The sequence below is a fragment of the Podarcis gaigeae genome, assembly GCF_964106915.1.
Source record: "Podarcis gaigeae genome assembly, chromosome: 8".
NCBI classification, from domain to species: domain Eukaryota; kingdom Metazoa; phylum Chordata; class Lepidosauria; order Squamata; family Lacertidae; genus Podarcis; species Podarcis gaigeae.
In genome coordinates, this window is record NC_139684.1 from 64,899,499 (window position 1) to 65,008,234 (window position 108,736).

Genomic DNA, 108,736 nt, shown 5'->3' on the forward strand with positions numbered 1-108,736 from the left:
TAAAGTAGTTATGAAGAATGTGTTTTATTCTATACAGCTTCCCTGCCACACAAAGTTCATTATTTATTTGTGTCCTGGCTTTGTACGAGCCAGCAGAATGCCCAATTCAGTGAACAATAAGGCTCAGTGTAGCAATTTATCCCTGAGAACAGAGTCCTAGGTAGATGCCCATAACTAGATAGCAGCCAAGATGATAATCCAGGTTGCTAAGTGGCCAGAAAAGCAACACCGCCAGGCCAGCTCCTCTTTCTTTCACAGAGGCTTGTACTGCAGGAATCAGCAGGTAAAGTAACATCAGAAAAGCCTGTTGGATCAGGCCAATGCCCCATCTAGTCCAGCATCCTGTTCTCACAGTGGCCAACAAGAGGTCTCAAAGGGAAGTGTCACAGTTCGGTTCACAGGCAATCGAAGTCCTAGCAGGGGACGTCAGGACTGGGGGCAAGATGGCAGGGTGGGAGCAGGAACGGGGGTCCAGAAGCCAAGAGTCAAGAAGCCAAGGGTCCGAGGGTCAGGAAGAAAGGAGGCACGAAGTCAGGAGTCCGAGGATCAAGAAGCAGGGAGTCAAGAAGCCGAGGTTCAAGGATCAGGAAGCAAGAAGCCAAACACAGCAAGGCAGGAAGCGTGTTGCTGTGGCAAAGAGCCAAAGGGAAAATGCTGACCTTATATCCCTTCCCAGCTCTTGCCACCAGGTGCTGTGAGTTACCAATCGGCCTCACCTGTGAGGCCGTGCCTTGCCTCTTCAGAACAATCTTAGGAAGGCCCCAGTCCTACAAAGTCCTATTGGTCACAGGGCCTGGCTGCTGCACGCACACCTGACAGGAAGTCTGCAAGCAGGACCCAAGCACAGCGGCTCTCTCCCCTCTTGTGATGCCCAACAACTGGCATTTGGAGGCATATCACCTCCAGAAGTGGAGGTAGAAGTCGTTGGGCCTCTCCTCAGGTCATACCCCTCCTTGGGTGATTTCACTGGTTGTAATACATTCTTGAACAGTAATAATGCATGTTGCTTGCCTGGTTGAAAGATGGAGTGTGTGTGTGTGTGTGTGTGTGTGTGTGTGTGTGTGTATACACCTCTGACTTTTGCATTAGTGACTTCTATCACATATGTTACCCTGCCCACTTCATCCTCTGGCCATACCCACCTTTTGTATCTCATCTCATCCACCAGTGGTATGTGGCCCTCAAATGTTTGGCCAGGAGAGAATGTGGCCCTTGAAGAAAGCTCCCCAATACTTAGCTATGCTGTTCTGTTCTGAGTGAAGCCCCATCATACAACTTTAAATAGTCATTGCTTCCCCCAAGGAATCCTGGGAATTGTCACTTATCCAGGGTGCTGAGCATTGTTAGGGGACCTCTGTTCCCTTTACAGAGCTACAGTTCCCAGGGTTCCCTGAAAAGAGGGATAAGATCACTTTGAGAACTGTAACTCTGTGGGGAATAGGGGACCTCCTAACAACACTCAGTACCCTTAACAAACTACAATTCCCAGGATTCTTTGGGGGAAGCCATGACTGCTTAATGTGGTAGACAACACTGAGCTAGACAGGCCAATGGGTCAGACAGTATAAGGCAGCCTGTTGGCAGTGGGTTCAGAACAAAAATATCACACACACACACACACACACACACACACACACACACACACATTCACTGATGTGTAGATTTCATCATTTAAATGGCTTTTAAGAGTCTGTCAATAGTCATTAGTAATGAGAGGTAATGCAAAATAAATAAATAAATGTTGCAGTGTGGAGCTTTCCTGCTCCTGGTCTCAGGCAGGCAGCCGGCCATAACCTCTTCCAGGAAACTCCATTCCCTTGCCTATCCCACCTGGTTTTCTGTTCCACTCCTCCAAAGTCAGCACACTCATTCCTTAGTATACTATTCCCAATGTCTTTTCCCCCTAAAGTTTTTTTTTTTTTGTTCTTAGTTCTGCAAAGCTTGGGATTCCCCTCCACCCCCACAGGCTTCTGGTATCTCCCTCTTGCATGTGGAACTGGATGGTGCCATTTTGGCTATATAAGGACAGGCAGTCGGACAACTGAGGTTGCTATTAGTATAGACATCAGAGGCATCCATTATTTTAGCCCCCCCCCCCTTTAACAGTTTTCTTTTAAATTTGCAATTGCTTTTTTTTAAAAAAAATATTACCTCCAAATACTCTTTAGCACTTTCTCTGATGACTTCCAGCATTTTTCCTTGACACAGACAAGGACAGAAGGTCGGGAATGCATCCCCGACATGGAATGAAAGCGGAGGCTGGAATTCTTGGAATAGCAACGTACTGAGTTAATGGTTCTAACTTTCTTCATAGAAACAAAGTCCAGACGTTGGTTGCCTGTTCCAAGTCCCAGCTGGCAGCCTGTCTGGGGGCCAGAGGTAGGGGAGGACGCTGGCATGATCAGAGAAGGTAGTGAAGATTTCCTTCTGAAAAAATCGTATTAGGACAAAACCACCCTCCTAAATTCCACCACCATGAGAATTCTGGAAACAATTAACCCATTTGTCCCTGGACCACCAAAAGCGCAGAGTGGAAGGAGGGCTCTTGCCTGCTATGTTGTGCTAAAAGGGAGAATTGTATATGTCTATATTGTTTTTGATGGGATTGGTTTATTGTGTGTTTTAACGATGTGTTCTTTCAGTGCACTGTGTGCTCTTGCTGATTCAGGGACCCTACTTCATGGGCGACGGTCCTCCAAGTCTGCTAAGGGATCGTAAGATGGGGGAGCAGCAGGGGCCTTGAGGTTTCCCCATCAACAGAGAGCATCTGGATAATGGACTGAGCTCACCTGGTCACAAACCTCTCTGCTATGGTGAGATGGATTTGATTTCCATTTAATCATATTCATTATTTCTACATGTAAATTAGCATATGCCAATTGAATGCAAACCTGTGTCCTCTTTCATCCTTTGTGTGTGTATGTAATACATTTGCTTTTCTTTGGTGATCCATAAAAGGTCACCCTACTATCTATCTATAAAACTCTTACAAATGGAACTGAAGTATCTAAATTCAGCAGAAAGGTGGGTCCACAAAATGAAATATCTTAACTACAGAGTTCCGTCCATCTAGCCAGAGTTGCTTACTCTAATCAGCACCAGATCTCCAAGGCCAGCTTTTTCCAAGTCCTGCTCCTGAGATCTTTTTCAGCTGGAGAACGAACCACATTCTCCGCAACTGGGCTGTGTCATGGAGATAAGAGCCGCTCAATTCCTCACCTGCTAACTTCCTGTGTGCTGGGCTGCTGCTCCAAGCACAGGAGCAGTGTTCATTTAAAAGACAGAAACACTAACTCCCGGTTAGGGATGGGTGAATCTGTCAATTTCTGTTTCTCTCCATTTCACATTTTCCCAATCTTAAATTCAGTTCTGCACATTTCCATATCGGCTTGTGATTTGTTTTTAAAAAGTCATCATGAAAATTCATTCGTTTTTGGTGAAAAGTTCTCCTAATATACACTTTTTTTTGGCAAAGCAATTTCCCCTAATATACTGAGTTTTTGCATGTTATATGCGTTTTAATGCACTCTTTGCCTGAATATATGCATTTTTGTACACATTACTTGGTCAGAGAACTGCATTGCAAAATTCAGAGAAGTGCAGAATGTGAAACATGACTGGTTTCAAAAAATGCAAATCAGATAGACTTGCTTTCAGTTGTGAATTGAACCGAATTTCTCCCCATTCCTAACCCAAGTAGACCAGTCCTTGGTTAAATTCCACCGCTTGCAGCATCCATATCCCTTCCCACACTCTTTTCTATGTATTATCTTGCCAATTTGACTGGCAAATGCACTATTGGCTTCCTTTTGTGAATTACAGAGTGTAGCTGCTGTTTTTGTAATAACACTGAATGCATGCAACTCATTTGCCTGAGTGGGAATGCTCCAAACATTTAAACAATGCTAACACAGCGTCCTTGGGGCAAGCTAGAATCACCAACAGGATCTGGAGAGGGGATAGAGAAACTCTTTGCCTGGGCTCCAGCCAGTTGAGTTTCCTATGCAAAATATGTCTGGTGGTGCCTAACAGTATTAGGATAAAAATAAATGCCTTCGTCAGATCCGCAGTCCCTCTAGCTCACTGCTATTTGAGCTAACTGAGAGCGACTCTCCAAAATGTATCAGGCAGAGTTTCTTTCCTAGGCCTACAACTTCAGATCTTTAAACTGGAGATTCAATTGACTGAATAAGGGAGGTGACCATAACTGGATACACACCATACTTGTAAAGCACATTAAAAGCAGATTATTTCCCCCCCCACCCAAGAATCCTGGGAACTTGTTAAGGACGCTGGGATTTGTAGCACTGTGGTGGGTAAACTACAGTTCCCAGATTTCTTTGGGGGATAATAATTTACTTTTGATGCACTTTAAATGTATGGTGTATATGCAGCCCAAATGCAAAGGTGGATCAGCTTCCTGTACTTTTAATAACTCTAGGCAAACGAGGGAGGATTTTGTTTTTCTCACCTCTGGCAGGAGGGGGGTGGTACTTTGCCATGACACAGTGCTGCAGCCATTTGAAAAGTCCCATCATTTGAAATCTCTCCCCCTCCCTGCCATTAGAATGATGATTAGGGTAAGACCATTAGACTGGGTGCTTTGCACGACGTTGTTGTACAAATTGGCGGGGGGGTTGTGGCAGTGGCTCTGGGGTAGCATCAGACAGCGTAATGGAAAGGTTGGTCAACAAAGGGAAATGGACATGGCTTGCACAATTGGAATTCAACACAGAACTAAATGGGGAGGGGGGAATAAGGCCTATCTACTCATGCTACAAGACTTCCCTCCTCTTCTCCTCCTGTGCACCTCCTAAACCCATTTTGTGAGTTCCTCAACCCTCCAGAGCAAATTTAGGGGGTGCAAGGGTAGAAAGGGCGGGGGAGTCTCTACTGCATATGCAACAACTTAGTTGAATCCTCTCTATACAAATTGCCATTTTATTTCCTTACACATGTATATCCCACCTTACACGGGCTCCAAGGTGGCATCCAAGTGACTCTCAGGTGGTTGCCCATCCAGGTATGAACCAGGCCCAGACCTGCTTAGCTTCAGCACAGTGGTAGCCACATGTGCCTTCAGGCCATACTGAAACTGAAGTTCTTCTGGTGGACTTTCCAGAGGCATCTGAGAACAGGATGCCAGAGTGGATGAGCCTTTGGACATATTCAGTGGGGCTTTTTGTATCTTCTTGTATGAGGGCACATGTCCTCACAGTAGGCCTTCTTTTCTTTCTTTCTTTTTTGGAACTGCTGGTTCTTTCTCTCAGTGGCCACTGCAAGGCTGTAGGGTATGTTGACCTCGTAGGAAGCCAGCTGCCGGATCTTTATATAACAACCCTGCACTTTTACTCTCATTCTCCCACCATCTGGATTTGGCCTTTATCTCTTGATAAGAAAAACAAATGGAAATTCTCCCAAGCGATCTGTTGTCCCTCTTGATACTGGCACAGTGAGTTCTTTGGTACCAAATGGAAAAAAAACACCCCACAAGTGGCCAGCCAGAGCAAGGAAATCTGACCAATCCGGCCTATTAATATCCGGGATGGAAGTTCCTTCCCACTTTGCTGATAAACTCAGGTGTGCAGTTGTGTTAAACAAGAGCTCTCACCTTGCTGCTTTTCCAGGTCTGGGCCAAGATATTTTGCTGCCTGAGGTAAAAGATAAGATGCCTTCTCCCACCACCATTCCACATACAGAAGATGCCTGGTGTGGCTACTGAATCTTACTTAAGCACTAGTGATGGGGTAGTGCCATACTTCAGTGGTCGGGCATCTGGTTTGCATGGAGGCGTCAGGTTCAGTTCTACAGTAAATATCTTGTGTAGAAGCACCCTAAGTTCCTCTCTCCTCTGCTACTTCTCGGCTACAAAGAACTTCCCTCCTGCACCACACTAAGCAAAGAAAAAGGGCAGCTGGGGTATTATTATGACTGTTGCCATTTTTGTTTATGGATCCCCCACTTCATCTGATGATTGCAAGGATTGTTAAATCCTACATAAGAAAAGAAATACCATGGGCTTCCCACAGGCATCTGGTTGGCCACTCTGAGAAAGAGGATGCTGGGCTTGATAGGCCATTGGCCTGATCCAGCAAGGCTGTTCTTATGCTCTTGTGATAAATGGCTACTAGTCAATGAGTCAATTTGTGACTAAAAAGCTACATTACACTTGACTCCAGTCCAACGTGCAGCTTGACCCAGGAGGAGCCGACATTGTATTTAGCATTATCTCTGAAGGGTGCAGGGCAAGCTCTGATACCTCCTTCAATAACATATCTTCCCAAGCACTCTGTGTGGTCACTTGTGGCTGAGAGTGAGCGGCATGGATCAAAGTCTGCTTGGTCAGCTTCGCGTCTGAGCGGAGGGCCCAAACAAATGGAGATTTAGGCTGGATGTGATTTCCCCTCCTCTCCCACCCCAACCTTAAAGCACATGCCATGGAAGTGGGTCAGGGGGAGCTTTTGTTCCCAGCAGGAGGGGCTCTTCTTACTTCCCACCCACCCAGCAAGCAAAAAATAAAAAAGCAGCAACAAAAACTGATTCTTCCACATTGTGACAGGTAAGTACAATGGATCATGCACAGACCAGAGCCAGAGGGGAGAAATCAGGCAGAGGAGCATGGCAGGATTTAGCAGAATGTCTTCAGATGATGTCCAGAAAAACAAATAATACCACACACACAAACATGGAATGTTACAAAGTACCCCATAAAAATCCACACTTTCTGAGACTGTTTCCCCTTCTTTGAGGGAGGCTTGAAGGAGGGTGACAAGGAAGAAGGCATTTTTTGTCTCTCCGTTTGTGGAATGCCCTCCCTGGTGAGATCTGCCTGGCACTTTCTCAGCATCAGGTAAAAACATTTCCCCTCCTGACACTGCCCCAATACATTTGATGGGCTATGGTGTCCTTGTCTGCTGTTAGGGTACCATCATAGCTTCCTGCTGATGCCGGCGGTGGGTGAGGTTAATTTGGGTATTTTTTTAATGACTTGCCTGTCTTTTTGTGTGAACATGCTTATATTGTAATGTATTCCCCCCAACGTTTTTGTTTTAAATATGTTGTAAGTGGCATGGATACCCTTTTGTGCAACAAGTGACTAGCAAGTTTAAGAAATAATAATAATAAATAATTCTCCCAGCACTGCTTCCCTGATAAAAAAAAAAAAACTACTTCCCAAAGCTGCTGTTGCTTGCTTATTTATTATTAAAATAGTTTACCCTTCCTTCCTTTCCACCCTTCAAATGAGACTGTCTGTGTTAAGAGCTCCAAATTATTTCACAATTTAAAATCTTAGCAACAATAAATGTCAGAAAAATATTCTCAGGTCAGCCTCAGGAGCTGATAGCACGAGGTCCCTGGCCGGCTCTCCCTTTCTTGCACATGCCTGGTGCTATGGCATTTGCACCAACATTCCGATAGACTTTGCTGTTAAGGAAGGTCATGTACCTATTTTGCTTGTTTTTTAGTTACATTATATTCCAGGAGGATATGACCTTAAGGTTGTAACGGATAGCTCAGTGAAGATGTTGCCCCAGGGCCAGGCAGCTGTGAAAAAGGGCACATTCAATGCTAGGGGTCATTAGGAAAGAAACTGAAAACAAACGTGCTGATGTCACAATGCTATTATCCAAATTTATGGCACAAGCACCTTGGGAATGTGCTGTACAGTTCTGGTCGCCTCACAAAGGATATTGTAGAGTTGGAAAAGAGCCACCAAAATGATCAAGGGGATGGAGTTGACTTCCCTTTGAGGAAAGGTTGCAGCATATGGGGCTCTTCAGTTTACAGAAAAGGCGAGTAAGAGTTTGTAAAATGATACATGGCATGGAGAAAGTGGATAGAGAAAAGTCCCCCCCCAACACTTGACCTCATGGACATCAGCTGATGCTGAATGTTTGGAGATTCAGTGCAGATTTTTAAAAAAGAACCTCTTCACACAGCACACAGGAACTCGCTCCCGCAAATGGCAGTGATGGCCACCAACTTAGATGGCTTTAAAAGCACTGGACAAGTTCAGGAAAGACCAGGCTATTATTGATGGCTACTACCTAGGATGGCTATGTTCTGCCTTCACTGTCAGAGGCAATATGCCCCTGAACACCAGCTGCTGGGAGTCACAGGTGCAGAGAGGACTATTGTGCTCAGGTGCTGCTTGCGGGCTTACCAAGAGCATCTGCTTGGCCACTGTGAGAACAGGATGCTGACCAGATGGGCCACTGGCTTGAGCAAGCAAACTCTTCTTTTGTTCTTGGGATAAATGACTACTAGTCATTATGACAGGGCCAGCTAGTATAGCCAATGTTCAGGGATGATGGGAGTCGTAGTCCAACAACACCTGGAGCGCCACAGGTTCTCATCCCTACAGTGTGTTTATATGCTGCCACTAGGATCAGAGGCCACATCCCTCTGGATGCCAGTTCCTGGGGAAGAACTGCAAGAGAGGGCTATTCCAGCTCATATCCTGCTTGCAAACTGTCCAGAGTTTGGTCTGGCTCCCTACCATTGGAAACACAATATTGGACTCGGTAGACCTTTGATCTGATCCAGTGGGACTCTTCTTATGCCCAGTTCATCTGGATTTCATGTTGTCCAATCCTATGCTTGCCCAATTGTGTTCAGTGCCATTTATTCCTTAAAAAGCATGCTTAGATTGCAACCTAAAATTCCATGCCAAGAAGCAAAAAAGCCAAAAAAAAAATCATGTTGATTTAATGATATTCACATTGCCTTATATAACTGACAACACTGTCTACCTGGACAAAGGTTTTAATTCTCCCCTCCCCCCTGCAATGTTTGGAATAAGTTTGCAACCTAATCTGACGGCATTCCGCACACTCATAAGTATGTATAGCAATGCATTAACCTATAACTTCGCACACCAGTGTGCTAGGGAGCAAACATTTCCCTTAAGTGTGCACAGCCTTGAGAAAATAATAGCACAAACTCCAAAATGTCAATATTTAACAGGTCTTTATTGGAACAATCCTTTTGGTTTATAGGGAGAAAACAGAAATGGAAGGAAAATATTTATTTCCTTTTCGTTAAACAGACAGGTTATTCATTTAGGGGGACAGTTCCTTTCAAAATGATGTGCAGAGAGAAATAAAACAACAGAAACTCAGCTAGCGTGATCATAGATAAATTGACACATGAGAGATACTGAACTGGATCACCAGCATTTTCTTTAGGAAATGCAATAGTAAAAATATAAGGCCTTAAGGCCTCCTTGAATGCTAGAATGGAAGGGGGCAAATGAAGGCTAACAACTGGAGCACAAAGTACCTTAAAGACCACCTGATTCTTTATGTTCCACCTTGATCACTGAGATCTTCTCATGCAGCACTTTTTGTGGTTCCCCCCCACACACCTCCTTTCTAACTACCAGACAGTTGAGAAAGGAGCTCACACCCATTTGCCCCATGGTGCAGAGCCACTTCCTTAACAACCCATAGTTAGGGGGCCATGACCATGAAGCTGGCCTAGCTGCTTCAACTATTGAATCCCCCATTAGATTTTAGCTCTTGCTGGATCCAGGAATTAGAAGGGACTCAGGCACACAGCCTAATCCTGCCCCCAAACTCACAACAATACATTCAGTATTCCATCTTGTTTGACCCTAAGAAGGATGCTCGGAGACTTTGGACCTGATTGTTTAAGAACTTCAGAGCCCTGTTGAATCAGACCACTGGTGCCAACAGGCTGTGCTGCCAATTGGCCATGACCATTGACTATGGTGCTGGGGCTGATGAGAGTTGTGGTTCACAATATCTGGAGGGCAGCATGCTGGTTACTCCTGCCCTAGATGTTTGAGTGGAGGAGGTGGCAGGAAGACACTTGACGCTGGTTCCTCTAGCTAAGCATTGGCTCCATATCAGGGTTGGGAAACCCGCAGTCCCAAGGGCTGCCTGTGGCCCTCGGCCTCATTTCATGCAGCCCTTGGCCTAGTTTCAAAAGTCTGAACACTTTAGAAACTCCACCCATCTTGGAGCTGGCTCTCCCCATTTTGTCCCCAGTTCCACCCACATTTGGGCCCAGCTCCACCTATTCTTGTGTCTGGTTCTGTCCCCTGTGGCGATGCAGGCCCTGAAAGGTCCCCCCCACCCCTGATCTACATACACTGACCTGCAGCTGCTTGCCAGCATTTCAGCCAGGAGTTTTCCTCAGCCCTACCTGGAGACAGAACTTGGGACCTTCTACAGGCAAAGAAACTGCTCTAACTCTAAGGTCCAGCAGCCTACTCCCTCTGCACATGGAAATTCCATTATTCATTATAGCTAGTCACTGTTGAAAGACCTCTACGCTGCAAGAAATCATTATATATCTAGCTCTTAATTACAACAAGACGCAAGAGCATTTATCTTCGGTAACTACTCGTTGCAACACAGAGCTGGAAGCTATGTGATCAAGAGACAGAATGGATCAACAATTACTTAATTACTATGGGATCCTTAAAAAAAAATGGTTCAACATTTATGACCCCAACGTTGATTTCATTGCTGAAGACATCTGTGTCTCTTCAGTAGGAAATCCAACTGTTTATTTTTGTTTATTAATTAAATTTCTGTACCACCCTTCATCCATGTCGGTTTACAAACATGCAGAAATCGAAGACCCTAGACCAGGGAAACAAAACCAAACAAAGCTCACTCAGAAGGGGGAAAGATGCCTCCCTTCTCCCCAGCCAATCAAAAGCCAGGAATCGCAGGGCCATTTGGTTGCGATAACCACTGATTTGCCATTTATACCAAGTTGTTTGCTCTGGTTGAGGCTTTGGAATGGGACCGGTTGTTTGCACACCTGACAACTTTGGGCTGTCGGGCCCATTCATCTGGTGCCATAATTGCCCTGAATCAACTCAGGGCTTTTAAAATGGCTATCACCTGATGCTGATAACCTTCCCAGCTATGTACATAAACGAAGCCTACACACAGCCCTTTCTCAAGCCTATGCATGGAGCTTGCACAAAGGAGGACCACAATCTTGAAATACGGGAAGAACAGGGTTCTTCCACGGTGGCTCTGAGTGATGCTAAAGAAGGCATTGGAGCAGCACGTGGACCTCAGAGTCACAAAGTGTGTTAAATAGCTTAATAGTAGAGTAATTAAAAAAAAATGTTTATAAAATCCAACTGCCATATGCTTGCATTCTGATGACTGCTGAAATAGATAGATAGCTATTCCATTGAGATATTCAGAACATTCAGAGATATTTTAGGGACTAAGAGTATTTCATCTCTTGAGGACATATGGGCATCTTTGGGGTAAATGTTTAGTGCTTGTTGGAGAGCATATTGAGCCCCTTTTGCTACACAGATTGGAGAACTGCTGCACAGACCTTCTTTCTATCATCTCTGAAAAGGGCTGCCTCGCCATTAACAGGACTCTGCCACTGATCTATTCCATGTTATGGGAGACTTAAACACTGCTCAGGAAGTAAGGCTGGAATGTTATTGGGCTGGTTCACAGATAACGTGGCTTAGCTTTATGTGTGAACCCAACCTAGCAGCTTAACTATGGTTTATTACCGTGGTTAAAAGTTGCCTGTTAAATGAGCTGTGAGTAAAGAGCGGCAAAAAATTCAAACTGCTCTCAAGACTGCTCTCGGTGGTGCTTGTGAATATTCTGTGACACCATAAACCAGGGTTTAAGCGATCACCTGCTAGATGCCTCATCTTTAGCTATGGTTTATTGACTATGGTCAGCTTCAATTATAGTTAATGGTATTCATGAATTAGTGTCATTTACAAACCACTGCTCTCTTAAACAAGGGCACCACAGACACAGTAAATGCCTCACCTTGACCCCAGTCCCAGTTCAATTCAGTCTTTGCATGTTCACTGGAATTTGTATTGGGCCATGAGTAGTTTTAACAATGTGCTTGAGCAAGAACAGAGAGAAGGGGCAGCATCTGAATGCAGCTAAGGTATTTCAGAGAACTTGAAAGCTTGCCCAGTATTTGGTGACATTTTGGTGGTCTAATATTGTTCTAAATGTGGATTTTGGAACTATCCACGAAGTTGCTGAAGAGGGCTTTTCATCATGGGCTCCATGGTTTTGCTTCTACAGTGGTAGGTAAAAGTAAAGGTTAAGGGACCTCTGACCATTAGGTCCAGTTGTGGCCGACTCTGGGGTTGCGGCACTCATCTTGCTTTATTGGCCAAGGGATCCAGCGTACAGCTTCTGGGTCATGTGGCCAGTATGACTAAGCCGCTTCTGGTGAACCAGAGCAGCGCACGGAAATGCCATTTACCTTCCTGCCAGAGCGGTACCTATTTATCTACTTGCACTTTGACGTGCTTTCAAACTGTTAGGTGGGCAGGAGCAGGGACCAAACAATAGGATCTCACCCTGTCACGGGGATTCGAACTGTGACCTTCTGATCGGCAAATCCTAGGCTCTGTGGTTTAACCCACAGCGCCACAGTGGTACCTCGGGTTAACTACTTAATTCCTTCCGAAGGTCTGTACTTAACCTGAAACTGTTCCTAACCTGAAGCACCACTTTAGCTAATGGGGCCTCCTGCTGCTGCTGAGCACAATTTCTGTACTAATCCTGAAGCAAAGTTCTTAACCTGAAGCACTATTTCTGGGTTAGTGGAGTCTGTAACCTGAAGCGTATGTAACCTGAAGCGTATGTAACCCGAGGTACCACTGTATTTCATCTTGCTAGACCTGCAGGAAATTGAGGTCACTCACACATCCCTGCTTCCATCTAATGCTGCTCCTCCTCAGGAAGGCAATTGCCTGGCTCCTCCCCAGCGAAGTTCCTGCTAAGGTTGCCTTGGGAGAAAATTCTTTCCCAGCGCATTCCATTCCTTGATTGATCCAGCCCAAGACATATGAGCAATAGGAGAAATACTTTGGGTTTGCACTTTACATGCCTTTGCCTTTGGCTGGTATGAAGCAATTGGGCTCCACCATTGGGGTCAAATGGACAGCAAAGGGGCATTGCCAATCAGCTGGCGGGGGCATGCTCTTCCGTTGTATTTCACATAGAACAGGAGTGGGGAGACTGTGGCCCTCCAGGTGTCGTTAAACTCCAATTCCCATCAGCCCCAGCCAGCATGGGCCAGTTGTCAGGGACCATGGGAATTTGTTTATTTTTAATTCATAAAATTTATATACCACTTGATTGTGTGTGGGGAGGGGGGGGCAACTAAAAGTGGTTTACAAAAAGGTAAAACAATAAGCTCACTAAATATTTACAACCACAATTTAAAACATATGGAGAATCAAAAACATAATACAGTAGACTAAGACTGCCATATTTTCAGAGGTAAAAATACAGACAAAAAAAACTGATCTTAAAATTTGCATTAAAAATCCCTCTGGATGGGCATGTAGCCCCGCCCCTCAAGAGGACATGTCCAGGGTTCCTGGATGTATGTATGGCAACACTGGCTAAAAGAAAATAAAACTCATATAAACTTTCCAAACATCTGGGTAGGTTTGTCTAAATAATAATGTCCGCAGCAGGGACAGAAAAAATGCAGTGGAGGTACCTGCCTGCCTGATATAAATAGGCAGGGAGTTCCAAAGTGTCTGTGCCACCACACCAAATGATTGGGTTCTTACAGACATGGTGTGGGCATCATGACCATAGCTGTCAACGTTTCCCTTTTTTTAAGGGAAATTCCCTTATTCCGAATAGGATTCCTCGCAAGAAAAGGGAAAAGTTGACAGCTATACAGTACATGGAGCACCTGGAAAAGTGGTAGTTCAAAGCTGTTTGGAGGGTCACAAGTTTTCCCACCCCTGATATGGATGGAAAATTTCAACTGAACACCATTGAACTTCCAAGCAGTATGAAAAGAGCTATGTCACTGGGTTTAAATGGTTTCTTAAAGGTTCAATCCCTCTCCACCCTGTTATCCTGGCAAATATAGTTCTGCAAGGAGGTGAGCAGGCTAGGGACCTCTAATACAGAATTCTTACGCCCCCCCCCCAAAGCAAGTGTGTGGTTGACTGCCATTAATCGTTGAATAAAACAGAGATGTGGACCCCAGTTGCCATCAACCAACAGCACTTGGAGGGTCATAGTTTAGCCCCAAATAAAGTGTTGCACTTGATGACTTGCAGCTGACCAAACTATGCTGCCAGCAACCCCACAGGGCCTGCAAGAGAAGTCTCTTGGTAGAGGAAGAAGACACCCACGTGTACACAAATCTCCGTTTGCTTGTTGCCTGCACTGGAATGTCACTCTGAGGATTCCCTCTTAGGTTATTGCTGTTATTATCGTTTGTGCAGACGCGACACACACCCTTTGGACAATTACACACTCTCTGACTTCACCAGCGTACCTACCTGTGCACTGTCTCATCACAAAAGGAATGTTGTAGCACCAAGGTAGGTGAAGCACCCAGGCCCAGAAGCAGGAATGAGAAACTGCATTGGAATCTCAGAAAACCCCAGGCTCCAAATTTAGAACCCTGGGGCTGATGCCTTCCCCCAGGTTTCCATATCTTCCAACATTTCTCTGATGAAAATAGGGACATTAATAATAATAATAATAATACCCTGCCCATCTGACTGGGTTGCCCCAGCCACACTGGGCAGCTTCCAACAAGTATAACAACATTATGAAACATTAAACATTAAAAAAAACTGACTTCAGATGGCTCAGAGGGTATCAGATAACTCCATACCCTCTAACATTTCTCTGATGAAAACAGGGGCATCCTAAGAAAAAACGGGATATGGGCTCAAATCAAAAACTGGGACGGCTTGTGTAAATCCAGGACCGTCCCTAGAAAACACCTGGAGAGTGTGGGCTTTGCAGGCCCCATTGATCACTTCTTCATTTAATGTTCATTCAGATGGTGGCATCTTGAGCCCGTTCCTTGAGAGATGTGCTGGGGCCCGAGGAAGATGGGAGTGATCAGCCCTCAGCATATTTCTCTGTGTCGGAGCATGGGTGTTTATGAGTCAACACTTGCAAAGCCAAATGCAATTAACTCTAAACGAAGATCTCAATTAAATGGTGATCATCTGCTGAAGCATCCCATTGCCTTGGATGTCTGTTTTAGGTCTTCCATTGTGAGCAGCACGAGCAGAATTACTAAAGGTCTGTGACGCATTTCCCAGCTAGGAGTCTCTGCTACATTTGGGCATGTTTTATGCAAAGAGTGGTGATCACGGGAGACTGTGGAAACGACAAGCGGCTCGTAAGACGGGTTGCTTTGCTTCCCTGTGGCCCTTGGGTCTGAACAAATTACCCAATTATGACACATTTCAAACCAGCCTGGATGAATATAGCGGGGCAACCCCCCCCCCCAACAACACCTATGATGAAAATACCAGAGCTCTTCTTCCCACCTTCTGGAAACGCTTCCTGTCACACGTTTGCTTGTTTTCCACCCCAAACATCTGCACCGGCCATGTAAAGCCTCAGCTGAGAAGAATAAGTAAAAGAGATCCAGTCACCCAAAGCCCTCTTCCTTACTCTGCCCCTTTCTCCCTTGTTGCCCCCTATGACTGGAGCTGGATCCCAGAATGCCTCTGTGCCACTGCCACCACCTCCTCCTTTCTTTCCTTCAATACCCTCTTCTAAATCCACCCTTTCTTGTAAGGCTTCAGGACACCCCCTAACTCCAGATAGCCATATTGTAACCAAATTAATCATTGCGTGGCTATTCCCTCCCCCCCACAGGTGGAATAAATGAAGACAGCCGACACAGCAGAGTTTTGGTTAATGGGCGAATATGGCCACAACTTTATTGATTACAGGAAAGAAAGGTATTGGCTTTAGGCATTGGCCCCTAACCGACTATCCGGTCTAACCGGGAAGGGTTAAACACCAACAGGGGGAGCCACCCGAGATGCGTATCCCTAGGCGCTCCCCGAGGGGTTACCGCTCGGGGGCGCGCTTTAGGCCCTAGCCTCCGTAGGTTTCGGACGAGGCGTCGCCCCTCGGAGTCCTTTAACGAACTACCCTTCAAGCATTGGGGGAGGTGATGGCGTTCCTCCCCCCCAACCTCTTCTGCATGACAATACCCCCGGCCAATGCCTACCGCCAAAAACCGAATGAGTTGTGACGATTTGCTATGAGGTAGGCGAAAAAACCAAGTGGCTCCCTAAACCAACCAATTAGCCAAATGGAAAAACTCCTACCAGGCCCCTTGCGGCGACCAGCCGAAGCCCGTAGCAAGGTCAGGGGCAAACCTAAAGGGCGGGTGGGTGGGAACTGCGTCGTCTCCGAAGGGAAAAGGGGCGAGCCAAGGGCTGCCCCGACCTTAAGTGGCCTTACCAAGGTCCGCCCCTGCCGCCAGCCGATTGGCTGGCGCCACAGGGGATGCTAATTGAGGGGAATCCTTGCCTCCCACGAGGCTGACGCCAGCCTCGCGGGAGCGGGTGTGGGCGGGGTCGTGATCCCGCAACCCCCCCTCCTCCTGACGATCGGAAGGGGCATTGTAATTCAACTCCCCACATTATCTACCCCTTCTCTATTTCCTTTTCCTTTGTCATTTTCACGTGTCAAATTTTAGGTTGTACGCCTGTGAAGGATATTTATTATTTGCAGAGCGTCATATACATCTGGGGTGTGGAGTTTCCCCCAAATCACACCCACCAGCCCCACACCTGAAGTGGGCCGGGTCTTCCTTGGGACTTCCTGTGTGGCTAGTTCCTACACAGATGGAACATGCCACCCCGACTCTCCTGTGAAATTGTAGGCAGAGAAACTGTTGATTGTTCTTCATTCATGGAAGTAGCCGGCCATACCGACAGCAGCATGAAGGATTAGATTTTGATGCTGCTTATGACAAAGTGTGTACCCCAGTTTTATGTTTTGCTGCTCTAGACAGAGGCCTTACACCATCTGTGTATGATTGGGCCAGCTTTACCTGGACAACCACAGCCCCAAAGAGATGGCCTAAGGAACATACTTTTCATTCTTCACCAAATATTTATACATTCATCCATCCTTTTTTTCAAATAGTGTATAGAAGGGTGAGTGTGTGTGTGTGTTTTCACACATATATAAATTTGCATATACAATCATCAATGGCAAAATGTCTGAATCATATATATCCATTTACAACCCTTGCTTTAAATTAACTACAATTATCTTGTCTTCTAACAATGAAATAATTTAGGCTGCAATCCTAAAAGCAGGGTGTGGAGGAAGAACTAATGGTGAGTGAACTACCACAGTGAGCAGGCTCTTTTGCACAGATGTCTTCACTGATCCGCCTCCTTTGCTGTCTGTCAGTGTTGAAGCTCAGACATTGGTGAGGCCAAGGCTGCAGAGATTTCTGCAGTGGCAATGCAGGGGCCTATGGCAAGGTCAGGTCTCTCTTTCCCTTCCTTCAAATAAGAAGATTCACTTGATCAGGGCTTTCCCCCCCAGCTGGAACACACCGGAACTCAGTTCCGGCACCTCTCAGGTGGGCACCATTGCCATTCTAAGAGAACTAGGGAGGTGTTCCTGGTGAGTTCCAGCACTTCTTTTTCTAGAAAAATAGCCCTGTGCTTGATCCTATGGCTTTGGGGGAGCCCTTCTAGGGGCCAAAGGATGGTGGGATCCTATAATTAAAAAATGAAAGTTTATAAAGAAAGGATGATCAAAGAAAGAAGAATATCTTCTAATTTGGAACCTGGGATAGTGTGGTCTATTGTTTTTAAGCTGGTGGGTCAAGACCCACTCCTGGGTTGCGTCTTGATCCAAGGTGAGTCGCTGCCACCAGTCATGTGCCCCAAAGAGCCATTGCGGAGATCTTGTCATCATGGTTGACCCAGTGAGTGTATACATTTTTGAATGCATTACTTGATGGGAGAACTGCACTGTGAAATCCACAGATTTTGAAGGCTGGCTGCATCTTGGTCCACAAAGTCTGAATTAGATAGGTTCGCCTTTAAATGTGAACCTGAATCAAATTTATCCCCCATCCCTAACTAGGGACAAGGAGATCTTCCTTCAAGCCCTAGGAATTTATCATATGAGGGAAGAGTAGCTGGCTGGTTAATGACAGCTTCAATAGTCAAACATTAAACCTGACAAGTTGGCACTTCTCTCCAAAAGTAAACAAGGGGATCACACAGCCGAGAGCAGCTGCCTAGTGCCATGTTATCCCCTGCTCCCTTTGCCTACTGTGGATGACCCCAGATGCTCTCCCCCAAGGTCTGCAGCGACCAGCGCCCCAGTGTTCCTGTCAAAAGAAGAACAAGGAGAAATTACCAGGTCACCTCTTCTGGTTTGTGTTCGCCGAGTCAAACCAAACCGTGATTGTTTTGGTCTCTGCATTCAGAACTTCCTGAGATTCACTAGAAGTCCTGGGTTAAGGCAGGAAGTTATAGGAGGTGCACAGATCAGAGATGAAACAGGGTGTCTGGCCTGAAATTTTCACAGGGGCAAACAGCATTGAAAGCAAGAGCCTGTTGGATCAGGCCAATGGCCCACGTAGAGCCCAGCTTCCTGTTCTCACAGTGGCCAACCAGATGCCCGTGGGAAGCCCATAAGCAGGAGCCAAGCATCAGAGCCCTTTTCCCCTCCTGTGCTTTCCATCAACTGGTATTTAGCAACCTTACTGCCTCCATCTGTGGAGGCAGAGCATAGCCATCATGACTAGTAGCCAACGAGAGCCAAACAGGATATGTAACTGCCCAGATAACATCATGAGCATAAATAATATTGAATGCACAGTAATAAAGGCTGTCCAGCCCTAAGTTCTACTCAGACCCACTGAAATGAATGAACCCAAGGGAGTCATTCATTTCAGAGGGTTGTCTCCAAAGTAAGTCCTATTTAGAGTTTATCCACTGAAATAATGGGCACGACTAACTTAGGTCCATGGATTTCAATGGATCTACTCTGAGTGGGGCTATCATTGGCTGATCATACAGGGAGAGTGCAGGGCTCCTTGCCCAGTCAAAATGTGGCACCTTTTGGGAGTGTGTCTGTCGCAGATATTTAGATTTTTGAATCTTGGGATCAGCATGGCTTGGGATTCAGTTGTTCATCTCAATTATTAAAAGTATTTAAAACTATTTTCTTTATATTAATACTTCTAGACCAGGCATATCCAACTCCCAAGAGACTGATCTACTCCCAGTATAAAAAAAACTGGCAGTGGGGAGGATTGCACAGAGTTTTTTTAGCTTTCCCCCCATAACTTTTTGTAAACAGTAAGGATCCCATGATCTACCAGGATCAGCTGGGGATCTACCGGTAGATTACAAATCTACTGGTTGCACATCCCAGTTCTAGACCCCTTCTCTACCCATGGACCCCCCCCCAAGTTTGCAAAGTTTGACCAAAGTTTAAAAGAAAGTAAAAAGCTTAAAATTACACAACCTAACAACAGAGCCATGTACTCATGGGTGGGGAACATAAGGCCCAGGGGCCAATGCAGCTCTCCAACCATCTCACATTGGCCCTTGAAATTCTCCCAAGGCCATTCCCCTCCCCAGGCTGCACCCCTCACTGGCCCTGCCGCATACTCTCCTCCAGAACTTTTGCCTGGCTGGAAGGTTTCCTAAACTCCTGTAATGACTTGCTTACTCGGATGGAGAATAGAGAGGGGTGTGAAAATCTAGCCTACCGTACAAAGAGATATTCTCTCGCTCCACTCAGCATTGGCATGTGGCCCCCAGAAGGGAATGTACCCCCCTGCAAGGACTAATATGATAATCAATCCATTGTGGAAGGAAGCAAAGAGGGAGGAGGAAACAGTGGGGCTTTTTAATAGAGTCCTCTGCTTCATCCCAGTTAATTGTGGCCTGCCTCTTGTTTTATCTAATTGTGTGCATAGGAGTGGGATTAATTTGATGGAGGTGGTGAAGAAACCCACACCAAAAGATTATGAAATGCCCCTTTACTTTCTAATTCTGCAAATGAGGGTGCTGGAACTGTCACCTGATGGCCTCTGCTTTTGTCTCATTCTTGGCCGTGCAAACCTGAGAGTTGGCCTCTCTCCATTTCTCATTACCGGCAATACATGAGGAAGGAGCTGCCCAGGGGAGTCATAGGAGGCGGTAGTCCTAGGCAAAACCAGCAGCGCCTGCAAACACAGCTCCTGCTTTCTTTGCTGACCCTTCATGGCTCGTTCCGGTGCAGCCGCTATGCTGGCTGCTGGCGATGGGCAGAACCCCAGCTCCAAATCCCAGCTGTGTGGGACGATGACGTCTCTTGTCATGGATCATTTGTCAAAGGGCTTAGCAGCACTTTGTAGGGCTGGAGGGATCCAGCTTCCTGCTGCTGGGGCTTCAGGCCCTGCTGAGAATGGTTAACTGAGCATAGGGATGGAAGGATCTCTCCAGTCCAGCCTTAAATTCAGTTCCCCACATTTCTTCAGCAATTTGTGACTATTTTTTTTTTTTTAATCTTCATGGGAATTCATCAGCAGTTTAGTGCAAATTTCCCCTAATAGAACACATTTTTTCAGGCACTTTTGATTAATGTACACATTTTTTGCAAGCAATTTCTCCTAACACGATGCATTTTTGTATGTTAATTTCACTGATATATTGATTTTTATGCACGCTTTCCCCCAATATATGCATTTTTGTAAACATTGGTTGGAGAACGGCATCGCAAAATTAGGATAAGTGTGAATTTCAAAGGATAGCTGAGTTTTGGTTTGCATATTGTTTCAGAAAGTGTGGATTGGATCAATTTGCCTTTAAATGAGAACTGGATCCAATTTCCCCCTCATCTGTAGCTGGGCATCTGCTCACAGCAGTCACAGAAAGGCTGAAAGGCTGTATAGATGACAGGAGGGTTTGTCAGACAGCTGGCTTAAAGGTCATGGTGGACACTAAGCTTGAATGAATGGTGGGGAATCTTTTTTGACCTGGACTCAACCGAGGAGAGAAGCAGTCGCAGAGCATTTCCTAGTTTTGAAAAAAGAAACCATCATGTGCAAGACAGTATGATAAGGAATGAATGATTTACTTCTATGGGAGCCAGGCATTTGTGATGGGAATAATCATTCTAACCAATGTAGGTTTTTATGTCCTTTTACTAACCTTTAAAAAAACCAAAACCTTCTCTTTTAAATGTACTCTACTACACCATCTATTATAGCACCTTGAAAGCAGGCACACCTTTAAAAGCTGGGTGATTTTGGCAACACAAATCTGAACATAGGCAAACAGAAGATCAGCTGGAGCAGATCAGTGGCTCATCAGTGGTCCAGCATCCTTTTCCCTAGAGTATTCTACCAGATGCCTTTAGGAAGGCCACAGGCAGGGCACAAAGGCAACAGCCCTCTCCTATTGTTGCTTCCAGGAGTTTATATTTAGCTATCATGGGTGTTAATGCCTGTTGATGGACATGTCCTCCATACTTTTGTCTAATTCAGTGGTGTCCAAACTTTTTTCAAAGAGGGCCAGATTTGATGCTTGAGGGCCGGCCAAAGTTGTTGAGCTTTTATTAGGATTGAAGTTGTTGAGCTTCTTTTAGGATTAAAGGCAGATGGCCAGGAGAGCGAGACAAATGAGAGAGTGAGCTGCACACCGAGCACACAATGGTCAAGATAGGGTGCATGTGCGAGCTGGCAGGTGGACGGTTCCAAGGGTCAATGCTGGAGAGCTGCAGCTCTCTGTCGATGCGTTGGCTTCTGGGCAGAACAAGCTGAGCAGCAGACACTCGGGGGCTGCAACAGATTAATTTCTCAGAATTGCTGGGGGGGGGCGGATTAAATCAACCAGGGAGCCGGATTTGGCCCCCCGGGCCAGACTTTGGACACGCCTGGTCTAATCCTTATCTAACAGGACTGTGATGGCCAGAAATGATGGGAGTTGTAGTCCAAAAACATTTGTAGAGAACCACATTGCCTACCTCTGGCCTAAGCCCATTTTAGCCAACTATGCCGGTGGCCATCATTTCAGATTGTGTAGCAATGAACCCAACAAATTATGTGTTTTAAACTGAGGTTTAAATTGCCTTTGAGCCTCTCTTGTACTGTTTATATTAACTTCTGGTTTTGTTTGTGCAGAAGCGAAGCATTTGTAATGTGAGTGAGCACTATTTACTGTAGGGACAGGGAACATTTTTTGCCTGGCAGGCCAGAACCATATTTTCCTCATACCAGCAGACCAACCTTGATGTCACAATGGTGTCATGTGATTGATGGGTGGGTGGATTGTCTCACCCACCTACCAAACCCAGCCATTGTGAGTAGGGAGATACTGCTCAAGCAGAATTGAACTCTCCACACACTAGCCGATCTATGTGTGCGTGTTTCAGTCTTGTTTTCTGAGCATGCCAGTCAGCTCCCAACAAGAACACTCTGACGTGTCTTGTGAATTATTAGCAGATCTGCAGGGAGCTCAGTCCTGCATTTGGTAGCTGCAGCTCTACTTTGACCAACACCTGACATCACATACTACATAATGGGTGGGACATGTAGATGTAGCTTTGGGAAATGGCTTTACAGGCCAAATGGGGAGGTCTGGCCGGCCACGTTTACTCTGTAAGTTTAAGTTTTACTAGGTAAGTTTTCTGATCACATTAAAAACCCCACTGAAGCAAGAATGCCTAAGCCACATGTATGAAAACGTTCTAAGTGTATGAGCTGGATTCTCTTAGGTAAGGCACTATTTTCTCAGCCCTGGTTCTGCAAAATGGGATTACTTACTCTGACCTAATTGATAGGATTGTTGCACAAACTGCTGAAATGACGTATGAAATGTTCTTCCAAAGATCTGCAATGCTGTATAAATGCTAATTACTATTGTTACCTGTGACTGTCAAGGCCCCAAGCCTTTGGGGATGGAGTAGATTTCGGGAGGCAGGGGGGAGGCGGCAAGCTTTCATTTTCTTCCTTTAATATATTCAAATTTAATTGTAGCTTTATGTGCATATTAGTTCACTGAGAAGACACTTGAACTTTTCTTATTTTTTCATCATCCTGCAAACAAAAAGCACCTACATGTTTCACTAATAAACAAATTTATTAGTGAAAACCTGGACATTTTTAATTGCTTGGCAACCCTAGTTAAAAGTCTAAGCCAGTCTTTGGGGATGAACTCTCCCTTAGAGGATCCTGTTGCACATGAGTAACAACAATGGAACCCCAGGTTTTGAGTTATTTTTATTTACTATATTATTATCCTGGCTTCTTCCACATAGACCTCAAGGTGACATACATGGTGTTTTCAGGTGGGTTCCTATCCAGGCTCTGACCAGACCAAGACCTGCTTAGCTTCAGCAAGGTGGTGACTTCGTGTGTCCTGAGACCATGTTCTGGGATTTTCAGGGAGACTGGGGCCCCCATCTACACTAGACAGTTAAAGCCATATTATTCCCCTATAGAATCCAGGGAACTGTAGTTTGTTAAGGGTACCCACGCAGTGTGTGAGATCTGTAAGTGAAACTCCCTTCCCTAGGTGAGGTTCCTTCTACAGGTGGTTGGAAACTAGTTGGAACCTTTGTCTTGCCTGTGTAGCAAGTCTTAGCTGCTATGCCCAGTTGTTGACCTGTTGTTCATTAATAAATACAACAATTAAAGCTACTCTGCTTCCTGGTATTATGAAAGATTTCCTCACATAGTAAGTACTCTTCCCAAATCCATAGGATACTACAGCTGAGAGTTGTTAGGGAGCCCCTATCCCCCTCACAGAACTGCAATTCCCAGAGTTCCCTGGGAAAGATTGATTGTTAAACCATTCCAGTGAGGACTGTAGCTCTGTGAGGGGAATAGGTGTCTCCTAAGGACTCTCAACACCCCAAACAAATTACACTTCCCAGGATTCCTTGGGGGAAGCCATGACTGTTTCAGGTGGCCTAGAAGAACAGTCATGGAGCCATTTCCACAGGTGCCAGCAAAAAACTAATGCAGGCAGAAATGGCTAACATACAACTATAGAGCCTAGAAGGTCAATCTGTCCACACTTCTGTCTCAAAACACTAACAAGTTTGGGGCTTACCTTCTACTACCACTCTAGGCCCATATAGTCAGGGTGAACAAAAAAGTTACTCATTGCCTTAGGTATGGATGAGTAAAGATACCTTCACTGTGGCAATGGAAGCACATTTCTCATCTGGAGACTGAACTCTTCTGAGAAGAGTAATCAAATGCCTTGTGTCTTTAGCAGCAATACTAAAGCTGAAAGCCTGTGCAGAAGCAAACAACTCCCAGTTCTCACAGAAATATTGATACTGGAGGGCCAAAGATGGCAGGTTCAAGTGTTGAAGACACATACATAACTGGAATAGGCAACTCTGTCCATTTCAGTTCCTCACTTTCCCACTCTTAAGTTCAGTTCTCCACAATTTTACATCAGTCTGCAATATATTTTTCAAGTTCTTGTGAAAATTCAGCAGCATTGTAGCACAAATTTCTCCTAAAATGCCAAATAAACACATTTTTGCAAAGTAATTTCCCCATATTTAATGCATTCGGGGCTGTTATCTCTACTAATGTGCATGTTTTAATGCACACTTTCTCCAGATGTTCATTTTTGAACATGCTAGTTTGAGAGAAGACACCCATGCAAAATTTAAAGAAGCGCAAATTTCGTAGGATGGGTGTGTTTTGGTTCATAGATTTATATTTTTTTTGAAAGTGTGAATTATGTTGGTTCGCCATTAGATGTGAACTGCACCTTCAAATTTCTCCCTCTTCTCTGGGAAGAGGGATTAATTATTTAAACACTCGGAATTGTAGCTCTGGGAGGGGAATAGGGGTTTCCTACAACTCCCAGCACTCTTAACAAACAACAGCTCCCATGATTTTCTGGGGGAACCCATGATTATTTAAACTAGTACCATAGTGCTTTAAATGTATGGTGTGAATGGAGCCTATAATGTGCACAGGTAGTAGATGCCAGCTTTCCTCAGTACAGAATGTTATTGACATTCTGGTATAGAATTTTGGGTTGATTCTTGTAGTACATGGTGCCCTTCATTTGCTTTCCTTGAAAAACTGTTCATTATTCTGTTCTACATTTCCTTTTTGTGATAATCTATAGTGACATGTACTACACCATAGTTGGCTTTTAAGAAAGAAAGAAAGAAAGAAAGAAAGAAAGAAAGAAAGAAGTCTAATTGCTGCTCTTTTGTCCAGGACACACAAATTTATAGATCTGGGATCTATAAATGTCTCAGTGTGTGACAAACTGCTATGACATTATCATGAGACTGAGAAGGAGTGTACACGCAGGAGCAGGTGTCATGAATACTGGGTTGTTGACCCATTGAAACAAATGAACTTGCTAACCAGGCCCATTGATTTTAAGAGGTTTGACTTAGTTGGATACAACACTCAGAACTGATTTATTCACTGCCTTTGTTTTCTTTTACTTTTCTTCCTAGGAATTCAAGAAGGCAAACATTTTTATTATTGATTGGTTGATTACAGTGATTTGCATGCTGCATTTCGGGATATGAATCCTTACAAAGCTTACAAGTACATAACAGTAAATTACATGGTTTTCTTCCCCCCCCCCGCCCTTGCATTTTGTGCTTACAACATCTCTGTGAGGTAGGCCTAGCTAACGGGTCCATTACTAGTCACCCAGTGAACATCATGGCTGACTGGGGAATGTCTTGTTTTTCTTGGTCTTTTGCAAGTCACGCTGGAAGCCTTTTGGGCTAAAGAGTGGCATAAAAATACTTCCAACCAATACTACTAGTATTAATAACCATGATAAACACATGGCATTGTAGGAACCTCAGGGAAATCTCTGCTTCAGCTTTGCTGCAGGATGAACAAGACACTTGGCACTTGGTAAGGAGGAAACTCCTTTGCTGAGTCTTAATTATACCCTTTGCGACGCAGTTTACGATTTCTGGGTTAGTAGTATATGGGAATTTTTGCTATATGAACCATCGATTGCTGTTGATATGGAAAAACTGGCTCAGCTTGTACTCTAGAGATCTGAAGAAGAGGATGGGAGAGTGGAGAGCTGAATGCATGTTAACATTCTGTCCAGCTGCTAATGAATTTAGTTCACATTCATTAGCAGAGCAGGAGTTACATGAATCACCCTATAGCCTTGCAGAGTGAGCACCTAGTTCAAACAACCTCTAATTGCGTACTGAGCAGGGAGAGATGCTTTAAAGTAATCAGATGTTCCATACTTCCACCGCCTTATTTGTGTGTAAAGGAAGGAGAGATGGGTGTGTCCTTACGGCGGCTGACTCCTCCTTGCATTTGGGAGCCAAATGTAGGACAAGCTATAAACATCCCTCGGAACGAACTGAAGTTGCTTGCCTTTGCTTTGAAGGCATGGTGACACTGTTCTCACTGAAACTGCCTTTTGATAGTGGGCAGAGATAAGGAGGGTAAATATGCAATGGTGGCAGCATGGAAGCAAGGATCAATGTCTGATTTGGGGTCAGAGGGACCCTGCCAGGAACATCACAGAGGTCAATTCCCTATCAGTGGCTTGAAAAGGGATTGATTAAACAGCTGTCGTTTGAGTTAGAAGGAAAGGCTGGACTGGACACAACATACTCTTTTGTAAAGAATCCAGGACTTTGGTCACAACACGCCCCCTCCACCGCATACTTTTAAGTCACACGGATTCCCCAAAAGAATCGTGGGAACTGTAGTTTATCCCTCACAAAGCTTCAGTTCCCAGTACCCTCATCAAGCTACAGTTCCCAGGACTCTTTGGTGGAAGCCACACATTTTAAATGGGCTTTAAACATTGTGGTCTGGATATAGCCGTAATTTCATGTTCCATAAGCGGAATGTCTAGGAACAAAACGTTATGCAATCCTCTGACATGCAGGTGCTGTGCAGGTAGAAGAAGACATTCCCTTTCTCCCCAGAAAACACACCACCACCACTTTCACCTGCCACATCTCTCGCCTCACCTCTGCACAGAAAGCCTCCACCAGTTTGGTAGGTCAAAGCCGAGCCATCAATCTCTGTGGCACGTCAGAAAAGTCCTGTTGTTTCATTACGACTGTGGCTCTTTTTGGGGACGCCAGAGAGATGGAAGAAAGGGAGATCCCGGTTGTTTCCAGGGCGTCAATATTTTGTGGTAGGTCTTCCACTGCACACTGGCAAATGCAGGAAGGATAGTAACAGGGAAAACCACTAGGAAGTGTGGGGTCCATTCAAAGGAAGTTGCCCAACCTCTGCTCAAACCAGTAGGATAGATGCTCAATAAACAGGTGAGCTCTGTGAAAGAGAGGAATCTAGGGCTTTGGATAGGGTCTGCCCCAGTGTAGAGACAAAGGGATGTGGAGGTAATGTCCTTGGGAGTGAGGTGAGGGGACGAGCCATGATAGCCAGTGTGGTGTGGAGTGTTGGACTAGGACCTAGGAGACCCAAGTTCAAATCCATACCCATCTTTAAGCTTACTGGGTGACTTTGGTACAATCACCACCTCTCAGCCTACCTACCTCGCAGGGTTGTTGTGAGGATAAAACGGAGAGGAAGAGAACTATGTGTAGCTCCTTGCAGGAAGGTGGGATAAAAATGCAGTAAATAGAACAGAACCAACAGAACAGATAGCTACGGTCTACTTCCACTGCTGGAGTCAGCATGCCTTTTCTGGGAATTGCAAGTGGCGAGACTGCTTGCTGGCTTCCCATGGGTATCTGATTGAGAACAGAGTGCTAGACTAGATGGGCCTTTGACCTGGCCCGGCAGAGCTCTTCTTCTGTTATAATAACTGGAAGGGAAGATTAATCTTGGGTAGTTTCTACAGGGTTTTTTTTTGGGGGGGGAGGTCTTATTATTTTGCACTTTGTGAAACTGTGAAGTATGGTAGATGCTTCATGTCAGCAGGATGGAAGGGGGAGAACTGCTGTCAAAGTGTAAACTGTCCTCAGCCTTTGGAACAGGGTGGAACTTCTTTTTTAAAAAATAAATAAAATAAAAATCTAAGTAGAATATTATAGCAGAGGAGAGCCTCAAGCACCCTCATTACGGACAGGAGTTCACTAACCCACATCAGAACCTCAAAGATAAGGAAAAAGCTTCCAGGGTTCATAGCAAGCTCTCTTCACACCTCCTCACATGCCCCTCTGATTTTTTTTTTTTTTATGCACAGACTTTAAAGGCCCAACCTTAGTTTGGGGGATGGGGGTCTGTCCCAAATGGTTCTCTCATTCCAGGGATGATCTCTGCATCTAGAAACCATATTTTTTTTTTAAAAAATCAGCCCCCATAAAAGGGCACCCACTGAACATCCCCGGCAAATTGAAGTGAAATTCTCCTAACATAGGATATAGCTGGCAAATAACAGTGTAACTGTCTGGGTATGTGTTTGCAGCACAAAGAGAGTTTGGGGATATTGGCTTTCAGCCCTTCAGTGCAGTGCTGGATTTAGGTTTGATGAGGCCCTAAGCTACTGAAGGTAATAGGGCCCGTTATATGTCCAGCTGTCCTTTGTCAACAACAAATTGTCACTTTTTTGTGTTGAATATAAGCTATATGATAATTTATAGACCTAATAGGTATCTAAAGCCATAATGGGATTAAAATAAATAAATTATGTATTACATGAAATCAGTCAGTAGGTATAAGACTCTTCCCCTTAGTCTATGCTGCCTGATCAGTCTACAAGCACTCTTTAGTATTAGATAACAGGTACAACAGCTTGACCTACATTCAACTGTGCTGCACTGCAGTCTGCAGCTGCATTCTCCATGTTGCCATGCAACCAGTCCATGCAGAATATAGGCACCCTATATATAGAAATGAGCAAACCAGTGATATTTTAGGGAGCAGGCTAGCAGGCGGGGCCCATTACTTACATCATAGGAGCCTACACAACACAAAACACTGTTGCTGTATGTAGGTTTTATTTTGTTTTTTATCTTATATTCTGGAAATATACATCCAGTTTTTTCCTTTAATTTTTTTTGGGGGGCCACAAGAGAGTGGGGCCCTAAACTTGTTTAGCTTATACGTAAATCTGGCACTGCTCCAGAGATCTGCATAGCCTGAGATGGCTGTATATCCTACTAAAAAGAGGGCAGTCCTTTATTTGAAGGGTTGTCAAAGGACAGTTCTCTGTTTCAAGGGTAGGGAACCTCTGGGCCCCAGGCAAAATTTGGCCTGTGAGGCCTCCTCATTTGGCTCGCTATGCCATTTCCTCCAAACCACACCCACCTGTTCCATACCGTACATCATATGTGATGTCAGGTATGGGGCAGGTAGAGAAGCAGTTGGATTGTCTGCTGGGGAGTCCCCATCAGCTGTTGGGTGGGGAGTCATTATCCTCACCCTCACTGGCCAGCTGCAACAAGTGGGCAGTACCATCGACCTGCCAATCACTTAAACTCCCTATGATACCAGATGGTTGATAGGTGGGTTGTCCCACTCACCCATCTAAGTTGAACCAAAGGGATGGGTAAAGATCTGGCCTGCTAGGCCAAAAAGCTTTCCCACTCATGCTCTGTTTGAAGGAGTTCACTATTTGAAAGACTGTCTGGTCCAAGTCTGACTTGAAGGCAAAGCGTATTAACAAGGAGGAGAGCGGGAGGGATCTTAAAATTGCCAATCAACAGTTAACAGCACCTGGGCAGCAGACAGAGCAGGCACATGCAGCTCACCTGGGGACAATCTTCCTTGCTATTGTGACATGGACTGTATCTCAATTTAAATTATAAAAATTATTTCCCAAATTTGTACCTGTCTGTATAAATTTGCACATGCATTCTTAATGCAAATCTGTAACTTTGTCCTTTTTGGGGTGATGTTTAAACAGCCACCCTAGTGTCCCTTGCCAAGCACTGGATTTTCCCAAAATTGTGGGTGGATGGAGGTAATTTCCCATCTGTAGGGAAATAATTAGGGTTTTTTTTTTTAATTAAAAAATGGATCTCCCCTCCCCACGGGTTTGCGTGCTTTTGTCATTGCAGTATTAAAATATTGGTTCAATATCCACCCTACCCCACCCCCCACCCCCACAAAAACGTATTTTAGATGGGATTGTTTTGCCCTCAGAAGTTCCAGACTCTGCAAAGGAAGCAGAGAAATGATGAGCGTTAATAAGATAACAAAGACATTTCAGCAAAGCAGGAAAACACATAATGAGATTTTATCTAACTGCTGACTGGAGCTATTTGGCTGGGACAAGCCTATCTATTTAACAAGGAAAGTGCATCTCTCAGGTTTCACTGGTGCCCTGACATTTGAAAATCACCTTGTGAATGTTTTAAGAGCAAGTCCTTTTAAAGCATTGCAGCTGGATGACACACCAGGCAAGCACAATGGGGCTGTTGCTCACTGGGTGTGGGTCCACGAGGCAGTGACTTGTCTCATCGCCATTTGTTGCGTCCCACCCTCTCCACTCCTGTCTGCATAACAGACTGGCATGATGGCAGCAGTGGTGGGGTTGCATTGTTCAAAGGAACGGCGTCAGCACCTGCTCTACCTACACTGCACCGGTCTCGGCTTGAGGTGCTGCAATCTGTCTCGCAGCCGTTCCACCCACATGGGACCCATCGGAATTGATAGTGGAAACCTGGCCCAAGCTACGACTTTCGAGTGAGCATCACATGTGACTTGTCTGATCACCCGTGTGCCCTGCCCTCTCCGCCTGTCATGACAGCAACAGCCGTGATTGCATTGTGAGAAGGAACGGTGTCAACAGAGGCCTTTCCCTCCGGGTAGCATTGAACTACAGCCCCCACATTATCCCTGGCCATTGGCTGTGCTAACTGGGGTGGATGGGAGTTGGGAGTCCAGCATCAACAGGAGAGCCACAAGCTGGCCAGCCCTGGCACAGAACTGTGGGGTCCCTATTGGAACTGAGAGTGCAAAGCTGGCAATGCAATGAGCACAGAATGGCCTGCTATATTTGCTGCAGCTTTGTGGGTTATATTCCTTGGCAATGTTGTTGTTTAAATTGCTATAGCACAAGCTGTCTTGACATGTATTGATTAAACATGGATAAAGGTAAAGGTAAAGGTACCCCTGCCCGTACGGGCCAGTCTTGCCAGACTCTAGGGTTGTGCACTCATCTCACTCTATAGGCGAGGAGCCAGCGCTGTCCGCTGACACTTCCGGGTCACGTGGCCAGCGTGACAAGCTGCATGTGGCGAGCCAGCGCAGCACACGGAATGCCGTTTACCTTTCCGCTGGTAAGCGGTCCCTATTTATCTACTTGCACCCAGGGGTGCTTTCGAACTGCTAGGTTGGCAGGCGCTGGGACCGAACGACGGGAGCGCACCCCACCGTGGGGATTCGAACCGCCGACCATGTGATTGGCAAGTCCTAGGCGCTGAGGTTTTACCCACAGCCCCACCCGCGTCCCTTAAATGGATAAACATGGATAGCTGTTTTTAAATGGATGAGTAAAATAAAACTGAAAATGTGTCACCTGTGGGCTGACATATTTTGAAGAGCAAAAAAAGAGGATGCATTTGCCAACTTCTGCTTTTAACTTTGGATCGCTAGGACGCATGAAAAAGAGAACGTGTCCCAGAAAAGGAGGACATATGGCAACCCTAATTATTTGACTATGATCCTCAGGGTCCCTTCCAACTCAAAAATTCTATGATTCTATGCCGAGCACGAGGATTTATTTTTCTTCTGTGGACACTAGGTCCGTACAAAACTGTGTTGTTAACTAACCGTGGTGCGAAACGTTTGCTCACTTTATTAAGTTGCACTTTGCATCGAGCCTGAAAATGATTGGGCAACCAACACCACTGGACAGAACTGGTGCAACAAGATCTGAATGCCAGGCCTCCTCGAGCAACCTGCCAGCTACATGCTGTGCTGGCTGAAGCGCCTCAGCTCTTTAAAGGAGCTCATTACAGCGGCCTAGTCTAGCACTTGAGAGCATGTTACGAGAGCCCTTGTTTGGAGTTTGGAGTATATCTGGTCCTTGCAGCCCAGTCCACACTGCTTCTCTCACCCTACTGGCACACAGTGATGGATGGGGTGACTAAACGATGGGTCCAGCTTGTTCAGTCTAAATGCAGTCCCCATGGGCCCCAGAAGGAAGGGCTGAACACCTGCTTTCCTTGTGAAATGTTCTGCGTTCAGCCTGGGGTAGGGCAGAGAAAGAGACAGACACCCCTGCCTGAAACACTGGAGACCACAGCCAGACAATGTAAACCAGGGATGGGGAGCTTGGGGTCTTCTAGATGTTGCTGGACTCCATTGCCCGTCAGCCTCAGCCAACATGGCCATAGGTAAAAGATGGAGTAAGTTGCAGTCCAGGAGCGTTTGATGGGCTACAAGTTCCCCATTCTCAGTGTAAATAAAACTGAGATAGATTTATACTGAGTCAAAGCAAGCCTCCAATTAAGAGTTCTTACAGAGTAGTGGGGGTAGACTGGGAATCTACCTGCCATTCCCAGGCCAGAACTCGTGATCCAAAAATGCCAAGAGGTATGGGCAGAACTAGCCTTTTTGCTGCCACAGGCCAAGTCACGCTGTCTATGTCATAGTGCTCCAGACCTACCTCCCAATAAAACATGTCCTCAGTGTCCCTGCCTAATATATCACCCTGGAGGGATTTTCTGCTATGCTGTTACTGTGCCCATCAAGAAAGGGTAGAGCCAGGGAGCTTTCGATCCCCAGGGCTTTATATTTTGGCAGGGACAGATCCCATCTCTGGGTCATGTAAGATCAGCAGAAGTCCTCATGAGAAAGACAAATTATAAATGTAGTTTAATCTCTCTCCTGACAGTCCATTTGTCCTCCAGATATTTGTGGTTTCCCAACCCCTGGTAGCTCCAGGCAGCATGGCTAAGCCAAGGGAGCTGTAGTCTAACTACATCTGAAGATGCAGAGATTCCACATTCCTAGAAAAACAAACAGCCAAGCCCAGAGACTTTTGAGAGGGGGAAATAGGTATGTTTGTGCAAAATGCAGAGCGAGCGAGAGAGAGCGTCATTATTCAATTGCACGTTAATGCATGGCAATGCTCCTTTCTTCCAGGGAGCTCAGAGTGACACACATCATGGAATCTTACAGCTGGAAGGGACCCAAGGGTCATCTAGTCCAACCCCCTGCAATGCAGGAATCCCAGCTAAAGTATTCATGACAGATGGCCATCCAATCTCCAAGGAAGGTTTGCCCTTGCATCTTACTCCCACAACACCCCTGTGTGGTAGGCTGAGCTGAGAAGTCCAAAGGTAAGCTTCAATGAAGTAAACCAGCTCAAACACAGCTATTCCTGCTCCAAGTCCACATCCTGGCTCACATGAAGATAGCTTCACAGCAGGCAGGCCCAACAAATTTGTTTATGTACCACTTCTGAAAGCAGATGCTGGGAAACCCTGAATTGCCAATTGTGATACCAACCCTGTCCTGAAATTCCAAGTGGAAAGCAGCAGGCAATGAGCTGCTAGATATCAAAGGGCAAAATATGGGGCTTATTCATACTTTCCCTCTGCTCTTTCCATGCAGAGTTCATGCTTTAAAGCTCTGTGTATGAGCACCGTTTTTCCCATCCAGAGCTTTCCCCACAAACCCCCCTTTTTAATGTTGCGATGGAGCAAATGGCAACCCACAGAAAAACCAAATTGCTGTTTGCTCTGATTGAGAGCTAAAGAACAGGTTTTCATGAGGGGAAAAAAGGGTGTTCTGACGGTTTGAAACGTGAACCTGAGTCTTGAAAGAGGACAAAAGGTAAGTGTGGATAAATCCAAAGTTGTGTTTGCCCAAAAGTCCTATTTAAGATGCACTTTACCCCAACACACTTATGTATTCATTGCATTTATATCCCACCCTTTTCCCTCAAAGGAGCACACATAGCACACATGGTTCACCCCCTCCTCATTTAATCCCCACAATAACCCTATGAGGTAGGTTAGGGCTGAGGCAGTGACCGAAGGTCTCCCAGAGAGCTCCATGGCCGAGTGGGGATTCGAACCCTGGTCTTCCAGGTCTTACTTCAAAGCTAAGTGCTACCTTACACTCTACTGAAAGCAGAAAGTCTAAAAAAAAAAATCTCATCTGACTCCCCATTCCCCAAGTAAGTATTAAAAACAGTGCTATCAACTCAATAATAATAATAATTTATTATTTATACCCCGTCCATCTGGCTGAGTTTCCCCAGCCACTCTGGGCGGCTTTCAATCAAGTGTTAAAAACAATACAGCATTGCTTCTCTGAAATAAGTTGCCATTATATTTTCTGGGGATCTAGTGAAGTGTCTCAGCTTTGATTGTTAAGACAAACTGACAGGCCAGTAATGAGCTTATAGGCATTGATAAACCATTGCCTTTTAGCATTTTTGTATTCTGCTTATCCAAAAAATGACAGACCACCTTCTGAGAAAATATATTTTTTTATTTCATTTTTTTTTTAAAGATCAGGCACTAAAAAAAAAAATTGAAAGCCTCTTTTCAGATCAAACCTAGTGTTTTCTACCAGCATCCATTTGTTCAAACAGATCAGGCTAAACAATGGAAAAAGCCAACCAGGTCAGGTGTTTTGTGCTGCTCTAGTCAGATTAAAAGAGACAACTGCCTACTGCAGAAAATAATGGACAGGAAAGATCATGCAACTGGAATAGCAGAAGAGAAAAACTTGGTAGGGAGAAACCGAAGGCATACTATGCATAAGGGTAATGTGTCCTAACACAAGGAAGTCTTAGTTCTGCCTTGAATTCTCCCAGTGAGCTGCACATTGATTGCCGACAGAGAACTAGGGCAGTACATGAAGGTCATGAAGGTTGCTAAATTTGACGTTGCCTGAGCCCATGTATCCACCCCACTCTAATTCTGATATTAGACTGCAATTTCCAGCCAAAGAAACATTATTTCCCTTGTAATCCAGCTCAGCTTTCCCTAACCTGGTTCCTTACAGTATTTGACAATGCTCATCGACTCCTGACCATGCTATCTAGGGCTGATAGAAGTCAGGAGATAAAATAATACCTAACAGGCACCAGGTTGGGGGTTTTCTAGCTCAGGTGTGGGGAACCAGATATTGATGGGAGCTGTAGTTCAACACCACTAGGTGGGCCAAAGGTTCCCAAATCCAGCTGAGTTTAATGGCTTGCTTATGCAACGCCTATCTGGGCGCAGGTGGCGCTGTGGGTAAAAGCCTCAGCGCCTAGGGCTTGCCGATCGAAAGGTTGGCGGTTCGAATCCCTGCGGCGGGGTGCGCTCCCGTCGTTCGGTCCCAGCGCCTGCCAACCTAGCAGTTCGAAAGCACCCCTGGGTGCAAGTAGATAAATAGGGACCGCATACTAGCGGGAAGGTAAACGGCGTTTCCGTGTGCGGCTCTGGCTCTGGCCAGAGCAGCGATGTCACGCTGGCCACGTGACCCGGAAGTGTCTCCGGACAGCGCTGGCCCCCGGCCTCTTGAGTGAGATGGGCGCACCAACCCCAGAGTCTGGCAACACTGGCCCGTACGGGCAGGGGTACCTTTACCTTTACCTTTTACCTTATGCAACGCTTAGCCTCAAGCTAATTTGGCCTTCAACTCGTGGATTAAGGTTTCTCAATGAATTGCTCCCACCACAATTAAGTCCGCTTTCTCCAGCTTGTTGCCCTCCAGATGATGCAGAAATTCTATTCTCAGAGGCTGATGGGAGTTGGAGTCTGACAGCCTTCATGGGGACCCAAGGCTGGAGGGAAAGCTCCTTTAAACTCTGCTTCCACCCCTGACCAGTCACTCAACTCCAGGAACAGACTTAAACAAGCCTTCATCACAAGCAGTATGCCTGGCAGTTAACGGAGCACAGGTAGAAACATTCATTCTACCAACTTTAGTTAAAAGGGGGGCCTATATGTGCACTGAGTGCTTGTAATTACTCTCTGCCTTCTTCGTTAAGGTGGCTGCCATCAGTCCCAGTGTAATACAACTGGTGAGGTGCCAGCCATTGTTTTTGAAGTGCCTGGGAAGATATTCGGCAGAAGATAGGGTAGCAATTTGAAAGCCAACTCAGGGGACAGGAATGCTCACGACCTCTTTTTGCCCAATTCCGCCTTGTTTCAGAGAAGTCATCTCAAAGGGCAGAATGGTGGCAAGTGGTCATGGCACCGTCGTGCAATCAAGTAAGAAGAATAACCCAAAAGAGTTCAATACATTGTATTTATTTATGGTGACAGATTCTAAAGAATCTAGCAAGTTACGTCAGGCCTACTGCATGACAGGTTCGATAGCTGCAGAACACATTCAAACGCAAGACTGGAAATGCCAAAGTGTTACACTCTTCGAATCTTTCAGATACCCCCACGCATACAAAGAAACAGCAGGATCACAGCATTTGTTTGATGCAGCCATTTGTGAGAATTTCACCACGCATTCGCACACCACAAAAAGTGCAATTTTCTTTAAATTTCTCCAGCAAGCCCTTGGATTGGAGGGGAAAGTTTGTTTGCTTAAACAAGGCAGGTCTACCACTTAGGCTTCTCATTCACAATTCTGCCAAAAAGTGCTGCTAATCAGCTGTGCTCCTTTAGTGCGAAACCACTTCTCCCCTTTTAAATGTGAAGTACTGAAAGCTGTCAAAAAGGAGATAATCGAGAAGAAGCCCTTTCCTCAAGTGAAAGAGGAATAACCTGGTGAAGCCCCTTACATTAGACCCTGCAGCCACACACATCTTGGAGCATGGAAGGATTTACTGTACATAAAGGAAATGTCTTTGAGAGCCGTTTATTTTTCAGGGGAACTCTTCACTTACATAGTATTGGACCTCTTAAAATATGAGCAATTGTGCCTTCTCAGCCAGTCAGAGTCGTGACAAGACAGAAGCAAACAACATGGCAGCAGACTTTTAAAACAAACAGCCCAGCTTGGTCTTGCCAGACTAGCTCGTGTTTCCCAGGAAGAGGCAGAATTTTACCTAGACACAATCCAAGTATGATATTTTATTTCAATTTTTTTTCAGCCTGCCCAAATGTGGTACAGCTTTACTGCAAAGAAACAGATTAGTAAGTCAGTCGCCCTTCAAGGATACACCATGAAGCATCTTCTTGTAGCCCTTTCAAAAAAAGCAGGTCTACCCAAAAAGCTAGCAATCTTTGCCTCAGCTTCCTAAAAAAGCATAAAAACAACAACCTGAACTGACACATTGCACAAGGAACTGGCAGGCAATCCAAAAACGTCAGTAAAAAGAACTATTGTGCTGTGCAAGTAACTACTTCAAAAGCTTGTGTATTTCAGGTGTAGGCAACACGGTGCTTTCTAGATGTTTCTGGACCAACTCCCATCACTACTCAGTCGATAAGCCATGCTAGCTGGAGCTAATGGGAGTTGTGGTCCAACAGCTGGCAGCCTCTGTATTGACTCTTCCTATTGCATTTGAACAAGACACCAAGAGCCTCTTGGGTTCAGAAATTTGGCTACCAACAGCTCTCTCCCACTGCCTTTCCACTGCTAACACCAAAGTACCAAAACTTGGGAATCTTTTCCATATGGAGCCAAGCAGCTGCACACAGGCCTCCAGAAAGAAGAGCAGCTTTCAGAGCCTATGGATGATGTTGGCAGCTGCTGCCCTTCATTAAGAGGATCAGGGCATCTGGATCAAGACTGAACCTCAGCTCTGCAACTACTAAAATGAGCAGACTTCTCTGCCCATGTTGGCGCACTGTGTGCAGCTCATTTAAACTCCTAATAAAAGTTAGCCAGTCATTTTAATATCACACTGAATTCCCATACCTGCTCATTCCCCTGATGTTACTGATACAGCAAACACTAGTCTAGATCCTTTCCTTCAGAAAGTCACATCTTTGGGGTTTTTTTGGCACGGCACATAGAGTAAGAGTAATACTTTGGGGGCAGGTTCCCATTCTTTTAGTGTTCATGATCATCTGTCAAAACATCTGCTGCTGTGAATCCAACCCCATTCTCTTGTCCCACCCCCACCCTACCCCACAGCTCTTCTCTGACTGATAATAAATACAGCTGGTCCATCGGGGCAGCAAGCCATGGTACACTGGCTCCTTTTACAAGCCCCCAGCCCACTTCGGTTCCCCCAACAGAAATGATCAAGCGACCCCCAACCCCCCCCAATATTCATTGCAGACATCCCAAACTGAACTACCAACAGGGAGTTCTACCCCCTACAAAAAAAAATTAAGGTACAGTGCTTTTTTTTCTTTTTTCTTTTCTCTTTTTTTTTTTTGGTTGCAGGCACTTGAATAGGATTTCTTTGGTCCCCTAAAAGGAATCGGCCACTCTGGCATATCTTCAGAAACAGAGTCTGCACAGCCCTTAATGCTTCGTGTACTAAAGAAAGAAAGAAAATCAGCTTGCATCTCAGGTAGTGCAGCTCTGCTTTCTTAACCTAATCCTATCCATCCACCCTCATACATAAACTCAATCATTTTCTTACTGTAAACATCTCTGGTAACTACTCATAACACTGCACAATTGCCCACAATATACAGCAGACTTTGTTCCTATGTAGGAGGAAGACACTTTGAGCAAGAGACCCATTTTTCTTCTGAATTGTACAGCCTCTGCTTCCCAGAGAACAAGGACTGGAGCAATGTCAGTGGTTAGTTGCAGGGAAGCCAAGTTGGATAGGAGTGACTGCAAGGCAGCAGAGGCTGCATGTGGGTTACATAGTAGTTTACGTTTACTTCGCTGGCGTAAGGGGCTGGCTGATAATAGCAGGTCACGTTCGTGACAGTCGGGATTATGTTCTGCTCAGCCAGGACCCTCAGCGCCAACATGGCAATGAGGTTCAGCGTCTGCCTCCTCTCGTGTCCCATCAGGCACACCGTACTCTCATTCACCACCCTGTGAAGGGTCATCAGGCAATCGTACCGCTTGCTCTCCATCCCCACAAAGTGGCTCTGAAGGTAAGACTCCAGCTTCCGCTGCTGCTCCCCAATGTCAGGAAAGTCTATAAAAAACCTGGAGCACATGTATCGCTGTAGCGCCTTCATGTCTACTTCCGATTTGGGCTTAAATCCCCTCACCAGGAGGTTGCAGTACTTCAGAAGCCCACCACCTCTGATCTCCTCCGGATTCCTGGTGGCAATGATCCGGTTCCTCAGGTGGTCCATTGCCTCCTCAAAGTCCCCGTACATGCTCTCCCCGGTGACTGTCGGGTGGAAGTTTGCAGACATCGGGTTCTCTGAGCACTCTCCAAAAAGCAACAGTGAGTCCAATATTATCTGGAAGGAATCTACGCTGAACTCAAACTGCCGCCGGAGAGTGTCTACAAATTTGAGCTCCACGTTCTTCCCGCTGTTGTTTGAAAGTGAAATAAGGCTCCAGCGGTCTGTTTCATTGCACACTTTCACTAGCTTCTGCACATAGGCCTCCTTTAGCGTCATAGGAGTGATCTTATCTTTATTTACCCCTTCCGGGAGGAAGTCCAACAGACAGTCCATCACTACATCTTTCACTAGCTGGAAGACGTCCTCACTCTTCAAGTCTACACCAAAAATGAGGTCCAGATCTTTATACCCCAGACCGCTGTCCTGATGGAGCACGTGGCTTGCGGCCGAGCCATTCAACCTCACGTTGTGGACTGCAATTCCCTGCTTCTCCAGACGGCTACGGACCACCTACAACACGGGGAAAAGCACATTGCTGTAAGTATGGGAGCAAACTTTAAATGGCCTAAGCAAACATCAGCTGGTGTGTTTAAATCGGTGACCTGTGTGAGTATATTAACCTAAGGGCTAAATGCAAGACTTGGGGCATATCCAACACATCCCATCAATACAAGAATTTCCGCTCATGCAATGCAACTTCCCTCCTCTCAGTCCTCTGCACATGGCCCAACACACTCCCCAAATCTGCTCCAAAGGGTGGTCATGGTGGGGAACTCCTAAAACACATTCAAGGGGTGCTGGGGGGGGGAGGCATCCCCTGTGCAAGGAGAAATCCATGTACTGATTAAATGAGTTGCTTAATGCTACTTAGGATACAACCTTTAGTTTCCATGGATGCAACTAGATCAGTGATCATACGTTTTTGGTTTTAAAAGTAGTTCAGCAGCAGCGGCAGGGGCCAGAGGTCTGATGGCAACCATGCTGCTTCTACTAGCCATTCAGCCTTCTCCAATGTGCCAGCACCTCCACAAAGCTGCTCAGTGACTCAGAGGGGAACCCAGGCCATAGGTACCTGTATGTTTCCAGGGGCGAGTTGCTTTGACAGAGCACTTTCAAACTAGGGAGTGACATGGGAAGGGTTTACACCTACCCAAGTGACTATTCCATTGAACAAAAAAACAAAAAAACTGGAAGATCACCTTATCTGCTGACATCGCATCTCGTTTGACCTCAAATAGGCTTCGGAGCACAAATGGGTTTACATGAGCACTGCTGTTCAGGCATTCCATGTTGGGAGCTGGAGATCTGTTGCTGATCCCCACCCTAAAGCAGCAGCTGCCTGGACAAGTTCAATGCAGGAAACCATGCCTCCTCCTACAGCCTTTATTCTTAAGCCAAGAGTATCCTAGAACTTTCATCTGGCGTGCAAAATGGCAAGATTAAGAGCCAAGGGAGGAGCCTACAGCACCAAACACGTCTAACTGGCACAAGGCGCCTAAAATATTGGTGGTGCTTTTGTTCATTTCTGGAGCTGCTCTTACCAGGGCTCTATAGCAAAAGAACCGCCATATGAACCTAACCAGAGTCTTGGGTTTCCAGGCTGTGTAATTTTTGAGCACCTTTGGCCTCTCCAGAGGCTGCTGAACTACAACTCCCATCAGTGCCAGCAAGTTGTCAGGGATGATGGGAGTTGTAGTTCAGCAACACCTGGAGAGCCAAAGGTTCTCCACTCCTATTTTAGAGATTTAACTTGCCAACATGAAGCCAATCCAAGGGGCAGCTGCAAGGGTGACGCTAACTGTGAGAATCAATGTAGGTTAAAATATACCAGGCGTCAAAGGGAAAGCCCTGTTTTTTTGGGTTCAGGTCAAAGTTGTTGAGCTTTTCTTAGGGAGGAGGAAAGCCCCATATTTTGGGGGTGCAGGGCAGACATCCAGGGACCTACTGGTAGATCACAATCTACCTGTTGAACATGCCTGAAGTATACCAAAGGGGAAGTAAACCACACCCACAGTCTATTAGTGGATCTTCCAGAGTAAGTCACCGTAACTTCAATATGCCTGCACCAAACATGTAGGTCAAGTACAACCAGGTATTTGCAAGTATTGAAAGGGTAGCTGAACTATACAAAGTGTATCCTTCATCATCTGGACAAAGGCAGGAGGCAAATATAACTCATCTTGGAGGCATTTATATTATGCTTATTTAAAAAAAACAAAAAACCCCAACTAGAACACTAACACCGGATTCATAAACCTAGCAGCAGAATTTAGCCTACGAGTACAGCTTAGTCAAACTTTCAAATATGCAGCAGGGAAGAGAAGACTTCGCTTTCAGATATATTAGGAAAGAAGCTATCTTAATTGTGTATAAGGGGGGGAGCTTTAATATGAAGGAATTTGGTGAATTTTAATGTTAAGGAAGTTGGTAACTTTATTACTTTTATCCCCGACAAATGTGATGCGCCCCCAGCGGTTGTAAAATAGCAAAAAAATAATTAAAAAATGAACAGGCACACTTCAGTTTGGATTATGAAAAGAAGAAAGCTGTGTGGTAGGGCAAACTCTCATTTATCTAGCAACAATTTGGGCTGCTTGTTGGCAGAAGCTAACAGAAGAGGGCTGCTTGCCTCCTTTTTGGGAACACGGGTCCGTATATAGAGCTACTGTGTTGCCACCTACCCACTTGGTAGGCCAGACACAGCAGCTTATTCAGCTGCCTTTTCATCCAGTGTTCCTTACCTCTTTTGGTTTAAAGGCTACACACATCAAGCATTCACAAAACTGACTGCCTTTTTAGGTTACTTGCTCAAGACTGGCAAGCTCTGCATCTGAGACTGACTAATGTTTATCTGGTCAGAGTCATTCGCCTTTCTGTTTACAGAAAACTGCCCGGAGCTGTTTGAGTGTGCGGCTAGGGTTCTTTTTGTTTTGTTTTTAAAAAGCACTGGCTTCCCTTTAAAAACATCAGCCTTTTAATGCTAAAGTAGCACTGCTGAAAGCTACATGGGTGTGATGTTTCTTAAAACAGAAAAAGATGTGTGGGCAGACACATGCCATCTACATAATAATAATAATAATAATAATAATAATAATAATAATAATAATAATTTTATTGCTTATACCCCACCCATCTGAGTTGCCCCAACCACTCTGGTTGTTTAAATGGATGGGCAACAAAAGGCCCTTCTTAAAACCTCTGCTTTGGCACAGTTGAATCTATGAGGCATGTTGGCTCCTCTGGATCTATTTGTCACACTGCAATGCAGGCTATAATTAACATCTAACAAGGGATGAAGCCAAACAGAGGTACGGTATGTCTACTCCAAAGGGTACCCCCAGTGCTGCCACTTTTGATAAGTTCACTTTCTAGAGTTAAATGAAACTAGTTGGATCAAATTGGCCCTGTTTGTATATCGTAGTAAACCATAAAGATGGCTCTAGCTTCAGTCTTCCCTTAGCCTGAGCATCAAACCAAGGTCCCGGGGCCAGGTTTCTTGCGTTGCTCAGGCCATCCATGATTGATAAAGCCAACAAACTTTGGCTTCAGAATGTGGCTCCTGGGTTTGGATGCCAGAATTGTGGCTTGTTGCCTTTTCAAGGAGCAGAGCAAGAACCACCTGCACATTCAGAGTAGACTGATGGTTTAGCACAGTGTGCAAATGCAGCCACAGAAAAGTGCTATGCTACCCTTTCTGCTAGATGATGGAAGTGCTGGACGGATGCAGTTGTTTAGTGACGTGTCTTCCAAATGACCTGGGCAACATCTTTTGTAAAATATGTAAATGCCATGCAAGTTCTATGGAGTGGTTAAGTAGGTTATATACTTATTGGAAGCATCTGCAAAAGCTTTTACAAAATTGGCTGTGACCTGCCTAAAACAGGGTGCTTTGCCCCAACCCATCTGCCTAAATAAGAGCTTGAACAACTCAGGCTTGCAGTTTCTTTCTAGCCAATCAATAGATTAACTTAAATTGCAGTGCATTATACATAATCAGATACCACCATCACCGGCCTCCATTTGCATTCAATAGAAACTGCACTGTTGCATTTGGTTCAGTGCTCTACTTCTACTTGTCTTCTTCCCCACTCTCAAATGATAGCTACTTTGAATCACATTGCAGCCTGGCATATTTCTGCTAACAAGCATTCTATTTAGATTTCATAGGTATGCGTCCACCAGTTACATGGTGTGTTTAGCATGTCATCCAATTGCAACCAGTTCCATGCCTTAGGATTTCTGAGCATTTCGTAGCCAGGGCAAATGGCTCCCTTTTGACTAGTACAAAGTAGTAGTAAGTTTAGGAAGTTACTCCTGCAAAGAAGGAAGTTACTTCGAAGAGGCAAATCTCTATTACTCTGTATCGTCTTGGAATTCTGCAAAGAAAGTGGATTTGCTTGTGTGTCGGTTTCATCATTCCACAGAACTGGAGAGTGTGTGCTGCGTTCTTGCTTCTCATGCTTGTATAAGGAAACCAGGCAGATACAGAGCATGGGTAGTTGCTGCCACGACCATTTACTGCCTGTGCTACAATTTCACATACCAATCCTGATGCTCCCTCAAGGCATCAAACCCAAAATGGATTAGAAAAGCAAACTGCCTACCCAGAGGCCATACCATCCCTTTATTCAAAAAAGCTGTTTTCGTTTCCAGTGAGGGAGTGGGGCCAGTTAGAACTACTGATCTAAACCCAGGTGTCTCCATCCAGTTCTAGCATGCCAGCCTTCTACATCTAGTCTGCTAAAATCCCATCATCAGCATTACTGCTATCTCCCAACTGCTATCCCATACCCAATAAAGTTGAATTCATCAAACAAGCCCATTTCCTACATGCCAGCGCTTGCCTTCCAAATCTTTAGCATGCTGGATTAGCACTTCTTTATCCCTTGCCAGCAGAATCTTCTCCACTAGCTGCCACATCATTTGTGCCGTCCTACAAAGAAAAACCTTGCAGGTGCCACACAGCAGCTGCTTTGCCTCTGTGCAACCATTCCTTGTTGACTGGTGTTGCTAATTTAGAAACAGCACAGACATGGGACATGTACATGGGCACCACACCATGGGAACATAGGCCTAGTCCACATAAAAGCTATTCACAATATGTTCTCTTCCTACGTACATACTTTATTGACTACCTTGGCAAGTGCAGTTTTACCTTAAGTTTTAGGGTATGAGAAGTACACAATTCAAAAGCTCAATGAAATGCAGTGTTCTGCTTAGGGTTGCCATTTATTTCAAACAGTGAAAATACTGACAGAAAAGTTTAGCTTTTTTGTAGTAAAAGAAAAGGAATTTCTGAGCTATTTTTAAGGAAAATCATGACACTGCTGACAAAATTTAACAGCATTTTGAACTTGCACATAATTCATTCAATGAGTGCATGCACCTCTTGAAGACCTTCAACTCCTGATAACTGATGTTGTGAAAGGCAGCCAGCTTTATAACAATGCTTTAAAAAAAATCAGAAACCAATGTGAGTTATTTTACATTAGTGAGTCATTGCAGAGGAATGAAGCCACCTCCCATACAAAATGAATATGCAGCAGCTTATTGGTGCAACGTTAATGCCTACTAAGCACACTGTTGCTACTTCACGGACAAACAAATCCCTAGTAATTTGTGGCAATTATGACACACAGCAGAGCAGGCTATTTCAGGGCAAATGGACTGTACTGGAAACAACCTTCAGTGCTATCCAGCTTCATTGGAAGAGTCAACAAGCATTGGACAGTTTTGTGGCTGTTGGAGATTTCAGTGTACTGACTTTCTACACAGATGCTCACTTAAGTCAAGTATACCAAGAAGACCTTGCTTCCATGTACATGTTAGCACTAACACATGCCCCTCCCTGCCAAATGAATATAATCACTATGTAAAGAAATATTATGTGTTACAGCCAGTGTGGTTCAGGGAGATCCGGGTTCAAAGCCCAACTTAGGCATTGTTTGCAGGGTGACTTGGGGCTGGTCAGTTTCTCTCAGCCTAACTTACATCACAAAACAGTTTGGATGAAATTGGGGTGGAGGGAGAACCTTTGGCTACTTGAAGGATGGCTGTTGATACAGAGGATAATAATTTATAAAATATTAAAGCAAACTACAACCGCCTGTAGTTAAATTGCACATATCAGTTTGATTCACTTTCGGTACATACAAACCAGGGCGCTGAGTTCTCTGGCAGCTCCAGCCCTGTGCATGCAACTGACTTCTGCTTTGACATGCAGAAACTGCCCTCCATAAGGGAGAGAAAGGAAATGTACTTCCATATCAGACCTGCCTGTTATACTGCCAAGTACAAACGAAGTCCAATTTCCACCCAGAAGTGTTACAATGTGCTAAGATTCGCTTTCTGCAGATTGGAAGTGTTTGGCAGCCAAGTGCCAAAATTGTAAACAGTCATGCTTTGGAAGTGAGTGTAAGGTTCAGCTAAATGGCGACTGCATAGTTACCTGTCTCAGGTTGTCCCCATTTCAGCTATAGCTCAGGCTACTGTGTTGTACTTAGATGTCTACTTTAAGGGCACTGCGTTCCAGTTAGAATGTTAAAAATTCACCTTGATATTTAGACATGGAGTTGTAGTTTTACCTTTCCAGGAAGTCCAAGCTAGTAAGTAAAGCTGGGCACAACAAGTTGCTTTGTGCCTGTTAAACCTGTAGGGTTAATCTGTCATTAACCCAGAAGGCACAGAAGCAAGTCAAAGTGTGCTGGAGATAAAAAGAACCAGCAATATCAGCTGATGCTAAACTGCTATAAGTCAGGTTTGTATCTACGAATCTAGAACATGTTGGTCTACCATGTTATTAAACCTTTGCCATCAATACAATATCCAAGACTAAAGACCACTAATAACCATATATTGCCAATAAAATAGAAAAAAAATATCTGTCCATCTGGCACAAGCATTGTCGTCATTACTACCTCCCCCATATGTGATAGCCTATCATCAGGTTTTGTCTTGTAGGTCAGTTTTACAGCAATTCTCGGTTGAGCTGGTCAGGTAGAAACAGATATGAACAAATAGAGATTTGAACCCATGATGCTCAGCAAAGTGGCACTGGACAAGTCACCATTATCTCATCTCAGTCTACCTCACAAGGGCTGTGCAATACACTTGTGTGTAAACCTACACTTCTTGGGTCAAGCACATGGAAATGCTCTACGGCTGTGATGGCCAAACTTGGCCTTCCAGCTATTTTGGGACTACAATTCCCATCACCCCTGACCACTGGGTCCTGTTAGCTAGGAATGATGGGAGTTGTAGGGCCAAGTTTGGCCGTCACTGCTCTGCAGTAACTTTTCTCAACCTTGGGTTCCCCAGATGTTCTTGAACTACAACTCCCATCATCCATGACCACTGACCATGCTGGCTAAGAATGATGGGAGCTGCAGTCCAACATCATCTAAGGATCCAAGATTGAGAAAGGCTGCTCTATAGAGCCTGTCTTTGTACACACATCTGTGTTGCCTGCCATGACTTAAACTTATTTACTATTTTATTAACCCCAAGAACCCATTTCTGTCCAGTTTACTTAAAATGCAGACCTATTGGATAATGGTCACCTGCAATATTTACCATCAAAAGTAAAATGTTCTTCACACCCGTTGGAAGAAGTTGAAAATATTGTAACGGCCCCAGCTCCTGCAGTCAGATGCCCCACTACATCTCCCAACCATAGGGACTAGGAAACCTGCACAGATTTTTCCATTCCCGCTACAGCTAGAGACTCCCAAGCCCTGATGGCACAGAGCCAAGCCCAAGAGACCAGATATCACTACCTCAGCAGATTTATTTTCTGCTAGCAGATTCCAAGCTCCATATAAGCTGACAGAGGGGTGCCAAATGAAGGGCCAGCCAGCATGCAAGCTCATCAGAGCAGGGTCCAACATTTGACATGAACTGCTTTAGTCAGACTAGTCAATGGTGACATCTAATGCTGAGTGACCTTGGGCGATTGCTTGCTTGCTTGCTTGCTTGCTTGCTCGCTCTCACACACACACACACACACACACCCCAACTGTTCTGGTAAAATGACATGTACTCTTGTTTCCCAAAGAACCCAGATAATCACTCTGCCAAACTGTTGCATTCTAAAGTTTTTCCTCTTCTTTTGTCTTCTACAGGGCTTGAGATTTCTGATCTGCACCACCAGCCAACAGATGTGGACTTGCAAAGTACTACTGAGTCACCTGGGGAATACCCACCCTCCTACATGGCTGGCCTTTCCCCACTGTGCTCCCGTGAGCCTGTTTTCAAAGATGCTACAAGTCTCTTTGCTGGGAAGCAGTTGCTTGGTAGGATTTCAACCTGCACTGGCTGTTTGTACTCATCATAGCAGGAGTACAAGTCCATTCTCCATTAGCTTCAAAAGATGGCACTTACCTCCATTTCTGCACTAATACACTAAAATATAAGCAGACTTGCACAGCAATTTTATTTATTCTATTTCCTAGCCGCATTCAAGCTACGTTCCAACAATGCACTGTGTGGTTTTGCTATGGTGGGGAGGGACAATTCTGGAGAACTGTAATGGGGAATCTCGCACACCATTCAATGCCGCATGGAACCACATTGGAAGACTCATTTCCAGCCAATTGTGAGGAAGTAATGCATCAGATGTGCTAAAGACCTAGTGCGAAAGGGGCCCTCATTTCACTGAGGCAGGCAGCCACTAACCTTTGAAAGAGGCTGATGCCGCGCTACAGAAGCGAACCATACACAGGGGCAACAATTCCTATTGCTTCTATAAGCCTCCTGTGCTTTATGAGAAAGCTAAATGAAAGCCTCCTCCAGTTAAGGGAGCCACCCTTGGCAGATACTAAGTGCCTTGCACATCTTGGTTTCTTCCCTCCCCAAAGGATATTGAGTAAGAGCTGTTCAAACTCAGCTTGGCATAAGAGGCATCTCTGCCAGTTGTGGCCTTTCGGTTCTGTTTCCTTATAAATCTTGTGGTTTTACACTTTGTATATGGATGCCTGCTTTTTAAACCCATCCTTACCAAACAGTCTGTCAAGGCAACGCTGTTTCGAGGATTCTGAACACACCCTTTCTTCCAAAGGAACCCCGGGGAGTCATATACAACACCTCCGTTTAACACAATACCGAATTTAATACAATTTAGAATTGACCTCAGACACACTAGTTCTGTTTCAATTGCCAGTTGGCAACAGCAGTAGACATCAATTTGCAAATAATGGAAAGATCAGGCGTTGTAGACACCAATTTCAGCTCTGAAGCAGTGACACCCCCCCCCCTTTCCTAGACAAATGTACTGTTCTTTCACTAACCCTCACTCTTTGCAGTATTGCCAGCTGTTTACCAGCAGAAAGAATACTCCCTTAACAAAACAACCTCAGACCCTTTGGGAAGGGCCACAGCTGAGTGACAGAACACCTTTACCTACAGAAAGTTCCAGGTTTGATCACTGGCATCTTCAGGTAGGGCTGGGAGAGAACCCTGTCTGGAATCCTGGAGAGCTGCTGCCAGCCAGTGCAAACAGTATGGAGCCAGATGGACCAGTGGCCTAACTCAGTATAAGGCAACTTCCTACATGTTCCTATGGGAAGAGGAAGAACCTGTCCATTCCTTCCACATCTTTATCTAACATATCTTTGAAGAGGTCCCAGAGGTGCCTGCGAAGGGGGATTGTTTGTTCAACCACTGAGAACTGCTCTGTGAGGGGAATAAAGGCAGCCTAACAACTCAGCACCCTTAACTACAGCTCCCAGAATTATTCAGAGGAAGCCATGACTGTTCAAAGTGGTGTCACAGTGCTTTAAATGTATGGTGTGAAGGTGGTCCTGGACCACAGCAGAATGTTCTAATGGAATGGGATTTTGCTGTAACCAACTCTGCTCAAGGAATCGTTTCTTTTTCTGCAAAATTATCTGGATGGACTTAAGCGTGCTTCGGTAGAGCAAGTTTTCCCCACCCCCGACAATCAAGTCTAGGGACCGACCACGGCCAAAAAATATGGCGCTAGGGAAACACATGGAAGGGACTGGGAAAAGGAGCAGGGGGTTATTTCTGCCCAACTCTCTGTGCTCAGCCTATCGACTCTCTTGCTTACCAGCCTGAGGTTGCCTCTCCAACAACCCACTGCAGTCGCACACCCATGACCGACGCCTTCCTATACTCCCAACGCTATTTAGCCTAATTACTGCTCTTCTTGGGACAGGGTTGCCTTCAAAATAGGGCATCTGAACCTAGTATACAATTGTGGGTTTCTACTATGGAAGGCATAGTCTTCCATAGTAGACTTCTATAGTCTTCCATAGCAAGTCTATGGAAGGTCTCAAGAGCTGTTCCAATATGGAAGGACTTTGCCAACTTCTTTCTATTAGGATCTGGGGGTGACACTGTGTGGCACTCCCCACCTCTCTTCCTCTAGGTCCCACAAATAGCTCAACATAAATTGTGCATAGAAAGTACCTTCATTTCAGGCAGCACCCCCCCCCGGTTCATTCTTTCCCCTCCTTACAACCGATTCACAGTCAGAAGATGCCTTTGCCCTTCTTGTCTCTCTAGACACTTTTGTTAATGGGCTGCAGCCCTACCGCCCCTGTGATCCAAGAATTCCCACCTGCGAACCAACCCATCTTCTCTAGTACAGGCCAATGACCAGTTGTCAGCATACAATCCTGTGTTAAAATGAGTGTTGCCTCACAGCTGATAACTCAAATGTCATCCCCAGGCAGCAACACCTACTCCACAGCGATGGCACCCTAAAGACTTGGATTACTATGACAAAAAATTTCGTGGATTATAGCTAGTTTGGATATTCTATAAACTTCTGTGGACTAACAAATCTTAGGGTGTCACTCTTGTTTTTGCTGCAACAGACGGCTATGGTTACCCCATGGGAGTTGTTTTTTTAAAGTCTTCCATTCCCTTCTGCTCCAGGGACAGAGCCTTTTCCTAATCCACAGGATCAAAGGGAAGGGTACCCTAAAACATAGACTGCCTACACTTGCCTTTGTATTACGTTTATGTTATCATGTAGTAAACGATCCTGTGGCCTTTTGATAGAGGGTAGTGTATAAATTTCTTAATACCACCACCCCACTACATCAGGGCACTTTTCAGTATCCTACCAATCACAGCTAACACTCCTCATTTCTAAGATTTCACTTAACTAGTCTCAACACAGTTAAGAACTTAGAAATTGTATTTCATTAAAGGAGCTACAGTTCTGGTGCAACACTGCAGCAATCTACCATTCTTGGCTCCCACCTGTAATTGGGGGCATCAATATCAAGGTTGTTGCAATTACTAACTCCACATATACAATACTCTGAACTATTCTCTGCTAAATAAGTTTTTGTCAAACCTACAGCTAGCCAAGGCCTGAGCTGTCAATTAAGGCACCCAAATTTTGGCTTCGATATAGGCCTGGCCTACTCTCCACAGTATGGAGTTAATGCTCATTTAGTTTAACAGGGGATTATGAGAAGGATTAGAACAATTACTCAAAAAGCTTTACATTCTCAGAATATACTGTATAAGGCTAAGTACTCACAGCCAATATGCTTCCTTGGCTTTTCCGGCAGGAGCCACAATAGCTAAACTGGCTACAAAATTATGCTATACAAACACCTATTCATTCCAATCAAGAATGATGGCTACATAGAAGAGCCCTTTAGTATATAAATAATGTTATCCAATATAGCCTGTCAATTAGGAGAGGAACTAGAAGAGCCTGAGTACACACTGTACATTTTAAGCACCCTCCCAAAGAATCCAAGGAACTGCCGTTTGTTAAGGATACTTGGAATTGTAGCTCTGTTAGTGATAAACTACAGTTCCCAGGATTCAGGGTGGGGAGAGAATGTGCTTTAAATGTATGGTATATATGCAGCCTCTCACATACAGGCTTTATACCAGATATTCTAGTTCAGAATGAGTCAAATAAGTGAACACTGTATAATAGCTAGAGAAGGCTGCACTGACCTAATGACAGTTGACAGCTATGTTGCTTATTAAGGCTGCATCCCAAGGGAGACTTCCTGGGGAGTATGACCCGCTGAACTCAACAAGTTTTATATTCAAGTAAACATGACTAAGATCAGGCGACAAGATTTGTCTTTGAGTTCTTTGTCAGGAGGGGAACTCGTGGACTTTTATCACATGCAATAAGAAGCCTGGCAAATGGGTGCAATCTTGGGCATGTCCTGGTGCAAAGTAATCGATGCTTTACCGCTGCTCTTTTAAAAGACATGTTTTATTGCTAAATTGCAGTGGATTCTCTTTGCTGTTAGGAACTTACGGCTGTTGTTGGCAGACGGGGCAAGGTTAAATAGCCTAATAAATAAGAAGAGCCCAAAGATGTGCCTTTAAGACTGTTTCCAGAGTTTTCGCTCCTGAAAGAGTCAGAACCTTAGAAGGCAGGTCCATTGAAGGCAACGGGGATTACTCCCGTGTAAACGTGCCGATTCTTAATAATGCCTCTTTTGCGGGGGGGGGGGGCGGATTAAGTACGCGGCCACCCCGGCCCACCGGGTCCTGCCACTCACCTGCACGATCCTGCGCGGCCGCACCGATAAGGTGGGGAAGTTGCCGCGGCCGTGGATGGGGACGGCCTCCTCGAGGATGTGGTCCAGCCGCTTCACCTGCTCCCAGCCGAGGACGCTGAAGCGCCCGTCCCTGCCGCGGCTGGGCGGCTGCTTCTCCGAGCTCGCAGCAGCGCCCGAGGGCCCGGCGCCCGTCACCGCAGCCGCCGACCCCGCCGCGCGCATGGTGAGAAGAGAAGAAACGCTGAGGCTGGAGGAGAAAATTAAAACGGGCCGGACTCGCCGAGAAAACCAAACCGGATTGATTTTTAATTTTTTAAAAAAAAAAGCCGAAAGAAAATTCCAGACCGGGCAGAAAAACAGCAGCAACAGCAACTACCACACTGCGGAGCTGAGAGAAGCAAGTCTATATCTGAAGGGACTGGAGGGGGCGGGGAAAAGGGAGGCGTAACCGCGCCGCGTGCAACTGCCAAGTCCCTATTTCGACCCGTCCCCTCCTTCCAGCCGCGCCTGCAACACGAGCACTGCGGATGCCTATAAGTGTGCAGCCGTCTTATATATCCCTGCGGCGACGCGTTGCGATTGGCTCGGCTCGACCAACCAATCCTCGACGTACTTTGGCAGCTCCGGACGTTCTAATTGGAAACAAGCCCCACCCCACTTTCGATAGCGCCCTGCCCCTTTAAGCAATCCGAATGAAAATATGCGGGGAGGGGGCGGTGATGAAGTATTGGAAGAAGGCAGCTGAGTCTCGGCTCGGACGTCGAAGGGAATCCTGTCTCTGATTGGTCAGCGCGCGGAAGGCTGTGTTTAAAGAGACAGAAGTGCTGTTCAAAGCAACCTGACTTAAAAGGTAAAATAGAAATTAGAGCAGTCTGCGGAGCCGAGGCTCGGAGCCAGTCTGGAATTCACGGCCATCGTCTTAAAAGCGCAGATAAGCCTGGTTGATGGTGGTTATTCAGAGAGGTCGTGGAGAGAAGAGGGGGGACGGTACTTTGCACATACTTAGAAGTACTCTCGCCTTCATGTTTCTCACGATCCAGCCCTGACCCAAGTCTAACCTTGGAAAGGGGAGATAGTGTGGAATAGAAGACAGGATATTGAAACTGACTGGCCTTTATGAAGATTGGATGTGAGAAGTGTGAGGGAAGATATATGGAATGGTGAGGTATGGGGAGTTTCTAGAGATGCATTTAAAAGAGTTTTGTTGTCAGATGGAAGGGAGGAGGATTTGGGATGCGGTAGAAGAAGGGAAGTGATTGGGTGCTGCAGGAATTTTGTGCTGATGGAGCCTTCCAACCGGGTACATGCATGCAAGGTGGGTTAGTTTAAGAAAACAACAAATAAAAAAGCCTAAATTTAAGCCCTTTACTATGTCTGCAGTTAAGTAATTTGTTAAATGTGCTTAATAAAATAAGTGGTAGCTGCTAATCAATCATTTTTCCTACCTTTGGGGTCTGAACTGACTGAACAAAATCCAGCACAGAGTTAAAGCCCCTGATTTCAATGGATTTAGGATTTCCTAAAACTGTGTTGGATTACAGCAGTTGACCAGAACACTGTAGGAAGATGTAGTGCGCAAGTGATGGAATCTTGTTTGCACGTTTTTTTCTTTTGTCTCTGTATCTTGAAATGTTGAAAGAGTAGGAATGTGACATTTTCAAAAAACAAAACAAAACCCTCTGTAAATTTAGCTTAGGGGCCTTGGGCATCTTGGAGGCGACCAGACTCACTCATCCCTGCCCCCCTCCTCCTTGGCTATGATGACATTGAAGTGATGGAAAAGCTAGAAGCTTGGAGAAGTGAAGGGCATTGCTTTGGGAAATCATTTTGGGAGATGGCTGAGATGGTGGGACAACTTGATGGATTAAAATGCAGCATAAATAAAATTTGTGCAGCAGTCTTTCCTGTCTTCATATGGAAAGGAGCATGCACTTTCCATTTATATCCTGAAATTCCTCCATGGAATATATTGATTTATTGCATTTATATCCTGATATTCCTCCATGGAAGCCAAGGCAGCATAGGTCACATCCACACCATACATTTAAAGCACATAGTCCCGTCCCCCCCAAATCATGGAAAATGTAGTTTAGCCACCACAGAGCTACAATTCCCAGCACCATTGACCAAGTGCAGCTCCTATGATTCTTTGGGAGATGCTATGGGCTCTAAATGTATGGTGTGGATGTGAACATACATGGTTCTCTCTCACACACACTCATGGCCCCATTTTATTTTCTGTGAGGAAGCTTAAGCTGAGAGGGAATGACTGATCCAAAGTCACCCAGGAATGTCGTGGCTGAGTGGGGAGTCGAACATTGGTCTCCCCAATATTTCTTCAGCACACAAACTAATACATCACAGTGGCTTCTAACACATCAGACCAATTGTACTTCTGCCCATAACACACCAGGCACAAAAAATGTATTTGTGTTTCAAGTGTTTTGCTCCAGCCATCCTCCCCTTAAAGGAAGGAAGAGCAAACTTTGGTCTGCTGAAGCCACATTCACGTGTGGGTAATTTGTCAGGACTCAGAACCAAAGATGGACAGGGCTACCCCGCTTCCCTCTTTCTCCATGACTTGTTTCTCTCTTTCTGTCACTCCCTTTTCTTTCTCTCTTTGTCTCTACCACCCACTTTAGTCCATTGCCTCTTCCCTCACTACCCACCAGGGTAATATGGCGCCCTGTGCGAGGCCAAAATCGGATACCCCTCCCTGCCCTTGCACCACCTTCCCAAAACTGGGCTTTGGGACGGAAGTACAAGGACTCTGGCAGGCTCCTATAGCCTTCCCACCTCCTTCCTAATGCTGGGAAAGTGCTAACTAGGCTTTGGGAAGGAGGTGAGAAATTAGGCTAAGGGCTGCATGCAGCCATAAGTTGCCTACCCCTGCTTTAAAAAGTGCCTAATCAGAAAGCACTTGCTCATTTACATTACCAGGAGCTTTGAAAAGAGCCATTGCTGGTTCTCTTGTAATGTACCTTCTTCTCCCTATCTTTCAAAACTGTGACTTAATTGACTTTGATGTAGTGTCATCGTACTCTATTGTGTTGTGACATGTAATGTGCCCAGAGCTCCAATCAGCCACTGTCTACGTGTGTGTGTGTGTGTGTGTGTGTGTGTGTGTGTGTGTGTTTATTTATGCCTTTCCTTTCCTTGAGGGGCTTCTGCTGATGCAGTGCTTTGACAGGCTATTTATATCACTTTTTTTATATACTGATTCTTACAGGACCGGTTTCCAAATGGATACCTGCTCCTTGATTCTAACAAACTGTACACAAGTTACCGGTAACACCGCTGATTCCAACAGACCTGATTCACACATTGGTTTAATTTTGCCAGCACCGTATGCTTCCAATTCTTCATAGTAAGAGGAATGTTTGAAATAGACCCACAAACTCCAGGTAAACTTCAGAGATTTTGTTGGGCAGGGCTGGTCTGGTGTCATGAGTCCCTTGTGCCAGTAATTTGATTCAGCAAAACGTTTGTGGCAATGAAGCAACCACCTGAGAAGTGAGCTCCAGCATCACCATCAGCATCGTGAAGCAACCTCATACCACAGGTGCTCACCAAACACAGGAGGCTGCCTTAGAGTTGGAAGAGACCACCAGGGTCATCTAGTCCAACGCCCTGCAATGCAGGAATCTTTTGCCCAATGTGGAGCTTGAACCCACATTCCTGAGATTAAGAGTCTCATGCTCTACCGACTGACCTATCCACAATCATGCCATTAGTTTTTCTAGCCTAGTGCTGTTGACATTGACTGGCAGTGGCTCTCAAGGAGGTGGACAAGGTGCCATCTAACCATCTTAAGGACTCCACTCCAGATATGTGTAGGGTTTGCTCCTTAGCCTTTTCTTCTCCCAAAGATGTCCCACAAGGCAGTAGGTATGGATTTTTCCTCAGGGTTTACTCCCAAAGCCTTTCTCATGAATGAGTGGAGAAGTTTAGGATTAGAGTTTTCCTTCTTCTAGATGGGCTACCTTCCCAGGTTGATGAGCGTCGAGCCCCATCTACCCCTCATTTCCCTGTTAAGCATTGTTTTCGCCATCACTTTCCAAACCGCAAAATGCTTGCTTTTTTAAAAATGGATTTTTTTTGGGGGGGGGGGCTTACATTTCCAATAAGCAATTGACTCCCTCCTGCAAAATACTGAGACGACCTTGGTTTCCGTTAATTTTTTTCCTGTTAGCTGTTTCTGAATCTCTTCGCTGGAAGAGAGGCAGGATATGAGAAGTCCTAGAATGGAGAAAAGAAATGAGGTTGAAGAAGGACAGAGAGGTGGCCGTGTAGCTAATTAACTAGCATTTAAGGGGTGTGAGTACTGTACACAGAGGCTTGCTAATTCTGCGGAAAAGCTTGCGTAGGCAAGTCTTTGTAGTAGGGTGATTTATTTGCAAGGGAACATGGTGAAACCTTGCAGGTTTGCTCCTTGGCTGTAAACATCCAACAGTCCAGGAAGTGTCTTTTTTTAACCCATGGCTTCCATTATTGTCATAATGATACCTTGCGCTTGAGTGGAATGTTCTAAATACATTGCGGCATACTGTTTACCACAACTGCTCTTTGCATAACTTAGAAAACCTTCATGTTTTTGTGTCTCTCACCTGTCTGCTTACCTGTCTGCCTGAGTGCTATGCACTTCCATTTCCCGGAGCGGAAGAGGAAGGGGCAGTAGGACAGGTTTTTGCTGTACATCTTTTACAGCTCGCTCAGCCTTCCCCAACCTGGTGCCCTCCAAATGGGTGGGATTTATGGGGGCTGGAGCCCAATAACTTCTGGGAAGGCACCAGGTTGGGGAAGGGATACAAATAGACTGCTTTGGGGGAGAAGACTCCAACAGTCGATAGCATACCTGCTAATCCTGCATCACGTTTCCAAAGGGAAGCAAGTGGAGCAGCTCAAGCCAATTCACCTTTAGGCAGCTCCCATCACTTTCAGCTTCTTTGGTCAAAAGCTGCTCAACACTGCTGAAGCGGGTCACCTTCCAAAGGCAGGGAGGAGAGATTCCCAGCCATTAGGAAGGACCCATTCCTGTAACCTTTACTCATTCAGCTCTACCATCCTTGGGTATGTATGTATGTATGTATGTATGTATGTATTTCTTTTCTATCCCATCCTTTCTCCTGAAGGAGCTCAGGGGCAATGGTAAAACATTTTAAAAAACAACCACCACCTTTAAAAAAAGGAAATTCTAAAAATAGTTGTTAAATACATCCTGGAAAGACTTGAAACATTCACAACCAGTAATAAAATTAATAATAATAATAATAATTTTAAAAATAATTATACCCCACCCATCTGACTGAGTTGCCCCAGCCATTCCGAAGGTTGTCATCAATAGTGTCTTTCAACCACCAAATGCCTGGGCAAACAGGAATCTTCTGAAATTTCTTCTGAAATTCAATAATGAGGGAGACAGACCTAACTCACTAGGGAGGGCGTTCTATAAATGAGGAATCGCCGTTGGAAAAGCCCTGTCATGGGTCACCATCATAGGAACCAGAAAGGATGCTTGTGGGGCCACACAATCCCAAAGCCTTGGCGCTGAGCAATAATCTCCCAGTACTACTTTCTGGTAGTGATCCTGAGCAGGTAGGAGCAGCAACACAGCAGTACAGTACTTCCAATTCCCAACTCCCACCTTTTTTGAGTCACGCCAGAAGTACGCTGACAATGGTGTCAAAAGCCACTGAGGGGTCGAGGAGAACATGTAGGGTTGCTTGTAGTAAGGTTAAAGCTTACTGAGAAATGATATATAATGAATTGAAAAGGGTGTTTAAAATAACGTTTGTAAAAACAACAACCTCAGAAGCTTTTCTTTTGGGAATTATAGGGACAGAACTACCTAAACTGTATAGAAACTTATTCATGTATGCTACTACAGCGGCAAGAATGTTACTCGCCCCAAAATGGAAAGAAGCAGAAGTCCCAACAAAGGAAGAATGGATACAAAAATTTATGGAATATGCAGAAATAGCAAAACTTACCGGAAGAATAAGAAATCAAGATAACAAACTTTTCTAAAAGAGTGGAAATGGTTTATTGAATATTTACAGATAAATTGTAAACAGATAAGAACATTGGCAGGATTATTGTAATAACCTGCAGTTTTAGAAGCGTATATATTTAAAGTAGATGAATAAATGAGCAAATTAAGTTTATTTGGATATGCAGAAGATATTAAAAATAAATTTAAGGAACCACAGAAAGAGGGAGAAGGAAGTCAAGTTTTGAAGTGTAAAAATGATTGTAAAATTAGTGAAATGTATAAACCTGAAAAGTATAATTAAAAAAAAAACATAGCGGTCATCAATCAAGGCAACCAAGGCTTTTCCAGTGCCCAAAGCAGGCCGGACATCAAACAGGAATGGATCTAGATAATGTGCTTCCTCCAGGCATATCTGCAGCTGGGTAGCACCACCCCCTTGATCACTTTGCCCCAAAAGGAGATGTTAGAGATTGGAAGATAGTTTTCTAAAACCTCTAGATCCAGGAAGGACCTCTTCAGGTTTTGAACCTCTGTCTCTTCCAAGGTGGCTGCTATAGCTCCTTCCATAGTGAGGCATTGACCACCCCCTGGACCTACCCAGACAACCCCTTCCACTAGATTTTACCATGCCACTCTAAACAGTTCTGCTGGACAATTCACTGAGGATGTAATAGTAGTAGTAGTAGTAATAATAATAATAGTAGTAGTAGTAGTAGTAGTAGTAGTAGTAGTATCTCACCCATCTGACTGAGTTACACCAGCCACTCTGGGTGGCTTCCAACAAATGTAAAAGCATCATAAGAAACACCAAACATTAAAAACTTTCCTAGGTAGAGGAAGTTGCTAAAAGTCTCCTGCTCCCTGAAACAACTCTTCATTTTCCCCCACTGCTCCCTTGAGCCTGGAACTGTTTGCTGTATTGCCTCAGTGCAACCATTTCCCTTATTTCCTTTTAATTGCTCATCAAAATTACCTTTCCCAGAAAGCCTTTGGATTATCCACCCAGCCTGTAGTGTAACCAAGTTAAAGTATGTGTAAATGAAATTCTCTTTCCTTAGCTACCTGTGCCTCCATTTCCTTCCTCCCTTCTGCTTCCCTCTCTTTTGGAATAAGGACCAGTCCTACCTGTTCTTCAGAAAGCACCATGCAAACCAATTGGTCTGTATTAAATAAATGCAATCGCTCCCATTTAGGGAACTTCAATTGATCACTCTGAGTATTAGCAAGTGATCATCTTAAGATAGGATGGTCTCCGTCCCCAGCAACCGTCATACCATCAAACCCATTTTTGACATTCCGCTAGCCTTTGGTGTGACCAAGGAACAGAATCCACAATGCAGTGATGCACATAGAAGCAGGCTTGATTCTTCATGGCAATAATAGCTGGTTATATAAAGCATGCATGGCCCTCCACTCCCATGATATCCTCAGTGCACCTCTCTACTCTTTCCCATATAAGTAAGTTTGCCACTATTGTTGGGGTGGGAATAAAGTCCACAATGATACTATGCTTACGGTAATGAGATTTGAGTTTGACTAAATGCGTTTTGGAACCCCACCCAACCCTGTGACTCTGGTTGTAAAAAGAGACTGCTAATGAGGTCAAGCCAGATGGACAAGTGTAGCCTGGCAGGTTCCCTTTTGTTGGGAGAATGGTGGGCTTTTGCAAAACTACAGAGAGGCCAAGTGCAAGTGATGGGTTGCTACAGAAACAAACTTATGGCAGGGGGCATGCCTTTCTTTCTTGGCTGGAGGTTATATCATCAAGGTGTCTAGTTCTGAAAGAGAACAAAAGACCAGCAGTCTTGAAGCTGGAGCCGAAAGAGACACAGAGGCATGACTCACCCTCTGCAAGAGCTATAGCATTGGGAGCCCTCTAGAAGACTAATGGAGCAGGTTCTGTTGGAGTGTTGATGCTGTATAGCTTCCTTCTTATGCTCAATAAGTGTGGGTGTTGGTGTCTGTAAATAAATCTTTATATCACAGGAACCATCTTTAGTCTCCAGTGATCTTGCTTCTAAGGTACATGCTGGGAACCTCTGAAATCTCTCACCCCTCCAAGATTTGGGTGTGCATAACAATACTTATCTGATCATGTTGTGCAGATGCCTGATGTTTGTCTTCCAAAGCAACTACTCTATTCCAAACTTAAAAATGGAAAGTGTAATGCTAGTGGTCAACAAAAGAGGTTTAAAGACTGTCTCAAGGCAAATCTTAAAAAATGTAGTATAAGCACTGACAACTGGGAAGCACTGGCCTGCGAGTGCTCCAGTTGGAGAACAGCCTTTACCATAGGTGTCATGGGCTTTGAAGACACTTGAACTCAGGACGAAAGGGAGAAACGTGCTGAGAGGAAGGCATGCTTGGCAAACCCTCACCATGATCAACTCCTGCCCGAAAACCAATGTCCCTACTGTGGAAGGACATGTGGATCCAGAATTGGCCTCCACAGTCACTTACGGACTCACTGTTAAAACCGTGTTTATGGAAGACAATCTTACTCGGCTACAAGTGATCGCCAAAGAAGAAGAAGAATACGACTTATCTGGGAATAAGTTCTTACTGGACTTCCTTCTGAGTAGACATTTGTGGAACTGTGCTGTCACTAAGCTCTATTTCCATGTTCTGACAATGTGGGATAATCACAAAAGCTGCTATGTTAGGATGCAGGACTATACTGCTCTGCTGAAGGGGAAACCCCATCATCCGATACTGTTAAGTGCAACTCTGTTCTTTAAATTAAGCTTTGCACCTTGTTTTTTGAGTACTGTTGTAGCCAGAATGTTCTGTCTTCCTGTGTCCTAATTCACATATCACATCAAACTGTGTGTCAACAGCTACAACTTGGGTTAGCTGTATGAAGATGGATTCACACCTTTCATAATCCGCTTTTCTCCTTTGGCTGCAGGGCGGCTAATCTAGATTAATTAACCAATGTTAGTATTACATCTGAACTGTAAAAATTTTTTGACCTAAACATAGTTTATTGAAACAAGTCAACTTGCACAACTGTGGTTAGAAGATGATTTGTTTCAACAAACCATAGTTAAGATTAACCACAGCTTATCTGGTTTGGATGACCAGGCAAGTTACAGTTAATAGCCAAGTGGGGATTTGAACAACTCTGGTCTCCCAGGCTCTTGTCCAGAACGCTAACCACTGCACCACATTGGCTAGAAATAATTGCTATGATTTAAATATGAATACAATCAGGTGATCTGAGTCCATGCTCAGCCTGCTCCTTGGGTGCTGTTGATGGGTCCCTAATAATAATAATAATAATAATAATAATAATAATAATAATTTTATTATTTCTACCCCACCCATCTGGCTGGGTTTCCCCAGCCACTCTGGGCGGCTTTCAACAGAACATTAAAAACAGAATAAAACTTCAAACATTAAAAACTTCCCTAAACAGGGCTACCTTCAGTTGTCTTCTAAAAGTCGGGTAGTTGTTTATATTCAGATTGTTATCTTCAGATAGTTGGAAAGTTGATCTCTCTTCATATGGTTCATAATCTTTAAAGCAGGCTTGGACTGGACAGTGCTTCAGAATGAGGGATCTTAAGAGGGGAGGCAGTCTTCAAATATGAGGGCGCAGTGCCAGCCTCTTTGAGAATGTGCAAATCATGCCAGGACCCATAATCCCCAACCACTACCCTTGGAATATGACAGTCCCCAAGTTGGCCACTGCATCAAGGAATTTGAAAGCGCAGCTGTGAGCACAAACTCAGCAGCATGGGGAGGGAGGAGGAGGGAAGAGAGGGAGAATGACACATGCATTATCAGCTTACAAGTATGTGGTTGTTTAAATCATAGATGCTGGAGCTCTGATGACATCAAAGGAGGCCTGGCTTGAACACGCCAGCTGTTGGTTGCATGTGATACCTGACAGCACAGAGTATTCCAGCTATGTGGCTTATCAGACAGCAGCCAATTAAGAGATACCCTGACCACACTCTATAATTTTCCTACAAAGGGAAGATTGGGAGCAGCAAAGGTGGAGAAGCGCAGAGGAAAAGGATGTAAATTAAGCCTAGGTATGCCATTTCTGTGTCGCCAGCAAATTCCAGATCCAGGTCTATCAAGCCATTATTCCACTTTTCCTTGATCAAGTCTCTAGGGCAGCCTTTCTCAACTTCCTCTGTCTTTCTGCCTCCACTGTCAGAGGCGTTATGCCTCTGAATACCAGTTGCTGGGATTCACAAGTGGGAAAGAGTTATTGCTGCTCACCGCACTGAGACCCACCTTGCAGTCTTCTCATCTGGTGGACCACTGTGAGAACCAGATGCTGGACTAGATAGATGGCCTTTGGGAATCACAGATTTATAGCAAGAGGGATGTAGAAAAATTGCAGCAGGTTCCAGAAAGGGCTACAGAGATGATCAGCCGTATGGATTAGTTACCCACAACCGCTCAGGAATGAGTTGTCCCCATTTCAGCCTTTCAAGTTGGCCTGAAAGAAAGTGACAGCCCACTGTACTGCAAGGTTGAGAGAGGATTGGAATCCAGCACTTCTTGGCTGAAGTTCAGGACTATCCACTGCCCTACTGTTCTTCAACCTCTGGTCTCTAAATGTTGTTGGACCACAACTCCCATCTTTCCTGACCCTTGACTAAGATGGCAGGGGATTACAGGAATTGCAGTCCAACAATGTATTGGGATCCTAGGTTGAAGCACACTGCACTACACCACATTGATGCTTCTTGCACAACAGAATGTCTTAATATATTGCACATCATGCTTGTTGGAGAAGACATGACAACTCTCTTCAAATACCAGAAAGGCTGTCACAGAGAAGAGGGCAAATGTTGTTGTTTTTTTCTTTGCTGCCCCAGAGAGCAGAACTAGATCTAATGAGTTTAAGTCTCTGGAGGGTAGATCCTGGTTGAATGTGATGGTCTCTTCCTCTCTGGAGGTCTTCTAGCAGAGACTGGACAACCCCCTCTTGTTGGAGGGAATCTTCTTTGAGTTTCCTGCATCAAGCAGAGGGTTGGCCTACAAGACCACCTCCTACCCTTATGACTCTATGGCACCATCTGCACTGTGCATTTAAAGCAGTATCATACTGTTTTAAATAGCAATGTCTTCTCCAGAGAATCCTGCAAACTGTAGTTTGTTAAGGGTGCTGGGGATTGTTTGGAAACCATATTCCTTACACGGAGCTACAATTCCCAGAGTTCCCTGTTGACTGTTGAACTGCTCTGGGAATTGCATCTCTGTGAGGGGGCAGATGGGTCCTAAGTCTCTCTGCTGAGTAGATGGAGTCTGAGATCGGCTCCCCCACCCCACAAGAAGGGATAGCTCCTCACTTGGCAATTTCAAATGTAGCATTTTAAATGTTCCTGGATTGTCAACTGCAGCCTCATTTTGAAGATGTGGATTGGGGTTAAGAAGTGATGCAATTTTTGGAGAAACCTCACATTCCTACTTTTCTAAACAATGATCCTCTGGTGGACAATTTGTATCAGGGCTCTTGAATTGTCCAGTATATCAATTATTTGCCTAGTTTGAAAACCATAGTTCAGAAGAAACTAACCATAAAAGGCACAGAGAAGAATTCAATACAAGAATTGTCCAAATGCTCCAAACGATTGTTTATTTATTGTAGATTATTTTACTCATTTGGTGCAATGATATCCTGCCTTCCCCCCAGACAGCTCACCTGGTGAGCTTCTTGCCAATGAAGACAAATTAATGAAGACAAATTTATGGATGATACAGCTCTCTGTGGTTATGCTCTGCCTCCATAGTCCAGTTGCTGGAAACCACAGGAAGGGAAAGTGCTCTGATCAGACTATTCTGATGTTCTTATGGTTGAGTGGAGGATTTGATCCCATGTCTCCTCAGTCCCTGAGTTCCTCCAGAGAGCCTATTTATTCAGCATTCATGCTGATACTGCTTGGACAGTCTTTACTGAGCATTGCTTCCAATTTATTTACAAGGAGGTGATATGACAATGAGCTTTCATTCTGCATTCATCCAGATTTGTTTGTAGGATGTTTGCATTTCTTCCCATTAATCATGCATTCATCCCACACTTTTCAATGCATTTCCTTATCGTTTTCCAAAACGTCAGTGAGTTTGTTTAAGTGGATTTGTTGCAATGGGGTGACAGTGTGTTTTAATCCACTTTAATTGTGTAGAAGAAGAAGAAGAGTTTGGATTTGATATCCCGCCTTTCACTCCCCTTCAGGAGTCTCAAAGCGGCTAACATTCTCCTTTCCCTTCCTCCCCCACAACAAACACTCTGTGAGGTGAGTGGGGCTAAGAGACTTCAAAGAAGTGTGACTGGCCCAAGGTCACCCAGCAGCTGCATGTGGAGGAGCGGAGATGCGAACCCGGTTCCCCAGATTACGAGACTACCGCTCCTAACCACTACACCACACTGGCTCCCAGTGTGGTGTAATCAAGATGTGGAAACTATGGAAACAAAGAGGAGAGGCAGGACTGAGATTTGGATATGCTTCAAGGTCCAGACTATGGGAAGCCCCCAAAAATTGATAATTATAATTTGGATGATAATTTGGTCTTTTTTATTTTAGTTTTTTATTTTAATGGGATTATGATTTGAAATGTTAATTGGATGATTTTTATTGGAAAATTAATAAAAATGATTTAACAATAATTGTGTAGACTTAGGACTCGTCCACGCTTGTCTCATGCGTAGAAAGCAGGGTTCTGAGCGGTTTACCTCTTGCTCTGATATTTTCCCAGAGAAAGCCTCCTGTTTAGTGCTAAATCAGAGAAAACGTCAATCCAGAGAAAACCCAGATTGCCATTTGCTCTGACTGAATGCTAAAGAGTAGCTTTCCCTGGAGGAAAGCAGCGGGACAAGAGGAAGTATGGATAAGACCTTAATTCCTCCCAGACAACATTGACAGTCTGAAGACACCCCTAGTCTGACATGCCAACCATTACATCACACTGGCTCTCGGCTCCAATTCATGGCAATAGGATTTCATTTCTCTTCTATCCCTTCTTGCCAACTTTATCAACATCCACATTTGAAACACTGTGAAATCACTCTAACAGCCAAGGTTTGCGTTAAACAATCCTGGGAGCTGTAATTTGTCAAGGGTGCTGAGAGTTGTTTGGAGACCCCTAACCGACTCACAGAGCTACAATAACCAAATTTGCTGAGAAAAGGGATTGATTGTTCTACCACTCTGAGAATTGTTGCTGTGCATGAGGAAGAGGAGGTCTCCTAACAATTCTCAGTACCCTAAACAAACAGCTGCCAGGATCCTTTGGAGGGAGAGCCACCATGTTTATTTAAAGAGATATCATAGTGCTTTAAATGCACAGTGCAGATACAGCCCTTGTCTGGATTTAGTGTTTTATAGGACACGACTCAGCAAAGAGCCCTCCTGCATAAGTGCCATGAACAGGAGGAGGAGCACAAGATATTCAGGTTCCCTTTATTTCAGCGTGGCACTTGCATCATAGATCTTGCTGCTGGATGGGGCCCTTAATTAGCTGCATTAAGGAATGCAAGCCATTTATATAATCACCATGCATTAACGACAGACTACAACAATACCCGGCTACTCGTTGCCTACTGCAATAAAGCCGGTGCGTGTGGCAACACAAAGGGAGGCACGTTCAAGGCCTTGCTGAACACACAGCCCAAAAGCCCACATTCTGCATACGCTGCAATTTCGGCCACATTAGGGAACTTGCTTGCATGGCACAACTCTCCTTCTGAGGTGCTACCTAAGTAAGCAAGTGCTAAGCCACGTATGTAGGGAGCAGTGAAGGCTAGTCCATTACGGCAAATGGGGCACTGGCCCACCAACCTTGGTCTGCCCACCGCTAGCTCCAGCCTGCCTTCTTACTGACAACCAGCCCAAGAGGCAACCCAGCCTGTCAACCTCTCCCTTCTCCTTCTCCTTCTCCATCTCTCAGTATTGCCCTTGTAGAACTTAGCAGGAAGCTTACCCTCCAACATGGCGTGGCCCAAATCCAAAGCACCATCTTCCAGGTCTGAAATCACATGACCTGTGCAAGATCGCTGACCTGGAAAAAGTGCTGTTTTTGGGCACGGCACCCAAAAAGCACATGTTTGGGGGCACTGCACAAGATCACAGACCCGAAAAAGTGCTTTTTTCAGGGCAGGATCTGAGCCTGAAATTGCATGTGAGCAAGGCACCCAAAACAGCCGCCATACTCTCACAGGGAGAAGCAGGATATCCCAGTTTTTCCAGGGCAGTTGATGGGGATGCCAGAAGGCAAATGGGCTGCGGCTCCACCTCCTGTTGACTTCCCTACCTTTTGTCCCTCCACTCTCAATGGTCACCAGCCGCCACTGGTTGGGGGTGCCGTGTGCTGAAGCTAACTCATTTGAAAGATAAAACTATCCAAATTGATCGCCTGCAACTGTGCAAGGCTTTGACTATACCGAGCATGTGCTCAAACAGAAAAACGTTGCACGCCCCTTTGTTTTTGGTCACACATAACTTTTTCAGGAATTGCCTTTGAGGTGGATCCATGGGAAGCCAGACCACGGCTGATGTTGCTAGGGATTAAACCAGGGATCTTCCAGATGCAGTACCTAAGGCTGGAATCCTAAATCCACCTACCTGGGAGTAAGGCCCATTGAATTCAGTAGGGCTTACTTCTGAGCATGGGCGTAGCCAAAATTTTTGTTAGGAGGGGACAGGCTTTGTTGGGGGGCCAGAACCTCAGGTTTGCATTGATTTTGATTGATTTAGGTGGGCAGCTGCCCTCCCTGGCGACGCCTGTGCTTCTGCATAGACATGATTGGGCTTGTGCTGTAAGCTCTGCTATTAAGCTTTGGGTCCCTTCTGGTCAAATCTGCCAGGATGATCAGATGCATTTTATTTCCTTCTACTCCTTTCATTCCAATATGCACCTGTCACTCACAGTATGGTCAAGCATTGTCCTGAGGCAAGCAAAACCTGCTGGGGACTGATCCTAGACACTCTGTGATTTTGTGACAGGATGACATCTTTTTTAACTTGTTGATACCCATTTTCATTCTACTTTGTGGTTTTTTTAACCCACTGAATTTATTCTATTCTATTCTATACATTTGGATACTCTGCTCTATGTGTTTTCTATTTTGTTTCCTTATGTTTTGTGCTGGTCATTGGCCATAAAAATAAAGATTTCTTTTGGGTCATTGGCCATAAAAATAAAGATTTCTTTTGGGTATAGGAAATAGAATCCATTTCAGCAAATGGACATTTTGCATTGCAAATAAAAACAGATACACAGGGAATCTTGGAAATGTGAAGGATTCCATAAATTATAAATTGTACTGCTGCATTTGAAATGAAAAAATAAAGTTCTCAGAAGTTAAGTGTGGCACTTACAGACAACTCCCCATTTGTACGCATTCAATATGTGTGTGACCGCACATACATGCATCACGAAAAACCCAAAAGTGACCTGAAAATGTCACAAAAATATCACAAAAAGGGGCAGAATGGGGTAGGGCAGGGGCAAGGTGGGGACAGAATGGGGTGTTTGCAAGCTTTTTCAATGGTGTTTCAAATATACACAATTTCACTGACACACATGATGTCTCGGAACATAACCCCCGGGTAAATTGGGGGGGGGTAGTGTTGCCTGTACACCGATGACATGATTTCTTACAACAACCCTGTGAGGTTGGTTGGATTGAGAGATAGTGAGTGGTATGTGCCAGATGACAAGCAAAAGAGGGGAACCAAGGTCAAGACCGAGGTAGGAATGGGTGGGAGGAGCAGTTGCTATTTGAGTTGTGGGAGAAATTTGATTCAGTTTGCATTTAAAGACGAAACAACCTAAGCGATGCTTTCCAATACAATATATGAACCAAAATGGTTCAAATTCTGCACTTCTCTGAATTTTGCAATGCAGTTCTTCAGCCAAGTAATATTTATAAAAATGCATATGCTGGTGAAAATGGCATGCCAAAATGCATGATATCAGGGGAAGTTGTTTCACAGAAATGTGCAGAATAGGCCAGATTGCATACAAAGTTATGTACATTAGGACAGGGTTTCAGTAACATGCTGCTGAATTTTCGAGCAACTGCTTGAAGGAGACTTGGAGAATTGAATTTAAAATGGAAGAAACAAGACTTCAAAACTGAGTGATTCCAACATTTCTAGTTTATACCCCTAAGCAACCATGGATGGTGTTTGAGGTAAGCAGTGACACAACCATAGCCTGAACGTTAACCTCATCCATCTCAGCTCAGAGCCCATCAGCAGGGGCAGAGGAAGGGCTGTGTGGTGGAGGCGGGCCACCCCGGGTGTCACCACTGAGGGGGGTGAGAAAATGCTGAGTGGTACTCACCGCGGGGCCTGCAGCGCGCCTGAGCCATGCATCTCTCCTGGGAGTGACACAGTGGCTTGGGCACCTGCAGGCTCCGCATTGCCCCCAAACAGTCCGCCCGCCGCCTTTCCCTCAGCTGTAGGGCGACTGAGTGGGAGGAGGCAGGCAGACTCCTTGGAGGCCCCACAGAGCGTCCTGTCCCAGCTCGCCCTGCCCCCGCCCCTGGGTTCAGGGCACGCACACCGCCCCAGGTGCCTGACTGGCTTGCTCCGCCGTTGCCCAAACAGATGCTATGAGCCAGAGCCACTTCACTGGTCACGGGTCTAGCCATTGGCTCTTACTCTCCATCTCTTTAGGAAATAACAGGTTGGCATTGGAAGTTTACTTTGGATATTTTTTCCCCCTGACACTTTCTTGGAAAATGAAGCAGACATCTGGTAGCAAGAAGGAGGGGGGGGGGACAGATCAGAGAGGAAAGCAGGGAGGTGCAAATTCCCAGAGGGGAAGGCAGTGCCTGTCTGCTTCTTACATAAGATATATAGGTCGCAATCTGCTTTGGAGAAGGGCAAGGCGCTCTGTATGCCAAAGTAAACAGGCTTGTCTTATGGAAAACCACTCTGTGGTTAATATTTATCAAAGGTCATTATTTAAGACCCAACGATAAGAAGATCAAGAGACAAGGAAATAGATCAGTTTTCAGTTCCCCTCTCAAGTTAATTGCAATCTTGAGGAGGCAATAGCTACGGGGCTCAAACAAATTAGGCTGCATACGCGTTGTACCTTTAAAGCACACTTGCTCCTCAAAGATTTCTGGGCACTGTAGTTTGTTAAGGAAACTACCGTTCCCAGAATTCTTTGAGGGAAGAAATGCACTTTGAATGTGCTTTAAATGCATACTATGTACACAGCCTCTGTTGAAGCCCTGTGATCTGTTGTATCCACTGTGAAAAGCGAGCATACTGACAGCCATCCACAAGTTTTTAAGCCAAATGGATTCCTATGACACTTTGAAAGACTAACAATTTTATTATGGCCTTCACTTTCAAAGACTAAGGGTCCCCTTCAACAGGCACAACTATTCAAGGTTGCCATCCTATACTCAACTTATCTGGGCGTAAGCCCCCTTGAACTCAGTGGGACCTACTTCTGAGTAGACAAGTCTAGGCTTGCACTGTTGGTCCCACTGAAAGAAGCAGGATTTACTTCTGAGTGATCATGTATAGGAATTGCACTATGATTCAGTTAACACCCTGATTCTAAGGCTGAAATCATCCTCTCATGTACACTTACTTGGAAGTAAATCCAGCTGAGCCTGGTACTTACTTCTGAGTAAGCATGCATTGGCAGGAATGAGTATACACTCTGAATTCCCTCTCAGGAAAAATCAAGCCGAGAGCTACACTAGTAAAATGTTTCAAAACGTGTCACAGGCATCATCTTCACCATACATTAAAAGCACTGTCATACCTTGTTAAGGGTGCTGAGAGTTGTTAGGGAACTGCTGTTCCTTGCACAGAGCTACAGTTCCCAGGGTTCCCAAGGAAGAGGGGTTGGTTGTCAAACCATTCTGGAAACTGTAGCTCTGTGAGGGGAATAAAGGTAAAGGTAAAGGTACCCCTGCCTGTACGGGCCAGTCTTGACAGACTCTAGGGTTGTGTGCTCATTTCACTCTAGAGGCCAGGAGCCAGCGCTGTCCGCAGACACTTCCGGGTCACGTGGCCAGCATGACGAAGCTGCTCTGGCGAACCGGCACCAGAGCAGCACACAGAATGCCTTTTACCTTCCGGCTATAAAGCGGTACCTATTTATCTACTTGCACCCGGGGGTGCTTTCGAACTGCTAGGTGGGCAGGAGCTGGGACCGAAAGACGGGAGCTCACCCCGCCGCGGGGATTCGAACCGCCGACCATGTGATCGGCAAGTCCTAGGCGCTGAGGTTTTACCCACAGCGCCACCTGCGGAGGGGAATAGGGGTCTCTTAACAATTCCCAGCACCCTTAACAAACTATAGTTCCCAGGACTCTTTGGGGAAAGCCATGGCTGTTTTAAGTCACATAATAATGCTTTAAATGTATAATGTGGATGGGGCTGTGGTGTGTGTGTGTGTTTTTTACTTATGCCCTGCTGTAAATGTTAGAACTGAGCAGCCAAATGCGGGGGGGGGGGGGGGACTGACTTTAATGAGAAAAATGCTGAATATTCTCTAATGTCGACGTTCAGCTCAAAATTAGCATATTTAATGTGGCCAAACAAATTATCTGTCCCAAATACTCACCACACCAAACATTCCCATTGTTTCAACGCTGCATCTTCTTGACATCATTTCCCTCGCCCTCCCTGCCTTGGCATCATTTGGCCACTGCACCACTTAACAAGATTGACTGTGGGCACCCATATGATTTTCTTTACAGGCACCTGCAACATCCTTGTCAAAATTGCACAAGCCACTTAAATTGTAGCATGGGCAAATCAGGCCACTTACAGTGAAGGCAAAGGAGAAGGATGGAAAAGGCACAGAGCAGAACGGCAACAAACAAACAAGCAAGCAAACAAAAACCAAATAATTGATGATGACCTGGTACCAAAAGCATAACCATTTAGCTGAAACTACATGCAAACTCAAACTCAACCATCCTTTGATATGCTCACTTCTCCCAATTTTTCAATGCAGTTTTGTAAATGTGTGCAAAACTGCATAAACTGGGGTAAGGTGTGCATATATCTGTGAAAATACACTAGAACATTGTCTTAGAGGAAATCCCTTTGCAAAAAAAAATATGAATATGAAGCAAAATTGCATACAAAATGTGCAAATGAGAATAAATTTGCATTAAGATGCCGGTGAATTTTCACAAGGATATTTTAATTTTTTTAAAAAAAAAACCCTAAAATATAAACTGATGTAGAAAAGTGGGTCACCAAATTTGAGATTGGAAAAACGAGAAACAGAAATTGACATGTTTGCCACTATCCCTAGATATTTGTGTCATTTTGAAGGAACAGCTCTTGGGCCAGCCCACAGTATTTATTATCTAAGCTGTTTTTAAATAACGGCTTTGACTATTTTTGTACGTTGCTTTCAGTATTGTTTTGTTTGTTTTCAAAACACACACACACAAGCAGTATAAAAAGAGAATTTGATGTTTCATTTTTTTTTATAATATTTTTTATTAGTTTTATAAAGTACAGAAAAAAGAATAAAGAACGTATTATAAAAGCCAAAAAGAAAAGTTACAAATTTTTCTTACCCTTTTTTCCAAATCTGTTGGACTTCCCCACATCCTCCCAACCCTGCATTCTCTGTGGTACATAACGTCTGCAATTTGTTAACTTATTTCAATACTTATTGTATCTTCCTTTTTATCATGTTGCCCAATTTCAAATGTATTATAACCCAAATCATGTACATTTTCATTTTAACACAATAAAGTTGTTTCATTATTCTATCTCTGACTCCTTGTACCTTAATTTCCATTTCTTGAATTTAACATTACTGAAGCTAAAATTTCCTAAAAGGTGCATTTTTTAACATTCATACAACTTATAATGTTTTTCCAAATAGTCTTTAAATTTTCTCCAATCTTCCTCGAATGTTTCTTCTCCCAAGTCTCGGATTCTGCCAGTCATTTCAGCCAGTTCCATATAATCCATCAACTGCGTGTGCCATTCCTCCAGTGTGGGTAAATCTTGTGTCTTCCAGTATTTTGCAATCAAAATCCTTGCTGCTGTAGTGGCATACATAAAAAAAGTTCTGTCCTTCTTAAACACTCTCCGGTCCACCATGCCCAGAAGGAAGGCCTCTGGTTTCTTAGGTAAGGTAAATCTCAGTACCTTTTTTAATTCATTATGAATCATTTCCCAGAAGGCCTTCACTTTCGGGCATGTCCACCAGAGGTGGAGAATTTGATGTTTCAAAAAGGCATCCAAGTGACTACTTTTCATGGGAAAAATCAGAGCTTTGTGAGACTTCCTTACCCTGCACTCCACACTCTTCCTCCATTTCTCTGTCCTCTTTTTATTATTCATCCCCATCTTAAACTGAGGGGCATCCTGCTAACAAGCTTCATTGAGTCAGCTTTGATGAACTTATCCAGAATTTTGCAATCAGAAAATCTAGAAAGACATTATTTTAATCACGGCATACATGTAGGTTTTGTGCCATTTCAAAAAATAAAAATAAAAAATTGCACGTTAGGGGGCACATACAGAGATGGGTGTGGCTTGGGGGAAATGGCTTTGCCGACCAAATTTGACCACCTGGTGAGCCAGTTTTGGCCCATGGGCCATATGTTTCTCACCCCTGCACTAAAATAAAACTCTCTTAATTGCAAGAATGGCTCCATCGGCTTTCCTGCTCCTTCTGGCTTTGTGCATCTTCCTGTTCTGTGAACGTCAAGAAAATAATGGCTCGCCACTCCTTTTCAGCACCCACAGGTGTTCCCCATATGCTCAGCTAGGAGTGCTCAGCCAAGGCAGCATAAATACAGCTGCCTCCAGGCCAGCAAATGTGGATCAAGAAGGTGGGGCGCTCTTGCATCCGAAAGCCACCCTTCACAAACTGATCTCACTGAGACTGCATTTGCAGATTCCTGATAACCACATCATGTATTTCCATTGCACCAGCCTCATTCCAAACATGGGCTGCGACTCTCTGGGACGCTGGCTCAAATGTTTTCACAGATGCACTGCAGATGCTTCCAAGGCATCCCACTAGAATGGCTATTGTGTCTATAGGCCAGTAAGCATAGGTACTCGACGCTCATCTGGTGCTACAAATAACACTTCCCCAGTTTACTGTTTCGTGAACATGGATGTGCTTGAATTTACATGTCCAGAACTGCTTGTGTGTATGAGAGAGAGAGAGAGAGAGAGAGAGAGAGAGAGAGAGAGAGATTTAAAAAAGAAAAACCCTCAAAGCAACATACAAAATCTTTGTATCTCAACTTTCAATCAAATAAGAGCCTTTCCCCCGCAAGCGACCTAAAGACAGTTATATCAAACAATGTAAAGGTAAAGGGACCCCTGGCCATTAGGTCCAGTTGTGTCCGACTCTGGGGTTGCAGTGATCATCTCGCTTTATTGGCTGAGGGAACTGGCGTACAGCTTCTGGGTCATGTGGCCAGCATGACTAAGCTGCTTCTGGCGAATCAGAGCAGTGCACAGAAACGCCATTTACCTTCCCGCCGGAGTGGTACCTATTTATCTACTTGCACTTTGACGTGTTTTCAAACTGCTAGGTTGGCAGGAGCAGGGACCAAACAACAGGATCTCACCCCGTCGTGGGGATTCGAACCGCCGACCTTCTGATCGGCAAGTCCTAGGCTCTGTGGTTTAACTCACAGCGCCACCTGCGTCCCTATCAAACAATGTAAGGCAATATTAAAAATATTTTGTCGTGTCACCCACTACGTGGAATGTTCTGCTCACTGAAATTAGGTAGGCTCACTGGGAAGGAAAGGAACAAGGCACTGGGAAGGTTGGCACACCGGGAGAAGCACCATGTTGGCTGTGCCAGTGTGTTTGGAACAATATTTACCTGCCACTGCCTTGCTTATCCCCCTAAGTGGCAGCAATGCCACAGCCAGGATGGAGATGCATGGCGTCTCTCCTCCCCACAACCTGATCCTGCTTGATATTGAGATGTTCTACTGATAGTTTTTGTTTTATTGCATTGGAAAAGCGGTATCAAAGTATTTTATTTTAAAGACATAAAATGACAACAGAGAGCAGTCCGATCAATAATTAGCAGCAGCTTTAAACAGTATTTCAGTTCAACTTCCTCCCAGAGCTCGCTGGCATAGCCAGGCTTTTCAGTAGGGTGACATAAAGCAAGCAGGGAATGGGATGCAGCCAGGTGGGCCTCACATGGGAGGCCATAGCCAAGCATAGGATCAACCACAGAAAAGTCCCTTTCATATGAGACTAACTGAACTTCAGGTGGAGGTCAGGGGTGGGGATGCAGAGCAGAGCAGAGCAAAGCCTGTGAAGCTCACCTGAATGACCAGGACTCAATCTAGTTCCAAATCTGGTGCTTCTTCAGCCTCTACTTCTAGATTAATGCTGGATTCAGAAGTCATGACAAATTATTATTATTATTATTATTATTATTATTATTATTATTATTATTATTAACATTATTAACATTATTAATCATCATCATTACCTTTGTATTCCACTTTCCTCCATGGAGCTCAAGGTGGCATACATGGCTCTCCAACCACCTCTCCATTTTATCCTCAGAACAATCCTGTGAGGTACTGTGACTGGCTGAAGGTCACACACCAAGCTTCAGGGCTGAATAGAGATTTGAACTCTGGTCTTCCCAGGTCCTTTCCCAACATTCTGGTCACTAGCGGACCAGTTTCTTCTGGAAGCCTTACATGTGTGATCGGTTTAATTGCACTACAACAACCTTCCCACCTTTGCAAGTGTTATGAGCTCAGAGCTTCCTCTCTTTCCGCCATGCATGTTTCCACAAGTGGCGGCTCTTTTGCTGCAGATGTTTTCTACCCTTGGGAACAGCAATGCCTCTGAGGCAAGTTGCTGTTGATTCGTTCCCTTTGATCTTTGATATCTCTCTCAGTGGAAATAAAATCTTGAAATAAATTGTCAGTGGAATGCAAATCTATGTGTACATCCAGCCAAATGAAGTAGAGCTGTGCCGAATATATTTCAACATTTCTTTTTTTTTAACCATTTGTTGGGTGGTGCTGGGGAAGGGACAGAGAAACGAACTCTCAAAAGCTGGTGGCTGGCAGATGTTGGATGTACAACAGCAGGGATCATTCCATCAGTAGCTTAAGGGTTAACCCTGTTGACAGTCAGCCAGGCAAGGGGTGTGTGTGTGTGTGTGTGTGTGTGTGTGTGTGTGTAGAGGTGTTGCCTAGCAACCAGCTGGAGTTCCATGATCCACACTGAGATGCCTATGTAGGCCTGAAGGGAGTTTATATGTTTAGTTGTATGTCTCCCTGTTATGAACATGATGCAAGAAGGACAAAACCCCTCTGTTTATTTCTCCTCAGGTTATACAGGACTTTTGTTGCTCTCCCTTCCTTATGACACTAGAAGTTGGGGGCACCCAATGGAGCTGAACATGGGAAGATTTGAAGTACTTCTTCACACAGTGCAGAGTTAAAAATATGGAATTTGCTCCCAATCCAAAGCCCCCAATTGGGATGACTTTAAAAGAGGATGAGACAAAAACATGGAGGACAAGGCTATCAGATAAAGCTATTAATGGCTACTCTAGACTCATGGTTCCCAACATGGGACACATGCCCCACAGGGGAGCAATTTGATTTTTAAGGGGGGCACTTTGAGAATGAATTATTGACAGTGAATGGCCTTTTAGGCTTCCTCCATGTGAGTACTTCACTTTTTGAATAATAAGAATTATATGTCAAGGCAGGGGAGTGCATCAGGATTTTAGAGATGCTTAGGTGGGGCATGGCCAAAAAAAGGTTGGGAACCACTGCTCTAGGCCACTGTCGGAGGCAGTATGTCTCTGAATTCCATTTGCTGGGGAATCACAAGTGGGGAGAGCAATTGTGTGCACAGGTCCTCTTTTTGGGCTTCCCATAACACCTTTGTTGGCTCCTGTGACCACAAGATGCTGGACTAGATGGGGCTTTGGCTTGATCCAACATGGCTCTCCCTATGTCCTTATCTTCTATTGCCTCTTAATTATCTCTTCTCCAGCATACCAAACTCCTTCAACCTTCCTTCAAAGGACTTGGATGACAGGTTTCAGATTTACAATGCAAATCTGATCCAGCAGGCTCTTCTTCTGTTCTTCTGACAATGCAGAGCTCTGCCCCTGACCCACAGTCCCTCCCCAAAATATTTATTTTAGAAAGCTACTTCAGGTAAAATAATACAACCAAATAAACCCAGGCAACACTGGTACAGCAGGGAACAAAAAGGACTAGAAGCCTTGTTGCCCCAATCAGCTAGTTTCTTACGTCAAATTTAAAGAACAACACTATAAGAGTGCTACCAGTTTTAGCACTTCCCAATGTCTTTTGGCTGCGTTTGTACACCCACTTCAAGCACAGTGAGAAAGACCAGCATTTATGTCACAGTACAGACTGGTATGGGCGTAGGCAGGATTTGGGGGGTGGGTGGGCAGGACTTGGTTGGGGGCAGGGCAGGATTTGGGGGGGCAGAACCGATGTGATTGGTCAGTTAAGTATTTCTCTTGTTTTACTTGATCTTGGGGGGCAGCTGCCCCACCCCTCATGGCTACACCCATGCAGACAGGAGACCTGGGAGAAGTCACAGTGCGAAAGCCACGAAAAAACCAGTGTTGGATCAGGGGGGTGGGTGGGACAGGAAGCCAGGAAAAGCCAGACTTGCAGCCCCAGCCCCAGATTGTGCTGTCCTCTAAGAACCCTTTTTGAAATTCTGCTTCTATTTTTGGGTGTTGAACTCTTGAGGAATCTCGCTTCAAGCTCCTCTGCAAAGCAGGCCAAAACTCATGCCTAAAATGTCGTGCTGAGCTGGGATAAGAGAAGGGTACTTGCTCTTCATTAGTGCTTAAGATGAATGGGGTTTATGTGGCTGTGTACACACCATACATTTAAAGCACATGCTTCCCCCCCTCCAAATCCTGGGAACTGTAGTTTGCCCCTCACAGAATTCTAGTTCTCAGCATCCTGAACTTACTACTCTTCACAGGATTCCATGAGCTTTAAAATGGTGCATAGGAAGCCTGTATCCTTTGCGAACCATGTTGAATATTCTGCTTTGTGTATATCCACAGTTGTTGGAATGCACTGGATTTTAATAACTTGCTAAGGTGTGGGTGGGTGGGTGGGTGCGTATAGTGTCTATATTGCTCCTTAGCAAATGCTTCTAGGAAAATTTACCCCCTCACCCCCCAAAAAAACCCACCCCAGTAAAAGGTAGAAGTACTAGTTTAACAAAATTTTATATACCGCTTACTGAAACAAAAAACCTGGAAGTGGTTTACAAAAGGCAATCTAAAATATTCATTGCAGAATACCAATAAAAGCAAACAAGTCACAAAAGCATTTTAAACCATTAAATGAAACCAGTAAAACAAATTTACCTACCAAAAACACATGCAAAAATTGTATGGGGAAATAACTATTTATTTAAATTTATTTAATTTGTTCGTTTTTGAGAAGGAAAGGGAAGTGTCTTTTCTGAGGTGGCACCCCAATTCTTGATCCCTTTTCCTAGATGGGTTCACCTGGTGCCATATTTGTGATCTTTTAGGCAGCAGCTGACATCCCGGTTCCGTTCTCTCATATGGACTTCATGGTATTTGAGATCCTTTTAATGGTTTTTAGCTGCTGCTGCCTCTGTTGGTTTTATTTTGTAGTTTTACTGCTGTTTAATATTTGTTTTTAAAAATTAATTTCATTATTCTACGATAGATGAAAACTGCCTCAAAGCTGCTTGCAGCAAAAGGTGGGATGCAAATTCTATAAATAAATCGAATGTGGCTCATGCATTTACAATTTGGCACTGGTGACCTGTTTTATAATGCCAAATGATGTCAGCAGAGGGGTGGATATCAGAGAATCTCCCACTGAACTGAGTGTATTCTCAAGTGTCTTTTAAGCCATTCAGCTAGGCTAATATAGTTACCTCAGACTAACCAACAAGATGCTCTGCTTTATGCATTCTGAGTCTGCCTCAAGATAATGGCTGCATTTGGTTTCCTATGGTTTATCATTGCATGAACAAGCCCTAGGCTTACCACTTCCTCCCTCTTTTCTGCTTCTTTGGTTTGGCCATTAGCATATTAGAAGATTTCACTCCATTTTTTAACTAACCACTGTTGGCATTCTGTCTGGGTGTGAGAATTCATAAACCACTGCGTGGTTTATAAAGTTGGCTTGTTTCAGTCAACCACAGTTAAGATAAATCACCTTTTCAGGTTCAGATGTAACCCTAAACTGCCAAAGCTTCTAATCTTTTTACAGCTGTGCTGGAGAAGGAGAGAGAGGAAAAAATGTTCCCGAGGCTCATTCATGTAATGATAAACAAGGAGCACCCTGGGCTCCTTGAAGAGGAAGGGAAGGTATGAATTCAATTAATAATAATGATTTACCATCAACGTGATACAAACACATAATATTGCTTGAATCTTTCTTCGCTAAAATGCCTGCCACAGACCTGAGCCCTTGAAATAGGGTGGGTAGTAAATTTGCAGTATAATAGCTCAGTCAGTAGAGCATGTGACTTAATCTCAGGGTCGTGGGTTCAAGTCCCATGTTGGGCAAAAGATTCCTGCATTGCAAGGAGTTGGACTAATGACCCTCATGGTCTCTTTCAGCTCTGCAGTTATATGATTCTATGATTTCCAGACGTTCTTGTTCAAAATGCCCTGCAATATAAAGCAGGTGTGGGGAATCTGTGAGGCCCCAGATGTTATTGGATTCCAACTAACATGCCCAATAGAAGGGGAAGAAATGGAGGCAGTGAGAGGTTTTACTTTCTTGGGCTCTATGATCACTGCAGATGCTGACAGCAGCCACGAAATTAAAAGACGCTTGCTCCTCGGGAGAAAAGCAATGACAAACCTAGACAGCATCTTAAAAAGTAGAGACGTTACCTTGCCAACAAAGGTCCGTATAGTTAAAGCTATGATTTTCCCAGAAGTGATGTATGGAAGTGAGAGCTGGACCATCAAGAAGGCTGATCGCTGAAGAATTGATGCTTTTGAATTATGGTGCTGGAGGAGACTCTTGAGAGTCCCATGGACTGCAAGAAGATCAAATGTATCCATTCTTAAGGAAATCAGCCCTGAGTGCTCCCTGGAAGGACAGATTGTGAAGCTGAGGCTCCAATACTTTGGCCACCTCATGAGACGAGAAGACTCCCTGGAAAAGACCCTGATGTTGGGAAAGATGGAGAGCACAAGGAGACAGAGGACGAGATGGTTGGATTGTGTTCTTGAAGCTACCAGCATGAGTTTGACTAAACTGCGGGAGGCAGTGGAAGACAGAAGTGCCTGGCGTGCTCTGGTCCATGGGGTCACAAAGAGTCGGACACGACTAAACGACTAAACAACAACAACATGCCCAATAGTCAGGGATAAAGGGAACTATGGTCTAGAAACCTCCAGAAGGTTACAGGTCCCCCATGCCCGAACTAAACATTTTTGCCCAAGCAAGACAATGATAGCATCACTCGCTGAAAGATAAGTTCATCAAATGTACCATTCACCTATATGGCATTAGAAGAATGAGGAGGCGAGGCTAGGGCAAACCATGAGACATCACAGTTTATTGCTTTGATGTGCATCCTGCTGGTATTTATTGGAATGGTCAAAGCTAAAAAGGGAGGTGGTGATCCAGCAGCCGTAGGTTCTATTAATGGCTTTGTCACATACTTCCTCTGTGACTGCAGGCAAGTCGTCTGACCGCTCTGTGCCTCATTTTCCCTCTGTGTACAATGCAGTTAATAACACTTAACACCTCCTTCACATTGGGTGTAGTGAGATTTAATGAGGGCTTAAAACACACTTTAAAATTCAAAGATGAAAGGAGCTGGAGCTGGGCAGGTTGTCATTACAGAAGGAGAGGCAAGTGATGCAGGACTGTGTGAACAAACAGCTGATGCCTCTGTGTGAGCTGTTTAGGAATCAACACAACCCCACGGGCAAGGATGACGGTAGTGACATCTGCTGGAAATCCGGACTGTCAATGTGCCTCCACCCTAGAACAAATCCAATGAAGAATACAAAATTTCAGGGCTTCTGTGTGTACATATGTGTATGCAGTCTTGCTTCCTTGTACAGTCATACCTCGGGTTGGATGTGCTTTGGGATGAGCGTGTTCAAGTTGCGCTCTGTGGCAACCCAGAAGTAACAGAGCGCGTTACTTCTGGGTTTCGCCGCTTGCGCATGCGCAGATGCTCAAAATGATGTCACGCGCATGCGCAGAAGCGGTGAAAAGTGATGTGCGCGTGCGCAGACGTGCCATCACTGGTTACATTTGCTTCTAGATGCGAACAGGGCTCTGGAACGGCTCCTGTTCGCATCTAGAGGTACCAATGTACTGCATATCACAACACTCAGTCTGGATTGCTTGGGGTCGACACATTTTTGGAAATGATAAGAAAGCAATGTTTCTAGCCCTCACCGAGGCAAGGAGGAAAATGTGGGGAATATGCAGTCAGTTTCCGCTAAAGGCTCAAAATGTGTAAGACAGCATGTGGTGACTTATTCCCAAAGCCCCAGTTCTTTTCTATTATTATTATTATTATTATTATTATTATTATTATTATTATTATTATTATTATTATTATGAGAAAAGAGGAGGTATCAGGCCTCCAAGGTGAAAACTATTATGTAATCTCAGATGTGTAGGTGCTGGTTGTGATTACACAGAAATGAGGCAAACACATGCTTCAGCAGCACTGTAGTGGTAAATTTAGAAGTTCAGGACCTTATTATGACAGCCTCCATAGCCACACCTCCAAGGATAATTCAAAAATGCAGGCAGCTATGTTGCCATGATAGGCAAATAGCTATATACAAAGATACATATCCACAAACAGCAGCAATATATACCATAATACCCAGCTTATTAGGAACAGCTAATAGTAATAGAAAAGTGAGCTGGCTGAATGTGGTGTGACAATCAGTGTGTTGGAATTTGGCTGGACATACCTGGGTTCACATCCCTGACCAACCATATGGCATGACTGTAGTCCTAAGTATTCAAGTAAGTGCCATTGAACTGAATGGTGTTTCTTTTCTAACTGCAGTGGTTCAACGTGTAAAACTCATTGAGGTGTTTTTCTTCTTCTTATAACAACAACAACAACAGATCTTCATCCAGCTGCAATGCAACTTTTAGCATTTAATTAGAAATGTAAACAACTTAAACAGGAAGTGTTGCCATTTAAACCGGAAGCATGAAGTAGGGATCCCATAAACGAAAAAAGAAAGAAGTACCTAGTCTCTGCTTGATTTTTTTCCTTGTTCTGTGACACTCCCCCCCCCCCACTATGCTAATATGTCACAAATAGACGTGAAAGGCCCATTATTACTCCATTCTCTTGTCAGAGCAAGGGGAATCTCTCTGTTGCCCTGACTCCTCCTCCCTGTGTCCCTTGTTGAGAATACAGCACACTTTCAACCCTGCTCTCTTGAGTAAGTGCTAAGTGATAAAAGGCTTAACCCACCTTTCACTTCCTGGAACATGACCAATGCAAGGTGGGATGAAGCCTCTGTCTCTCCCCCACAAGCCTGCATTGGATTCCTTGTCCCCTATGGCTACTTGGCTCGTGCTTAAATTAATGGCCGCATCTAATGCAGCCTAGCAAAGCAACCTTAAGAAAATGATAGCAAGCTGCTGAGCAAGCAGATTCCTGAAGGATAATTAAACTAATCGATCCGTTCCATTCCATGGTGTTATTATTAGATGGCCAAGCGTTTCAAAGGCTGCGAAATGGAGGAATGCCCCCACCCCACCCCACCCCGAAAATGATCAGCCATTTGCTTCACGTTACCTTTGTCTGTGGCAGCCACATCATGGTTGCCAAATCACACAGTGTGTATTGCTTCTGCTTAGACGTATAGTGGCAGAGATAGAAATCTCTTCAGATCCAGCCGCCTAGAGATGAGGAGGCAGATAGTGTCGCCCCAACCCCTGGGTGTGTCTGAACAACCGGGAAGGGGGTGGCTTAGCCACTCATGTTTTCTGTGCCTTCCCTGAGGGGAAGAGATAAGTATATGGTTGCGTGTGGCTCTCTGGATGGGGGAGGAACCCCCCTAGAAGCAAGGCCTCGTGGTTGCAACTTGTGCTGACAGAGTGGGTGTTGAGATTTATGTCTTCACATGTTGTGTTTTTGGAGCATTAAGCACATGTGCTGAGCTCATCAAGCCAATATGGTGGGGTCTTGGGCCTCAGCGTCTGGGAAAAGTGCTCAGCAGCACCACAGAGCTCACTGTTTGAGGAGCACAGCTTAGAAGAGGTGCTGGGTGCCTGTTTGAGAAGGCAAACCCAACAAGAGGAGATGCACCCGGAGTTAACCAGTGTGCTTGGCTAGCTCATTTGATCCTGCCTTTCAAATATAGAGGCACATGTTGTAACTGAGTCTAAATTAAACATCAGGTCAAATATTGACCCATATTTTCCAGGCACTCCTTGGTTTTGTTTGTGTTTTTGTGTGTGTTGTTTCATCCACCAACACATCCAATGTTCATTTCAGCCAAAGGTAAACAGACCCACCAGACACTGCTCCATCCATGTCTTCTGGAATTAGCACAGGTGCTTCCTTCAGAATTTGTCTATAATTGCCCTGAATGGTGCCAAGGCTAGACCTTCAAGAGGTGCTTCCTGGCATTCAGCAGAGGTAAGAATTTGACAGGTGAGGACGAAGGATGGGTTCCTAGCCTGTTTGCAGAGGCTTCACATCTGACTTCCTTTCTGATGGACCTCGTGCACTTTCCCCTTCACAACCCAAGATAACTTTTCTGGTCTAGAGAAAAGTCAAGTAAGGCGTGAGATGCGTGGTGTAGAGAAACGTGGACAGAGAAAGGGTTTTTTCTTCTTCCTCTCTTATAACACTTGAACGAACCTGAATGATGGGAGATTCAAGACAGAAAAAATGAAGTACTTCTTCACAAATTGGTGAGTTGGCATCTGTCTGTCTCAGGTGACAATGGAAGAATGCACCTGGTCTCACCTGGAAACTTCTCGCTCAGGGAATGCCAGTGGTTCACTTGCGTAGGCAGAATGAAACCAGAACCTGGGAAATTTCACAGCCCTCTCACTATTGATTCAGTATCCTGGGCAGAAGTGCAGAGGACCATGGTTTCCTGTGTCCAGAAGCTATAGCCTAGGCATATTGGACCATTGGTTCATGTTCCAATATGAAAGGGATGTTCTGGAGTCAGAAAAAAGGTCTAATAGATTTCTGTCTAGAGATCAGACAAGGTCATGGACTGCAGAGAGCCCAGAGGACAAGGTTGGAGTAGCTAGTCAGATTTTTTTGATGAGGGTCTAGAGAATAGGGCAGAATGACTACAACTACACAGCAGTGACACTCACGGTGATATGTGAAATCTGGGGAGCTAATCACACTTTTGGAAGGAGGCACTCAGCCAATCAAAGTCACTAGCCTTTAGTGGTCCCAGTACACGTCCAGTTACACATTTATGAGTCAATTTGTGTTTGGAAAGTCAATATATAATATCCCAGTGACCCTAGGATTCCAACCCCTTGGACAAATGGGCTCTTGCGCCTACAATTTGTGACTCTGCCTGCTCAGAAGTGGCCTCTGGTGCTCCCCCTATTGCTCTCATCCTCAACCTAGATGAGGAAAACAAGATTGTCAGCACCAGGCTGCTTGCTTTCCTGATAACCCAATGCCCGTGGTTGATTAACCTCACTCTTCATCTGACTGAAATGGTTAGACTTCTAAGCAAGCTTTGGAATGGGTGTGCACTTGTTTATGGGATGTGGTCCTAATTGATACTGATGGGAGGAGGATCAAGCTTCTTCCGAGCACTTCCTAGACTCCCAAAAGTTTAAGTATATGATGTTTGCCTCCGGTGAAGCTGGCCTTCTGGTTTTCCCAGTCGTTTCCTGCTGTGCTTGTGTCTTTTCGAGTTACCTAGTTGTTGTGCAGACCATTTATTTCCTACTTGCTCTTTATGAGTAATTGAGCTTTGCTTGGAGTTCTTTAGGGCTCTCAATGCGAACATTGTGGAGTAGGCACCCTTTCACTTGGAATAAACTTCTGTGGAACCAGTCATGAATAATGGAAGCTTTTTTCCTTTTTTTGCGCTTGATGTTTTGAGCTGTTGGCCTCAGCTGGAGTCTCTTATTCTCAGCTGAAGTGATTGACCAGCAGCCCTTTTGTGTCTGCCCAGACAAATTGATTTATGTGTTTATTACTTATTTTATCGATTTAATATGAGTTTCATGCTAGACCAGCCAACAATATACACTAGTGGTATCAAAAGCCTATCCAAAGAGATCATATTCCAAGCGGCCTAAGAACAATGCAATTACGTTGGCCATGTTTCCTATTTTACAAAGGTCAGTCCTCTACATAGGCGCCTGCTCCTAGGGGCTACGGCAGTTTCAGATCCCCAGTTTATTTTTTTGAGGGGGCTGGGCTGGACCCATTCCAATTAATGTTAATTAATTTCAGTGGGTCTGCTCTGAGCAGGACTAGCATTGGATACAAACTTATTTCATCCAGATTTATTTTATTATTTCTTTTAAGAAATGAATATGTTTTATCCTAAATTATATATTTGTGTGTGTGAGAGAGAGAGGGAGATTGCAAAATTTAGAGAAATGTGGAATCCAAATAATAATTACATTCTGACCTATGCATTCGTATGGGGAGGGGCAAATTTGGTTGGTTCCCTTAAAATATTGTCTGAACAAAATTCCCCTCAGTCCATAGTGTCAACCATATTCAGGCATACCATGAAAAGATGGGTGTTAGAAAGAGAAAGAGTTCTTCCTTTTGGGTGGAAATGGAATGTGTTTGCCTGTAATCTCCAGCCGTTCACAAAAGGCTGTGTTCCCTTTCTGTCCTGCAAAGCTTTTTGGTGGAAAGGACAAAGATGGACAAAGAGCAAGTGTTGAGCAAGCTTCACCACTCCATTCTGTTCCTAAGGTCGAATAGCTCAGCCAAGAACCTTTCTAAACATGTTGGTCCACCTGACCTCTTGCCTAAATGCCTCTAATTTTACCAAAGCTTTTGCCAGCTGGGTGGCGGTGGAGCTCTGACTTCCAGTTTTGCCTGGCTTTGCTAAGGATGGATGGGTGTTCCAAAAAAAACATGTCCAAGTGCCAGACGCTCATATCTCTTGACCTCATTTCCACTCTCAACCTAAAAAGCCAGTTGTTGGCTATTTTGTTGACAAGCTCATCCTTTGCACTGGAGGAACGCCAGAACTCACCCATGCTTACAAATAAATAATAGACAGTCATGGAATGGAAGCTGTCTCCGTAGCTAGTTATAACTACCGTTGTCAAAGGAAGGCTTCACAAGTCCATTTCTTCTGGCAGAGCCTCAAACCTGAAACCCAACCAAGGCAGCCATTGTTGACTGTTTTTTGTCCATCCTGACTCTCTACACTGGATACTGTCCTGTCTCAATAGTCACTCATTCATGGCTTGCCCACTCAGGAGTCATGACAGAGGCTCTTTTAAAACTGATGTTGAGAAGAGAGCTCCCTCAGACCAGAATACCCAAAGGAGAGCCTTATCCTTTCTCTCTGTGCGTGTATGTGTGAGTGTCCACTCCTGCTTCAGCCTGGACAGACTTTGGAGTTTTATTCCAGCTTCCTTTGTTAAGTGTGAGACAATGAGAAGCAGACAGGGCTGGTTCAATAAATTTTGCAGCCTGAGCCAAAGCATGGCTCCCCCTCTCATTCCAACTACAGAAACCAACGGGACTGGCAGCTGAACTTTACTCCAGTGCTGGCAATGGGACAACATCTTTCACCGTAACTAATGGCAGGAGGCCCTGGAAAAGACCCTGATGTTGGGAAGGATTAAGGGCACAAGGAGAAGGGGACAACAGAAGACGAGATGGTTGGACAGTGTTCTCAAAGCTACCAGCATGAGTTTGACCAAACTGCGGGAGGGAGTGGAAGACAGAAGTGCCTGGCGTGCGGACACGACTAAACGACTAAACAAACGGCAGGAGGCTGGATAAGGGGAGGACAGGGCAGGCGGCACAGCACACATAATTCTGTCTACTAACACCTTCTTGCTGTTCCCCACCCCAGCTTCTGTTGCCCAAAGCAGCTGCCTTGATCTGCCTCATGGTAGAGCTGGAACCAAAGAGCCAAGACTTCTCCATTATGCCTCCCTCTCCCACTGAAACATTTTGATGGTTCTTTCAGGACTTTTTTTTTAAAGACTGGCAAATCTTTCTTTATTTAGAAGTCTAAGCTGCCTTCCAGCATATACTGTTCTTACAGACAAGGCAGCACACAACATACTATAACAAAAACATATTACTATATAAAACCATCCAATTAAAGCCTACATGATTAAAGCCGTCCAATAAAAAACAATGATTGTTGTCTTTAGGGTTGCCACTTACACATTGTCAAAACAGAGGAAATGCATCACCAAGGCCTCTTCTGCATTATATATTTCAAGCATTATGGCTTCCCCCAAAGAATCCTGGCAGCTGTAGTTTGTTAAAGGAGCCGAGAGTTGTTAGGAGACCCCTATTCTTCTCATAGAGCTACAACTCTCAGAGTGGTTTAACAATCAGTCCTGCTTCCCAAGGACTTCTGAGAACTGTATTTCTCTGAGTAGAATCAGGATCTCCTGACAACCCTCAGCACCCTTAACAAACTAGAGCTCCCAGGATTCTCTGGGGTGAAGCTATGACTATTTAGAGTGGTATGCTGCTGCTTTAGACATATAGTGCAGATGGGGACCAACAAAATAAAATAAAAATTGCCTTAAAACCTTTCGCTCGATACATTCAAAAATGTTTCTAAAATACAGTGGTACCTCGGTTACAGACGCTTCAGGTTACAGATACCACTAACCCAGAAATAGTTCCTCGAGTCAAGAACTTTGCTTCAGGATGAGAACAGAAATTGTGCAGTGGCAGCGGGAGGCCCCATTAGCTAAAGTGGTACCTCAGGTTAAAACCGGTTTCAGGTTAAGAACAGACCTCCAGAATGAATTAAGTTCTTAACCCGAGGTACCACTGTAGGTATCTAGATACATAAAGGTAAAGGTAAAGGTACCCCTGCCCATGCGGGCCAGTCGTGTCCGACTCTAGGGTTGTGCACCCATCTCACTTAAGAGGCTGGGAGCCAGCGCTGTCCGAAGACACTTCCGGGTCACGTGGCCAGCGTGACGAAGCTGCTCTGGTGAGCCAACACCAGCGCAGCACACGGAAACGCCGTTTACCTTCCCGCTATAAAGCTGTACCTATTTATCTACTTGCACTTAGGGGTGCTTTCGAACTGCTAGGTGGGCAGGAGCTGGGACCGAATGACGGGAGCTCACCCCGCCACGGGGATTCGAACCGCTGACCATACGATCGGCAAGTCCTAGGCACTGAGGTTTTACCCACAGCGCCACCCGCGTCCCATCTAGATACATACTTTGCAACAAAATAAATATCTGAATATTTAAATACAAATTTTATATGGTTGTGGTTTTTTAAAGTGAAAATCACAGATAAATGGGGAAACGGGCAACAGTAGCATGCCGATCCAGCCCGATCCGGACTGTCTTAGAAAGGTAGTGCAGGCAGTGGCCAAAACTCCACGCTTCAGCTATGCTAATGGCTTGGAAGGCACGCTTGCACTCGGAGGAGGTGCACAGAAGCAGCTTAGCAGCTTGTCAGCATTCCAGGGGGCATGATCAAGAGCCTCCTTAATCTGCACCAGCTGCCTGGAGCAGAGGCAATGCTATGGAAGAGGAAGTGACTGACATTAAGAATGAAAATGAGAAAATGGTATGTTGCTCAGTCCTTGGTCGCTTGACAGTGCACTCCTATACAGGTCTGCTCTCAGAAGTGAGCCCCATTGAATTAAATGTGACTTACTCCCAGGTAGGGATGGGTATATCTACAGTGGTACCTCAGGTTACATACGCTTCAGGTTACAGACTCTGCTAACCCAGAAATAGTGCTTCAGATTAAGAACTTTGCTTCAGGATGAGAACAGAAATCGTGCTCCAGTGGCGTGGCAGCAGCAGGAGGCCCCATTAGCTAAAGTTGTGCTTCAGGTTAAGAACAGTTTCAGGTTAAGAACGGACCTCCGGAACGAATTAAGTACTTAACCCGAGGTACCACTGTACCAGTTTCAGTTTCTCTTTTTTCTACTCTTAAATTCGGTTCTTCTCCACATCAGTTGTGATACTTTTTCTTATTTGTAAAGATCTCATGAAAATCCATCGGCTTTTTAGTGCTAATTTCCGCCAACTATAATGCATTTTGAGGTGCCCTTTTGCACTAATACCGTATTGGCCTGAATATAAGCCTCACTTTCCCCCAAAATTCCGACCCTGAAAAGTTAAAGTGCAGCTTATATTCCCAACCTTAATGTATGCAATCAGGAGCGCAGGGCAAACAGCACCAGGAGTGTGGCAAAGCGTCACCCGCCCCATGCGTAGTCCCCCATCCTCTCCCCCAAGGCCAGGAATGGAGAGAGCAAGGAAGGGGAAAGGCCACCAGCAACGCAGCGTGGGCTCCCCCCCCCCCCCCAGAATGCAGCCAGGAGCAGCAAGGAAAGGAGCGGCTTATATTCGGGTATTTTTTCGTTTTTTCTTTTCCCCTCTCCAGTTTTTTAGGTGTGGCTTATATTCGGGTGTAGCTTATATTTGGGGCAATACGGTATAATGCTATGAGTTGGGTGGTGGTCGGGTGGTGGTGTTAAACTGTATGCCAGACCCCATTAATCCCTGGATCCAGTAAGTGTTGAACTCTAATCAAGCCTTCTAATCCCTGGGTCCAGCAAATGTTAAAAGACAATCAAACCCTCTAATTCCTGGAATAGCCAAACCAGCTTCCTGATGATGGGGGTTTAAGGGGCTTGGTGTGAGACAGTAAATGGGTGGGCCCCTCCCTTAACAGAAAAAGCCAGAGTTGAGAGCAGAGTTGTCAGTGATGTGGACCAGAGGAAAAGCACCAAGCAGGGAGAAGACAGAGAGACAGATAAATGACTGATTTCTGTTTGAATGCAAGGCTGCGGCTATAGAGGAAGCAAGACCCTTTTGGCTCAGGTTGTGTATGTATCTCGCAATATGCCTTTCAATACATACTTTACCCTAGTCTATGTATGCTGAAGAACTTTTCTTACAGAATTGAAAACTAAGAAGGCGGGCTGTGTTTTGGTTCCTGTATTGTTTGAGAAAGAGCAGATTAGGGGTAGGTTCACCTTGTAGTGCAAAACGAAACCATTTTCTCCACCTTCCCTAATCTCAGGTAAATGAATCTAGGATTACCCTCTAAAAGCATTCTTTTTATGCTTCTCAGCATAGAGCAGAAAAAAGAGTGCCCTGTTCATTAATATGTTTTTATTGGGTTTTATAAACAGGGATCATAGGAATAATGAATGCAGGGGCGTAGTGGGGGGGCTGTGGGGGGGCCGTGACCCCAGGCACACAATGAACCAGGCACCTCCATGCAGGAATTCCCATCCCACCCTGACTGCCACTGGGGGTCTCTGGGCTCTGTCCTTGCTCCTGCCAACCTAGCAGTTCGAAAGCACGCAAAAAGTGCAAGTAGATAAATAGGTACCGCTCCAGCGGGAAGGTAAATGGCGTTTCCGTGCGCTGGTCTGATTTCGCCAGAAGCGGTTTAGTCATGCTGGCCACATAACCCAGGAAAACTGTCTGCAGAGAAACACTGGCTCCCTCAGCCTATAAAGCGAGATGAGCGCTGCAACCCCAGAGTCATCTGCGACTGGACTTAACTGTAAAGGGTCCTTTACCTTTACCTTTTAGTGAGGTGGGAGGCTGTGGGGGCCATGGCCCCAGGCACACAATGAACCAGGCACCTCCATGCAGGAATCCCCATCCCACCCTGTCTGCCACTGGGGGTCTCTGGGCCCTGGAGCCCAGCCTGGCCTCGCCACCACATCCTCTGCCCCCTCGCTGAATGGCTACCCAGCTAGTGCTCACTTGCTCCTCGTTAGGATGGTGTGTGGGCATGGAGGGAGGGAGGTGGGCAAGGGGTGGTTCAGACTGAACAGCAGGAAGAACTTTCTGATGGTAAGCGCCATTTGACAGTGGGACGGACACCCTCGGGAGGTGGTTGCCTCTCCTTCCTTGCAGGTTTTAAGCAGAGATTGGATGGCCAACTGTCATGGATCCTTTAGTTGATATTCCGGCATTGCAGTGGGTTGGACTTGTTGACCCTTGGGACCCCTTCCAACTCTATGATTTTATAACCCGTCACATGCTACAATAACACCACTTGTGGAGGCACACTGAGTGAAAGATGCTGGCAGTGCTGTACTCTTCCCCGGTAAAGCTGCTAATTCCAGTCTTGCAACCGACTGACTTTGGACACGTAAGCTTACCTCTCTATGCCTCAGTTATCCTATTTGTAATATGAGGCTAATGTTGCAGGCAGGTCTGCCCCTGCCTAAGCATCTTCTCATTACAATGGACAGGGAAAATCCGGAAGATAGTGGTCATAAACAGCATAGCGTAGATGTGAATGGTGTTCTATTACAAGCAATGACCCATAGCTGAAATGAGATATAAATATGTAGCACAGGGCTCGTTTCGTTTAACAGGTGGAGCAGTGAAAAGCATGGTGGACTTGTGGGATAAATCCAGTCACACAACCAATATGGTTAGCTCTAGTTAATGAATGAAGGGGTTAAGACCATAGAGTTAGCTGTCCTGTCAAACTCAATTATGTCACGCCCCTTCACCTTGGGATGAAGAGTTATCAAAGCCTTTGTTCACTTTCTTCCACCATGTGAATCCAAACAGAAAGGATGCCCAGAGCACGTGGCTTTAGCAAGTCATCTTTGTTTTTCTGTACAACTAATTTACGAACATTTATTGACTTTGATACTAAGTTTTGCTGCCTGTGTTTTCTTGCTGCTGTGTGGAAAAGCACATGAATCTGACCTTTGAGGGGTTTGTAAGGAAACCATTTTAACTTACCAAATGTACGGTCTGTTTCTATGCTAAAGGGGAAGAAAGGGGAACTTTGAAAAGAAACTTAGAAGGGGATATTGTAAGGGCCCAACAGCCTCACTTTGCTGCAGGCTTTTTTATTTTAAATCTCTTCTGGAGCCAGTGGCGGAGATTCGTGCTCTGGCACCGGGGGGCGGAGAGCAGTGGGGGCAGGGCTGGCGTGCATCCTGGCGGCATCCTGGGGGCGGGGCGTGTGTCCTGGGGATGGGACACACCTCCTGAGGGGGCGGGGCACCCAGCGCAGGTGGGAGGCAGCCGTGATGGCACCCCACCGGGATCGCACTTACAGGGGTGGTGCGCTCCCTTCACGCTCTTCTTCCTCCGCCAGTGGCTGGAGCTCTCCCACCAATAGAGTATCTGCCTCAAGTCTGAATCTAGATATCCAGGGAATTCTTGTTTTATTCTTTTAAACTAATTACAAGCAAACATTTTTAGAAAACCAACTCAACTAAGACTGTTTCCCCAAGGAGCATAGTAAAAGTGGGACACACAAAAAAACCAAAACCTGGAACATTTGCAATATGGAAACTTATGGGATTTCAGCAGGAAACTATGGGACATGCACCTATTGCAAAGTGGCATTGGGACCACAAAACCTTTGCAGGAACAACTGGTATTAAAAGTGCCATCACGTATAGCTGCCAAGATACCATCATGAGTACAAATCAGGATGAATGCTCAGTTAAGAAAGGATGTCTGGAGAGACATTTATTCATTATTAAAAATCAACCCAACCCCCCGCAAGCCACAGGAAAGGCAGTCTTAAATACAGGCCAAAATATAAGCAGAAAATCAAGAACTTGCTCATAACAATTAATGTTATCTAAATGCCTTTACTACAATCAAAACATTGTATTAATATACATCATTCACCGTACATCAAGGAACTTAATAAACGGTCAGAACAATCATGTTCATGATAACTCAGGAATAAACCTCTTTGTGTTCAATGGAGCTCACTGCCTAGTAAGCAGGCCTTCAGCTGTTACATACGGTACATCAAACAACTTCAAAGTAATGTTCCAAAAACCTCCCAACGCAGTAAATCAGCTTAACATTACTAAAAGTGCCAAACTTGATTTAAAATTCCAGCTCTTAGCCTCATTAATATGCAGGATATGACAACTATAGACTGGCAATTTCATTCACTGCATTGTGAGTGATCTACAGTAATTGTTTGACTGTAATAAGAGTGTTTAGATAATATCAAGTGTTAACAGGCCAACATCTTGTATTTCTGCTCATTATTCATGACATCACTGGTACTAGCCAATTGTTGCTGGCAACAATCATGCCCAGAGTTTCAATGCCACGCTCACTCACGCAGAGGGTGAGCTTGCTGTGGAAATGTGATCTGAAAGACACCCAGATTTGCCCATACACATCACTCTCACTCAAATCACATCATCTGAAAAGCCACTAAAAAGAGGCAGATTTAGGGGAGTGCAACCTGTTTGCCCGCACTGGGCGCTAACCTGAGAGGGTGCCACAGGGGGCACTGCAATAATGACAAACATTGGGAGATGAGAAGCAGCAGGGGGCAAATTTTGGCATTGCACAGGCTGCCCCTGAAATTTTAAAGCTCAGAATCTGCGACTGAACTCAAATAAACAAAGGATTTGTTTTGAAATATTTTAGCTGCATGGAAGCACAACAATCATAGATCAGTGTTCCAGGAGCAGTGGCAGAGCTTCATGCTCCGGTACTGGGGGCGGAGAGCAGGCGGGGGCAGGGCTGGCGCACGTTCTGGGGGCAGGCAGGGGGGGCTGTTATGTACTGAAGTTCTCACCCTACCAGCAGGGGGATACTGTAGATAGTTTTCACTCAGGTCCACATATGCAAATAAGGGATTGAAAGTGACGTTCAGTGATTGGATAGTTACAGAAAGTGGTTACTGTTGCATTGTAGTGGAGCTCTATATAAGCAGGCTGGCTGAACCCTTCAGTTTAGTTCTGTTCTGGCCTGTGAATAAACAAGAGCTGTTTGAAGAATTGCTGTGTCATCTGATATGTTCACCTACAACTTAACAGCGGCAGCCGCAATGGCACCCTGGGGATCGCACTGCTGGGGGCAGTGCGCTCCCCCCACACTCCTCTTCCTCCGCCAGTGTCCAGGAGCTTCATGTATTTCTAAATTCCAAGCAATTCTTACAGCCCCCCTCTACGGTAGGTCAGTATTATTGACCCCTTTTTGTAGATGGGGGACTGAGGCTGAGAGAATGTGGCTTACCTAAAACTGCTCTTATGTCAGAGGAGATATTGGAAGCAGGGACTTCCCGGTTTGTAGTTCCATCCCACACCTACTGCCTTGCACCAACTTGGGAATTGCTTACGCGCATGGGGTGCTCACATGAGCTCAGTGCTTTTTGCTTGCTCATCAAGATGGCAATCACTTCCAGATGAACCAAGTCAGCTCCAATAAGCCACAAGGCACAACACTGTCTGGAAGGAGCCTTCATGAATTGGAAATTACTTTCTCTGTGTACACAAATCTGTTGACGGGTAAAGCAGAAGGAAAGGCAAACCTGCACAGAATGTGTGGGCTGGGAATACTTTGGTAAGTCTGCACCTGTTTGATGCAAGAGTTTTCAATATACCCCACCCACATTTCAATATCCTCATGGTGGATTCCACAGCCCAATAAAGCCCATACTTCTATGAATCTCCCCCCCCCCCCAGTATTTTATGTAGCTTGATCCTTTTTGTGTTCAGTAGGGCCAGGGGCCAAATGCGCTTCTCCAGGGCTGTTTTGGGTAAGGTTACCAGATATCCCCAGATTTACAAATCAGTCCCCATACAAAATCCATTAAAGTTGAAAAGTGTCCCCGGATTCATTGAAAAAAATCTGGTAAGCTTAGTTTTGGGACTCTGTACTGGCCAGAATCCCTCCCCGGGCGACAGCCCCTCTCCAGGATCTATGATTTATTAGCCTTGTTCCACATCCTGGAGTTGGGGAGTTGCTTTGCTGAAATATACCCTTGAATATAATGCCCCTTGCTTGTCTGGGTGGAGGGTGTGTAGCCTAGAATGTAGTCTAGTACACAAAGATAAGAGTCACATTCATTGATGTGGAGAACTAACCTTAAGAGTAGGAAAATGAAAACTAGAGGTCCCATCTGCACTATACATTTAAAGCATTATCGTACCTCTTTAAACAGTCATGGTTTTCCTCAAAAACTCTTGGGTACTGTATTCTGTAAAAGGTGAGAGTTGCTAGGAGGCCCCCTATTCCCCTCACTGACCTACAATTCCCAGTGTGGTTTAACAGTCAATCCCTCTTCACAGGAAATGCTGAGAATTGCAGCTCTGTGAGGGGAATCAGGGTCTTCTGACAACTCACAACACCCTAAGCAAACCACAGTTCCCATGATTCTTTGGGCAAGCCATGATTGTTCAAAGTGGTACGATACTGCTTTAAATATATAGTGCAGATGGGGCCTATGAGAACCTAAAATGGAAACATTCGCCCATTGCTAGCTGTATGTGTGACTTGGCTCACACCCTAAACTGGCCTCCTGTCCTTAGGTATGATGGAAGCTGTAATCCTCTAATCCTGTCACAAATGCCGAAGATTCACTTTTGGTGTTTGTATGAGGGATGAGGTTGAAATGGCACCTTCCTGTCCTTCACCTCAGGCAGCAAAATGTCTTGGACTGTTCCTGAAATGGTGGCTCCCAGGCCCACACTATAGGAGCCATTATTAAATTACTGAAAGTGCCCTGAAATAAAAATTAGATCAGCAGTTTGTGGGAAATTAAAATGGTGGTTCCAAGACCCAGCTCCCCAAAAAAACAAATGTTTAAGTAGGGGAGGGACCTGGGTGGGCAGGCATTAATGGTGGGCATTGCTGGCTTCCCCCATTGCCTCAGCATATTGTTAATGCCTATAATTTAGGAGCGAGAGGTCACTCAGTCCTGCAAGGGATTCCACACTCTGAAGGGCCTGCAGAATGATGGATGTGTCTGAGATACTGGCTTTTACAAGGCATCTGTTTAAACCTCTAGAAGCACATCGTTTGAGAATCTTGGCTCTAGGCTCATACTTCTTTGTCTTTGCTGCCTGCCTCGTGAATTATTTTCTCCAAATAATATAAAACAACCACACCTGGTTTCATCTGACAAGCATTGACAGCAGATGGCGGAGGATATGTGTTTTGGATCTGAGGAAGTCCAACTAAATTCACTGTTGACTGCTGTGTCTGTAACCAGAGCCAGAGCTAGGATGCTGCTGGTTCTTTAACAATGTGGGATGGAGGGAATGGATCTTTTTCGGCCAGGGTGATTTGAAAGGCAAGCAAACGCACTACCCCTTGGCAGGTTGAGAGCAAACAACGAGGGCAAAGGCTAGCAGGGACATTTCTTTCCACAGTGTGGCACGCCTGCAAGAGGGCATTGCTTTCCAGTGGCCTCAGCAGCTTTTTGCAGCTGGGAACCTTGAGGGGTGCTTGTTCCACAAACAGAGCAAACTCACCTTGAGCTCGGACAGCAGGGCTTGATGGAAATAAAAGAGCTGAATTGCGAAGGACAGGGAGCTCTCTTAGTGGGGAAGTGGTACCTGCCTCTTTTGTGTGGTGAAACAACAAGGGACGTAGCACATTAGATCCCCACAGATAAGCCATTCAGCTGCTGTTGCTTCTCCTTAGGCTTGCCATATGCCCGGAAAATTCTGGACATGCCAGGAAATTGGACACCTAAAATGGCGTCCTGGGGGAAAAAATTGAATTTTAAGAGATGTACGGAATTTCCTGTACGTATGGCAATCCATTTTTTTGTTCAGTTTTCTGGTTTTTCCCCTCCCTCTGAGCCGCGGAAGGAATGCCCCCCCCCTTATGTGGGAGACCCCAAGTGCGCTCATGCCCCCTGCCTCCCCAAGCGCAGCAGCCCCAAATGAGGAGGGGAGAGCGGAGGGCAGTGGAAAGCTTGTGAGAGCATCCCTAAGCACCTGCCAGCCGTCCGGAGAGGAAAATAAAGACGACTCAGTTATCCTGCCCCTGCTTTTCTCCCTCTTTGTTTTTCGAAGCTGCTGCAGCGGCTGCTTCGAGGAAGACAATCTTTCCTCTTTCCAGGATGCAGAGCAGAAGGCAAGGAGCCCAGCTAAAAGGGAACAGGGCACCTGTGGCTACTCGGGAACAGATCAAAAGGAACTTACCTCCTCAGTCCTACCCTCCCAAAGGAATCTCCCTTCCCTTCCCTGCTAGAAGAAGAAGAACCAGCTCTTGGAGGTGCTGAGGTTTGTTTGAGGGGAGGCTGTGCCAACGCCCCATTTGCCCTGTGCGGGGGGAGCGGGGAGAGAAGGAAAAATAACTAAATAAAGTTGAAGTTTAAAATGTGTCCTCTTTCTTTGTTTTAGTGGGTTTCCTAAAAAAAAACAAAAAACAAGCTCATAAATTTGGGGGTGTCAGAAATTTTACTTTTTGAAATATGGCAAGCCTACTTTTCCTACTTCAGTGCCAAAGTGCCAAAAAGGGTTTAAGTCCCCTTACACTTCTTACAAATCAAAGAGAGAAATGAAATGCACATTTTCTTTCTCATATTTTATGGAGAGACTCAGGCGTTGATGAACCTCTCTCTGTGCCCATTCCCTCTTTCATGTGACCCTTTTTCTCTCATGAAAGTGAAGGGGGGGGGTGATAGCTGCAATTCTGGGGAGTCATGGGTGAAATCCAAGAACATTCGTGGAGTGGGCTTGCTTTTAAAAATACAGTAAAGTGGCTGATGGTGTGTGTGTGTGTTTCTTTGCTTTAATGACAGGAAAGTTCTGCTGCCACTTCAAACATCTGCTTGGCTACTGCCTGTGGCTCAATGGCATTTGCTTTGCAATTAGGAACAGAATGGGCACTATGGGATTGATGCCATGCCATGTCATGAGTTCCCAGTTCTGAGCTTTATACTGGTAAACAAGGAACCACTGAACCGAAGCTGGCAGGCAGCAGCCCACTGAATCTGATGCCACAGCATCCTGCCCTGCAGGACTAGAGGCAGGTCCCTCGCTAGAGGCCTTCTCTTGCACTCCAGGAAATGATGGCCTTCCACACTACCTCATCCCCTGCTTTGCATGCATGCAGACGGTCACTCATTCATTCCCCAGCTGAAACACTCCCTGTCTGGAACCCTGAATAGCTGCTGCCAGTCAGCTGAGCTGGGTGGACCAATGGATTTGACTCAGCATAAGGCAGCTTCCTGTGTTCCTATGTGTATGCATGTCACGTCAATGAGGTTTGTCCAGGAGAACTTCTGTACTGCTTTTAATGGTATTTACATCTTTATATAGCTGTACACCGCCCTGATATTTTATGAGAGGGCAGGATATAAATACTTTTTTATAAATAAACATAATAAATAGGAGCTTTCTGTGGATTGTGCCCATGGCAGATCAAGACGCACCTTTGTCTCCTACCTGGAGGCAAATTAAACAAAGGACTGCCCTTTCTTCACATATAAAGACAATAGAAGGCCGATGCTCAGATAAAGGGGACCACACACATTTCAAGCACTTAAATAATCTGAGCACTTTACATGGTGTTAGGAAAAGTGGTGTTAGGTACCTCTGGTACCAAAATAAGCTTTTAGCATGATGGTTGATAAATGTGGATGGAGTTGTGGCAGGTGATCACAACAAAGCAGGTGCCACCTTCATCACACCAAAGGATATGCATGTTGGGGACAGGAGTGCTTGCGGGGGCCACATCGTTTCATTAGCTCCATCTCTTCTTTGAACCACATAAAGTGGCAGAGTCCCTGAAGGTCCTCTAGTTCAACTGCCTCTGTCCTTATTGCAAGATGCACAATGAAGGCTGCAACGACAACAGGAAAATTTTGGCCTTCCAAATATTGTTGAACTACAACTCCCACCATCTCTGGCCATTGTCCAGCGTGATTGGGCTGGCAGGAGTTGTAATTCAGCAACATCTGGAGGGCCAAAGGTTCCCCATGTCTTAACTGCATTCTCCTCATGTTTAGCCAAAATCTGCTTACACAACATTTTCACCCACTGGTTCTAGTCTTGCCTTCTGGAGCCACAGAGAACAAGTCCGCTCCATCTTCTTTCTGCATGTCAGTCCTCTATCACGTCTCATCTTAATCTCTTCTTCTCCAGGCTAGACATACCCAACTCTTTCAAATGTTCCGTCTGGCAGCCTTCCCTAAGAAGAACTGAATGCCTTTGCAAATCAAACACTGGTGTGTTTTACATCCCAGGCGCACTTTTGATGGGTGCTGTCCAAGTTTTCTTCTAGGATAAAGACTGAGAAGTCCTTAGGATAAGAACTGAGAAGAGAGAAAGACTGGCCTATAGATTAAGGTTACCAGATGTCCCCGTTTCCCGGGGACAGTCCCCGGATTTACAAATCAGTCCCCATACAAAATCTTATCATTCCTACTGAAGTTGAAAAGTGTCCCCGGAGTCATTGAAAAAAAATCTGGTAACCTTACTATAGATGGCAGGTTGTCCTTGTCCCATTTTCCTCTGCAAGTTTCTTCCAGGCTACACAAGTTCATTCACCCAAGCAGCACTCAATAAATTACTCCTCCTACTGCAGTTGGCACAGGAACAGCCCTGCTTGCTAACGAGCTTGCTGATCATCACGGCAGAGAAAAGGTGCCTGCAATTCAAAGGCAGCATTAACAGGAATGGAGATGGGGTTGCCACTTCAGGTGGCGCAACCCGTGCATCCATTGCAGGTGGCACAGGGCCAAAGGTGACATGGCAGTAGCAGAGGAAAGAGTGGCTCTGATTTTCACAGCAAAGGGTGAGGGGACTCGGTCCGCCCTGCCCTACCTCCCCATAGCTTCTCTATCCTTCTCAGCTAAGGTCCCAAACTGGGCATGGTGGTCTCTCAGCTGGCTAAAAGGCAACTGAAGAGCAGCTACAGGAAAGTAAGATGATGATGATGATGATGATTTATTGAATTTATATACCACCCTATACCCGGAGGTCTCAGGGTGGTTCACAGAAAAGATCAACAAAATAAATATATATAATCAAAATAAAAACAACAACCCAATAGCATCCCCCCCTCCCAAAAGAGCCGCATTTTAAGAGGGTGTAGGATGTCAATCAGATCAACCAAAGGCCTGGTTTAAAAGGAATGTTTTTGCCAGGCACCTAGATGCAGACACAGAGTAAATTCAGAACCCCTGATCAACACATGTGCCCCAAAAGAGAAAACGTTGATTTACTATGATAGCCATGACCAGATTGCCCTCTGGTCATATGCAGATTGCTCCTGAAAGACCTGTGTGTCTTAAAGCACATGCACACACCTTATTTTGAGAAAGGCCAGAACTAGAGCATGTGTTCTGCATGCAGGAGGCTCCGGGTTCAACTCTTGGCATCTCTAGCTAGGAGACCCCTGGAGAGCTGCTGCTGCCAGTCAGTGTGGTTCAGGGGTGGAGATTCTCTTTCGTTTTCTGGCCACAGGATTATCTGGCCCCACCCCACAGGGTGAACCTACCTAATTTTCACTTTCTGAAACAATACGCATTCCAAAACACAGTCGTCGTCTTCTTCCTCTTCTTGGAAATTTGCACTTCTCTGAATTTTGCAATGCAGCTCTCCAGCCAAGGAATGTGTGCAAAAATGCATAAACTAGGGTGAATCATGCATTAAAAATGTATTTTATTGAAAATAACATTAAAAATGAGTATACTGGGGAAATTGTTTTGCAAAATCATGTATATTAGGCCAAGTTGTTAAAAAAAAGGTGTAAATTAGTAGAAATTCTCACCAAAATGCTGGTGAAGATTTAGAAAGAATCTGTGAATTGATGTGGAATTTTGGAGAACTGAATTTAGGATTGGGGAAAACGGGAAACAGAGAAACTTAAAAGAACAGTTCCACCCATCCTTAGTGAATGTGTTTGTGTTACTCGTTTTTGGAGAAGGTGGAGTCATATTTGAGGAGGCCAACTGAGTGAAGAAGCATATCCAAGTAATTAGGTTGCCCCCACCCCATCCCAGGCCAGTTTTCCCCAGTTCAACACCACCACAGATTGCTGATCTCTATCGCCCTGGGAACTGGGCCAAGGGACAGGATCCCATTAAAGCCATGCAGCCAGAGAACCAACTCTGCCACTCCACCTCCCCGGGGGCAAAAAATGCCCTACAAAGGGAGACTCTGCAGCAAGGCTGCTTGCTTTGGCTATTAAAGACAATTATTTTAATTAAGGGACATGGACATGATGTAAGTAACGTCCTCTCCTCATTCAGTGTCTTAATACCACTCCCTGTGCACCTCCTGCCTGGCTCTTTCAGTAACCAGTGCTGTTTTGAGCCCTAATATTACTACAGAGTCCTATTAGGGAGTCACATCAGTGCTGTGAATTTAGCAAAAAAGCTGAGAGCTGCCTGGGGCAGCTTGTTAAGGGGCTGGAATTTGAGGTTGCAGAGTTCTTTCAGGACCATTTTCCCAGAGTCTGGGTGGAGGCCTTTATCTTTCTCCTTTTCATTTTGGCTCTCTCCCACCCAACCCCACCAACCACTTACCAAACCACCAGTTGTACAGAATAGAGTCTGGATTCTACCAGTTCAGACTGCTGATTGCAGGGAGTCAATTTTTCAGCACAGTCTAATCCTCAGCTTGAAAAGTTCATTTTAAAGCGAAAGAGTTCTCTTTCAAGTCGACCCATACGGAACTGATTCCCATTCCTATTGGTTCCTTTACAAAAAAAGAAGAAGCTAGTTTGGTTTATGTCCAATTCATGCTTCATCCAAATGATTCTTCGGCGGGGGGGGGTGGAATCAAGCTTTCAGAGAGCTACAAGCTTCTGTGGAAAAATATAAAATATACTTAAGAAGATTAAGAAAGAAGAAAAGCATTCTCTCTCTCTGTGATGCCCTTCCACCCAAAGATAGAGCAAGAGCTTTTTATTCAGACAGACCTTGGGCTTGTGATCTAACTCCATGCCTTCACTTCCCATTCTTGAAAGGTTTTAACTGGCTGTAGTTTATTGGTTGGTTTTCCTGCTCTTTTTATCTTCTCCTATCATAGTTTTTATTTTTATAGGACTGTACAGTGGTGCCTCGGTTTTCAAACGTAATCTATTCCAGAAGACCGTTCGACTTCCGAAACGTTAAAAAACTGAAGCATTTACTTATGGAAAACTCAATATGGAAGCCATGCGGCACGTTCGACTTCCAAAAAGCGTTCAAAAACTAAAGCAGTTACTTCCGGTTTTTCGGCGTTTGGAAACCAAAACATTCAACTTCCAGGACATTCTAAAACCAAGGTGCCACTGTATTTATTTACATTTATTACCTGCCTTAGGAGCTGTGTGAGGAAACATGGGATAGAATTACATTGGAACAATAAAAAAAAAAACTTGTTAGATCCATTGCCTCTTGTGAAGTCCACTATACAGACCTTACACAAATGACCTGAGGGGCAAGAATCGTATATCCCACTCACATACCTCTCAACTGTCCCACTTTAAGCAGGACATCCTAGAATTATAGACGCCATCTTGGCTTCTGAGTGGATCCCAGGATGTACTGCTTTGGCTCCTGCAAGAGCGTAGCCCCAAAAGACACCCGTTTCAGAGGGCCATGCTCTCTCACGAACATGACTCCTGTGGGAGCTCGTCCCTGAAAGATGTGCATCCAAGTTTTCCTCTGTGGCATGTTAGAGGGTATGCACTTATTTTCTCCCACTTCTGCAAAGCAGGCCCAAGGTATCATATATCAGTCAGTTAACCCAGATAATTGAGCTGATGATCTTCCAATGCAGCTTTCTGCGTTAATTCCTTAAGCTGCAGTCACTATGGATAATAAGGGCAGCCCATAATCACGCCCTAAAGAAGCATCCAGAAAGGTAGGCAGCTTGTTGTTCCTTTATATATAAGGATCATCCAATGGTAATAAAACAGTGAGCTGTCAAAGGGCGGTGTAAGGGTATTAGCGCTGTGCTGAAAACTTCTTGTTCGTTTCCTCACCAACCCGTTCTCCATCAATTGGGGGGGGGGGAATTGCACTCATAATAATCAAAGTTGAGAGGGAAAGATGGTGAAATTTTCAATGGCAGAGTACAGGATTTTAAAAAGTGTGCCTGCAGGTCTTGCTATCCATCTGCTTGCTATCAGAAAATTCACTTAACCACACCCAAAGATTTATGCCCAACCTTGCCGTATGCACCACGGATTCACTCATCCAAACAGCCCATTTCCTTACTTTCTTGTTTGTGCTTTGTTTTGGCGGCAGCCATTTTGGCGGAAACCATGGCGAGAGGGAGTGAGCTTGGACACATCTGGGAGCAGTAGAGTTCATACAAATGAGCTTTCTACGTTGTCTAGCAAAGCGATTATATGTGCCATGCCAAACCTGTTTTCCAACCCCACCGTTTTCTAACTCTAGTCAGCATCGCTACAATAACAGGCATCCTTGCTGGTGTGGAAAAAAGCACCAGAACATACTCACCCCTATGTTATGGCTCGCTACACAACTGTTCGGGTGCTTATCGGTTTTGTGTGGCCTAGTTCAGGGCAATGAGTGCCAAGCAAATGGGCCAGAACTCTTCAGAGTTCAAGGTGAAAGGTCCCCGTGTGTCGTCCTATCCTCCACGGAAATATGGAGCTTCAAATCCAGGAGTGCTGGACTGTGTGCATTTATGCAATAGCATCTCCCTGTATCTTTGGAAGTCCCTTGGCCTTGATCTGAGCCAAAGTGTGCAAATGACTCTTATCACGCTTCCTCGTTGTGATGCAAAGGGAAGCCATCGCAAAGAGGTGGTGGTGAGCTTAATTACTAAATGCTTCTAAAGCAAGAAAATTGCAGCATCAATCAGAAAGCCTTGCTTTGCGCGAGGCAGGGCACAGCGGCAGGACTGGCTGGCTGGCTGTGAAGCTAATTGCTGGACCCGGCTTACGCAATATATATATATATATATATATATATATATATATATATATATACACCACCAACAGACTTCCTGCTTTGCTAGCAAGATGTGGTCCAGCCAGTTGCCATTCATCAACCCATCTAGGAGGCCAACCATTGAATGTGACCCGACTCTGCGCAGATTCCAGGGCTTCCCTCTCCCTCGGCCCCACCTGAAAAACAAGTGAGTCAGGGCATCTTCAAAAGGAAGGCGGGGCAAGGGAGATAAGGGAAGCAGCAGGCACAGGGACTACAAAAACAAAACAAAACAGGGAACACCCCCTGCAAAGGGAATATAAATGAACTGGAGGAACTGGACACATTGCAAGGAGAGGAATTAAGAACTGGAAGGGCACTTGGAATCTGACAAAGGGACAATGTGCATGAACTGGAAAAATTAAATGCAGCTCCCTTCCATGATTGGTTGGAAGATATGTACAAACTCACTACACATGAACAAGTTGCATACAAATGTAGACTTGCCATGGACAAATTTAGTGAAAGTTGGAATTCATTTTTATAAATACGGTAATAAGTTAAGGTCTGGTTAACTATAATGACAATTTTTTAAAAGGTATACAAGTTTTTGGTGCCTCCCCCATTCTGTTTTGTTTTTACAGGTGTGTTGCTTCTTTCTTCTTTGCATATTATCTTACTGTGCACTGGTAATTATGTACTTTTTATCCTTCAATAAAATAATAAAATAATAATAATAATAATAGAAGAAGAAGAAGAACTGGAAGGGTACTTGCTGTCAAACACCCGACTAAATTCCACAGTGATTTACTTTATTGCACTGCAATTATACCCACTGCTGAAGTCTGTCAAAATTATTTACTATCCAGTGCAGAAGTAATAAGGGTTGTGTGAAATGCCCTCCAATTTTGATATTAATCTCAAAATCAGCACATTCCACACAGCTGAACAAATGTCTAGAAATGACGCCTCGGCAATCATCCACATTGTTTCAGTGATGCACAGCACTGCTTTGACCCCCTGGCAACGGTTTCTTCTGAGCACCATTTTGATTTCTCTTCTTTGCCCTTAATGCTCTTGGACTTACTTGCCTGCCCTGCTCTTCAGCCTGGTTGGCTAGCGATGATCCGTTCTATGATATTTGCAAGTGCTCACGTCCTCACTGTATTGGATGTAGCTTTGTAGATGGGATGCTACTGGCAAAACTCGGAGGTTGCCCCAGCCAATAAGATTAAACACCAACAAAGGCCAACGAGGTTGGGGACTTTGAGATTTAAAAAAAGACAAATGGCACTGGGAACAGCATGGAAACGATTTAAGCGGGCTTATGAATGCCATAAATTGCTGAAAAAGAAAGGCAGTGTTCATTACAAAACAAGGCAAGTTGTTTAGATTTTACCCTTAGAGTAACCAGCAGTGGTGACATGCGAATTTTGGAGGGGGCTGTGGAGTGATGTAGAGAGTCATGGCTTCTGTGAGATGTGGCCTCTGTCACATCTGTGATCCAGCGAACTTGAAGCAAAGTCTGCCTTCTCAATGGGGGCGATTGTGGGTCCGTGGCTCAGTGGTACAGCATCAGCTTTGAGTGTTAAAGGTCCCAGGTTCTATCCCTAGGTCCAGAAATTGTGGCAAAAAACTCCACCACCAGCCGTAACTGGGGCCCATCAGAAATTGCCCAGTGGATTGCACCCCACCTCCTCTGTATCATAGACGCAGGAGTGGCCTGGTCTGTCTCTGCTCCCAAGGTGAAATGGGAACTGCTCCCAACTTGGCAGCCCCAAAGCTCTTTATGGCCCACCTTTTTAGGTTGAATAGTGAACCTCTCTCTGGTTGCTTAAAAACGAAAAAAGCTTGCTAGCACTGCATGCCAATGGAGCTTTATTAAGTACAAACCCCAAAATTTGGGAGACTGTGCCATTCAGGCAAATTTACAAAGCCCCTCCTAAACGCCTGTGTTAGTTAGAAGACTTTTATCTGTTATAAAAAAAACTCAATGAAAAATACTTTAAAGAAAAAAACACTCCATATTTGAAACTATAGACTAGCAAGTTCTGTTTCTCGAAAGGACAGGGGTATTGACCAGGTTTGATGTGTTACTTATTGTGATTTTTACGGGGCAAGGCAAAACATTGGGTTTGTGCTCCAAAATGGTGCAAATGGAGTCAATTGATGCTGCCAACTACAGTGCCATTAAGTAGGATCCCAGGTTTTAGTATCAATTCCTCATTTTTGGAGTGGGGTTTGTGGTGCAGAAGGGTTTGAAATTCTTGCAAAAGTTTGGGACCGGTTTGGAGTGAATTGGACAATACTGGGTTTGGCAGGGATACCTGTGGCCCCTAGCCTGAGTATCTCAGTTACTCAGTTTGGGGAGTGGTACAAAACATGGGGTTTGCAGTACAAAACTATTGCAAAAGTTTGGTACCAGTTTGGAGTAAATCAGACAATGCTGCATTTGGGGGTGTTAACTATGAACCCCAGATTGAGAAACAATTGCTCAGTTGGGGGGTGGTACATTACACAGGGTTCTCAGTACAAAACAGCACAAAATGAGTAAAATTATTTGGCACCAGTTGAGGAAATCCCAAATTTTGGGGTTTATACTTAACAAAGCTCCTGAATGGGGTGAGGGGAAGAGTCAAGTCTTTGAGAAACTGGTAATCAAATTTCTCTCAAAGAAGACCACACTGCAGTTCTAACTTCTGTAAAGAGTTTATCACACTATAGATGTTAATGAGCGAAGCCAGGATGTCTATGCTATCGTCTCCAGCAACTGTTTTATGAATGGCTGCTGTTAATAAGGCGATTATCACTGTCTGTGGTCTCTGCATTTCATTTTCCTCTGTCCTCACTGTTTACAATCCTCCCCTCCCTGGCAACATCTATATAACACATCATGCACATAACAACATAGATTGTAGAATATGAAAGCTTACAGCCACCATTAAGGATGAGCTAATCTGTCAATTTCACTTATTTCAGTTATAAGTTAAGTTCTCCATGTTAGTTTGTGCATGTTTTCTATAAAGCCCTCAAGGAAAATTCATCAGTATCTTAGTGCAAATTTCTTCTCATGTACACATTTTTGTGTGCCATCTTCCACAATACAGTGGTACTTTGGTACACGAATGGCTTGGCTTCCGAACAAATCGGCTCCCGAACACCGGAAACCCGGAAGTGTTCTGGTTTGTGAACGTTTTCCGGAAGCCAAACATCCAATGCAGCTTCCGATTGAGTGCAGGAAGCTCCTACAGCCAATCAGAAGCCTCCCTTTGGTTTTTGAACGGTTTCGGGAGTTGAACGGACTCCTGGAATGGATTAAGTTTTCACATTGTTTCATAAAGGGATTTTGAACTGGATTGAATCTCTCACACAGCTCTCCCTACACACAGCTCTCTCTGTACCACATCCTTCAGCATCCACCACCTGAGGCAGCTGCCTCTTTCTGTTTAATGGTAGCACCAGCCGTGCACCAGTCCCACAACTCTCCGATAAATGATGGCAGCCCCCAGACACAGATACTGTTTCCTGCTCCCACTAGGTAGGTTTATTGAGGGGTCTAACCAGAGGGCACTGTGCTGAGAAATAATCAATGCTTCATCATTGCAACCTAGGATAATGCTAATGCTGGGCCTGGCAGCAAGGGATGTCAAATTTTAATAGCCCCTTACACCAAAAACTCCCTGCATGTAGAAACTTAGCACATCTCGATTCCCCACAACCTTTCTCCTTGACATGCTAACTTTCCACATGCAAGGCACTTCTGAGATAAGAGAAGCATTCAAAACAATTGCCAAGTGGTGCTGTCCCAGGGCAACTGTGGTGTGTGTTTTTCCTTAATATTTGAATTGGCTTTCACGTGCTGCTGTCTGTAGCTGTTCTTTAGCCCTTGAACAGTAACCTGGAAAGGCCTGAACAACACTCTGCACTGGTGAGTCATCTGCTGACAGCAGCAAAGTCAGCCCTAAACACAGGTTTGAGGACAAGGCAGATTCAGAGTTTGTCACAACAGATCTCAGAATGGGGAGCACATGGGAATCATGAACAGGACCTGTGAGCTCTCTCACACAGGATCAGAAAGAGCCCACAGACCACTTCTTTTCATTTCACTTTCCCTCCTTCCCCATTTCATTAAATATTGATTTTCTTTTTGTTTCTAGCTACATTTTTTTCAAAACAGCTTCTTTTCATTGAACTGAAGTGTGATTTTTGTTCTGTAATATTTTGTCATTTCTATGGTTTGCAAACTTCTTTCTGCCTGAGAGATGGATATTTCCACTGTCTCAGCCACAAATATGGATTGTCTGGACCTCATATTTTTGTTTTACCCTTAGAACACGTAACATTGTGTTTCAGAGGATCTTCCATTATTGTTGTTGTTGGTTTTTTTAAAAAAAAACACAAATAAATATGAGATTTAGTGGGGTATATAAAATTCAGCATCAGACCCTCCCTGTGATCTTAGGCTGAAGTAATAATAAAAATAGCAGTAAAAAACCCCCACAAATAAATATGAGATTTAGTGGGGTATATAAAATTCAGCATCAGACCATCCCTGTGATCTTAGTCTGAAGTAATAATAAAAATAGCAGTAAAAAACCCCCACAAATAAATATGAGATTTAGTGGGGTGTATAAAATTCAGCATCAGACCCTCCCTGTGATCTTAGGCTGAAGTAATAATAAAAAATAGCAGTAATACTGACAACAGAAAAATCAGCAGAGCTCTTTTTTCTCCCACAATGCCTTTCCCAACATGGTGTCCTCCAGATGTTTTGGACTATTGATCCCATCAGCCCCAGTCACCACAGCCAATGGTTAAGGATGATGGAAGTTGTAGTCCAACCATGTCTGGGCTGCACAACCATGTTAGTAAAGGCTGGGCGGGGGCATTGTGCTGAGTGTGTTTGTGGAAACTGTGACCAGCACCCGCAAATGCTACATCTAGAGCATTAGGTGGGGGGAAATGTTGTTCAGGAGCCATCGTTTTTCTGTAGTAATTTTCTGTTGTCTCTGAAGAAAGAGCAAAGGCAGAGCCAACACAATCTGGCATTTCACCACTTTAGATTGAACATCAATGCATTGTTCAGATATCTATACACTGCATAAATTCCTATTTTAAAAAGAACCCAGAATTTCCCAACAATTTTGAGAATTGCCTTATGCAATTCCAGTCTCAGCCACTGCTTCCCATCCACCTTCTGTTTCTGAGGTACCCCGTCAAAACACACACTTCCAAACAGAAGATTAATATTGCAGAAACATTTTATGGAATAACCTGACAAAGTTAGAAGCAGTCCGGGGCACTATAGCCTGTTTTCTTTAATCCCCCGAGTCATGCTCCACAGTTGATGCTAGCATTGAGGCATTGAGAGTTGGGTGTGCCAACACAGCTTGCCCCCTCCCATGGCACGGTTCCTTTGCCAGGGCCAACCAAAGCATTCTTGGTCCCGAAACTTGGCCTGGAACCAGTCTGAAATGGATCCAGATCATTAATTTCATCCAGAACTGCCTCAACCTGTTCAGCTTATTTTCCTGGGAAAGCTTAATGTCTTGAGTAAGAAATGGAGCTTTGCTGATCACTTGTTATATTCTGAATGTATGGAAATTGCAGTCATCTCATATACCAGAAACAAAGAGCTAAAGATGGATTGTCTACACTACCACTAGACAAAGTCATGGAGCACAGGGCTACCAATGACTACTAGGCAAGGTGAGTACATGTAACTTGCAGGGTCAAATGCCTCAGAATTACCAGTTACTGGGGAACAGCAGTGAGAAAGGTGCTGTTGCTTGTGGGCTTCCCATAAGTATCTAGTTGGCCACTGTGGAAAACAGGATACTGGGCCTTTTGTCTGATTAAACAACACTCTTCTTAAATATCACTTGCTGGGGTAACATTTGGAGGAGGAAGGTTGCCCCCTAGTGGTCCAGTGATTTGTGGCACTTTCCCTAAGCACGTTGCAGCTACATGCTTAACAAATCTACGGTTTCCAGGATTTTTGAGAAGCCATCGCTGATCGAGGTGGCATGACAATGCAGGTGGGACTTCTCTTTCACTTGCATCACCATCATCATCTATTCTGCCTGGCTTTCAATTTGAATTTAGCCTGATCTTTTATTCCCCTTCCTTCCCTCCCCCTCCCCTTTTTATTAAGGTTACCCGCTCTGGGATCCCACAGCTAATTCTCCCCTGGCCTCCTTGCTGGCCCAAATAGGACTAATTTAGCCAGCTGGCCCTGGTGATCATCTAATGTTTATTGGATGGATTTCACCCTAAATTGATTTTTGAACTTTAAATTTGTTTTTTTACTTCTTTTTAAAAAAAATTATTAAAGATTTTCTTGTTTTACAGAAGTATGTGTAATGTCTCTCATATTTTTTTCCATGTAACATTTTTACAAATCAGTTTCATTTGTTGAGACATTGTGGGGGGGAGAACTTTGAATTTGTTATTCACGCTTTTATACTGTATTTTATGCTGGGTTGTTTTTTTGTATCACAATTAAGTGTTTTAAATTTGTTGTTAGCCGTCCTGAGCCCAGTTTTCTGAACCGGGAAGGGTGGGGTATAAATAAAAAAATATCATCATCATCATCTCTTTCTCCCCCCCCCCCCATTCCTTCCTTCCTTTTCTTTG

The 108,736-nt window shown here is 44.8% G+C and overlaps 1 protein-coding gene and 4 long non-coding RNA genes across 7 annotated transcripts; 3 read left to right on the top strand and 2 right to left on the bottom strand.

Annotated features, from left to right (window-relative positions):
- The first annotated feature begins 35,262 nt into the window (after nucleotides 1-35,262).
- On the top strand, nucleotides 35,263-36,602 carry LOC310849978. Its single transcript, XR_014567152.1, has 2 exons — nucleotides 35,263-35,613; nucleotides 35,648-36,602. It is a non-coding gene; the product is annotated as an uncharacterized lncRNA (long non-coding RNA).
- On the bottom strand, nucleotides 35,894-52,159 carry TENT5B (terminal nucleotidyltransferase 5B). Its single transcript, XM_083750892.1, has 2 exons — nucleotides 51,338-52,159; nucleotides 35,894-39,338 (listed from the first exon to the last, which is right to left on the bottom strand). The coding sequence occupies exons 1-2, from the start codon at nucleotides 51,557-51,559 to the stop codon at nucleotides 38,319-38,321; spliced, it is 1,242 nt and encodes a 413-aa protein (XP_083607018.1). The 5' UTR covers nucleotides 51,560-52,159; the 3' UTR covers nucleotides 35,894-38,318.
- On the top strand, nucleotides 52,074-66,985 carry LOC310849980. 2 transcript variants are annotated; one of them, XR_014567155.1, is made up of 4 exons: nucleotides 52,074-52,207; nucleotides 52,586-52,652; nucleotides 58,523-63,471; nucleotides 63,729-66,985. It is a non-coding gene; the product is annotated as an uncharacterized lncRNA (long non-coding RNA). The 2 variants fall into 2 exon arrangements; XR_014567156.1 differs by having other exon boundaries at nucleotides 61,149-63,471.
- Nucleotides 66,986-78,872: 11,887 nt separating this feature from the next.
- Nucleotides 78,873-81,257, bottom strand: LOC310849976. Of its 2 annotated transcripts, XR_014567149.1 has the most exons (3): nucleotides 81,107-81,257; nucleotides 80,262-80,433; nucleotides 78,873-79,306 (listed from the first exon to the last, which is right to left on the bottom strand). It is a non-coding gene; the product is annotated as an uncharacterized lncRNA (long non-coding RNA). The 2 variants fall into 2 exon arrangements; XR_014567150.1 differs by lacking the exon at nucleotides 81,107-81,257 and having other exon boundaries at nucleotides 80,262-80,998.
- On the top strand, nucleotides 80,684-95,489 carry LOC310849993. Its single transcript, XR_014567175.1, has 3 exons — nucleotides 80,684-80,747; nucleotides 81,809-81,952; nucleotides 95,323-95,489. It is a non-coding gene; the product is annotated as an uncharacterized lncRNA (long non-coding RNA).
- The last annotated feature ends 13,247 nt before the right edge of the window (nucleotides 95,490-108,736 follow it).

Bases quoted from the DNA above. Each gene is read 5' to 3' on its own strand.
- TENT5B (XM_083750892.1), bottom strand. From the start codon at position 51,559: ATGCGCGCGGCGGGGTCGGCGGCTGCGGTGACGGGCGCCGGGCCCTCG. The intron at 39,339-51,337 runs GTGAGTGGCAGG...CCCGTGTTGTAG, and splicing joins GGCCGCGCAGGATCGTGCAG to GTGGTCCGTAGCCGTCTGGA.